The following is a 123,328-nucleotide window of genomic DNA, read 5'->3' on the forward strand; positions in this document are numbered from 1 at the left end:
CCCTGCCCAACGGTGGACCGCCCCTGCGTACAGTTGCATCGTATCGATCCTTGGCTCCCAGATGTCACTGTATTTGCAAACGAATTGAGTGGTAGAAGATTTGTGATCATGGTAACATAAGTTTGATTATATTACCAGCAAAACAAACATACGGCCGGATCAGCAGGGTTAAACTAGCTGCCTAGCTAGTTAGTTCTATAGGGTACGTGTTGCACATATATATTGAGTTATATACACTACTTTGTTCGTCTAGAATCTTAATAAGCTGGTGAGAAAAGAGGAGTTAATTAATTCACTCAACATATTTGCCTTCCATCCAACCAAAATACACGACGAGATTTGATCGATCTATCCTAAAATTATAAATCCGAATCTTCATGTTTAAATTTAGAGATTTACTTTAGTCCAACAAAAAGTAACAAAAAGTACCTTGAGATACCGGTACCTCGCATTACTAAATCGTTTCTGATCGTTGAATCTAACAGCACACACCATACTCAACTAGATCCAAAGATGAGAAATGATTTGGTACCTCGAGGTTTACCTCGAGATACTTTTTCTTGGACTGGAGCAAATCTTTTAAATTTATGAGATTTGTTCCGGTCCAATAAAAGTATCTCGAGGTACTGGTAACTAGAGGTACCAAAATCATTTCTCACCATTGGATCTAGCTGAGTAGGATGTACGCTGTTGGATCCAATGATCAGAAACGATTTGACGAGGTACGGATATCTCGAGATATTTTTCGTTACTTTTTGTTAGACTGTAAAATTGCTCTAATTTATAGTTATGTAATAGATCAAATCTCATCGTAGCTAGATAGATATAGTTTACTACGAAACAAATATTACCTATCCAGACGGCGTTTGAAGAAGCCGGGCAGCTGAAGGGAGGGGCTCCGGGCGAAGAACTGGAGCGTCTCGCCGAGGATCGGGAGGCACATCGACCCCGGCAGCCTCCGCGCTTCTGCCTTCCATGGCCGACTGACGACGATGGTGTTCGTGTTCCTTTGTCTGATCATCGACGGCAAACGGAGCAAGAGCAAACAGGCAGTTGCTAGCACGGCGATGGTGATGCCGGCAGTGAGAGCAATGGAAGGCATGGTCACCGAACCCTCCATTTGCGTAGTACGTGAAATGTGTGCGAGCTCTCACTGTGCACTACGGCATGAATTGGTTGGGGGTGGCTTTCTTTGCATGTGCCTATATATTATTTTTAGTTTTAGATTTTTTTAAAAAACGTCGCATCGAATCTCTAGACACCTACATAAAAGATTAAATATGGATGAAACGAAAATTAATTGCACAGTTAGGAGGAAAATCATGAGACGATTCTTTTAAACCTACTTAGTCTATGATTAATCATAAGTGCTACAGTAACCCTATATACTAATGACTGATTAATTAGGATCAGAAGATTCGTCTCGTGTTTTTCATGCAAACTATAAAATTCGTTTTTTTCATTCATGTCTAAAACCCCGTTCTAACGACCGGTCAAATGTCCAACGTGGCACCCAAAAATTTTCTTTTGGTGAAGCGTTACAGATAGACTGGTAGACACTGGCTGGTTACTTGTTGGTCATCGGTTTCACTTTTTCACGCGATAACTACTACGTGAAACATTGAGGCCCAATAAACATAGGAAAAATCATAAAACAAAAAGATAAAAGATAAGATGTGTAACAACAGTGACATTTTAGTTGACATATTCACATCTCACACGTCAAATATCAAATTTAAACTGTTGGTACGTGATTATTATTTCATAAGAATATTATTGTACAATATCTTATATGTAAAAAATAATTGCACTAAATTTGACAGTGTAATTGGACCTTAAATCGAATAAGTAATTTAAGTTTCTTAACTTACTTACAATCTACAATTTTGTCAAACAGCAAAAATGGGAGAGAGAGCTCACTGCTACCAAGAAAGGGAGCCAGGCCAGTGTGGATTAGGCCATTCACAGCGAAGAGACGTGGTGAGTGGTCTCACCAGCCACGCCACGTCCGCTGTGGAGGAGAGAGTGGGTAGGGCGTGTACCCTCGTCAGGCCTCACGCGTCGACAGAAAGACGTGAGTTGCCTCTGCAGAATCGATGCAAGGGCATGGCGACTTGCCTTGTCATGCCCTAGCCAGGCTCCACCGCCATGCGACCACCGCTGCCCCGACCCAATCTGCCTCAAGCTCCGCCGGCGAGAGCTATTTGCTTCGATCCACATTATGCCGATGCTGACCATCGCCGACCCAACCGGTGCTGCCTAGAGTTGCACCAGCAGGACCTACTTCGATCTGCATCGTGCCAACTACCGCCGAACACTGCTGCCCCGAAACGTCGCTGCCAGACTGTATCACACCGTGCCGCATCGCGCCTCACCGCCGCCAGTCAACGAGGGGGATGGGGGGGTGCCGTCGGCTGCTGCCATCGCGAGGGTGATGGGAGGGGCACCACCAGTCATCGTTGCCTCCGTCGACCGCTGCTGCCCTAAAGGGGATGAGAGGGGATGCTGTTGCCTGCCAGTGGAGAGGATGGGAGAGGGAGCGACAGGTGAGAGAGAAGATGAGAGAGAAAGGGCAGATGGGGTAAGAGAGTGAGAGACGAGCTGTGACAGTAGGGGTCCATATAAAGTAGGTTACATTGTGAGAGGAGTATCCATGGACCTAGAAATAGCTTTATCTTCGTGGCATACTGGTAACGCTCGTAGAAGTGACATGTAGTGTGAATGTCCTTACAGAAAGCCGGGAAGGAGGCAGGAGGTCGATCTGCTATCTGGTTTTGGGCACCACGTGGAAAGGGTGTGTTTGTCTTAATTGCACTATTTCTTTTTGGAATGCTTATATATCACCTGATATTTTTTCATTAAAATCATATAAATATAACCGAAATATAATTATTGTGAATTGCAGTGTAATGAGTATATAATTATAAATATAACTAGTATATGACTAGCATGTAAGTCCATATAAATCAAAACATGTCCGTAGTTCTGTGGTAGTTACATTGGAATTAAATGCTAGTTGCATGATTATAAACTAGTTAAATTAATTATACTATAATTATATTGTAACTATATTTGTGTGATTTCAGGGAAAAATCACACAATATTTTTTTTACCAAAATCATTTATTGAGTGGTGTGGAAAGTCATGTCAAAACTAGGGCAGAATTCATGTTGAAATTATGTTTGCCCTATGCAAAAAAATATATATATGACAAACTAGGGGCATAAAATTCATGCCAAAATGCTTGATGCCAACACAAGGACAAAATCATAAAGTCCTCATAAAAATAGGAACAATCAGGAAGGGGCTAGCTCCTACTAGCAGAAAGGAGCAAGCAAAATCATCACCGAGTTAAAAAACGGGGCAAAAGCACAAGGCCGGTCGGTAGTTTTTTCTTTCCTCTTTGCACAGTTAATCGACATCTCCTCTCTCCAGAGCAGCCATGGCAGGTACGTCCGATGGTGATGGCGGAACACGGGGCCGGCAAGACGAAACAGTTGATTTTGGTCTTTTTATTTTTATTTCAGCGTAGCCTCTAAGAATACATATATAAAAGTTATATTTATAAATTATTTTTTTATTGGCAAATACTTCGTTGCTTTTTTTATTAATTAAAAAGAAGGCAAACCATCGACCCCTCTGTTCTTCTGCAAAATTCTAAGTTCTTATCAACCCCTTTGGTGGATTGTTATCTTGATGATTGAGGTCCTCGTGGCGATTTGTTACTCTTGTGACTGTGATAATGGGGTATCAAGGAGAGCAAGCTATATGAGATTGTTTTTTTCACCGGTAATCTCCATATATCGGTAACATCTGGTGCTATGCGAGCTAACTGTTTTTTCTCGCTGTCTATATCTGTGACGCATCATAATTATCATAATTATGATTATCATAGACTTACAGATGTTTATAAGTATCGTTAGCTGTTGACCTAACTTACATGTGATGAGAGGCTAACCCGTTAGAGATGAGGTTTTGGACCGACAAATTTGGTTGGAATCAATATCTTTAATACGGAACTATATATTCAAGGCATCTTTAAAACATTTTGGTGGGTTTTCTATGAATTAAGCACAAAAAAAAGAGTTATGCTAGGCTCTTATTTATGCTGCTGTAAATAAATGTACGACATGTAGTTTACTTATAAATGAAAAACACATGCACTGCGTACGTATTTACTTAGGATATACAGTGACGAGAAGAGCAGACTGCAGACATAGCACATATTTTTCTTCGGCTTTTATATACACGTTTTCTGATGCTTTGTAAAAAGTTTTTAATAGAAATTTATCATCTTGAACGTTACAGGAGCCAACTCTCTAGTTTCTACACAACATAGTAAAATTGCCCCCTCAACTTTAAATATTGTACTAGTATTTGTTAATAACGAAAATAAATCACAGCCTTTAGCTCAAGAGCTTCCGGCAAAAGTTTATTTCAAGCTGAGACATCACACATCGTCATGGTAATTAAGAAGACAACTTACATAGAAAGCACCAACATTGTTTAGATGAAAGAGACAAATATAGCAAACTATTGTACTAAATCTCCTCGGCGAAATGCTGCAGGAATCACACTTCTTGCGTATGGCATGCCGGACTTTATATTGTACAGGGGCCAGAGAAATAATTGGCCCAATTACTTTAAGCTTTTGGGAGAAGTTGGATACGAAAGCCTTCAGGGAATCGTAGTCCTGGAGAAAGCGTCATTTTTCCTCCCTTGATCGCTTTCCATCTACCGAGGATACACAGAATATTTTTACAGTTAGGCAATCCATGTGTGTAGATAGAAGAGCTATTATCTGAATCTAATACACTAATTACTTGCATTACAGAACGTTTGCAAAAGGAGTACAGGTTTTAAACTTTTAATACTGATGAAAATGATCTCCATGTTTTCTGATGGGTTCTTTCTACTAGCAACAAATCCCTGCCCTTATTAGATTTCTATTGTAAACATAGCATGTGCATAATATTGCCATCCATCAGGGTTTGAGTTCTAGATAGATCTATAAATTCACTACTTGACCACCATACAAATAGTCCTTCTAAATCAAACGACATATTTATAAATAAAAAATAATTGATGAATAAAACTTTTATATACGTGTTATTAGCGATCTAAAAGCAATGGTTAGAAAATAAATGGCAATAAAACCTCAAAATTAATTTTAAATTTAAGATTGAATATATAAATTTTGACTTACAAGAATAAGCAAAGCGAAAAGATAACGACGTCTAAGGATTCTAAACTAAGCAAATATTGGCAAGAGTAGGATTCAACACTACTTAGTGCAGTTTTACCTGTACTTTGTGACTAAGCAGTGGAGAAAGACCGCCATATGCAGTTTGGCGAAATCTGAGCCAACGCATAAGCGCACACCCCCTCCAAAGGCCATGAAATCCTTGGAGCCACCACCAGCTGGTTCAGCAGTATCCTGCACAGAGCAACATGCATACAACATATCAAAACTTTGCTGACAATTCTATATAGGTCAGACTCCAGAATTGCTCAATATTGTGTTCAATGTGGCATAGAAAATACATATATAATTTGGAAATGAACTGGATAAAAAATTCACAGTATTTATATCGACATTGTTTATTATTATTATTTTTTTATTATTATTATTATTATTATTATTATTATTATAAAGTTTACTTGCAAATTTCATAAATTAACCTTCCATCTCCAAGGATTGAATATATTGGGGTCCTTATAAACGGCAGGGTTTAGGTGAACAGAGGCTGAGCAAACCATAATTTTTGATCCTTTCGGAATAGCAAAACCTGCAGAAATTATACAGACATATTTTAGAAGAAAAAAAACGTTTACGTTATGACCAATGTTTAAAATATACCACTGATTACACCAACCAAAGAAAGTACTCCTAGTGTTATAATCAACTAGGGTAGGTACGTAGTAGTGGTGGCACTGCTGCTGGTGATGCTGTGCATGTGAGGGAGGCGGCATTCTAAAATGTTTTTCGAACAATTTTATTTTACCTTTTATATGAACATCCTCTGTGGCTGTTCTAAACATCCCTGGAGCAACGTTAGCCAGCCTTAAAGCTTCATGTATGACCTACAAATAATTAAGGGCATCAGTGTGCAGATTGTACAAGGATTTGAAATTCATCCATCTACATGTGTGAATGTATGATCTTGAATTGAAGGCATTTACATGAGATGTGAACTTCATAGATTTGTATTCCTCCCATGTGATTTTAGAGCTCCGATCGGCCCTTCTTTTCTGAATATAATCGTGCTCTTCCTGAAATATAAAATATCATTAGTTGAACAAAATGTATCCTGGCTTATTTTCAAACAGCATTACTACAGTAACTTTTTGAGTAAAATATGCTTTGCCGCAGGCCTAAGCTAGGATTGCTGTTTTGAGTCACCTTTTATCACCTAAGTTTTAGTCACCGTTAAACCCATTGTTTTTATTCTAAACAGAACAATTAGTCATTGTTACGATCTAGACCACCCTGATAACTCCCTACATTTTCGACAAATATATATTGTACGTATATAAGATTTTGTTTGTTGTTAGAGTTAATGTGTTTGAGGTCATTGATGTGTATTATAAAAAAAAAACTATTCAGGCCAGTCTAACTGCAAACATGACAAATTTATCTAGTTCAAAGTGAAAAATGGGTTTAAATGTGGTCAAAGTAAAACCCAGGTAATAAAATATGGACCAATGTGCAATTTACTCAAAATATTACTATTAACCTACTCTCTTTGTTTTTTTATTTAACGTCGTTAACTTTTACATCATTTGACTGTCCGTATTATTCAAAATTTTTGTGTAAATATGCAAAATTTCAAGTCATTCTTAAAATTCCTTTGGTATAAATCAAATCATATCAAAATAATTAATAATTACATATTTTTCAACAAGACGAATGGTAAAACGTACATTAAAAAAAAAGTTAGCGCTACCGGAAATAAAAAGGCGTATATACTTACTGTCAGTTCCTGCAAGGCCTCCGGATTATCCGTCAGAAAAGTGAGCACTGCAGTTGTCGCGGACGCAATGGTCTCGAAGCTGGCAAATAGTAGCAAGAAGATCAGTTCCAACGCGGTACTCTCACTCAATGCGGGCTTCTCCTGCTTCAGCTCTTCGAGCAGCACATCGATGAAGTCGATGCTTTCCGCCGGGCGCCGTGCTGTTTTCCCCCTCCTCTCGTCGAACAATTCTTTCAGCATCTTCATGACATTCTTTCGCCCCTGCAGCGATCGAATCGAGCAGATAACTACTCAGAGGCTAAATTCCTTTTTACTTATTATATATCTGTTTGTTGCTAGCTCCATTTATCTTGCTATGCTATGTTGAGGTTTGCTTTTTCTTCGTCATATTGATGAACATATCAATATATATATACAACTAGGAAATCAAGGCACATCATACTACTATGTATCTTTACCTGCATACATTTGTGAAATGCAGTGCCAGGAATGCATAGTGGAAATGTTATTAGGTTCCCAAAGAAAGTATCGTAGTGTTTCCACATCATTCCATCTGAGGTCTCGGAGTCATAGCTGATTATCTTCTTGGCTGTAACGCTGAATATCATCTGCGATTAAGGGCGGAATTAGAAATTTACTAAGCGTAGAGCTTAAAAATAAAATATAAATCTTTTGATTAAATTTTAACTAAAAAATAGATATTTTTCAATGAATTTTCTGGCCATAGGGGGGGCTCCAGCCCAAACTGCCCCACGACTGGTACCGCCAATATATGGCTGAATATATATCATCGGAAGAATCAACTGTTTATACATGCGTGTAGCAGAATCTTCAACCAAAATAATTAGAAGCTTTAAAATGGATGTATCAGCTAGCTAATCTGTTCGCTTAGCCGTTAATTAATTAATGATCATCCGATGAGAGACATACGCTTGACAGTGCCTCCTTGCACTCGATGCTCGGCTGATCAAGCCACGAGAGCAGGGCTGCCTCAGCAGTCTTCTGCACCTCATGAAGCACGGATTGCCGAAGGGCTTCAGGGCCCAAGAACCGGAGGACCAAGCTCCTCATGAGCCTGTGCAATGGCCCCAGCGTTGTGGCAATGGTGGGGATACCAAAGATCCTCATGACCGAATATGGGTACCACAACTGAAACAGCCTCCCCTCTTGTTGAAACACGAAGTTGTTCACCTCTGGATCAAGGGAGACGATCAAGTCTTCCCCAACGATGTTGGTCCTGAAAACTGGACCGTACCTGACAAAAAAAATACGATTGTAGGTTAATGTATATGTTTGATCAATTACATGATACTAACTCCAAATTATTTATATATATATATATAACATTATTGACTTTATTTTCTTTGAAAACAGAATAATCGTATGAGTTTATTATTTCTTTAATTGATTTTAAACAGTCCTCCATCTGTTTTAGGTTACAAGATTTTTTTTACCTATATTCATCATTGTTAGAGATATGATCTGAATTACTATATATAATGTATTTGGATTATATTATTAGTTTAGACTCTTACTCTTTTTTCATTAGGACTCTTACAGTTTCCTAATAAGACTTATAGTCTTTTTCTATTAATACTCTTAGATTTACCCTTATATATATCTCTTGTAAGCTACACGGGAAGGGTGCAATGACCCAGTGTATTCCCCCTGCTTTGTAATCATCTTTCTATAATGGTTATTGCTAGTTGGCGCCTGTGATTTTTTCCACAAGTGTTTTTCATGTTAAATCTGTGTCTCGGGTGTTGCCTCTATTTCCCTAATAATCTAAAAACTAGTGTGTGTACTTTAGCAAAATGCATGTTTTCCTAGAAAAAAATAGGGTCAAACTTTTAGTCATTAACTTTATATCAGAATTAGCTATAACATTAAGATATAGTAAGTTTACTATACTATACGTGTGGTAATTCTTTTTCCAAGTAAATACACACAAACCATATTTTTGTCAAGCATATAGAAAATTATCGAATGTCAAACTTCTAAAAGTTTAATCAAATAGTATCCTAAACATCACGTCTTCGTACATCCATTGTTAACGCCAGAATTTGAATACTTGCCGCTGGAGATTAAACTGTGATTAAAGACCGAATCGAACAGGAAACATGGCAATCGAACAGGAAACAGGGCAATCGGAATACGACTCGGATTTAGCCGATGGAGTATGGATCGGATAAGAAATAGAGTTCGATTAGGCCTAATAGATTCAGGAATAATTGGAGTATGTGTAATTTAATTTTATCTGTTAATTAGAGTTAATTTAGATTTTTTATCTCTAAGAGAGTTAGAATCCGATCGGGACTTGTATGTTAGAGATAGAATCTACATAGGAGTTTGTTATTTCCTTTTATCTGTTAGGAGTTGTATGTTGTGTCCAACACGGGCTAGCCTCCACCTGAGGGTATAAATATGTATGCCAGTCATTGTAAATCATCTATATCATAATTTAGATCAACTAATTTTAGCGCATCGTCACTCTCTTGTCCGAGGTTTTCCACTTCGGCGGAACTTGACACCTGACGCGGGGCTGCATCGCTTCGATCTTCGACCGAGGGGTAAGTCCTACGTTCCGCTGGGCCACGGTAATCGCATCGGCTAGATTAGGACTGTCTCGATTCGGTCCGATCTTCTAATCTGGTTGTGTGATTGCCAGTTATCGTATCAGTTTCAGCTTGATATTTGTTCGACCACTTTGGGTAACTTATGTCGATTTGATATTTGTCGTTTGATATATTCAATCTAAAACTGTCTCGGTTTGGTCCGATCTAGTAGATTGCATTTATCAGATGGTTTATATCAGATCGATGTATTTTGTTCATCGTTTTATCGGGGTACCAGCCAATAAGTTATCGGTCATCGGCTCGTTGGCTTAATAGCAATCTAGATCTGTTTAATATCTAGCCTAATATTGCTAGGCGTAATCTCAAACTGTCTCGGTTGGGTCCGATCTTCTATGATTATTCTTAGCAGTCTGGGCCAGATATTTTATAGATCTTGGTCGTTTGTCGGCCGTTTATAGCTGATGATCCTTATCGATCTACATGTTTATCATATTTAGATAAATATTGTAGTCGTTTGCCTTACCGCATTATCTTTATACCAACCGGCTTGATTTAGTTAGATCGGCAGTTATTTATGTTGTATTGGCTTATTTATGTTGCATTGGCTTATGATTTATTGTTTATTTCGAGTAATTCATCGGTTTATTTATTAGCCTTATCGATCTTTCATGTTTCCTATAATTATATCGCACTCGACTGTATACTATCTTGGTTAAGTCCAATCTCTGTACGTCTAGTTCGATTTGGTTATAGGGGCTCGTCCGATCGACTGAGATTAATAAATAACTTTGTGGATTATGTTGGTCTAATATTAAATTTAAGTCTATTTCTATTAAGTTTCTAACCGATACAAGCTTTTTACAGCCTATCGTTCATCCTATCGACTAACCGTTGTAGCATCAACATCCGATCGGTTGGATTGTTAGTTACCTATCGGCTCGATAGCCGATCAGCTTGTGTTACTGCTTATCTTGTCAGTTGCAGAATACTGGCATATCCGCGCACCTTCTAAGATCTATGATTTAGTTCCTGCATTAGAGTTGTCTAAGATTGACTCCCAGATTTTCGTGTATGACACATCAATGTTCACATATTGACTTCAACACCAGGACTACCTATGTCCCTAAATATTTGATGCCGTTGATATTTTTATAAACATTTGACTATTCGTCTTACTCAATTTTTTTGTCATTTTTTGTCAAATATGTAAAGCTACATATATGCATATATGCATAAAAGTATATTTAACAATAAATGAAATGATATAAAAATAATTAATAATTATGTAAATTTTTTAAATAAAACGATTAGTCAAACATTTATAAAAAAATTCAATTACGTCGTACATTTAGGAAAAGTGAGAGTACATATTCACCTATCCATACGGCGCTTGAAGAAGCCGTGCAGCTCGAGGGAAGGGCTCTGGGCGAAGAACTGGAGCGTCTCGCCGAGAAACGGGAGGCCCCTCGACCCCGGCGGCAGCCTCCCTCCTGCCCCGCGACCGCCGGCAATGGCGTTCGTGTTCCTCCGTCTGATCGACGCCAAAAGCCAGGCAGCTGCCAGCACGGCCAAGCCGGCGGTGAGAGCAATATTGCAAGGCAACGACGAAGGCGTGGCGCCTCCTCCAGCCGCCGCCACTGCCGCGCCCTCCATTTTGCGTTCAATGCGTGCGTACGTGAACTCTCAGTGTAGGGATGGTGTTGCTCGCCAGTCACCACCTGGGTGCGTACGGATTATTGGGTTGCTTTCTTGAATTGGTTCGGTTTATATATAGGTACCTCGCTGGCTACGGGCGTGTTTGTTTCCTCTCGGTTTTTTTGTCCCTGACACATCAAATATTTAAATATTAATTAGAAATATTAAATATAGACTATTAATAAAACTTATCTTATACTCTGGACTATTTCGCGAGGCGAATCTATTGAGCCTAATTAGTCCATAATTAACGAATATAATGGTACAGTAAACATTTACTAATCATACTTTAGTTAAGCTTAAAAAAATTATCTAATGAAATAGCATTTATTTATACAGTTAGTTTTGTTATCGGTCTATATTTAATACTCCTCCCATATAACAAAGTACCGTCGTTGACTTCCGCGCGTCTTGAGATGGCATGCATCGCTTATCAAAAAGAAGAAAAAAAAAAAAGAAAACCTGTGATGGCATCTTGCTTGGTATCTGAGGGCCGCCTTTCGCTAGAGTGGTCTCATTTTGTATGGCATCATGCATCTAGAGTTTTTGCTTCTTTTTTTTTTAAGGAAGCCATCCTGGGCTCGTGTCATATTGGGCCCAAGCCCATGGGGATAAATTTGTACAAGTTCACCAAGTGGTGGAACAGATGGTGGTATAATAGTAATCCTAATGCTACACATCGCTCTTACCTCTCTGGCTAACTTGCGTCTGCCTTTCGCTAGTGGTCTTATTTTAAATGTCATCTTGCTTCTAGAGTTTTTGTTTTTTAAGGAAGCCGGCCTGGTCTCGTGACATATTAGGCCAATAGGAGAAATTTATATTCACCACGTGGTGGAACAGATGATGACAATTCTAATACAAGACATCGTTGTTACTATGTAAATATTGCTACTACCTCCGTCCCATAATAAATCTATTTTTCATTTTTTTCGTGTCCAACGTTTGACCATTCGTCTTATTTGAAAAATTTGTAAAAAATTTAAAAAATTAGTCACTTATAAAGTACTATTTATATTTTATCATCTAGTAATAATAAAAACATTAATCGCAAAAAATTTTCAAATAAGACGAATAGTCAAACGTTGAATATGGAAAAACGAAAAATAAGGTTATTATGAGACGGAGGTAGTAATTCATATTTGAATTTAATGATACGTATCTCTCGTTATGTGTTGAATATCGTGTATATATAAACATGTTTTATTTTTTTTTTCATTTACTCATTTAAGTGGCTGTTTAGATCCAGGGACTTTTTTTAGTCTTTTGTCACATCGGATGTTTGGACGTTAATTAGGAGTATTGAATATAAACTGATAACAAAACTAACTACATAAACAAGGCTATTTCATTAGCAAATATTTACTATAGCATCACATTCACTAATCATGAACTAATTAGGCTCAATAGATTCGTCTGCGAAATAGTCCAAAGTATGATGCGAGTTTTATTAATAATCTATATTTAATACTTCTAATTAATGTCCAAATATTCGATGTGACAGTGAAAAAAGTTTAAGATCCAAACGAGCCCTAACATGTTACTTTATGATAACTCACTTAAACATATGGATATTATTCTAGTGATGCTATTGTAAATTAATGCCCTCAACCACAGCTTGTACTCTGCCAAAAAAGCATCTTGCTTCGAGAGTTGACTATAAATAAATTTATGACATATAGTTTACTTATAAATTAAAAACACATGCACTGCGTACGTATTTACTTATGGGGATATACAATGCCGAGCATATGGCGTATGTGCATCCAAACAACAGACTGTAGACATAGCACATATTTTTTTATGGGCTTTTTGTTGACATCAAAAACTGACTTATGACGTGTCATATAAGTAAGTCTAGAAATATTTCTTACTCAGTGCAGGACTTAAATTCTTAAAGGTGCACGGGGTGCCAGCCAGTTTGATCCTATAACTGACAAGATGAAAAATAAATCAAGTTGATGAATGTTGATATAATAACGTTTAGCCGATAGGTCGAACAATAATTGTTGGAAGCTTGGATCAGCTGAAAATCTGATACATATAAAACTCGAGTAATTAAATAAACAGTGAATCATTGCTATGATTGGTAAAAACAAATAATATATAATTCTCATAAATCGATACAACACGAAATAATTACTTATCTAAATAAATAAAGTTGATTGGTGTTAACATAATGTAGTAAGATAATCAACTACTCTATATATATATAAATATAATGAATATGTGATTGACAAGGATCATTGCAAGGCAATGAAGGCATGGCAGCGCCTCTAGCCGCCGCCACTGCCGCGCCCTCCATTAATTTTCACGTGCAGTACGTACGTGAACTCTCAAGCCATGTTCTAAAAATTTTCGTCTAAAAACATCACATCGTATCTTTAGACACTTAAATGAAGCATTAAATATAGATAAAACAAAAACTAATAGCACAGTTATGGAAGAAATCGTGAGACGAATTTTTTAGGTCTAATTAGTCCATAATTAGTCATAAGTGCTACAGTAACCTACATGTGCTAATAACGGCTCAACTAGGCAGTAACATATGCGATAAAATGTTACTTCACTTGTTTCACGATATTACTCTAGTGATGGTCAAATAATTTAAATTTAGTCCCTATTTATTTACCAATTTTTTTCTAAAAACCTCGCATCGAATTTTTGTATATCTAAATAAAACATTAAACATACGTGAAACCAAAAAACTAATTGCGTAGATAGGGAAAAATCATGAGACGAATCTTTTGAGCCTAATTAGTCCATAATTAGACATAAGTCCTACGGTAACCCATATATGTTAATGACGGATTAATTATGCTTAAAAGATTCATCTCGCAGTTTCTAGACGAGCTATGAAAATTATTTTTCTATTCTTGTCCAAAAGCCCCTTCTGATATCCGGTCCAACGTCCGGTGTGATACCCAAAAGTTTCTTTTCGCGAAGTAAGAAGCATCCTTAGTACGTAATTGCATTTTTTTACTTTCTGACGAGGAACCATGTACTTTTAATAAGGGTATACGCAGGTACCTCTTCGAAGATAGCGATAGTCAACTCTCGAAGCAAGACGCTTTTTTGGCAGAGTACAAGCTGTGGCAAAGGAGAGATGCTGTGGCTGTTGGTTATTTCGTGTCTACGGGCATGTTTGGGATTTAATCCCAAAGGAAATATATTCGGAGGGGCCGGATCGAATGAACCCCTCTTATATCACTTACATATTGTGGAGGGTAAACATCAAAATTTGATAAGATTTTTTTAGTGGATTTAGTTAAGAAAAAGACGTGATCAATCGATGGAAAGTTTACGTAGAAGAGTCTAAATTCAGTGATTTTTCTTTTATCTTTTATGAAACATGCATCGCATACCGATGCATACAGTAGAAACTAGATTTAGGAGGGATGCTGTGCCTGTTGGTTATTTCCTGTCCACGGACATGCTGGCTCGTTACCGGAAAATAACTCTGTCCTTTTTTTTTTGAAGAGTTTAGGATTTAAATATATTAGAAAAGTTTTGTGTTTCTAATATATTTAAATAACTCTGTCCCTACCGGTCGCTTGTGGGTGTTACTGTGCCCATGGGTATGCCCATTTTCCCATGACATTTGCAAGAATAAGAAGTCCAAAATACCCATTCGTCCAGTATTTAAACAAACCATGTATCAATAGTCGTACAAGCAAGGATCTCAACACGCATGCATTAGAAAAAAACACAACACTCAAATGTCTTGCTACTGTCCGGGCTTGCCAATGTACTCACCACCCAAAGAAAAAAAGAAACAAACCTTGAAATAGATCAAAAACATTGGTGATAAACAATAAATCCAAGGATAGATGGATGGATTATCCTGTCCCCTGGATGTATATATAGATCAGAAGATCCTTGCTGGCATATCAAGATGATTATGACTATTAGTCATAATCCTATAATCTTGTGTGTGTATATATATCAGAAAATTATTCTAGATTTACTTGTTTTCTGATTTATCTTTATTAGTCATAATCGTATACTGTCTCGGTTCAGTCTGATCTCTCAAGATTATTCTCAATAAAATAGATTGGATATTTACTAGAGCAAAATTAATTATTAATTAGTTATATATGGTTAATTCATTTAAATTTATTATTGTTGTTGTTGTTGTAAAGTTAATCGATCTATTACTGTATTTTAGATCAAATCGGTTGATCATCATATCAATGATTGGCCTTCTGATCGATCGACTGATTGAACTTCACCTTATTTTCTCCTTATCAATTTCAAGGTCAAATTGACTAGTATGCCTCGAACCAAGAGATTAGGGTTTACACTGGAGTTAGTCAAATCTTCTAGACATTTGATGTGTTGGAAATATGGTCACATTTCAACATATTTTAATCCAAAATAATAAGACAATAGATATGACAAACATAAGGAATAATCTAACGATTATGAACAGAACATTTGACAGCATGCTTAATATATGATAAGCACAAGCATCCATATGATCATGATATAGCAATGAAACCATTGCTATCAGGCATTCGAAAATACTAAACAGAATAGAGAAGAGCGTGATATATCCTGAAAATGGCGCTCCGTTGATGTTTGAGGCAGTACTGACTCCGTTGGTGTTGTTGTTCCCGTTTACGTTGACGTTGACGTCATCGTGCGCATCGCTGCCATCGCCGTGAGCACCACCACTCCCGCTTCCATTCCCGTCAGTTGACATGACGCAGTGAGCAGTCGTGCGAATGCACTCCCAAAAACCTTACCACCCGCCTACCCGAGCAGGTACTCTGGCGAGAGGGGTTTCGGAGGCCTACTCGTTCCGAACTCTCGTGCGCGCAAGAGAAACAGAATCGGGGAGACAGATGGGTGGCGCAAGAACTCGAGCACAACTGGAGAGGAGAAAAAGCTATGGAGAAGAACACACTAACCTTGGGAAGGAGGAGGAATATGGAAACCTCCAAAACCGCGATTCCGTTACGGAATTACCGCGTAGTCAAATCGCGTAATTATTGCTGCGGACGTTACGCAATTACCGGGATTCGAAATTCTTTACTTCAATTCCCAGTCGTTGCAAAAGGAAGGGGCGGCCGGACGAGCCGACGCCAACGCCGCGCCGCATCCCAGACTGGCCGGCCAGCGCGCGCGCGTGTGGCGGTCTTCCTACCGTCTCAACCAGTCAACGGAGAGTCTCACTAACCTCTCTATTTAAGTTGAGCTTCTCCACTTTAAATCTGCAAGGTGGTATTATTGTCTCTACCATTCATTGTGGGCTAGTGGAATTTTAATCAACTTTAATTGGGCCTAGCCCATTTTGATTAACAATCCCCACCAAATTTCATAGTCCACAAGAAAAGTTCTCAAGACTTACCTTGTTTATTATACCAGTGTTTCGGTGAAGACTGTTAAGTTGAATTTTCACCTAGGTAAGGAGCTATATCAGACCACAACTGAACAATGGACTATGCCTTGAATTGTCAGTCTTGTGCGATCAGATTTCACTCAGAACCTTTACTGATACTAGGCTGCCGTCTGCATCCCCTCTTGTTTGGAGCATATGAGTCAAACTCTAGGCCCTTTCATGAGTATGTAGAGATTACCCAAATCTCATAGACTGTGACTAGCAGTCGAACTCATATAGGTGTGTTCCTTCTAAGATGTTCTGTAGGTCAACATCTCTGCTTTGAGAAAAACCTCTCGGATCACATTAAGGCATAAGTCATCCTACCGTACAAAGTAGAAGAGAAACGCACTATGAAAATGAGTCCTTTTAAGGGTCTCTTCTCTCAGTTATACAACAGCTTGTCTCACCATCCAAATTCACGGGATCTCCGATCACAATGGATAGGTTTCCACTATTGTGCAACTTTAGGTGGGTCTCAAACCCATTTCCCTCGATACATTGTCTATCACATTACGTGATAGTCTCTTGGTGAACTGATCTGCCAGGTTTTTAGCCATCTGGACATAATCCAGTGCTATCACTCCGGAGTTTCTCTGTTTCCTGACAGACTTCAGTCTTCTCTTTACATGCCTAGACGACTTCATGTTGTCCTTTGAACTGTTCACCTTAATAATCACTGTTTGATTATCACAGTTCATTAGAATTACTGGTACTGGTTTTTCAACCACTGGCAAATCCATCAGGAGTTCACGAAGCCACTCGGCCTCAACTGTGGCAGTATCTAGTGCTGTGAGTTCTGCTTCCATTGTTGACCTCGTTAAGATGGTCTGCTTGCAAGACTTCCAGGAAACAGCGCCACCTCCAATTGTGAATACATATCCACTTGTGGCATTTATCTCATCAGCATCAGATATCCAGTTAGAGTCACTGTACCCTTCTAGCACTTTTGGGTACCCAGTATAGTGAATTCCAAAACTTATTGTCCCCTTTAGATAGCGCATGACTCTTTCTAGAGCCCGCCAGTGATCATCTCCCAGATTTGAAACAAACCAGCTTAGTTTGCCAACAGCAAATGAGATGTCAGGCCTTGTTGCGCTAGCTAAGTACATCAATGAGCCAATGATTTGTGAGTATCTCAACCGATCACTTGCTATCCTTCGGTTTTTCCTTAATAGCACGCTAGGATCATAAGGAGTAGGAGCTGGCTTGCAGTCACAAAATCCAAAGCAACTCAAGATCTTGTCCACATAATGAGATTGCACAAGTGTAATCCCACCCTCATCCCCTCTCAGTAGCTTAATGTTAAGAATAACATCAGCCACTCCCAAGTCCTTTATTTCAAAGCTTTTGGACAGAAAGTCCTTAACCTCCTCAATCACATTGAGACTGGTTCCAAAGATCAATATGTCATCGACATATAGACACAAGATTACTCCTCCTCCCCCACCATAGCGATAGTACGCACATTTGTCAGCTTCATTCATAACAAAGCCAGCAGATGTGAGTGTTGTGTCAAACTTCTCATGCCATTGCTTAGGTGCTTGCTTGAGGCCATATAAGGATTTCAACAATTTACACACCATTCCCTCCTGACCTTCTAGTACATAGCCATCTGGTTGATCCATATAGATCTCCTGCTCTAACTCTCCGTTTAGGAAAGCTGTCTTAACATCCATCTGATGGACGAGAAGACCATAAGAGGCTGCTAGAGCTAACAGTACCCAAATAGTGGTCAAGCGAGCAACTGGTGAGTAAGTATCAAAGAAGTCCGCGTCTTCCTTCTAGGTATAACCCTTGGCCACAAGCATTGCCTTGTACTTTTCAATTATACCATCAGGCCTAAGCTTTTTCTTGAAAACCCATTTGCATCCAACAGGCTTGCACCCATATGGACACTCAACGATTTCCCAAGTACCATTAGACATAATAGAATCCATCTCACTGCATACCATTTCCTTCCAATAGTCTGCGTCAAGAGATGAATATGCCTCTTCTATGGTTCTTGGAGTATCATCTATGAGATATACAATATAGTCATCTCCAAAAGATTTTGCAATCCTTTGTCTTTTACTCTTTCGAGTAACTACAATGTTATTCTCCTCAGGATTTTCCTCAATAGTTTGATCATCGTGTTCTATCGTTTCAAAGTGCTCATGGGATGCAATAGGTTCTTGACTAGAAGTGCTAGGTGTACTCTTCATGGAAAATTCGTTCTAAAAAAATGTAGCGTCTCTGGACTCAAAAATTGTACCTACACGCAAGTCTGGTACACTAGAGTTTACTATTAAGAATCTATAACGCACGATGTGGATAGCATAACTAAGGAACACACAGTCAACGGTTTTTGGTCTAAGTTTTCGCTTTTTGACTATAGGTACATTCACCTTTGCCAAACAGCCCCATGTGCGTAGGTAGGAGATATTTAACCTCTTCTTTTCTCATTCCTCGAATGGTGTTACTTCCTTGTGCTTCATTGGAATTTTATTCAGGACATGACAAGCAGTCAAAATTGCCTCACCCCACCATTCCTTAGATAGTCCCGCGGTATCTAACATGGCGTTCACCATCTCAGTTAAAGTGCGGCTCTTTCTTTTGGCTACCCCGTTTGACTCGGGTGAATAGGGAGGCGTCCTCTCATGAATAATTCCAAGCTCTTCGCAAAAGGATGTAAATTCATTGGAAAAATATTCTCCACCTCTGTCAGACCTCAAACGTTTGATTTTTCTCTCTAGTTGGTTTTCTACCTCAGCCTTATAGATCTTAAAGTAATGCAGCGCTTCATCTTTTGATTTTAACAAATACACATAGCAAAATCTAGTGCAATCATCTATCAGTGTCATGAAGTATTTCTTTCCACCTTTAGTCAACACACTGTTCATTTCACACAAATCTGAATGAACAAGTTCTAGAGGTGCCAAATTCCTCGCCTCTGCTGCCTTGTGAGGCTTGCGAGGTTGTTTCGACTGAACACAAGTATGGCACTTGGAATCATTGGCTAAAGTGAATTTTGTAATTAAACTCATGTTGGCTAAGCGCATCATACAACCGAAATTCATATGACAGAGTCGCGAATGCCACACATTGGACTCATCATTCTCACAAATATGGTTCACAACCTTATTATTACACATACCATTCAAGAAAAAGCGGAACAAGCCTCCGCTGTCATACCCTTTACCAATAAAAGCTCCATACTTAGAAACAACACATTTATTGGACTCGAACACAAGTCTAAAACCATCTCTACACAGTAGAGAGCCACTAACTAGATTCTTCTTTATTGAAGAGACATGCTGCACGTTCTTAAGTTGCACGGTCTTTCCCGAAGTAAACATCAGATCGATCGTACCAACACTATGAATAGCCGCAAGTGACCCGTTTCCCATCAACAAGGAGGAACCTCTCCCGACCTGGTAAGAAGAAAATAGGGAAATGTCAGCACACACATGAATATTAGCACCAGTATCAATCCACCAATCAGGTGAATGACAAACAGAAAAAACAGTAGGTAAAAGATTACCATACCCCGATGTTCCTCCGCCCTCGCTAATGACTATGTTGGCAGCCTTCTTGTCCTTACGATTAGGATAGTTCTTGGCCCAATGCCTAGGTTTACCGCACACAAAGCAGTCACCCTTGGTCTTTCCCTTGTCTTTCTTCTTAAAGGCATTAGTGGCGTTTGGTTTGACGTCAGGCTTGACTTTCTTTTCGTTGTTATGGGATGCATGAGGGTACTTCTTCTGCACCAAGTTGATGCTAGAACTTCCCTCTACCTTTTTGCCTTTGCTGTCCTTTGCCCTTGCCTTCTCCTCAACACCCAAGGAGCCAATGAGATCAGCAACACTGAACTCCTGTCTCTTGTGTTTTAGAGAAGTAGCAAAATCTGACCAAGAGGGTGACAGTTTGGCAATAATGCCACCAGCCACAAACTTGTCAGGCAATTCACAGTGGTTGTTCTCAAGTTCCTTTGCCAACATTTGAATCTCATGAGCCTGTTCCACTACAGAACGGTCATCGACCATTTTGTAGGCATAGAACTGCTCCATGACATACAGCTCGCTGCTAGCATCGGAAACTCCGAACTTGGCCTCAAGTGCATCCCACATCTCCTTTCCATAAGGCATGTGCATATACACGTCCACTATATTGTCGGCCAATACACTGATTAATGCCCCACGGAACAGGCAATCCGCCGACTTAAATTTGGCCTCCTCCTTAGGTAAGAGAAGCCTTTCGGTCGGTTTGCCCCGTGAGACAAAGAAGCATTGCATGGCTGTCAACCACAGCAGTGCACGTGCTTTCCATCTCTTATAGTTTGAACCATCAAATGCATGCGGTTTCAAAGTAGCAGCAAAACCAACTACCGAAAATGACCTATAAGGTTTTTGGATTGTTGGAAATAAGATCATATTTCAGCATATTTTAATCCAAAATAATAAGACAATAGACATGACAAACATAGGGAATAATCTAATGATTATGAACAGAACATTTGACAGCATCCTTAATATATGATAAGCACAAGCATCCATATGATCATGATATAGCAATGAAACCATTGCTATCACGCATTCAAAAATACTAAACAGAATAGAGGAGAGCGCGATATACCCTAAAAATGGCCATCCGCTGGTGTTTGAGGTAGTACTGCCTCCGTTGGTGTTGTTGTTCCCGTTGACGTTGACGTCATCGTGCGCACCACTGCCGTCGCCGTGAGCACCACCGCTCTCGCTTTCATTCCCATCAGTTGACATGGCGCAGTGAGCAGTCGTGCGAATGCACTCCCCAAAAACCTTAGCACCCGCCTACCCGAGCAGGTACTCTGGCGAGAGGGGTTTCGGAGGCCTGCTCGTTCCGAACTCTCGTGCGCACAAGAGAAACAGAACCGGGGAGACAGATGGGTGGCGCAAGAACTCGAGCACAACCAGAGAGGAGAAAAGGCTATGGAGAAGAACACACTGACCTCGGGAAGAAGGAGGAATATGGAAACCCCCGAAACCGCAATTCCGTTACGGAATTACCGCGCAGTCAAATCGCGTAATTATTGCTGCGGACGTTACGCGTAATCAAATCGTGTGATTACCGCTGCGGACGTTACGTAATTACAGGGATTCGAAATTCTTTCCTTCAATTCCTAGCCGTTGCAAAAGGAAGGGATGGCCGGACGAGCCGACGCCACGCCGTGCCGGACCGGCCGTCCGGCCGGCCGGCGCACACACGCGTGTAGCGGTCTTCCTGCCGTCTCAACCAGTCAAAGGAGAGTCTCACTAACCTCTCTATTTAAGTTGAGCTTCTCCACTTTAAATCTTCACGGTGATATTATTGTCTCTACCATTCATTGTGGGCTAATCAACTTTAATTGGGCCTAGCCCATTTTGATTAACATGATGTGTTGGTGCGAAACGTCAATGCCTTCTAAGGACACAAGTCGTAGCAGCTTGACTTTGCCACCAGTGGAGCTAGAGGGGAGCGACTCTCCACGTGCTGCAGCAACAGGACGGCTCGCTGCTCGCGCAACCGGCCGTCGCGCTGCAAGAGCAACAGCAAGAGGTCACTCTACCGGTGGAGCTGGGAGGGAGTGGCATGCAGTTGTGGCCTCCATTAGCTGCAATAGCATTCATTCCCCATGAGCTTGCACAACCGACCCTAGCGTTGGAAGAGATACAGTGAGACACCACCACCGACCATGGTGTCTAGATCTTACCTCGTGACTAGACTCCGCCGTCTTCTCATGCTCACCCTATCTCGGCCGCTCCCTATCTACAACATCAACCTCCTCCATTGGGACCTTTTGGCCTTCGCGGCACTTATCGTTTGCTGGTTGGGAGCTTGCTGGAGAAGGGGAAACAACAAGCTCATGACAAGCTGCAAGTCCATCGTCGTCACGAGGCAAGGCAGGAAGATCCAGGACACTCGAAGGAGACATGAATGGAGGGGACCAACAGTGACAGGAGATGTGATCAGGGGCAGGCCTAGCTATAATTCAAGAGTATTCAGACATATAACCAAGATTTTTGCGAAGAAAATACATATATATACTATGTATAGCTATATGTATTTAATAGAATAAAAAGAAAACGTGTTTCAGTCCAAACAGACAAACAAATGGCTTATTGGGCCATTTTTTCTTCATTCGGCCTATTTCACGCTAAGGCCCACGGTCCAATAGAGCTAAAAAAAACCTAATGTCCCTTTGGGATTGGGAGAAGTCGGTGCCCGGTGCTTGGCGGCTGCATCTTGTGCTAGAGGGCGGAGGGGCGAGCTGGCGACGCGAGGAGGGAGGCTGGCGGCGGAGTAAGCCGAGGCGGTAACGGGTGGCCCGGGCGGAGGCGCGGCGCTGCGGTGGGCGGGCTCGGTGAGGGCGACTTGGCGGTGGGCCGGCGGCGGAGGCGACACCGCGACGGCGAGCTTTGGTCAACGCATGGTCCAGCGGTGGCAAGCGCGAGCCGTGAGCCGGCGAGGCGGCTACGTGCCTGCGTGCGGGCGTGCGGCCTACTGCCTACCGGCGACGGCGATTGGGCGAGCCTGGGGTAGGCGTAGGCGAGCACGCCAAGCAGGCCACAGGCTACAGGCGGCCAGCAGCCAAGCACAGTGCCGGCGTGCTGCTGTCCTTTATATTTCTTGTATTATATATTTATATGAACTTTGATTTTGTGCATTGTCTATTTGTTACTTACAATAATTGAAGTATGAACGGTTGATTGAATGATTGGTTTTGTTTTCACTTTAGATCTCAAAATGAAAAGGAGGAGAAGGCATATGGTTAATTTGAAGGTCTTTTTGCAAAGAACCACTTCAAAGAAGACAACTCAATGAAAATCAAGATGATATTCGAGGTGAAAATCAAGGTGAGGACAATCGTTTGAAATGTGACTTTAGGTTCATTTTGTGTTATATATGATATATATTGTATGGTCGCTTAGTGTTTGATGTTACACATGTCAATTAGTGGGATTTCGGGTAAAAACAATTTTTTTACACCATATCATTTCGAATACCCAACGCCTAAATCTTCCACCCGCCACTGGATGTGATGGGATCTAGCGACGGCAAAAGGAGGTGAGGCGAGAGGGGATCTGGTGACGGATGAAGGAGGCACAGCAGGAGGGGATCCAATGGTGATCAGAGAAGACGTGATGTGAGGGGATCCGGTGATGAGGCGAAGGCGCTAGATATTCCTATAAAGATTGCAGGGCGACAGTAGGGGGAGAAGAACGCAACCTAATCTTTATCATTACTCATATAAAGATTACTAGTGGTGATTGCTAGCAGTGATGGCTGGTGGCAGTGAATCTACCACCACCACATTCGCTGGCATATGGGCCATCGTTGTCAGTCCGCATCTATCACCCTCAACCCCGTGCAAGAGACACGAGCAAAACAATGGTTGATGGTGGAGATGGCCATTGCCGTGCTGCCCGTGCACGGTGAGTAGCAGGTTGTAGTGGATCCGAACGCATATTCCGTCACGCCCATCGACGACGGCCAGCGCGGCGACCTTCTTCGAGACGATCGCCACCTAGATTCCCAATTGCAGATGGCAGGTTGCTTGCGTGGTGAGCAGCAGGTTGCGATGGATCCGGACGCCACTAATGTCGCCGTCGTCATCGAGAAGATCACCGCCTTGACCTACTCCAACCTACCCCCTTCTCCCTCGCCGAAGCAGAAGCATCACCCCTCCTCGCCCACATAGGGTCCGAAATCCAAACCACGCCAAGGGGGGAGGATGGAATTGATCCGATAGAAAGGCGAAAGAAAGGTTGCTGCCGCGCAACCACTTCTGCCCTCATGAACAGGTGGTGCGCTCGATTGAAACACATCGAGCGGGTAAAGGAGCGAGAAAAGATTAAGCGGCGGCGAGGCCGCGAGAGAGAGAGGCAGTTTGGGGTGCCGTCGTTGTTCTCACAGCCGGAGAGGAGGAGAGCTGGGGGTTGGGGATTAAGGTTGTGTTTAGATAGCAAACCAAAAAATGTGGCTAGTCACATCGAATGTTTGACCGGATATCGGAAGGGGTTTTCGGATATGAATAAAAAAACGAATTTCACGACTCACTTAGAAACCGCGAGACGAATCTTTTGAGCCTATTAATCCATTGTTACTGTATGTGGGTTACTGTAGCACTTATGGCTAATCATAGACTAATTAGGCTCAAAACATTCGTCTCACGATTCCTCACATAACTGTGTAATTAGTTTTTCATTTTATATATGTTTAATGCTTTATTTAGATGTCTAAAAATTCGATGTGATGTTTTTAGAGGAAAATTTTTGTGAACTAAACAGGAAGATGGAGGGATTTTTACCGGTGGCCTTTGTCGATTTTTAGTTGTCGGCGCGAGAGGAAGGCTGTGCATGCCTGCAGGCCTCTGCCGCTTGGAATTTCACCACGTGCATTCTATCCGTGTTTGTACTAACTTATCACTCTGCTTTGGTATTAAATTGTGTTTTAAGGTTTTATTTATATAATGATGGTTTTGACTGACCTCCGTGCCAACCATCTCTACAAATTCTCTGTTTATTTTGGTAGAAAAAATATGCAATGAATAGATCGATATATCAGTAACAAATATACGTAGTAATTAGGAGATGATACAAGAGAAAATAACATTAATAACGTGCTAACGAATATTTTTAATAAAATCACATTGCAACACATAGACAATATAGACAATATGCTAGTTGTAAAATATAATTTGATCGCAGACAGCTAAACAAATAACCTATGGTACGAAGTCATCCATAATGCACCGCATACAGACGAAGTAAAAAGATTACACAGATAGCATCCGTCGAAACAACTCTTCACGTTCTACGTGACTCCAGAGGCCTCGAGAGAGAGTACCCTCCCATGTCCCAACTCCCAACAGTGCCTTATCCGAAGAAGACAGCCAGACGCACCATCCAGCAGCCTCTCGCGCGCAGCCGACACCCACCATGGCTACAGCTGCTCCGCCGCTCCACCTCCACCTCGCCACCTCCGCCTGCTCCCCTCGCGCCGGGCTCCGCCGCGCCTCCGGCCTGCGCGTGGCGGCGGCGCTGCCGGCGCCGCGGGCGTACAGGGTGACGATCGAGCACGGCGGCGAGTCGCGGGTGGTGGAGGTGGGGGAGGACGAGACCATCCTGTCGCGCGCGCTCGACGAGGGCATCGACGTGCCGCACGACTGCAAGCTCGGCGTGTGCATGACCTGCCCCGCCCGCCTCGTCGCCGGCGAGGTGGACCAGAGCGACGGCATGCTCAGCGACGACGTCGTCGCGCAGGGCTACGCGCTGCTCTGCGCCTCCTACCCGCGCTCCGACTGCACCATCCGCGTCATCCCCGAGGACGAGCTGCTCCAGGTCCAGCTCGCCACCGCCGACGACTGAGTCGTCCGCCGCCGGCGCCGGCGCGTCGTCTGCGGCCATAGCTTGTACAACTTTTTTCACCCCAAACTGGTTTTTCGCGAGATGTTGTGATAAAATGCTTATCTGACTAGCTAGTTGTTTTCAATTGTGTGATAATGTAGTACTGGTATTTTGTTTTCGGTAGCAATAGCCTGCATACTATTGTCTCTTACCTTTTTTCCCCCACTCCGAGAGATGAATTTCGAGAAAGTAACAAACAAAAAATTTAGTAGGCAATTAAGAAGCAAAACATTTAACTTGAGAGATATTAACTTGTGCGATCCAGTAACAAATCGAGCCATATTACAGCATGGAGAAATTCATTCAATATAAAGCTCCGCATTTATTCATGGGGACGTACGACCGGACGAGGCATGATCATGGACATTTTCCTATACTATGTGGTTCCATCTTTGAAGTCTCCATGTTTGCTAGCTCATGGCCAATGCCTGAAACTAAACATCATGTCATCCCATCCCGATTTCAGTTGATTAGATAATCTTGTAAAACCTATCATTTTTAATAACGAATAAAAAGGAGCTGGAGAGACTAACGAAATGTGATGTGTGCGCTCTAGAACCGTTCAGCTGGATTTCTAACATAAGACATGCAACTACTACCAGAACATGAAAATGGAGTTGCAGAGTATTAATGTTACTTACATGACTGTAATAGAAGAGCAAGCATATGATGTTCCGCGGTTTACTTATCGCTTGAGCCTGAGCTTGTAACCTCTAAGCCATTGCCTGTAACAGAAGAAACCATATAAGCAATCGCAGAATTCTGTATGGCAGAGGACCCCAAACATTAACTGAAGAAGTGGTCCCATTGTTATTTAATATCTTTTCAAAGGCCAAAACTAAAAATTTCTATTCATGAATAACAATAAGGAAGGTGACTTGCAGTCCAGAAACCTTTGAATTCAAAAATGACAAAAAAAAACATCCATTCCAATAACAGAGCAAGCATTTCTATCTTATTACCACATACTACATGCTAAATTCACATAACAGAGAATGGTTTTAGGAAGCTTTCTAGCAAATTGGTCATGGTAATGATATACTTGTAGCAAATCGCATGTTGTAACAGAAGTTTTGCACGAAAATACATAATTTGATAGTGTTCTTTAAAATCGGTGAAAATGTTCTCACATAGTTAAACAAGGCATTTCCACTCGATACTGGACAAGTGCATTTCTGGCTTAGGCCTATCCTAAATCACTAGACAGTTTTCTGTATACAGTGTTCCCTTATGTAAGCTCTAGTATATGGCTGGAAGGCTGGAACTAATGACGGTCAGTTTTCAGAACCTGTTCCAAACAGTCTGCACTACTTTGATGACTAACGGCAACAGATATCTAATGACAATATACTCTGATTGCTATAAGCTGTCTAAACAGAGATAGAAAAGCAGTTATACAGCAATATCTTACTACAGTGTATCGAATTTGTTTGTAATAAAGGCAACAATACGCCTTTCATCCATCAATCTATTGATGAATAGATTGTATGCTTACATCACTGAACGAGTCCATTAGGAGCAGACCATAAAACATACAAGATACCAATAAGTTCTGCCTTTTACCTGAAGAATATCAAAAACTTTTGGCTGTAATAACAGCATGACTAATGGACAGAAACCAACGAGCCCTACATACACAGTCCTCCATCAGAACTATGTCAAAAGGTTAAGCAATGATAGAATGTCATTATACATTACACTTCTACCACAGAAACACATAGATCACCCTTTTGTAGCTTCTGATGCTATAATACCAAAATTATGCTCTACATGTTTTATCTTCTAAAATTAAAATTTTATTTCGATCAACTACTAAAACACTAGTGAAGAAATTCTACACTAGCAACCTACGAAACATGACAGGACTGAACTGCCCCTTTTCACATCATAATGAGTATGTACTCCATATAACATAACCTTAAATTGCATACAGACTTATGAGCTAGCAGCAGCCAGAATTAGAAGTATGGCATTATGCTGGTAAACAAAATACAATAAAAAACAATAGACTTATGAGCTAGCAGCAGCCAGACTTGCTTTGACAAATTTGTATATCAGAAAATACTAAAACTTGCACTGTGATTCCGCATAAACAAGCTAAAATTATGTTCCAAACACAGAAGACAGCCACATAAGTGTATTCTCAATTTCTATCAAGCTCTCGAACTCTAATCACAGCATAAACAAAGAAAGGGCAGAAAATTGAGTGCTCCCAAACTAGCACTTGCACACTCCAACTAAGAAACGCAACAACGCCACAACCTGCTGCAACAAGTAGCAACCAAAATATCGCCAATCTTATTAATTAACGCTCAACTACAAGTGCAATCAATCGCGCAGGAGCAGAATTGAATAATTGATACTATTGAGCTCTAGGACTGGGATCCAAAGAGGCTCACCATCGGGGTCGAAGAAGAAGACCTGGCGCGTGGTGCCGTCGGGCTGCGTCTTCTCGAACACGTCCGTGCCGCGGGCCTTGAGCCCGGCGAGGAACCCGTCGTAGTCGGCGACGGAGAAGGCCAGGTGGTGGCGCCTGGGCAGCTGCGCGGCCGGGGCTCCCGCGGCGCCTGGGCCGACGGACGCGGGCGCGGCGGCGGGGTCCCGCTCGATGAGGTGGAGCGCGACGGCGGGCGTCCCCGGGAGGCGGAGCCAGGCGACCTGGAAGGCCGGGTAGTTCGGGGACGCGATGCGCTCGAAGCCGAGCACCTCCTCGTAGAAGGCGGCGAGGCGGCGCACGTCGTCGGTCTCCCGCGCGATGTGGTTGAGCTGCAGCGTCGCCATCGCGGCGGAGAGAGAGAGAGAGAGAGAGAGGAGCAGTGGAGGAGGGAGGACGGCAAGTCGGCGCAAATGTCATGTGTGCGGCGCCGCGGCCAGCGCACCGCACACGTGTGGGCTACAACTTCGAGAATTTTCTTTATAACTTTTTGACCCTTCGTTTTACTTTTAGAACTGAAATCCTCGAAAATTATTTTTAAATTTAAACTTTTTTCAAAGAACGTTATCACTTCAGACACTCGTGAAGTGATAATTTTGCGTAGCCACATTAGCCTGACCGGTGGGTTTTTGTTTTTAAACCAAGTCATGTGAAACATTGAAACTTATTTTTTAAATTTTTTCTTGTCAAACAACGTTATCACGTCAGGTACCTATGACGTGGCAATATTTCTTGATGGATAACGTTAGTATATCATGCATTCATGTGGTTATAGGACTTTCAGTCACGCTAGTCTAACTAGAATGGATAATCTTGGCTGAAAGATTTAGATTTCTAAAATGAAAGAAAGAAGTTGAAAAATAATCACAGCTAGCTTGGTGTTAGTGCTTGATCCATTGGTAAACTAGATTCAGTTAGTTTATCTACTTCGTGTTGGTGCTTAATCGATTGTTAAACTATATTCAGTTAGTTTCTGCTTTGTGTTGGTGTTAGTGATTAATCGATTGTTAAAACTTTGAGGTTTTCTGCAAATCAATCACAGTATTAGTTGCTGAATGGCAGTTGGAATCCTGTTGCAAATTCTAGTGGTACAAGACCAGCTAGAGTTTGTTCAGAAATGAGACCGTGGCGGATGGGTGCAAAATGTAGTAGTAAACGAGTAGCTCAAAGGCCAAGGATTGTTCCATTCATCTTTTGGAGAACGATGCCGTTACATAGAGAGATGAGACTGCTCTCGATTCATTACATTAATCATATATATAGCTCATAATTACAATTCCGACAAGAGGGATATCACATTCGGAGGCTTCCCCCCAGCTTACAGTAACATACATTCATAGATAAAATCCATCAGCAAGCATTTTGATATCAGTAGTAGAATGCTGCTGCAAGATATCCATCAGCTTCATTCGTTCAGGAATCTATCTTCTGTCTCCCCATCTCCTCTTGAAATTGCGCTCATCGTCGCTTGAATCCTCATGGGTACGGCTCCTGGAGCTGTGCCTGGACCTCGCTCTGCTGTGCCTGTCGCCATCGGTTGGAGAAGACGCGCGCGTTCTCTTCTTGCTCCGGTGATCCTCGGCGTAATCACTGGAGCGATGATCCTCAGCACGATCTCTCGAGCGCCTATGAGAAGACCTCCTGTCAGAGCTCGACCTGCTTCCGTTGTTCCTGGAATCGGTGCCATGAGAATACCTCAGATGCTGGTCACGCTCTGATGATCGAGACTGGTTGGCAGGTTCTTTGGGCTTTGCAGCCAGCCTTGAACGTGCAGCATCTCCGCTTGCCCGCTGAAGCATAGGTTGAGTTTCCCAGCTGAAGAAGACGAATAAACAAACTGTTAGGTGTTGAAATGGAAAGAGGGGTCCGGAAAAGGAAAAAATGCAGCCATTCTAAGAACTGAGCTTGACCAAATTGCTCTGTTGGTTATTCTTTTCTGTCCATTTCTTACTAGTGGAGGCGACAAAAATTCTGATAACATGCATACCTGCGAGTATTTACAAGATTGCCTTGCATCGCTGATGGAAATGGCAGTGGCATGTTGCTGATGGAATTGATACCATAGGGGCCCATTGGATAGCCACCATAAGGCATGCCCAGCGATGGATCACCATAAGGCATGCCCAGCGATGGGTCACCATAAGGCATGCCCAGTGAGCCATGCATGTAAGGTTCAGATACCCAAGGATACCCACAGGCATAAGGGTTGTAATATGCAGGGTCAAATGGAGTGTTGTAGTTGCCATTGTTAGGATGGCCAATCTTAGTTGAATCTGCCTTTTTGCGCTTCTTCTTCGATTGATCAGTCTTGGAAGCTTTTGGTTCTAACGTTCCTGAAATAGCTGTGACCTTTGAAGTAGATTCGCTTCCATCTTTCAATCTGGCATCGGCAGTTTGTACAGCCTTCTCTACTGATATACCTGCAGAATTGCCTTCATCTTTGACTTCAAGATCAACACCTGTTGTCAATTTATGTTCAAGGTGGCTCATGTTATCTTCTGTGGGAACTTGGAGGCCAGCATCAGGAGCAGCTGATGATATGTGGTGGTCCTTAGATTGCATTTCCAAGGCAACTGGAGGGGTTCGGTTTGCTGAATTATTATCCAGGTTGCTGCCAGAAGAGCTCCTGTTCTTCCCTGTACCACTAGTGATGCTGCTAGCCCTTGTTGCCAGCATATTGCTGATTGTGCTCCGAAGTGTTTGATTGGGAACAAGGTCATCTGCAAGAACCTTGACTCCACAAATGCACTTGGATTGTGTAATAATGTAATCTCGAATGCCTGAGGGAGGAAAAATACAGTTATTACCTATGCAGTTGAGGTACAGGCAGTAAATGCTATCAGAGACTACTGTTATTAAACTACTCCCCGTGGAAACATGTTTGAACTTTGATCGTGCAGTTAATCCAACTTTGGAATATCAATAAATTATCAAATGTTTAGATTTATCTTGAAAAGTACTTAACAGTGCTATAATTGCATCAAGTTTACAAATATAGTACAAGAAAACTATTGTTATAATTTGCCTCTATAATACCACGTCAATGTCCAGCATGCTTTCATGACCGGTGGGATTAAAAACAAATTTGGAACATAACTAGCCACATTTCGAATATCTGAGTGATACATTGGTCATCCCCCACAGCGGAAGTTAAGAACAAGTATGGAATACATTGAAGCTACTCACATTTATCGCAGAAACTGTCAAAGCAGCACTTGCTTGTCAACACTGCATCTGTCATCACCTTATTACATAGCCTGCAGTGGAGCTCAGCTGGCAAGTCATCAACAACACTCACAGATGCAGCTGGGGCAAGAGCTGATGGAATGCCATCAACAGGAGATGCAGATACTTCTGGCCAAAGAGAATGGGACTTTTTGTAATCATCAAATTTGGGGTCACCAATGGTCGGGCAATGGTGAATAAAATGCCCTGGGATTCTGCAACTGTAGCAGATATAGCCAGATGGAGGTGTCTTTCTCTCCTGTGGGCAATGTTGAATGAAATGGCCTGGAACTCCACAGCTGCGGCACACATAGCCTGGTGGAGGTGTTTCCCCTTCAACTGGTCCATGACCTTCAGTTATAATAGAAAAATCAAACACGGCAATTGTCAAATATCATTCAAAATAACTACAGTACAATCATATAATTTAGAAATTTACATATACTAATTAAAAAAAAGAAAAAACATTATGGTCCTGCCATTAGGAACTGGTGAGGAATTGTCCAGCTTAACTAATATGATAAAATTCAAGTGAAACATTACCATGCACATGACCATTTGTATCATAATACATCCATAACTATGTTTTTTTATTTTTTAAAAAATCAGATAACCAACATAGCATCCTCGAATTAATCACGACGGAGACATAGATCATAAAACTGAACCAATAGGGTTTCAGAATTACCATAATGTCCTGATGTGAACCTTCCACCAGTTTGTACTCTTTTAGATGGTTTGTCCTCCCTACATGCACCATGAAACAAAACTGTCATTAGGAAGGTGCTAGAAAAACAAGATAGTGGCGTTTTCTGCGAAGAAAGGAAATAAGATGCACTAACCATTTGAGTTCAGCTGCATCAATTATAGATGCGATTGCAGCATCCTCATCCTGTACTTCTGTAGAGGAAATGGATTTTGAGGTTGATTCAGTAATCTCTGATTTGTTTGAAGCAACAGCACCATCTTCTGTGACTTTCCTCCTGTAATCAATACCACATTGTTACCTCCTTATTAGTATGTACAAACAAATATCTCCATACCAACGAAATGCAAGTCCTCAGATGATTCGGATTCAATACAAACACTTGAACAAAAATCTGAAATAAAGGATAGTGGAGAACACATACGAGGAGAACAAGACGATTTTCTCTGATAGTTGCCCAGCAGTTCGGCGGATTAGCACAGTTGAGTTCTGTGGTATCAATGCACTTCCATCTAGAAATTCTGTATTCAGAAACAAACAAACACAGCATACAGAGGTGTCAAAGCATTTCACTCAAACAACACTACTTTTAGTGTTGAAAAGAAGTTTTCTCATGTAAAACAAGATGGTGCACTTAAACAACTAAATTGTATAGATGAGATTAAACGGTGTTTTAATTAGATCACAAAACTGGGAATTTTCTGAGAACGAGTGAGGTGTTTGTAGGATGCAAAAGACGACAGAATGATGGAAGTACAATTTGCAGGTACAAACTTCCACAAGGATTAAGATGAATACAACAAAAAATGGGGAGGTGATTTGGGAAATCTCTCATCCAGGAACAAGTTCACAGAAAGAACAACCTATATGAACATTTCTCACCAGCCGACAAAAAGATGACCATACAACTCTTCCACTGGAATAATAATTGCTAGCACCTCATGTGTCCACTCAATACAGTAATTTAAACACGTAAAAAGGACCTCAATTACCATCAGAATACAGATCACACAGGGATACAAATCTTCTCTGAATAAATTTAGGATTACACAGAGATACAAAGAAATATTAACCATCAAATAGGACTCAATGGCATGCAAAAGCAATAGCCAATGCCATTATTTGAACATTTTGACACCACCATATAGAAAGCAAACATAACCAAACCATCTAACATAAAAATAGGCATGCTGAACAAACAGTGCAGATTGAAATGAGCTAGACTGAAAATCGTAAGATTGACAGAGCATGAAAAGCATTATAAACATCTGGGTATTGTATTGGTATGAGACCATGAGTCCAAATTATGGTCAGGAGTAACAACCAAACAACAGAATATGATCTGTAGGAGCGCGTTGTAGAACTAACACGTATCTAGATTTCATTTAATTTCATATCTTGCAGGAAACTTCAATTCCTAATTCTGAGAACCATAGAGTAATTCCTATTTACTAATAGTTGGAGGCATTGCATATCATTTGACCTAATTAAACTCAATCAGTTACTCAGATAGACCAAGGTAGGATAACTAAAAAAGTCCTGTGTTTTCCTCGCAAAAATAAAAAACAAATAATTTGCTTTGAACTATTAGAATATGTGGGGGCAAATTGCTAAAGTATGCTCTTGTTGTTAAACGAAGTGTGCTGCCTGTAAGAGAATCTCATCAAATGTGCATTGTGATAATCCACACATGACCAGAGGCAGAAGTACTATTCCCAATTCCCTAAACCAGTTTTGGGATCATATAACGATTTGTTTCACAAGAAACTGATATTGATATGGAATCACCACAGCCAAAAGTAGAATTCCCAGTATTGTGATGATCATATAACGATTTGTTCCAGTGGTTAAAGCCGATTAACAGTAACTCTGTCATGTTGTGGGTAATGCTTCGTACAGATGACTACCTTCGCCGGTCTGGGAGTTGGAGATGACAATATCTTCTCTGGGGCCGCGGCCACGGGTGCGGCCACGGCCATATTTGTCGCTCGTCAAGATGAGCTGCTTGAGTTCAGAAACAGAGACAAAGGAATGGGGCACAGGCACGGAAAAAGTTTCCTTTGCACTCTTATATTTGTAATACACAACACCCATGATGATATCAAGTTTTTTTTTCCCCTCTCTTCTCGCCCCTCTTCTGCGAGAGACTGAGATTCTCCTCAGATATCAAATACACAGAACAACTGCAACGATAGAGAGTTACAGGTCGAATCCGATCTACAGGTAGTCGATCGTCGTCGGCGGCGGCGGCGGATCCGGAGTCGGCTGGCGCGTCCCTTCGACGACGAGGAGGCCCGGAGTCGAAACCCTTGCGAGACGGCCCGGCGCGGAGGGAGTCCTGGCGAAGACGCCGGAGGCGCCGAGTCGAGGCGGCGGCGGCGGAGGAGGATGTAGCGCGCGGGGGCGGTCGATTTCGCCGGAGTCCTCGCCGAGCTAGGGTTTCCGTCGCGTTCGCCGAAATGGATCCGGGAGCGGGCGTGGAGGCGGTGGTGGCTTTATAGGCGCGAGCGAGAAAGAAACGCGTGAAGTGGAGGAGTCCGACGCGGTCACGCTTCTGTTTCCGTGGCCACGAAGCTTCCGGCTTTCGGCGGTGTGCTGGATGGATTTTGGAATGTGATATTCCGGCTCGTTGTTACTGGGCCGTCGTGGGCCTGCGCCAGATGCGGGCTTACGACCTTTTCTTTTCTTTTTGCGGATTGATTTTTTTTGGATTTACTTTTGGATTAATTGGTTCAAGATCCAAATATACACGTGCTTACTCCTCTATAGAACATGTGTTACTCTGATTCGTCGCTATTAACCGCTGGTTTGCTGCTATTTTATCGAAGTTTGTTTAAATAATCAGACTAACAAATGATCAATAGGCAAACAACTTTGAATATTTTTGTTTATATGATTGCATTTATAAGAACTTATAATATATTATTTGCATTACTGAATTAAGCCGTAACGTTAGCACGGGTATATAACCAATCTATATGAGCGAACTAAAAGAAACATGTAGTCATAAAGGAAAAGTTATAACTCTTTAAACGGAACTCCTCAAGAAAATCTTTAAATGGAATTTGTTATTTCAACTTCTAACGGTGTTTTCTACATAAATATTCTCTAATTTGCACCGAAAGTTTTTTTTTCCAGAAAGCTTATGTAAATAAATTTATTTTGTTGAACATGAGAATTCCTAATGGGTGACGGATATTATTGCTAGCATGCTTCCTAAGCTCCTAGTAATAAAAGGTACGGGATTTGCAAAAAGGAATCACGTTTCAATCTAAGAAAAAGAACTCGTGTATTACATCGCGCGTTCGTGCGGCTGTAATCTCTTCCACTTCTAAGTGCGTTTACGTGTTTATAGCAATAATTAGCTTAAATTTACAATCACAGTTTACAATACACAAGCACGACCCGGGAGATGCAAAAGAAAAATTAAAGGACATAAAATAGACTTAATTTAGTTATACAAGGCTTAGCCGGGAATAGGAGGTATATAAAATAGACTTATTTTAGCTATAAAAGACACAACCCAAAGAAGAGAGAGGAAAAATAGACTTATTCACGTACCCAAAGAGATAAAGGAGAAATTGTAGACTTATTTACGCTTCGGCCATCGTGCTTCCGGATCGGGCCGGCACAGCCCGAGGCTTATTGGGCCGTGCCTGGAGGATCAATGTAGCCCGTGGGCCGGCACAGCATGGCCCAGTGGGGTTATTAGGATGTGTCGGCCTGACGGGAGTAGGCACGGGCACAGCGGTGCATGGGCCGTGCCGTGCCGAACAGGCTGGATGGCCACCTATAGGGGTACCAACTGGTGGACGATAAAAATGCTTGTTGCTTCTATAGTAGAAGAGATTTTTTATCATCTTTGAAAAAGTAACTCAAGTTACCAGTGTACTTTGAGGTACCAAAATTTATACTAAATATCATTTTTCCATCCTTAAGGAGGTGCTACCACTGTTTTCTATGTAAAATTTAGTATCTAAGGTACCAAATTTTACGTAGGAAACAGTGGTACCTCCTATTACCTACTCAAGGATGATAAAATTGCTCTGTACTAAAATTCTTGGTATCTTAAGATATTTTTCAAGGATCATAAAAAAGCTCAGAGTAGAAACGATAAATTTGAGAATGATTGAGATTCTGCCCTCATGTATAGTATATATGATCCCAAATCCCCAATCTAATTGACTAGCAGCAGTTGTTCCGATTCTCCGTTTGTTGATTCAATTCCAAGTTTTAATCCGATCAACCACTTAACTGAATGCTACAAGAGATTTGCTACGGACAAGCCAAAATTAGCCTTCGAGCCCAACCCTGACGCTGATGGAGTGATCGATGGGTGAACTGTTGCGACACCTAAGCCATGGTCGGAGAAAGGGTTAAGCACAGGAGCTGGAGCAAGCTAGCCTTGGCACGAGACTTGACAACTGCGACCGACCGTTTTGGTTCTCATGTGGTGTTTGGCACTTATTTTTATTTTTAGTTCATTATCTCATCGAATGCTTGGATGTTTATTATAAATAGTAAATATGGACTATTAATAAAACTTATCCATAATCTTGGACTAATTCACGAGACGAATCTAATGGGCCTAATTAATCCATGATTAGTCTATGTGGTGCTACAGTAAACATGCTCTAATTATGGATTAATTAGACTTAAAAAATTCATTTCGCAGACTACCACTTATTTATAAAATTAGTTTTTTTATTAGTCTATATTTAATACTTTAAATTAGTGTTTAAACATCCGATGTGACATGGGGCTAAAAAGTTTAGTCCTATCTAAACAACCCCTCCTGAGTGTTTGAAGTTTCTTCGACTTGTGTTGCTAGGTTCTTTTTTGTCAGGGGTTATGATTATGATCATAGCAAAACATGCAGCCTGTCTGTAAGGTCTGGAACATGGATCGTTTTCGAGTGGTTCACACTTGAACTAACCTATACTGTTGTGTAATACATTGCTACACTAGGATGGGATGTTATCTACTATGCCTGACAAAAAACACCAGGGGTAGATATATACCTGTTGTTCCAACAGAAAGATCCGTGCTCGATCGATCTTTCTGGGCTCCGTTTGGTGCAACAGCTTCTAGGTATTTTTTGTGATCAGCAAACTGTTTTCTTTGTAAAATCTTTGTTGCAAATGATAATGTTATATCAGTATATGACCATTGGATAAAATATCTTGTCTCGCCGAACTTCTATATGTTTGTAGGTTTTCATTGTTCACATCATTTTAGAATAAGCACACCGCATCATAGCACAACCAAAAAAATCAGCCCTAAATATCTTCAGTTAATAAGTATGCCTAGTTACTTAAAGAAGCATATATTGATTGTAAAGACATTGAATCACCCATAATAATGTGTTTTTTTATCATTCTTGATGTGTACCCTAAAGATGCTGTATTTTGTAGTGTAAAAATAAGTATATATGTATTCAGTACTTTTAAAGATTATAAATTTCTCATGACACTGGGATAGAAAGATATGTTTACATGCTTATATCCCATTTTTCATGTTGTCTATTGCTTACGAACCAACGAATTAAAATTGATTTTTTTTACCAGTAACAATCAATAATCAAGATGAAATGCTACGAGATCAGTATTTATTTTCACGAGTGGCTTTGCTTGCACATTTGTTTTTTCTGTTTTTCATTTTTGTGCGTGAATCAAGGTAGTATTTCACAATGTGTTTTTCTATCCTTTTTGAAATTAGGGTTAAACGGTTCAGCTGGGCACGGCCACAACGCGGTAGCAGCCCTAGCAAAAATTTGCTTTCGATGTACTGTAGCTACTCTTTCGAATATATTGTAACTGTTTGGAATCTAATATCTTCAAGCAACGGGAGAAAACCTCAACAAATGATTGCATATTTATGTCCTTCCTTCGTTCCATATTATAAAACTTTCTGGATTGTCTATATTGATTTATTTTTCTCGATATATAGGTTTTATATATGTGCTTAGATTCATTAGCACACATATAAATAAAAAAGTCTTATAATGTGAAACGGGGAGAAACATTCTACTGTTCAAGGTAGAGTCGGATAAAAAAAACTCAAAGATCGTGATTTGGATTGGATCGCATCGACCTCAAATCGGTTAGACTCAAACTCGCAATCCTAATAAGTTGAGCTGAGCTAAGCTTTTAGCTCTTGAGATAGTCATTATAAAATATCACTTAATCTTTGTATATGTAGGGAATATAAATAGCTTCTAATCCTACAATTGCATCCAAACTATTTGCATTTAGTGTCTTTATTAGTTACTATTTATTATAATGTTAATATGTAATAAAATTATAAATTCAAAATCATAAAGGTCATTGAAATGAGATATAGCATGTTAATAAGCATCATGAGTTTAATGCGCCGACTCACAAGCCAACCCATAATAGACCTTTAGTTTCAAGTTTAGCGAGCCCAACGCTGTAGCGTTGAAATATCGTTTTGCTTGCATGGCTTGACCAATGTTATGCCAATATATATAGGCCGCGTTAGACAGCCCCATTAGTTAACTAAGGCCCACTCGTTTTCCGTGCGTACGCTTTTCAAATTATTAAACGGTGTATTTTTAAAAAAATTCTATAGAAAAGTTGTTTTAAAAAATCATATTAATCTATTTTATATTTTTTTAATAATTAATAATTAATTAATCGTGTACTAATCTATTACTACGTTTTCCGTGCCAGACATAAGTTAACTTATGCACCATCTACCGAACGGGGCCATAGTCAGTCTCCTATCATTTCACTTCGACTTCTACTCATAAGCCGAAATTTAATTATAAAAGTTAATTTCAAAGTTTAACATTTTAAACATTTGTTTTGGGATTGCCACGAACACATGTATAGAATTTCTATCAAAGATTATTTTTCAGTTGCTAGTACACAGTGTTGTCTTTTCTTCCAAAAAGCAAAACTATGGGAATCTATTATCTTTCCCAATGTTAAGGTCAACCCATAAAATTAGGGGCTGTTTAGATCCTAAAAATTTTCCCCCAAAAGCATCGCATCGAATCTTTGGACACCTAAATAGAGTATTAAACATTGATAAAACGAAAAACTAATTGCACAATTATGTGAGAAATCGTGAGACGAATCTTTTGAGCCTAATTAGTACGTGATTAGTCATAAGTGCTACAGTAACCAACATGCGCTAATGACGGATTAATTAGGCTCAAAAGATTCGTCTCGCGGTTTACAGGCCAGCCGTGAAATTCGTTTTTTCATTCATGTCCAAAAACCTCTTCCGACATCCGGTCAAACGTCTGATGTGACATGCAAAAATTTTCATTTCACCAACTATAACACCCCCTCGTAACACTAGAATTTTTTGCCATGTCACCATCTTTAACGTGACTAAACAACCCTACCACATCCTATAAGAAATTGGCACTGCAGCGTTGCTTTGGAATGTCAATCTAACTGGGATGATTCATATCTTGGAATAAATTTGGTGAAGTTCAGTTTTAAAATTACAAAATAAATAGGGCATAAAATTTTAAAAAAAAATCTTGGGGAAGAAGAGGGGACGCTAGACAGGACAAATAGGCAGTTTCAATATCTTCTGAATATCATTTCCTTTTTTTTCCTTTTGCTTTTGCAGCAGGAGGGCGGTTGGGGTGTCTCATGTGCCCATCCACTGTTCTTTTGGCGGTTGGGATCGGATGTTGCATTTCTTTTCACATGAAAATCAGTGTTAATTCGGATGGTTTCTCTAGAAGAATGGTGGACCAAGAGCATAATTGCAACTAGCAATGAAACAAGGGGATGCACCAAAATCGATTTTTCTAATCTCATGGACTCCGTCTATTTACTTATGCTTGTGCTTATAGATTCAAATTTGAATTTCAAAAAGTTAAATTTAGAATTAATTTTAGATTTTTTATCATAGTTTCTTTTCAGTATTCGATTTTTTATTGCTAAACACACACATATAATATTTTTTCATAAATTATAATTTTAAGTAGTTAATAAGCCGCTTCATATATGATTAATTTCAGTGAGACAAAATGAGGAAAATGATGTGTAACGAAGAACTAAGTTCGGTGCCCATCTTTTGGCTTTTGAAAGAAATAAACAAAACAACATATTTATAAATAAAAAACTACAAATAAAATATATATATATATATGCTATTAGTGATTTAAAAACTAAAGTTAAAAAATACGAGAAAAACTCTCACATCAACTTTAAATTTAAATTTAAATTTATAAATATAAGCGTAAGTGAAGATGTGAGGGTACGAATGGTCGGCCCTCGTCCGGATCATCAAGATGAGATTTGGTCGTGGGCAGACCGACCGAGCAAAGGATTTTATAGCCCTAATGCCAAATGCGCAAAGTAGCACCCTAAGCCAAATGTAATATTTAGACCATACCCTTCAAACCATACTTGGCGCCGTTATATCGTCGCGCGCTTTATTTTATTTTATTTTTTGCCCTTTTCACTGTGCCCTCTAACCTAAAGCATTTGAGATCCGTATGCAGTTTTAATAATAATAATAATAATAATAATAATAATAATAATAATAATAATAATAATAATAATAATAATAACCTGATGGGGTTTACACAATGTTAATTCGATTTGCTATCTCCTAATTGAAGTATAAAATTTATGAAAACCCTAAGAAAGCCGAAAGATCTCGGCCTGGTTTGAGAAAGCTTGGGTCACGTTAGGTCTAGTTTTTTTTTTTTTTGAACTTTTAGGCTTATAACTGAGTGTTTTTGGCCGGGTTATTTTCAAACCCAGTCTAGCCAGGGGTTCAAACAGGTCTACTTGTTACTTGTTGGTGCCAACCATTTAAAAAGGACTTAAGGCCTTGTTTAGTTTTTAATTTTTTTTTCCAAAAACATCACATCGAATTTTTTGGAGACCTAAATAAAGCATTAAATATAGATAAACCAAAAAACTAACTGCACAGTTATGAAAGAAATCTTGAGACGAATCTTTTGAGCCTAATTAGCCCATGATTAGCCATAAGTGCTACAGTAACCAGCATGTGCTAATGACGGATTAATTAGGCTCAAAAGATTCGTCTCGCGGTTTATAGGTTAGCTGTGAAATTCGTTTTTTCATTCGTGTCTGAAAACCCATTCCGACATCCGGTCAAACATTTGACGTGATATTTTTCCCAAAAATTTTCTCAATCTAAACACCACCTAACCGATGAAGAAAAGACTATCATCATGGCTTTCTAAGCAAGGAAGAAACAACCGAGCTCACAAAGAAAGCCATGAACTAGAGTCCCTTAACATGTGATCCATCACTCATGGATCTAGTTCTTGGCTTAATCTATGCTTTGAGGCACTTGCCTCACACATGAGTTCATGTCCAACATATGTCATTTACTACCCCACGTGTTTTAACCAAAGCACTAGCGAGTGACATTTTTCAAACTAGCCAATACTAAAAATTTGCTCTTCATCCAGGTGAACAGTGCTACCTACGTGACAATGTATTATGGTGGCGACTAGGGTTGTTCATCCACTCTGTAATCAGAATTGTGAAAAAATAACCCTCCACCATATGGCATTTACTCCCCCCACGTGTTTTAACCAAAGCACTAGCGAGTGATATCTTTAAACTAACTAATACTAATGGGATGTTTAGTTGGTGAAATAAAAATTTTTGCGTGTCACATCAAACGTTTACCGAATGTCGGAAGGAGTTTTCAGACAAGAATGAAAAAAAACGAATTTCACGGTTGGCATGGAAACCACGAGACGAATCTTTTGAGCCTAATTAATCCGTCATTAGCGCATGTGGGTTACTGTGGCACTTATGGCTAATCATGTACTAATTAGGCTCAAAAGATTCGTCTCATGATTTCTCACGTAACTGTGTAATTAGTTTTTTAATTTATCTATATTTAATACTCTATTTAGGTGTCCAAACATTGATGTGATGTTTTTGGGTGATCGTTTTTGGAAACTAAACGGGGCCTAAAAGTTTGCTCTTCATCGGGGAGAGTCGAGGTGAGGAGCTGATAGGTGCTACCTAATAGGAGATAATGTTTTATCGTGACGGTTAGGATTGTTCATCCACTCTGTAATCATAATCGTAAAAAAAAAAATACACCCCTAGTCAGTCCTTTCCTTTTACAGGGAGTGTGCTGGGAATGGTTGATGGCAGAGGCAACCATGGATAAAAGTGGTAATTAAATTGAGCATGTAAGTAAAGCTCAGAAGTTGATTAAAATAATCTTCTTGTGGCATTGATAGCTTGTTTAGGTGAGACTAAGGTTATGTCGCCCTATAATAAATGAGAAATGGATGGGGGAGAGCGTAGGTGTGGCTACCATGAGTACTTTAAATATGAAATAGTTGATGAAATAAGTAGTATAAATGTTTATATTGCATGGGCAAGATTTAATTATATAGATGTTTGTATTTTGAAAAAAAAGAAATATTTTTTAGAGTTGAGACAATATCGACGACGGCAATGAATTAGGTAGGCCACAAATACCCTCCAGTCGGTTCGTTCCTTTCTCTACTTTTACACGAAAATGTTAGACAACCATAGCTTGCTGATTGGTGGACCCTGCTGCTCAACATTTATATATAGGGATGTATAATCTCTTTGGATAGCATGCTCCATGCACATGATGCCATACATAATTATACCTGGAATGGTATGATTCACGTTTATACCATCTTGGTTCTCTCCCGTCTTCACGGGGTAAAAACCAAACGTTATATTTACAAACAAAAAATAATTTATAAATAAAAATTTTGTATACATATTCTTAGCGATCTAAAAACCAATGCTGAAAAATAGACTTCAGTGAAAAATCTTAAAATTAACTCTAGATTTAAAATTAAAAATTTTAATTTTAATTTATAAATATAAGCATAGAAAAAGAGTGACAAGTTGATAATCTCAATTCCCTGCACATAAGCGAGAGAAGAAGCCATTTTGGTGGCAGTAGTACAAAGCTCCCAACGGACACAGTGTCCCCCACCCTCGAGTAAATAAAGGAAGATTCCTGGGGTATAACTCAAGTAACACATAAGTATCTATGAATGAACATCATAATACTTGACCGGTTAAATCACCAACAGTGATGAGTGAGATGAATGATATAATTAGGATCACCGGTGTCTAAACCCTTTTTTCTACTTTCCAGTGTTGGATGTTCACTCCCTTCCTTGCTTGTTTCGCTAATATAAATTCTTCCATATTGACTACTCCCCCGTCATTTAATATACTTGTTCAAATTCCCCCCGAATTACTTATGTTTAAGTATAGAGATAGTACTAATACATCAGTCAGTGATATCACATGGAGCGAGTTCGCAAGTGACAACTGAGGCTAATTTTTCCGTCCTTTTCCGTAGACATGCTTTCAAAAATACTAAATGTTGTTTTTTTATTAAAAATATCAAAGTTGTTTTAAAAAATCAGATTAATTTATTTTTTAAGTTTATAATAGCTAACATTCAATTAATCATGTGCTAATAGTTGTCTTCGTTTTACGGACGTTGATTAGCCTAGTTAACACCAGCAGTTGCAAACACGACCAAGCTATAGGATGTAAGCCTTCAACGCACTACACATCATGTACATTTAGGGCCTCTCTGGGAGAGATTCTCCCAGCTGCAGATTTTTTCAAAAGCTACTTCTACCAGAAGCTGTTCTAAACGGTTCATAACTTCTAAGAATATGCGGTTACAGATTCTGGAAAATGAACTAAGAATCTAGAAGCTGGAGAAGCTGGGTTTAGGAGCTTTTTTAGATTCTTAGAAGTTGACTACCAAACAACTACTTTTAAGAATCTAAACCTCTCCAAATAAACCCTTAGTTTCACAGCAGAAGGTATGGGCCAGGAAGTAGAATTTCTTTGTGTGTTTGTGTGTCTGCGCATGTGGCTATTACAATTTACAGATGAGTTGAACAGGTATCAGTCAAAGCCACTCAAATAAACTGGGCCTACTAGCCCAACATTTCCTGTCTTTCAGTTACATTTGGTAGTACTAGTCTATAGGCCTAAATGGCATTTAGACAGCGTATCCAGAACCAATTTGGCTGAGGCCTTCTTTAATTCCTAAAATTTTTCTCAAAAAACATCACATCGGATTTTTGGACACCTAAATAAAGCATTAACCATAGATGAACCAAAAAATTAATTGCACAGTTATAAAGAAATCTTGAGACAAATCTTTTGATCCTAATTAATCCATGATTAGCCATAAGTGCTACAGTAACCAATATGGGCTAATGATGGATTAATTAGGCTCAAAAGATTCGTCTCGCGGTTTCTAGGCTAGCCGTGAAATTCGTTTTTTCATTCGTGTCCAAAAACCTATTCCGACATCCGGTCAAATATTTAACTTGATACTTCTCCCAAAAATTTAAAGACCACCTGAGCTCCAGGAAGATAATCTTTCGGTTCTATTGGCAAGCAGTACAGGATTGTAGCTCATTAATGCCCTTGTCTCCTATTTAGCGGCCGGGTACTCCACGCCTACGAGAGGTAGCCACTCCCTGACAACAATTTCATCAACTAGTAACCCTAGCAGAGAAAAAGAAGAAAGAAGAGGCAACAACCCATGTCATCCTTTTTCACCCTTCACTAACATTCTAAGGGGCTGATTAGATCTAGGGAATTTTTTAGTACTTTATCATATCGGATGTCTGGACGTTAATTATGAGTACTAAATATAGACTGATAACAAAACTAATTGCATAAATAAATGTTATTTCATTAGAAAATTTTTTAAGCCTAATTACTCCACGATTAGTAAATATTTACCGTAGCATCACATTCGTTAATCATGGACTAATTAGGCTCGGTAGATTCGTCTCGCAAAATAGTCCAGTGTGTGGAGGTGGATTTTGTTAATAGTCTATATTTAATACCTCTAATTAGTGTCCAAACATTCGATGTGATAGGGACTAGAAAAAGGTCAGGGGATCCAAACATGCCCTAAGTATTCTAAAAGACATTTTCTTCATTAGTCTAGCTTGTAGCAAATAACTTACAATACAAATGACCCTACAATTTATTCTCACTTAACATTAAAATAGGTATAAGAGACTATCTCTTAATTAAGAGATAGCTTTTGTCTCTCTTCTATTAAAAATTATATAATATATATTATACTCCATCTGTCCCAAAAAAATCAATTCTTTGGTTTCCGTGTCCAGTGTTTGATTATCCGTTTTATTTGAAAAATTTTCAAGAAATTATAAAAGAATTAGTCACACGTAAAATATTATTTACGATTTATCATCTAATAAAAATAAAAATATTAATCATAATTTTTTTCAAGTAAAATGAAAAGTCAAACATTGTAGGTAAAAAGTAAAATATTGATTTATTTTGGGACGGTGGGAGGAGATAGCTTATAGATACAATCGGAGGTGACACAAGAATGCCCAGATGTGATGATTGGGCTCCATTATTTGGTCAGCACTGTGGGGGGCTCTCATGTTACTGCCCTACCTTAGCTTCACTAATGGTTGCTTGCTGCAAAAAAAAAAGTTCCTTTATCTCCTTCTGAACAAGAGGATTGTTTCACCTTTTGTAGTGAATAAAAAAAGGAGGCAAAAGGAGAGGATGAAGAGAAGCTGCTCTGAATCAATCAGGGAAAAGCTAGAAAGAACAAGAGTCTGCACAAAAGCATTCAAACCAAGCAAGTACCTTGTTAATTACTTCTACTCATTTTAAACCTGAAAGAGATTGGAGTAGCCAATACTCTAATCAGCTTGGCTTCTTAAACGGCTAATCACCGCAGGATCACCGCTAGGGCACGGTAACAGTAATATCACAGTAACTCCACTAAATTTAAAAAGTTAATTTAAACTTTTAATAGAATATATATGGTTTTTTATAGTCTGTTGAGATTAACATGTGGCCACTAGGATGCGATAATCCCCCACCCTTAGCGAATGGGATAGACACTACTACCGTGCTCTATAGTGGCAGTAGAATCGTCGGCGGAAAAATTTCGATCGTTTTGATTAATAAATTTATTATTATTAGGGAAAAAAGATTGTAATACAAATAGTTGAGCAGCAGTATAAATAAATAGGTCTAGGCCGTATTTGGCCATGGGGATAAATTAACTAAGCCACTTTCGTTTTCCACGCACACATTTTCCGAACAGCTAAACGGTGTATTTTTTGCAAAAAAATTATATAGGAAAATTGTTTTTAAAAAATCATATTAATCTATTTTATATTTTTAAAATAATTAATTATTAATTAATCATGTACTAATCTATTACTATGCTTTCTGTACCGGGTAAGTTAACTTAGAGGTCGTTTAGTTCCCAAAAATTTTCACCCAAAAAAATCATATCAAATCTTTGGACACCTAAATAGAGTACATGAAACGAAAAAGTAATTGCACAGTTACGTGAGAAATCATGAGACGAATCTTTTGAGCCTAATTAACACGTGATTAGCCATAAGTTCTACAGTAACCCACATGCACTAATGACGGATTATTAAGCTCAAAAGATTCGTCCCGCGGTTTACAGGCCAACCGTGAAATTCATTTTTTTTATTCGTGTCCGAAAACTGTTTTCAACATCCGGTCAAACGTATGACGTTACATAAAAATTTTTTATTTCACCCACTAAACAACACCCCTTGCATCCCCTCTCTCTCGGCCGAACGCGGCCCTGATCCCCTGTAAATAAGCATAGTACAACACCTATAGCAGGTGAAACCTTGGTTCCAACTCGATCCAATACTGTCTGCACAGCACAACGTAACTACTATACTCTGAACCTCTATCTAGTATGCAGTAAACCTGCGTCAGGTTCATGTACTCGGGTACGGAGCTCGCACACACAGGTGGCGGTTGTGACACTGCAGAGCGCGGCTGCGCACTGTGCCGCTGCGGCGAAAACTGCTGCCCCGACACGGCGACGTGTAGTAGGACACGAGGTACCTGATCGATCCCCCATGCCATGCCCACGGATATGATCTGCTCCTTCTATTCTACCCTGCCCTCTTTTTTTTTTGGCTCCCATGCCTTCCTCACTGTGGCTCTCCCCCCAACTGCTCCAGCCATTCTAGGGATTGGAGTTGTACTGGTAGCTAGCATCGCCCCCTTTCTCTGTGTGGGCTCACTTTGAAACTTACAGTTCAAAGTGCTGCTTACAGCACTGTCGTGTTTCAGAACAGGACTAGAGATCTTGATTAGTTACCAAAAACTTTTTTTTTAAATATCATATTAAATCTCTAGACACCTAAATAAAATATTAAATATACATGAACATTAAAGCTAATTATATAGTTATGGGAGAAATCGTTGATGAACTTTTGAGCCTAATTAAAACATGATTAGTCATAAGTGCTACACCAACACATGCTAATGACGGATTAATTAGACTCAAAAGATTCGTCTCGCGGTTTATAAGCGAAATCTAAAATTTATTTTTTATTCATGTTCAAAAACAACTTCCGACATTCGGTTAATCGTTCGATAGACTATTTTGCCAAAAAATTTAGACAAACAGGGCCAAATTTGTTGCCGTGGTTACTGGTTTGGTTTTACCGCTCGGTAACTGATCGAATAGTGTGGATGCATGTTGTTATTCTGGGATTGTCTCTTACTGGTTTCATCGATAGCCACTATTGAGTTTGGTCATTGACGAAACCACTAGTTAATGGTAAATTGGTGACGTATATTTGTGAACACCCTGGACACAGCTACATGTATTTTTTTCAATGCCAAAATGAGGTTTATCTAAAGGTCGTGAATTAGGGTTTTCGGTTACTGTAAGTTTACTGTATGATTATCGTGGTAACAACGCTTACCTTCATAACAAGGGCACAATAATCTTACCAACTTAAAAATGTTAAAGTTTTTCTAGTTTCTTTTATGATGTATCATGGTTGCTATGGTGCGTCAAAATTAACTGTGCGAGCGATAAGGCAAATCCTAGCCTCAACTAAGGATCCAGAATTCCAGATTAAGCTTAGCTCCTTAGCCAAATCCCTGCTGATTCATCTGCAACATTTGCATGCACACGCATAGTAGCAGCTGTGGTAGCAAGGTCAGGTCGGGTCAGCAGGTGCCTTGCAAAGTGTCCAAATATAATCACCGTCTGATAGTGTATCACTCACATAGCATCCGCCGTCTTGCATGATCACGGCCGGCCGTCCCATCTTTCTTTACAACCAAGCAACACAAGGGGTCGCGAGCAGAAACAAAAAGGGCAAAACCTTCATCACTGCCAAGACCAGAGAGAGACAGAGAGAGTGAAGCAAAGAGATTACTGACATGGATTAGCCGTGTCCCCCCAAAGAGAAAAAAAGGGTTAGACGGCTAATCAAGTGGCCATCGATCGCCATGGTCTCTCTCTCTCTCTCTCTCTCTCTCTCTCTCTCGGGCAGCAGCACCAAGTTGTGTGGATTCTGGAGACGAACCCCAGCCGTTGGATCGACAAAAAAGAAAAAAATGCCACCATGCAGATGCAGATGCAGATGCAATGCAGGCAGCATGCTGTCGTCGATCGCCTGCGTCCGGAATCGATCGATCTGTCTCTACTGCACCACGACATCGCCGTCTCACAGGGGCTCGGAAATGATGTGTGGCCTGCCCCTTGCCTCCTCTCTCTCTCTGCTAGTACTAGGACATCTTAAGCCTAGAAAACACTGATAATTAATGGAGATTGACCGGGATTTGGTGCTGTTTGTTATTGGTGACCGTCCGACAAAATGCTCCATCACCGTCCTCGCTCGCGCCTTCCCTGTGATGCACCGACTGCCTCGCGACACTGCACAGTAATTCAACCTCAGCCAGTACGTTTATTTTCACTGACAAGTAGCTGTAATTAATTATACTGATGAGAGTTACTGCTACTAATAACCCAGCCAAAACTAAAGAGCGCTCACAAAGGCAAGCATTTCAGGCGAGCACTCCATGTACGTGACCACCATTGCTCTCCTCTCTCTCTCGTCCGTGCTGTTCTTCGCACAGGACATGATCGGTCAAAGGGAGGAGGGCGAGACGCGGTGCGCATAAAAATCATGGGCAATGGAAGGTGAGTTGAGGTGAGGCCGTGAGGGAGGGAGCATGCATGCATCATAGTACGCTGCGTACAGCGGCACGATCTCACTGTCTGCTGCTTCCAACCGCTCTGCCCTGCTCTGCTCTGCTCTGCCCGGCGACTGCTCGGCTGCCTTTTTCTCCTCCGTCTCCTACTACTCTAGAAAGGGTCGCCGCGACCAACCTGCCCTGTCCTTGCCTCGCCATAGGCCCCCGGCTACGTTGCTGCTGCTGCCTCCACTCCCAAATTTGGCAACATCCCATACTGCTGCAGTGCAGTTGCGGTTGCGGTTGCGGTTGCGCGAGGTGGAGGAAGAAGAGGTGTGGTGAGAGTTTCTTGGAGAGAGGGGAGATGAGGGACGTGGTGGTGGTGGCGGGTGGGGGCGGGAAGGCGGCGAGCAGGCAGGCCCAGGGCGGCGGCGGAGGGACGGCGACGGCGTCGGCTTCGGCCCCGTGCGCGGCGTGCAAGCTGCTGCGGCGGCGGTGCGCGGCGGGGTGCGTGTTCGCGCCCTACTTCCCTCCCGGCGAGCCGCACAAGTTCGCCAACGTGCACCGGGTCTTCGGCGCCAGCAATGTCAGCAAGCTCCTCCAGGTACGTACCCCGCCGTGCGATTCTTCTCCTCTCCCCCCTGCCATGCCATGCCTCCTCCTCCTAGAGAGCTTTGCTCTGCCTCCATGGCTCCAACTTCCAATTCTTTTGCCGTATTGCCGTACTACCGCTGCTGCCTTCTTCTCTGTAGCAGCTACCACACTCATGCACAGCACACCCACCATCAAGTGACTACTATTAATTGTTCTTGGAACCTTTTTAGTGTTTGTGTCTGTGTCGATTCATTAGATAGAGGTGATGTTTATTGCCATTGTTTAGGCCACAGTTTGTCAGTGTGTATGTACTGCACAAAAATGATCTTTCAAGTGCTACTAGCACATTGCTCTGCTTCGCCGGAAATAGCTTGTTTATTCTGCAACATATATGGTTAGGAAAGTTTCTCCTGATGGCGATGCTATTAGGGACCATATCTGTTTCAGTTAACGGCAAGAAGAAAAAGGTTTAGTTAAGTTACTGTGTTTTCTTAACATGTAGCCTGCTCTAATCAGTTCTTTTTCTCTTTGGAACGGAGGACTGCTAATCTCAAAAGACATCATGTATTAGATGGTATAATAGTAGACTCAATGCATTGGGATTTTGACAAATTCCTCATCTATTTTTTCTGTTGTTACAAGTGTAGATTAAATTCGGAGATGGATTTTCAAACCTGGGTTAGATATCCATTCTTTTTATGCATATCACCTAAAACTTTATCAAAAGTATTTTTTCTTAAAAAAATTTAGCAATATGGATTAATATGAAATATACCACTCCACAAATATATAAGTTTAAATTTGACTTTGTACAAATTGTAGAAAAACAAATTAACCTGAAACTAATATACACACATTATATTTGTTATTATTGTTGTAATTTATAAAAGTCAAATTTAAAATTGTGATATATTTCATATTAATATCTCTTATTATTTTTAAAAATTTCTAAACAATTATTTAGTTGACATGCAAGAAAGGGGGTGATATCTACACAAGCGATGAAAATACTTTACCACTAAATTCATTTCCTGGGTACGCCAATTTCAGAATTTTGCACTTGTTCATCCTCATCCACGCAGCAACCAAAGCATTTCTTAAGCGCTAAAAAAACCAACCTAACCAAAAGAAAAGAGAAAAGGGTTGCATTTTTCTTTATCAGCAAGTTCGAGTACCGCAATATGTTGTATTACCTCCGTCCCGAAATAAGATTATTTTTCAGTTTTTTTACAATATTTTGACAGTTCGTTTTATTTGAAACTTTTTGTGATTAATATTTTTATTCCTACTGGATGATAAAACATGAATAGTACTTTATGCGTGACTAATTTTTTAAAGTTTTTTATAAATTTTTCAAATAAGACAAATGGTTAAACATTGGACACTTAAAAATAAAAAATTAAGTTATTATATTACGGAGGTAATACTAATCAAATCGACAAAGACTAGAGCATAGTGATCTCCAAAACTGAAAGCCTCCCCATGTGTCGAGCCGCCTGAAACAGTAGTCCATCAGGGGTGTGTACGGCCCTCGGTCCTCCCACTCCCAAGCAGCCTTGGCCACAGTCACCTTCACACCAGGCTCCCCACATGCCGTGTGAAAAAAAAAAAAAAGATGCAGCTTTCGGCTGCACCAAACATGCAAAAATGTCCCTAAAATCCTTCATTCCATTGCTCTTTTCTTGGAACCAGAGACTCCAAAATGGCCACCATCTTTTCTCCTCCTAGCTTTGGCCTTGTTTACTTCCCAAATTTTTTTTTCAAAAACATCACATCGATTTTTTAGACACATAAATAAAGCATTAAATATAGATGAACCAAAAAAACTAATTGCACAGTTATTAAAGAAATCTTGAGACGAACTTTTTGAGCCTAATTAGTCCATGATTAGCCATAAATGCTGCAGTAACCAACATGTACTAATGACGAATTAATTAAGCTCAAAAGATTCATCTCGCGGTTTATAGGCTAGCCATAAAATTCGTTTTTACATTCGTGTCCGAAAATCTTTTTCGACATCCGGTCATGACACTTCTCTCAAAAAAAAATTTCAATCTAAACACCACCTTTATCAGTGTCACTGGCTCGCTGTGTGCGTGTGCTTGCACGATTGTCAGGTTGGAATGGACGTTTCTTCTACCTTGTCATAGTACTGGTGTCTGTGCACAAATCAGATCACTCGGATGTGACTTGACTGAAACTTTGCGATGACAATTGGAGTTTGTTGTGTCTGAAACTTTCGGTTGATTACGTGATATTTACAAAAAATAATACGAATAAAACTTTTATATACATATATATATATATATATATAGCGATAAAAAGAACATGACTAAACAAATAAGCGTTTGTGAAAACATCAAAATTAACTTTTATTTAAGTTTCAAATTTTAAATTTTATCTTATAAGCGAAAGGGAAAAGACAGGGCAAGAAAAAAATAAACTTCAACGAAAACATCAAAATCAATTTTAAGTTTAGTTTTAAAATTTAAAAAATTTAAGTTTTAAAATTTAAATTTTGTCGGAAGCGGAAAAGACTAGTGGGTGTTTTTTATTGGGTCCGTTTAGTGATCAAATGTTTGAAAATTTTAATTCTATCGACCAAATCCAATTATTGTTATTAAATAATAATCTAAAAACATACACGTAAGTCAAAGAGCATATACACATCTATCCCTTTTCATGCATACGCACGTGTTTGACACAGAAACAAGCGTTTTTGATCCATAGCAAAAGTGATTTTGATCTGGGGTTGTGGCATGTGTGCAGGACATACCGGTGCAGCACAGAGGGGACGCCGTGAGCAGCCTGGTGTACGAGGCGAACGCGCGCGTGAGGGACCCGATCTACGGCTGCGTCGGCGCCATCTCGTCGCTGCAGCAGCAGGTGGAGGCGCTGCAGGCGCAGCTGGCGCTGGCGCAGGCGGAGATGGTCAGGCTCCGGATGAGCAACGACTACATCTCGCGCCGCCTCCGGCCGGTGCGCGGCGGCGGCGGCGGCGGGAGCACCACCACCACAGGCTCGCCGTCCTCCATGTCGTCGCCGGCCAAGACGGCGGAGCCGGAGCCGCTCTGCAGGCCCACGCCGGAGCTGGACATGGTGGTGGACCAGCCGGACTTCGGCTTCTGGTCCTACTAAGCATATACTATCTTTGGAGCAAGTTAGTGCTGGTAGCTGATCTTAGCTGTGATCATCGATCAAAAAAGTGTTGCTTTTTTGTTTTTTTTGAGCGAGTGACGGATGATATGGTATGGTATAGTTCATAGCTAGTTGTGACTCAAGTATATGGCGATGTGTGCGCAGTAGCAGCGTGACACTGGGAGGGAGGTGAACATAGGCAGAGGCCTCCTCCTAGACCTTCTTCTGGGATATATCAGGGTTTTTTTTGTTGGGCTATCCTTCTATGAGAAGGTAGAAAACTGTTACAGACATTGTTGTGCATTCACTGCGTTGTGTTATCCATTGCAAGAACCTTTTGTTGCTAGTGACAATTTACTTTGGTTTGAACAGCTTAACTGTGATGTGGAAATGCTGCAGATGCTGCTATTGATATGTCTGGTTTTGTTTCTAGGACTTGTGGCAAATCTGTAGCAGAAATGTAAAATACCTTAGTTCAATAAAGTAGTGGAGATCAGATGAGCATTGCAACTTAAGGTTGCCACAATGCCAGAATTCATGATTTGTCTTTGAAGATTTTACAAGGTTGGCTCCCATGAATAACTAATTTTGGGCAACGAAATGCTACTACCCATTTCCAACTACATATGAAACAACCCTGATGTCGGAGAGATCCGATCATTTCATGATCTAATGTAGGGTATAGGACCCAAAAATTGCAGCTGCACATTGCACGCCAGACCTCTAGATGCCATGAGTTATCCAATTGAATAACTTCACAGTACCTGCAGTTGTTACAAGTTATAATTTGTCATGAAAAGTACTCAGCATATCAATCATGGATGGAGAACATTATTTTCCGTAAGAAACCTTACCAGAAGTACCATCGTAAAGCATATGACCTATGGCAAGCTACGGTTCAGCAACCCTTGGAAAGAGAGGTAAAGATCTTTGTTGTCTGGACCAAAGATCTCTTCGGCCTTCTTGAGAGTATCCTGGTGCAGATGTAAAGATGCTATTGTAAAGACATGTTGTAACCATCGGCAACATACTAGCCAGAAGATGCAAGTGACCAACCTCTCTTGATTGCTTATGGGCATTGAGTTCCTTGATGTTGGCTAAGAATGCACCAAATTGTTCATATGACAGACGGCTCCTAGAATTGTAATTGAGTTTTCTGAGTTATGATACATATATCTTGGTTTTGATTTAAAATTTGAAGTGCAAGATATCAACAGACCTGGCCTGACGGAAAAATTCTTTTCCATCAATGCGAGGAGTGCGACCTGAAAACCCGAGCATTAAACATTTATGAAATTCCATTCCACACAATAGTTTCAGTCAGAATACGTCTTCGAAGTTCAAGATATAAAAACCTGGGTTGGAACGTCCCCTTGGAGGTGAGTTAGCTGCCGATGATTGCTTGCTCGAGGGGTACCATGGTGTCATGGACATGTATCCTTCAATTCGAGTTTTTGATGGTGAAGTAGCTCCAGACATCAATTTTGGTGTTGCTGTTGTCGACATTCTTCTCGGAGAAGCAGAAGTTGACATAATTTTTGGTGTGGCTTCTGGGGTAAGGCGTGGGGTGATGTGTGATGAGAGGGAATATTTTTGAATTGGAGGTTTTGTCACTGTACCTACAAGAACTAGAGAAAATACAGAAAATGTAACTTATGTTGTCAGAATAATACAACAGAATCAAAACAAAAAATGAATTAGAAGCTAATAATACCTTCTTGGACTGTGCTTCCAACATCCATAGACCCACTAAGTTGGTTTGTTGTAGTGTGGGCGACAGAATCTCCATCTGCAATGTTCAAAGAAAATATTGGTGAGGGATTGGTGCCAGATATTTTCTGACTATGACAAATAAAATATGAAAGGCATTCAAGTAAAGAGAAACCTGCACAGGATGATGCTTTCGATGACACTGACTGATCACATGTTGTAATGTCAACCGTTTCTTGTGGCTGCTTGGAAGGATTCAGCAGAGAATCAAGGTCAAAAACCAAGCATCACAATAAGCTAGAGAAGAAATAATAAATATGGACCAAGAATTGTTGAATAGTCAATAATGTGATTTATTGGATGAGTAGATGAACTCACTGATGGACTATCATCACGAAGTGACTGCATCAGATGCCTCTTGAATGACTCCAGCTAATAAAAGAAAAAAACAAAAATCAAAGTATTTTCAGAATCAAAAGTTAAGAGAAAAAAAGAATACTGACAAGCTGAACAATCATCTAGTTTGTTGCGGAAAATTCTCAAAGTTTAAAGGCGAACAAAAAAACAACGGTTCGTTTGGTCAATCCTAAAGTGAGTCCTCGCATCCCACTATATGTATGATCAATACCCAGGCCATCATTGACATAGACATGGTTTTGATCTTGTGGTTCGGATGGATGGAATTCATTTCAAAAGAAAATAACCAGTTGACCACCTTACCATTTACATATGTTGTAATCAGCAAAATTTCCCCTTCTCTACTACCCATTACAAATAGCATTGTGCATTGAACACCTAAAGAATTCCAGCTTTACTCAAAGCAAACCCAATTTACAGCCTACGAACTGCAACGCACTTTTCGTTGCCATTCCTAAAATTAATCTCCTACTACAGATAGTTCATCTAGAGCTTTTCTACCCCCTTAGCGAGCTTCCAAGGGGGTGTCATCTATTTTAAAGCAAGTTGCACAACAATACAGCAATGGACATCTACAAGCATTCCAGCAACGAGGCGATGTCAAAGGAATCACCTTTTGGAGGTCTCGCGCGAGCTTCTTGGACGTCTGCGCCAAGGAGTCCCGCTCCTTGTTCAGCTTAATCTGCATCCACAAAAAAAGGCCGGACACTGAGTCGAGTCCCATCAACCCATCGAGAAACTTAGACGAGAGAGCGCGGGGGAGAGGCGGCCACCGACGTTGTCCTCGAGCGCGGCGCGGAGCCTGGCGTTGGTCTCCTGCAGGGCGCGGTCGAGCAGCGCGACCCGCTCCCGCAGCTCCCCGTTCTCGCGGTCCTTCTCCGCGGCGGACTCCCTGAGGCGGGCCGCCTCCCGCTCCAGGCCGGACACCCGGCCGGCGACGGCCAGCGCCGTGACGCGCCGCGCCAGATCCAGCTGCTCGTAGGGGTCCCGCGGCAGCACGGCCAGGACCTCGTCGGGCAGCGCGAACTCCCCCTCCGCCAGCGGCATACCGAGATCTCGCCCGAGGGCTCCGCCTCGCGTTCCTTTGCCCCCTCCCGCTTGGGATTCGCCGCCTCCGGAAAATCGGAAGCGGGTGGACTGGGGGTGGGGGGGAAGAAGGGACCACGCGACGCCGCGGTGCGCTTGGAGATTTTCCGGATTTGAAATCGGGGGGAGAGGAGAGGAGGCCGCGGCTTGCTGCGCTCGGCGGCCGAAGCGAGGTTTGAAATAGTTTTTGGGGAGAGGGCGCCGCGCTCGCGCTGGCTGGCCGGCCTCGTTTCTGTTGAGTGGGCGCTAAAGTAGGGACTTATGCGACGGGTTTGGGTATAGGCCTAACTAACTATTATAATATTATAATAGATAGCGGTCGTGTTTAATTTTTAACCGTGAGTAATCCGTGCCTGATCTGAATATAATTTTTTCCCAATTGGCCCATATAAAAAACCATATATATTTTATTGTGATACTAGTTAGTAGTTTACTATTTTTAAGTATGATACTGTGATTTTGATATATTATTCTTTTTATTTGTAATTTTGAGTTTATTTGTTTCTTTTACTATTTTTTACGTATATTGGATAAGAAATTACGGATATGTTTATTTTCACACCGGGTATCCAGTGGGTACCCCAGCGCCCGCCCTTCGGGTATGGGTTGCCTGCTAAGCAATTCGGGTACGAGTCGGTATTCATGGGCGGGTATCGGGTTAGGCATCTTCCCGCTCCGTCCGTACCCGACCTGATCCATTGTCATCCCTACCCCTTTGTGAGGAACCGCTGAAATAGTAGTACTCTTTGAATTGAAATTTAAAAATATACGGGACTCCCACCGTTTTATATTATAAATTTTATAGGTTTATATAGATTTATCTATATATCCATGTATATATTTTGTATACGTGCTTAGATTTATTGCCACAGATACAAATGTAGCCAAGGCCGGAAAGTTTTATAACATGAAAAAAGGAAATAAATATTTTTAATATTTAAATCTTATTTCAAAATATAATTACTTTTGGTACCGTCTACGGTACTATTTGTCTTGTCTACCGTTTCTCATTTAAAACTCTTCTTATTTCTTTTAACCACCATCCATTACTTACTTATTACAAAGCATCATAGTTTTTCCTTCTAACCTTAGTATCTACTAGTAAACAATTTAAAAATGTTTACGTTTTAAGATGAGTATAATACGAGAAAGATTTTTCTTTGGCTACAAATAGAACACCTTCCGTCCAACGAATACTTCATCTTTAATGAATCTAATAGTCAAAGTTTTAAAAAACGAAAGACATATGTATATATGTATATGTATTGGAGTTTGAACATGTAAATGGCATTCTAATTTTTTACCTCTACATTGATATGTGTGCCATACGCTAAAAATAAAGTCTTTAAGAGATGGAAAAAGTATATTTTATGGAATTTTTAAGAATTGATAATTTAAACTCATTTGATTTCCATAGGAAAAAGGATGCTTTTTAAAAAAACAATACTATTTAACCTTAAATTTAATAAAATATATATCAGATGAGAAAAATCGTAAATATAGTGTCTATCGAACTTTACGTGGTTAGCAGACCCCTTATCAATTTGGCAGGGCCCACACCTACTGTAGCTAGGGGCATGCCAAAGGGTAAGCTTTAAGATTCTGAAAAGTAGCTAATGAAAAGTCAGCTTCTAGCTTCTAGTTCATTTTTTAAATTCTGCAACTTCAGATTCTCAAAAGCTAAGTACGATTTAGGAAAACTTATATCTTCTAAAGATTCAATAAGAAGCTGCAGCTACTTAAAAACTCCTTCGAACAGGCCCAAACAGCTAATTCAACTGGCCTCCTTTGTCTTCGGGGCTAAGCCATTAAATTGCCCCTACCCAACCAGCTAGCTTGAGCTATGTGTCGGTAGGGCCTTGTTGAATTGGGTTGGTCAACGTGTCCCTTGTTGAATAAGTAGATGCTGACGTGGTTCATTTCAACAACTTTTGAAATTTTCAGCATTTGTTTTTTATTTTTGTAATTTTTTATTTATTGTTTACAAAACACAGGATGTCTCACAAGACGAAGGGTGAATATGAACATAAAAGTTTTATTCGTAAATTATTTTTTATTGAAAAATATACCGTTGCCTTTTTTTTTAAACGAAAAACCAAAAGATGAGCCTCTAAATCACTCCCGGTGCACATGCTTCCAAAAACGTATATGTGATTATGGGCCTATTAGGTTGGGTACCAACTGCAGCCAAAGCACGGGTTGTAACATCAACACAATTTCCAGTGACAACATTCAAAGAAAGAGAACAAAATCACAGAGCCATGTCTAAATTGTCCTACAAATCCAAATTGAATATAGCTTTGTCACCACAAAGTTGTATCAACAAACTAGTCAGTTCTTTTGCAGAATGCACAGGAGCGCACTGCGAGCCTGCAATACTGTTTGTTGCAGCTCCAACCTATATAGGGGTACAAAAGATTTGCACAACATAAGCAAAATGAGGTGAGCTGAAGAACATTCATGTACAAGAACAGGCCGTGCTTGCCCATTCAGAGGATAGGGAATGTACATGTCATGAGTAGGTACAGTTCAGCAACCTTACTCAGTAACGAAAAAACAATGAACTGGTGAGAGCAGCAGCTAACGTAGTATGTCCAGCCAACACAAATCTATATAAGCTGCCATGCATATTCGTCATTATCCTTTGATGGTGGAGCGGGCAATATATCATCTTAAGGAAGACAACTTTCTCCCAATCACCCTCCACCAGGTGTCCGTTCGTCTTCAATTCCCCTCTGCTTTCATATGTTTCCTATGTTACCTGATCATTTTCATTTCGAGGTGGATCAGTGTAATCTTGACCATGGTCGCGTACATCTCTAAACATAGAGAAGAAAGATACTATGCCATCAGAAGCTCCGCCTCCTAACAACCACAACAAAAGGGAGCCAAACGGATTCAAGGAGCCAGAGCCTGCCGGAGCATTGCCAGGTTGCTGAGGGTTTTGATCTTGATAGTGCAGAGGGTTGTTGGCCGCTAACTCGGCATTTTCAATTGGTTGGCCCTCTTGTTGGTTCCTGTTAGCCTCATCCGGAACCAGTAGGGCATCTGCTTCACGAGCAGCGCCAAGGCCCTCATTCATTGTGCCGGGGTCCCTCATATTTACCCTTGCAATATGTAATGTTGATGTATAGATGGTTGAGGATGTTATCTGAACACCAGTCTGTTGGTGAAGGTGAGCTCGGCTCCTAATGAACCTCTGAAGGGCTGGCACCTAAAGCACCGCAAACCAATCTGAAGTAAATATCGTGGGCAACATGGGAAATGTTTGAGCTGTTGAACATGCATTATAAAATGTCCCCTACTAGTGTCAACCTAATATATTTCCTCCATGAATTGACCAGTGATCATTCTAGTTTCATAAATGAAGGTGAAAGTAAGGCTAGCAATAAATCCTAATCAGTGTCCAGAAGCTAGAAATGGCGTAATGTCAAAGGGGATAATATAAAATTAAAAAAAAACATGCCAAAGCAATAATCAAGAAGTAATAAGTAATAACAGATAAGTCCCAAACAGAAATAAGAAATACACAGGTAAAATATGTAATTAGCATACCTCGAAGCGGTTCCAAAAATATAAAATTAGATGTTGCATGAACGCTGCGGTAGCAGAAAAAGCCAGATAGGAGAAGCCTGATGAAGTATACAGCAATATGCAAGTCATATATTGATAGGATATTCCCAATGTTTTGCCAATATAAGTCATCAAAAAGATGATGTAGTCATACCATAAGTGTACGAGAAGAAGTAAATGTGAAAAACCAAGAAATAGAGCAAGAAAAAGCGTGGGAAAAACTGCATTGATATAGATGTCCGCACACTGCAAAGGACACAAATTTCAATAAATTCAGACATACTCAATTTGCTATGCACAGCAATAATTCTGATAAATGTATGCTTGAAAGTTGCAACTGTTAAGTACACCTATATTATACTCAAGTGCCTTCTTATTCTAGTAGGACAGGTTTCACAGTACAGAAATCTCACATGAATAAAATAGTATTTTCTCAAGACAGTAAAACATTCCAGCAATATGTACATGGAAACATTACCTGATCATCGTGAATAGCTCACATAACCATACAAGAGTCAAAACTAGAAAGGCAAGCAACTGATCATCGTAGAATTCAAATAGAAAAAAGAGGATCCCAATCATTATCTGCAAAGATGAAAACAAAGAAAATAGTAAAATATGAGAAATATGTTCAGTATAATTGAGGATACATCTAAACAGCTACAAAATTCAGCTTAATAAGAAGAAAGTCTTGTACCGGAACAAAAACCAATGATTCGATAACATGGACAAATATCAATTGAAATGTGGGAAGTTGGTGGCGTGCATGATGCTGAAGCTGCACTGAAAAAGTTAATGAAGAAAACTGTTATTTATTACCATGAGATAATAACAAGTGGAGCATCTAGCAGGCCCAAGAAACAACGTACAGGAAGAAACACAAACCTGTGAACCTAAGCATTCGGGATTGCGTCTCTCTCAGGGTAAATGAAACAGACATGGTAGTTGTGAAAAAAACAAAGAGTGACATGAGAAGAACACCACATTTCGTTACAAAGTAATCTGCACCACAAAAGTTGCAATAGATTAGATTTAAATATGCAGAAATGAAAAATAAGATATGAAAGGCAGCAAGATAGAATTATCAGGTTGCATGTTAGCCGTTTAAATCATCAGGTAGAAATTTATAGAATATTAAAACCAGTTTAGCTGAACATATCATAAGTTGCAGTCATTAAAGTGAACGTATTTGAGATGACAGAGTAACGAGAACTATACAAACCTCCAAATCTTGTTGGACCTTCTGGTGGTTCATGTCCATAACTGAGATCATAAAGTTCCTTTGTTTGAAAGTTGTATAAATAGCCTGCATATCAAACCAAAGTAAGTACTTAATAAGTAGTCTATAAAGTATAAAGGGATGTAATAAGGAACAGTTAGAGCAAAGTAAGTTTGCAACAACTGCATAGAACATGCTCATAGTTAAGGCCAGCACAAGCAAAATCATATCAGAAGCGTACCATGACCAGGGGAGTTGACTAAGCTGTTCGTAAGTATAGTGTCATAGCCAACAAGGCTGTTTATTAAAAGCTGTTGCCACCTGAAAGAGGAAAAACGAGAAGATTGGATAGAATTAGAATACAGAGGTGGACAAGAAGGAACAATGGACCATTATCACATCCCCCACATACCCACTTTGGAAGAAAAATGAAAGAAAACAGAAATAATTCAAAATCTTATTCATATGCTCTATAGAAATATAAGTTTTTTAAAGAAAAACAAGACATTCCATATTTATAAAGAGAATATTGACTAGCTCTTAAAATTTTGGATAAGATATCAGCTATTTGGGTTATCGGGTACAGGAGCGATATAAAACAGAGATCAATTTCAACTAAAGATGAAAATAAAATGAGAAAATTAATTACACGACATCCATAGTTCATGATTTGCTAGTATGCTATGTCTAAAATGCCGTTCCCTTTATCAATTCCTAAACTTCTCTTGCCTTTTCTTTGGCAATCCCACTATTAGCAAACTGTTAAATGAGCAGTAAAAATGTCCACTGTGCCCTCCATATTTTCTTCAACTTGACTCCTTTCTCTTCCATTTATTTCACACAAGCAGGCATGGAAGGCAAGGACAGCCCCACCATACCACTTGTCATGGGATTGCAGCAGATGCAAGAAGACATAAATAAACCAATTTTGATCTCCACATGTAAGGAGATGAACTCCATGGTCCGCAGCAAGTGTGCATGCAGTGCTTGTGCTCCTGGTCAACTCTCCCCCTCCTTTCTTTAGACAACCAAACGAAGCAAGCACTGAAATCTAGCTACACCACATACGAGTGCCCTTGCTAAACTGCCAGCTGAACAGAGGTGGGAGGCAAACTGCCAATCCACCATGCAGTTCAAACCATCGCAAGTTGGCCTCACTGGGTGGAGGCACCGCGCATAATCTGTGTAAAGGATTTCCCCATTATCACAGAAACTGGTAATGTCGCTAGCTGCGATTGTCGGTAGCTAATGGAAGAATGATATGGATGGCATAAGAGGGAAAAAATGGTTTGATGGCATATGGTTGAATGCCAATATCTAGTGTCATTTAAAGGAACTCATGAACTTTGAATGGCATATATAAAGAATTTTCTCAAAACAACTGGACTTGACACAGCAAAAAATTACACAAACATGTGCTTGTTGGGCCGGCATCAGGACATAAAAGTTAGAATCAGTAGCATGAACTAGAAAGATGTGCACAAGTGAAAACTTTTGGAGACACGTGACACGTGTATTGTGATATGCCCATTATGAGGATCAAGTACATGATAATAACCTATTTCCAAAGCAAGGATTCCGAGCAGAAATTGTGATATTTATAGTCCGAACGCCATGACGAAGTTTGGCCCCTTCTGAAAGCAAGAAATAACCCTGCAGAAAAGAAAGCAACATATAAGAAAGCTTTTTAAGTGAATGATAGTTGAATTTGCCAGTCATTTCTAGCAAATGTTAGCTCTTACTATTCTTGGAAGTTAACCAAAAAAAAAACAGTCAAGCAACTTAAAAACATACGAGAACAAACATAGTTACCAATTGAATAGGTGATATCAATATGACAAGATGAACCTTACCTTCTCCACACCATATAAATAGGTTGGCTCAAATGCTTTGCTTCGTCTCTCAAACCACTGCACTGTAATAAACGACATACCACAAAGTTAGAGAGGAAAAGAAAAAAGAAACACTTGGGAGTTTGCACAAAGGACAAATATAACAAAAATCATGTAAGAACCATTATAGGATGAAGAATTAGATCATATGACCAGTTTGCTTCCACAAACATTACCTAGATGATCCATGCTTGGTAATTGAATACCCTTAATAGTAAGGAGGAAGTCATTCCAATTAGATCTGAACTGTTAAAATAATCAAGAAGAAATAAACCTCAGTGCATAAATAAGTGCATGTTACTTTGTTTCACTAATTAAGCAACATACGTAATAATAAAAAGCACAGAAATCAGCATCACACAAATCATGGAAGAGTAGCTTATCAAAATAAACATTATTTCACTTCGTGGGACTCAAAATTTCCTTAATCCAGAACTTGGTGAATATTATTAATATCAGTAAGAGAAATGTTGACAAAACAATACTACTGGCCTATAATTCCGCAAGTACCCTCACATGGCAAGTTAAAAAAAAAATTCATCAAGGTAATAAGTACCAAACAACTCCATGGTCTAACAACTACTCTGTTACCTGGATAAATGATTCTCCCAGGACCAACTATACAGGAGTCTTTTGTAAAATCAGAGTAACAGAAAGGGAAGGTGCATTCCTAAAAAAGAATGATGAACTTCTTACCATTAACTGAAAGGTGTTATCTGAAAGTTGTTTTATATTCCTCCAGAATGAGACAGCACGAAAGTACCACTTTCTGAATAAATACATCACTGCTGCTTTAAATGATTCTTTTGCAGATAATGGATGGTATGGAGAACCCTCCACAGTTGCCTTCGAGTCTGATAGCCCTGAAGTGGCTGTGGTAACAGCTGTGTCGGCAGCATTCTCTGGTTGTGGTTCAAAGTCCTTGTCTCCCTTCCAAGTTCTAAACATAATTTTGCTCCTTCTAGCTCCGGGGCCAACCCAAGTTGACCAAAACTTGGACGCTAAAATATTGAACTTATCACCATTAACCTCTAAAATTTTCTCAGCTGAACGCCCCAGGTTCTGGAGATCCATAATGTAGGACGCACCTTTGCTCACCCATAGTCCTCCACTGATTATCTACAAGTTGAAGGCAGAGAATAAGTTACAAATCATACTAATAGGAAACATCAAATAGTATTCCAAACAAAGGAAACATCATAATGACTGTCACACTTGAGTCCCAAGTGAAAGGACAATATGCTCAACAAACTTCACAGAATAGCAAAGAGCCTAACAGCACGAAATGCAAAAGACTGAAAGAGTGACAAGTAGCAGTGTGTACCTTGATTTGGACAAGTTGCGCTTCACCAAATTCAATCCCAGAAAACTCACTTGAACAGCCGGGCTTCACATGCAAAAGACAACTCAAAGTTGTGAGGCTACATGTACACACTAGACTATTATGGAACAAAGTAAAAGGGAAAAGGAAAGAAATAACCAGATAAAATGGTTTGGCGTTCTTCTTTATTTCAAATCGTAGATACTGTGTTTCTCAGCTGACCTAGTGATAGCTTCCAGCATGTAAATATTCCCACCACCCCCAAAAGGCTCCAAGTTTGGAGCAAAATTGACAAATTAGTGGTGAGGGTAAAAGACCAAAGTGTCCCTCATTAATAAAATTGATTACTGTGAAATGGTAGTCTGGTAGGTAAGGGGTATGAAAAGGATAAAACATCCTGATTTGTGAAGTGATGGTAGGTAAAAAATGAACAAAGTTGAAGGCCTAACACTAAGTCATTTTGGGATTGAGGGAGTATATATAAAGAAGACTTTTTAGAAGATTTAAGTGTTGTAGCTGCATGCACTTGCAGGTATAAATTATGATGTGTGCACGCTGTAGTATAATTAGAGAGAGATCACAGAATGGTTTATCTAACAGCTACTATTTTGTGCTACTAAATGAATTGCATAAAGATTGAGAAACAAGTTAAACTTGATGCAATCAATTTACCTTGCAGTTACTTAACGAGATCAACAATTGATAATTTGATACATTTATGTTAACACTAGCACATTCTTGGATTGTGTGTATAATTTTGTTCATTTGATGTACAGTACAGTAACATTTGCCAGGATAGGACAGCACCCATTATTCTGGTGTTAACTCACTAATAGACAACAATACTTGACACTTTTTTTCATCACGATATGTTCACGCTATACCAGAATTATAAGCATACTCATACACATTCAAAAAAACAACTTTTTTTCATCTTGCAGATTTCATGGTAGGAAAGTCAAATGTAAATGAATAAAGGTATCACAGACGTATACTAGTTTTACAGGAGTGTGGGACTATTCCGGAACAGGCAGTCGCAGAGAAGAAGAGGCTAAACCTAGCATACACCAAATCTGAAACTATCCAATACTGTAGGTACCTATGAAGGATTAAGCTAGAATGCATGATGGTCAGGGTAGCACTAATCATAATTACTGTTACATCAGCACGTAATGACGAAGTTCAAATTGTGAGTGGTTCCTATGCAGTAGCGAAGCTAATGTGAACACAGCAAACATTAGCCAGTTTTGCCCAATTTTTACATCGGAACATCGAATTGACAACAATTGCCGAACCAGGCCATGGCAGTTCGCACAGATTCTCCACGCCCAGGGCTATGAACGCACGGAGTACAAGCAGCAGCAGCAGCAGCAGCAGAAGAAGAAGGACGAGGGGTGGGGCTCACCTGCTGCACGAAGTTGGTGTGCATGACGACGAGCAGGCAGAAGAGCGCGACGGCGCCGGCGAGGTAGAGGTACTCGAGCGCGAGGCGGATCCGCGGCGTGAGCAGCTGCGACAGCATCCCCGACAGCCGCGCGTGCACCCGCAGGAACGTCTGCTCCGGATCCATCCCCCCCAAACCCCTCCCCCCACCCCACCCGCGGCCCCCGCCGCCGCCGCCGGCCGCCCCCCAAGCCCTAGCCTCAGCCGCCGGGCCGCGGCCCTCCACCTCCTCCCCTCGGGATCGGAAAAATTCGCGGCGCCGCTCCTCGCAATCGGGCTCTGGGGATACCAGTATATTATTCGGAGAATTGGGGGAGGATTTGAATTCGTACGTTTTTAATTTCGCTTTCCCCCCTTCTCGCTCTACCCCGTCCCGCCTCTCGGTGTCGTCGTCGGCGACTCTTCTTTCTTGGGGAATGGGCCAAACAACGGGATGGGGACGCCCGCAGGGGAGGAAAAAAGTAGTTTTATTTTCTTTCTCCTGTGGCGCCGGCACGTTGGTTGGTTGGTTGGTTCTGCCAGACTGGGGCGGGTGGCCGCCGCCGCCACACGAGCGAGATCTTTTTTTTTTTTTTGGCTGATCGGATGGTCTCGCGTTGTTTTAGGAGCGGATCGGACGGTCCTGTTTGTTTCGCCGGCGAAGAAACGTTCCGGTGGAACTAGAACTGTCTATAATGCGGCCAAAACAGATTTACTCTGTCTATGACATGTGAATCCTTATTAGTCTATGACAAGTGAATCCAGTGGTAAATCTGTTATGAAAATTCGTAAGAGTGGCAAAAAGTTAAAAGCCTCGATAAACAAGGACTCGGGTTTACGGCTGATGGGTGACGGTCGGCGGGGTCTAAGAAGAGGGACGATAAGAAAAGACATAATATTTATTGTTTATTTGTTATATACACTAGTTTGGCCTATGCGTTGCATCGGACATTTCATATAGATAAAGGCAAAAATTATATGTTTGTAGCATAGTTAGCACATTAGAAGCATGTAGCATGGAAAGAAAATTCATGTTTTGACATACACAGCCAAATGGACTGCTAGCTCTACAACCAGCGCCACACAACTGTGTTACAACAAAAGACGAGCAGAGCATTCACATGGGGTTCTGAGTTGCGACCCATGGCCTTATGGCCTTACATGTCAGTCAGTGGTCGGTGAGGCAGACTCACGACCACCACCATAAGGCACTTTTAAAGAGTATAGATATAACTCAACATAATACACTATTCCATTTATTTCATATTGTAAGACCTTTTGGCATTAGCTAGATTTATACATGTGCTAATGAATCTAGACACATATACAAAACATATATATTGATATGTAGATAAATCTAGGCAAACTCAGAAAGTCTTATAATATGAAGCGGAGGAAGTAGTTATCTATTTGGTTATTTGTATCATACTTAGTTTTTTTTGCATGTAGATGAATGTACGAAGTTTTTATGAGACGGGTTGCGTGCAGTCTGCAAGCATATGCTCGAGTAGTAGACAAATGAAACGACGACAACCAAGTTTTTTAAGTTAATGATGTTATATAGGATGATTAATTTAACGTGGATGTATATAGACGAATGTTACCTCACTGTTGTACATGTCCTTATATCGTTGATGGTACGACGGTGTTATAAGCTCGTATTACATTTGATATATAAATATCAAAATATGATAAATGGGTGATATCGAGTGATACCAAGGTTTTAGATTACCATGCTATCAACAAGCAAAGCTCCACGCCCAAGCTTGAGGTAAACTTGAGCCGAGCCTATTTCACCTTCGAGCTTCTATGCCAGCTCGATTTGAGGCCGAACAAGCTCCAGGTCAATAATCTAACTCGATCTTGATTGTAACTACTATAACATATATTTTAATAGCAATCTATTAATAAATATTATTATTATCTTCTTAACTATATTAATAAAAGGGTGGAGAAGAGACCAAGATAATACATATTGCTAACACATATACTAATTTATTGTACAAATAGGTACTAATCTATACTTACTTATTAGTTTATCGATCAATAAAGTTAATAAACAATAAAAATTATGCACAATCAAACTAGTTACAAGCTCAAGCTTGACTCCACAACGCTTGCAAGCTTTGGCTTTGGCTCGATTTGAACACGGCATAAGATCCAAAAGAGCTAAGCTCAAGCCAAGGTCGAGCTACTTGTGAGTCTCGAGCCTTTTTAACTAACTCCTACTTGAATGCTATCAAATGATACCAAGGTATGAAATCTGATACCTAAGTAGTACTAGATCCAATATTTAAGATATCAAACATGGTGCATCGTGCACCTAAGGTATCAGGTCTAACATTGATGTATTAAATATAATACCATAGACTTCAAACGTTGGTATCGAGTATCACACGTAGTGTCGGGTATTTAGGTGTCAACTCTAAAACCAACATGTACCTAGTTTGATACCCATAGTATTAGCCCAGAGTAAAGCGATGCTTCATCATTGAACATTACATCGAGCCTTTTACATACCTCTTAGCCCATGGAGGTAGATGATTGCCTTCATCTTCTCACTAGTGCCCAAGATCTCATCTAGCTCGACCTCGTCTCCTTCCTCTCAACGCTAACCATGTCATTGCAGTTGCATTTCTCCTTGTTGAGCTCATTGATCCCTGGTGGCCTAATGACCTTGTGTGACCTTGCTAATGTGCTCACTAATTATGATGCTAGGATGACCTCATCAGTCTCGTTAATGTCTCCAAATATAGTGTAGATGTGATCAGGTGGATGAGGGATGGTGTTCATGTCGCCAATAGTCAAGGGGTCCTTCAACTGCGGGATACATGAGGGATTGGGCTAGAAGAACCGAGGAAGTAAGTGAGGAGAAGGGGAGGGAGGGCTGGACTGGAGAGGAAGATTGGGGTAGGGCAGTTCTGATGCGGACGTGAGGAAGAGGAGGGAGAAACAGATCAATCAATGGGTATGTTGTCTGAACAAATCTTCATTTTCTAGTTTTTATGTTTTAAAATTGATGTAAAAATATTTTACTAGTTTGTCTTACAAGGGAGTAATTAACACCCTATCTCATGTTGTTCATATTTTTGAAACACGCAATACTACCCTTTTTTGTCAAACATCAAATACTAAAAAATAATAATGTGACAAGATTACCTTACTCTATTGTAACGCTAACGTGGGCCTAATAAGAAGATGTTCGCCAATTTAGCATGAAGATTGAAAGTGTTTGCTGGTAGATGCGACGTCAATTCGATGATATCTCTACCGCTAATTAAAAAATGCACTCATCCATCCTCCCTCTTCCCTCGCACGTAGCATGCTCCCATCTTGAGAAATCCAAGAAGACAACCGCTTCCTTCACACTAAGAAAACCAAAAAGAACAATCAATCAATGGGTATGTTGTCTCAACAAATCTTCATTTTCTAGTTTTTATGTTTTTAAATTGATGTAAAAATAGTTTACTAGTTTGTCTTACAAGGGAGTAATTAACACCCTATCTCATGTTGTTCATATTTTTGAAACACGCAATACTACCCTTTCTTGTCAAACATCAAATACTAAAAAATAATAACATGACAAGATTACCTTACTCTATTGTAATGCTAACGTGGGCCTAATAAGAAGATGTTCGCCAATTTAGCATGAAGATTAAAAGTGTTTGCTGGTAGATGCGACATCAAGTCGATGATATCTCTACTGCTTAAAAAATACACTCATCCATCCTCCCTCTTCCCTCGCACGTAGCATGCTCCCATCTTGAGAAATCCAAGAAGACAACCGCTTCCTTCACACTAAGAAAACCAAAAAGAACAACCGCTCCCCCAACGCGCAGTGCATCATATTCACTAGGAAAATAGAACAAATAAATATCTTTATTTTCTACTCGATCAATCTATATAGTATTTCTCAATATGTCCATAAAATAATCAATAATATATTATAACTTAATGTCCCACTGCAAAGTAGGGGTAACTTACTAGTAAGAATATAAGATTGATTTGCTTGTATTATAGGTCTTGGAGCATTGTTTTTTCTTAAACAAAAACTATTGCAACAGTTAATATGATTTGTGATGGGTTGCGCGAGCCCATATGGTTGAGGATGGGCTAGCTAATGTTATTGATCGAACAACCAACTTTTCCTATCTAGCTGATTTCTTCTCCTTTTGGGAAGGCGTAGGAGTGTGCACTGTTTATGAGGGAAGGGAGGGGATAGACGGCCATGCTTTTAAGGACATGTTCAAAGGTATAGCTCACTATGAACTCTTGTCTAATTCATGTCAGCAGCAAGACCCTATTTTATAATGGTATGTATAAAGAAAGAGTCAAATATGGTTTCTTTATTAATGCAATAAAATATTTTTTATTACACTACTTTCATTTTTATTCACCTCATATAATTTTTTTTCTTTAATAAATACTAAGAGTCAACTCTAAGTCGTTGTTATGCATAACAACGACTTTTCTCTCTCCTTCCCTCTCTTTTCTAAGCACCAATAAATTTGTTTGCGTGATGATTAGTAGAGTCAGCTAATAAACACATTTGTACGTATCAGTACTCCCTTTGTTTTACGACGTACGATTTTCTAGCATTGTTTAGAACATATAAATGGTAATGAATCTAGACACATTTACAAATCTAGGGATACTTAGAAATACTTTCAATATGAAATAGATAGAGTAAAAAAGTAACAATATATGGGTGCATTGCAACAGACCATTCAACTTAAAAATATGATGGAAATTAGGGAGCATGTCATGTAGTTGAGAATTGGCCAGGCCTAAAAATATAGATTTAGTTAAAAATAACCCAACAATTTTTTAACCAACATCTTGGTTTTCTTTGCTTTTTTCATTGTTTTCTCCTAATGGGACATATTTTTTATGGTTTTCCTAAAGTGCATGTGATTTACAACGGGGCATTAGGTTATGATAAGTTGTTGACAATTTTATGTGCTTATTAGGAATGAGTTAGCATTGGAATTTTGAGTAGAAACCATCGTTGGTTTTCTCCAATAGGAAAGTGTTGTCTGCGCGATGCACTTTTAAGCGGTTAAGGCAAGATAAGATATAAGATCTCTGATTTATGGGATATTGAGTCAACATAGGCTATTAACTGTTTTATGGGTTCATTAGGAATAAAATGATGTTAAGATCTCGAGTAGAAAATAATAATTTTTTTCTATTTATCTCAGAGAGGGGGCGTGCTGCCTGTTAGGGATGAGATAGAAAATAGACGTATGTTCTTTTAAATAGTTCTAAGAAAGATAAAATAAAATAGGGATAAGATAGTAAAAAAGTTCAGGGATAAGATGGTAAAAAAGTTTGGTAGTGATGCTACTGAAAATAAAATGGGCTTTTACATGGAGGATACAAGAACAAAAGTGGACTTTATCTACCTTGGAAGGAAGCATGGGCTTGTTTCCTTCAATGAAATAGAAGTAGGCATTTCCCTCTTATGGACGCATGTGGGCTGGACTTATGTATGCTTATACCCAACCATCAGTTTAACTCGGAAAAGTCTACTTTAGGTCCCTTAATACCTACGGATTGAATTTCAATTATGCCGGTTGACCGCAAAACCAGGTGTATAATGCCCCTCAACTCTCAAAATCGGTGCAAATCAAAACCCTCAATGATATAGAGGGTGGTTTTAGCTGATGTAGCATACACATGGCATGTTTGACTTGGTCTTTGTCCCATGTGGCTGTTGACATGGTGCTAATATGGCACTAAAAGAAAAACCAATATTAGTGGGTCTAGTTAAAAAAAAATAAAAAAAATGTGTATAGCCAACAGGTAACTAGGTCCCCATCTAGCCATCTCTTTTGCCTAACTCTTTTCTCTCTCTCTTTCCCCCTTCTATTGGTGAAGTAAGGACCATGTTCCACCATAAGTTGGCTCATGGTGTCCTAAGACTTGTTCGCATCCTAGTTGGAAAGGGTCAAGCTTCCTCGATCCCTCCACTTAAGTAATAAATGATCATCAGGCAACCGGACGCCAAAGGCCCACCAACATGGTATACTGTTGAAGGCTAGAGAAGGGGGAACCGAGGAAATGCTTCAAGGTGAAGGGACCCTTCACCTATTGCATTTAATATCGAACAATCACAATGTCAGACATGCGTGACATCTAACACCCTCTTGTTGACGCTGAAAATGACAATCAACAATCACACATGTAGACCTAAGAATCAATCTTAGACCACTTCATTGTAGGACCTAATTCTTAGAAATGTTGGGCGTGCCAGTCAGTTTGATCCTGTAATTGACAAGATATAGCATGGAAAACAGGTAACCCTGAAATTGCTATCGGCCGGATAGCCGATACTATCCCAGGACCCTAGCCGATGAACTAGACGATCGACTTTACAGGAATTTCATAATAGTGAGTGTAAATATGCTCAATCGGCTGAGTCAAGAGCAAGATAAACACTAAATAGACCAACCAACCAACTAATCTTAAAAGATTGGACCCAACCGAGACAGTCTTAAGATTAATCAGCCGATCGGACCGATTCAGTGCTTATCTCACAAAAAATTGATAGCCCGATAGGAGACTAGGTGTGGAATTTAAATATAAACCGGAAGGCTATACTAATTACCAACGTAAAATGATAATAATCAATAGCATACATGCTCACACTAGACCTAGAAGATCGAACCTAATCGAGACAGTACAGATCTAAATATAACCATGATGAGATTAGCTAATTATTGTAGCGTGCGAATAATAAGATAGCAAACCAGCGTAATCTATCAACTAACCCATTAAACCTAGCCGATTGGACAGACCTCTATAAGCAGATCGCACCAAATGACATAGATCAGACTTAACCGAGACAGTATGTAATGTAGCACGATATAATTATAGGAATATGAAGATCGACGATGTTAACAAGCCAACCAACAAATTACTAAAGATAATGCTGGCTAGAACTCCAGCGATAAGCCCTCATGAGTGCTCGGTCTAATCTGACAACACAAATCCAGCTAACCATATTGATCGGACCGAACTGAGACAGAATCAAGTTAACCAAAGCCATACCAACATATCAAACAAGAGAGCCCGCGAGGACTTGATCGAGAACTACCACTACTCCAACCCGAAACAAATCAAAGTAATAATAGAACTCAGCCCGCCGATCAACCAGGCAGGAGATCGGACTTAAACAAGACAGTCCTGTTCCAGTTGATCGACGGGTTTTGACAAACAAGAACTTACATTGCGAAGCTGACAAACCCCGCGCCGAAAGTTCAAGCAAGTCGAAAGTTTTGAGGCGATGCGCCAAATTGGATTGATCTGAAGATGATCCTACAATGACCCCGGGCACAAATATTTATAACCCCGGGTGTTAACTAACACATCCGGATAAGAATCCGTTCCTACCTACCTTGTAATGTCCGGACTTTAATAAAAAATCCTAAACAAACTCTAAGCTAAAGCCTAATTATTTGACATGGACTCACAGCTAACACTGAATCTATCTTTAAGCTTTAGGCCCAATCGGATTCCAGTTCCTGTCCGATTCGAACCCCATCGGCTGCATCCCTGCCTCTTTAGATTCCTGCCTCCAGCCAATTCATCTTTTCCTATCCGATTCAGTCTCTAGCCGTGTTTCAATTCATAACGACAATTTGCTAAAATCTGGTGTTAACACCTCTATCTCACGCTGCAACATTAAGTGTGAAAGGAAAGCAATTGTCGCTCATTGGGTAGGCGAGAAAAATAGGGGCACCCTATATCGAGTCCCCTCAATCTTGTTATTGTCACCATCCTAGTTCCCAAACGCTTGGCGAACAACGTCAACCGGGCTTAATGTCCTCCTGCCGTTGTCCCCACTGTCTAGTGGGGGCCACCAACAAGATATCCAACGACATGCACGAGGGGCTACCAACCCCACCTATGCCCAAAGGGCGCAGTTCATGAGGACCGATAGGTCTATGTAAATCTACCACCGGCCTCTAGCATCTCATCACCTGTCAATAGGAATGGAGCATGCACATTAAATGGTTGCCACATAAGGTGCATAACACCTGCCTCCAATATCCGCATTAGTCCACTCTACACGTTGAGCGGACCCACGTTCATATGGTATCTCACTTACACTCTCGTCTTCGCTTCGTGTAAAAGAGATAACCCGTGGATACTATGGTTAGAGCACCAAGAAGCAAGCCCTCACCCACCTAAACTTTCACTGTGGTACTGAACCACCGCTACACATCCACTTCTGGGCCACATGAGCCAAACACACACTACTAATAGGTTTCAAACGGGCTGGAGTGTTACAAGACACACGTTCCTTGGTTAGAACCGAGCTACTGTGGTATTCCCTTGGCACTATAAAAGAAAGACCAAACCTATCAAGCAAGGACAAACCAGTCAAAGATAAATAGAACACTTAGAAGAGAGGCAACTAGTGACCTCTCGTCAGGAGTGTTTAGGAGACAGAGAAGTTAACTCCTATTCGTACTTAGCAAACTGCACTCATTCTTATCGCTTCTGTTACATACACACAACCACATATAAAATCATCCACATAGTAGGTATTATGCTCCCATGTGGTCCGAACCTATATACTTACTTGTCTGAGTGTTTGTCCACATAGTTATTTCACCAAATTTGAGCTAGCGATTTCTCCTGCACTCCTTGGGCCAAACACAAAAGGGGTCCTACAATTTTTCGCTCGAGGAGTTCACACTCCGACACCTTATCCTTTACTAATTGATGGAAGAGGACTAGAGAAGCAAGGCGATGCATACCTTATCTCCCCTCCCTCCTATCTCTCGAGCGGTGTGGGCACCGTCAACATCATCATCGAGTTTAAGCAACCACATTTTCTACTCTCCTTCCTCTCTTCCAAGTGACACAAACAATGGTGGCGTTGTTACCGAGCTCTAGTGTCTGCCTGTCTCCTTTTCCTTCATCATGGCTGAGGAGGCGGCGACAAGCCAAGGATGATCCACCAATGGTGGACGGTTGACCTCGTGAACCAGTGATTGGGGATATCGTCACGGGATAAGTGTGCAGAAGAAGCAAATCAGGACGAAGTAGGTGCATTCGTGATGCGGTGGATCCATAGTCGGTGAGGCAAGATAGGCCCGTTTAGCTCGAGGCGATGGAGATCCATGATGGTGGTGCAGCTCGAGCCTCGCAATGTGACTAGGATCGTAGCTTAGACACGATGGCGCCCTTTCTTCACCGAGCAGTGGCATTGTCGTCACCGAGATTGAGCGGTGACACCTAGTCTCTTTCCTCCTGTACTACCATGCCATCCTCTTAATTGTGCCCTAACACCACCGATGCATCTGACTATCTCTTTCTTCAATGACAGCTATAACTACGTCATCCATCTCTGCTCACTAGAGAGGGTGGAGATTGAGTGATTTTTGGTGTTGACCTCTTTGTCCGTATGCACTTTGAGAATGAGGTAGGCCGCCACTGGACTTGAGCCATGCCGTGCTCACTGTTGGACTTGAGAGGGTGATGGAGGGAGGCTAGGCAGAGAGAGATAGAGATGGAGGAAGAGAGAGTAAAGAGATAGATGACTTATTGACACATCGGCCCTCTATTTTTTTTTGATTTTGTTCTTCTAATGACAGGTGGGTCACATCAACTTTTTATTAAAAAAATTTACGATCACGTAAATGATACATTGGAGGATCATCAAGTCAATATTTTACGTGAGCGCAGCAAAGGATAAAACCATCTTTAACTAACAATGGACTCAATTTAAACTGATTTTACTAGTTGAGGGACGTTGTATACCTGATTTTGGAGTTGAGGAACCAAAATATCACTCGACCCGATAAGTAAGGATGTAAATTTGAGTTTCTATGTTTAAATCTACCCTACATCCCATGGTCCATGACCACGTCTAACCATGCATCTGGCGGCCGACGTACATACGTGGGCTCGCTCCCTCTCCATTTTTTTTTGGACGCGTCAAAAGGTAAATACTCACCATGCTAAAATATAGCTACAAATTTGTTTAGATTTATAGTACTCGATTGATCAAGTGTTATCCTATAAAACTATATTTCATAACGAATTTGCGAGTACTGCTACTCCTACCTCGCCTGATCGACGCGGTGACTCGTCAACAACAGGCCAAGCATTGCGTTTGTGATCGAGCGCAGTTAAAGTTGTATTACTGCGCCTATGACATGCCCTGCCCTGGTCTCTGAATTCCCTTACACGGCAGTGGAGAGCCTTGTAGGACATGGCAACATGCCAACAGGCAAGGACAGTAAGCTAGTCAACCATAAACTTGTTGGTTGATTTATCGGTTAGCCGATATTTAGGAAAGGATATAACCACTGTAATCATATCCGTAATCCATCTCTAACTCTGAAATTCGTAACTCTCATGGGCCGTAACTGCGATCGGTGGTTACGGGTCAGAATCGGATTAGGAAAAGCCCCCGAGGCCCACCAGTGCTATATAAAAGAAGAGGAGCCCACGGAGACGCTTGTGTCGCTTATTCTCTAAACCAGAAATTCGAAATCAAGCTCTCCCGATCATAGAAGCGCTGGAAGGGTTTCGTGCGGCGATTCCAGGACAGTGCCGTTGGAGACCCGAAGGTCGGAGATTCAAATCAGATCACCGGCGACCTAATCTTGCCGGGGACGAAGGAAAGAAGACGAAATTGAAGAAAAGAAAAGAAGGGAATCAGATGGCTTCATCTGCAGGTTTATTTAGTTTTCCGCATTTAAATTAATCGGTGATCATGTACTGATTAGGGTTTAAATTCATAATCTATTGTTTATGATTGAATTGAGTTATCTAACATTGTGGTATCAGAACCAATCCTAGTCGTATTTGATCCCATCACTGATTGATTATGAATCAATTGATTGTTTTCGGTCTGTTAATTAATCTAATCGGTGAAGGATTCGAGTTAGCTGCATACACTGTTGTTGATTCGAATTCCAAACCGAGAAATCAAAACCTCAAACCCTAGATCAAATTACAGTCAACCAAAACTATTTGATCCGGCTTCGGATTGAAGAAAGCTCACCGGAGCAATAACGGTCGTCGCCGTCGCCGTCGGGTGGGCTTCGCCCATCCGTGCGCGCACCTATGCCGCCGCTATTTGCGCCGGGGATCGGCCGCCATCCACCGCCCCCGCCGCCGAGCGGGCTTTGACCCGTGCGTGGCACGCGCACGTGCGTACGCGCACCGGCGCGAGGGCGCTGCCGCCTCCGCTCTCCTCCTCCGGCCACGCCGGCTCCGCCGCGCGTGCGCCGTCACCGTCGCCGGGTCTCCGCGCCAACGGGAACGGCCGGCTTGGGCGCTGCCGCCTTCGGGCGCGCTCGCCCCCCCAGCCGGTGGGTGATGGTCCGCGCTTTTGGCGCGCGCCCTCCCCGCCGGACCGCCACGCCGCCGCCATCTAGCGCCGGGCGCTCGCCGCCCGCCGCCGGAGAAGAGGAGAAAAGTGGGAGGAGAGGAAAAATCGGGGGCTAGGGTTAGGGTTCTCGGCCGACGGGTGGGTTAGCCTCGCCGCGCCTAATCTCGGCCGTTGATTTCGATCGGACGGCCACGATTAGCCCCTTACTCACTCCTGGGCCGCCGCCTAATGGGCCGACTCGGCCGCATGGGCTGACGCCCCTTACGCACTTGCGCGCTGCCTAACGGGCCGGCCTCTCGTGGGCCGGCCCGGTAAATGGATAGGCCAGATAAAAAAAATTGATTAATTATTATTATTATTTTTTTAATTTCTAGAAATCAATTTATACCTTGTTTGGGCTATTTAAAATTGCTAAATTTTTTTTGATAAAATATATTTTATTGCTCAGAAAATTATTTCTAGTCAAATGGAACCAACGGGAAGTTTGCTAGAAAGAATTTATGATGTGAAGTTATTTATTGACCAACGTTATTTATGATTTCACGTCAATTTAAATTTGATTATTTCTTCCTTGATTATTTCTGCCCAACGGTGATATAATTAAGGATTTATTTTATTTTTCTAAGTCTTTTCTGCCCAACGGTGATTAGATTTGGAGAAGTATTATACACATATTATTTTATTTTTGATCAAATGTTTTATAGTATAAATTGTTATTTGCAGCTTTGTCACAGCTCAAAAGGATTGAGCCACTTGATGGGGCTAATTATGCTGAATGAAAAAACAACATGCTCCTGAATTTGGGGCCGTTGGAAAATGATCTCGTACTTAGAGAGGATCCACCCGTGAAGCCAAAATTAGCTGACTTCATAGAAGAGAATGATGAGGAATACACCAATCTCAAGTGGGCTTACGATGAAAAGTGGCCCGTTTGGGAGAAATCAAACAGAGTGTCCCTAATGTACATCAAGAGCAACATCTCTCCTTCCATTATAGGGGGGATTGCTGACTCTGACAATGTTCAGACGTACCTGGCAAACATTGAATCGAACTACAAGGCGTGTACCAAAACCTATGCCAGTACTCTTTATCATGAAAATGGGTTCTTCTGTCTATGATGGAAAGAAAGGCATCCGACAACACATCATGGAAATGTCACACATGGCTCATCAACTAAAAACGATGGACATGGGAATTTCGGAAGCCTATCTTGTCCATTTCATCCTGAACTCACTAAACTCTGATTATGATCCGTTCAAAATTCACTACAATACTCAAAGAGAAAAGTGGACCATTTCAGAGCTTATCTCCCACGCAGTGGAAGAGGAAGAGCGTCAAAAGGCCAAAAGGCAGAAACACATTGACCAGCTCAACCTCGTCAACTCTAAGGGCAAGAGGAAGTTCCATCAAGGAGAAGCCTCTGGATCAAAGAAAAAGGGCAAGCCACCTCACCCTCCGAAACAAGGAGGGAGTAAGGCTGCTCAATCAACTGCTCAACCTTCAGCTTGGCCAAAATTCAAGAATCCTCACTGTACTTTCTGTGACAGTGATGGATATTGGCACAAAAATTGCCCCCGCTTCAAGGAGTGGTTGGCCCGTAAAGGTATAAATGAAATTAATGAAATTTCTAACGTTAACGAATCCCTATATGTTGAGTTTTCCCGGAATTCTTGGCGGGTTGACTCAGGTGCCACCGTGCACGTCACTAATTCATTACAGGGATTGAATGGCGTCCAGACACTAAGAAAGGGGAGCACATCCTAAGAGTAGCTGATGGAGCGGAGATTGAAGTGGAGGCTGTTGGAGACCTCACACTCAAGCTTCCCAGTGGCTACAATTTAATACTTAATAATGTCTTAGTTGCTCCTTCCGTTAAAAGAAATCTTATTTCAGTTAGAGTCCTAGCAGAGTCAGGATATGACTGTTATTTTTCCAAGAGAACTTGTTACATTAAGCATCTAAATAAAGTAATTGGTCTTGCCTTCGTGCGAGACAAACTTTACTTGCTCTCTTTGGATCATACTGTGATGAATGTCATAAATGCCTGCAATGATAAAAATGAGACTTCATCAAAATTGTGGCACTGTCGCTTAGGCCACATTTCTAGGGGGAGAATCGAACGTCTCATTAAAGAAGAATTATTACTCCCCTTAGATTTTTTTGACGCTGATCATTGCATAGATTGCGTTAAAGGAAAATTTGCTAAATCAATTAAGAAAGGAGCCACTAGGAGCACGAGTCCACTAGAAATAATTCACACTGATATTTGTGGACCGTTCCCAGTGACATCTGTAGATGGTTTTGATTCATTCATTACATTTACGGATGATTACTCCCGTTATGGATATATTTACCCCATAAGCGATCGTTCTGAATCTCTCGAAAAATTTAAAATATTCAAAGCAGATGTTGAAAACCAGCACAACACGAAAATTAAAATAGTGAGATCAGACCGTGGTAGTGAGTACTATGGGAAACATGCTCCATTTGGGCAAAGTCCTGGTCCATTTGCTCAATATCTTCAGATTCATGGGATTATTGCACAATATTCCATGCCTGGGGAGCCTCAACAAAATGGAGTGGCAAAAAGACACAACCGCACACTCATGGAGATGGTGCGGAGCATGCTTAGTCACTCCAACTTATCAAATAAATTATGGATTGAGGCATTAAAGACGGCTGCACACATACTAAACAGAGTTCCAAGCAAGTCCGTGCCGAAAACTCCGTATGAACTGTGGACCGGAAGAAAACCGACATTAAATTATTTGAAAGTGTGGGGCTGCCGTGCAGAAGCGAAATTATTCAACCCCCAATTAAAGAAACTAGACCCCAAGACTGTGAGCTGTCATTTTATCGGTTACCCGTCACATTCTAAGGGATATTGATTTTACTGTCCAGACCGTGTCACTAAATTTGTAGAAACCAGACACGCTGTCTTCTTGGAAAATTATGAAATGGGGAGCTCACAGGAAAGGGAAATTAATCTTGAGGAAATTCGGGTGAGTGTTTCTTCTCCTCCAGAAATCCAAGAGAATAATGTCCCTATTTTTCATAATGTACCACAAACTGTAGTTCCCACAGTTGGCGCTACGGCTACTGCTGAGGAAAATATTGAAACCCATGAAAATAATGAGCCTCAACAGAGTCCTATGATACATAATGAAGAAGAAATTCCGCAACCTGATCCTGAACCGTCTGTGGTCAATAATGAAAATCAAGAATTAAGACGATCACAACGGAACAGGAGATCTGTCATCCCTGATTATTATGAAATTTACATGGGTGAAGATATTGGGAAGGTAGACGACCCCACCTCATTTAAAGAAGCCATAAGCAGTAAAAATTCATCCAAGTGGGTTCAAGCCATGGAAGATGAACTCAAATCAATGAGCCAAAATAAAGTGTGGGATCTAGTAGAAATTCCTAAAGGAGTAAAAACAGTAGGCTGCAAATGGGTCTATAAAACTAAATTGGACTCCAAAGGAAATATCGAACGATTCAAAGCAAGGCTTGTGGCGAAGGGTTTTTCGCAGAGAGAAGGAATTGATTACAATGAAACATTCTCTCCTGTCTCTAAGAAAGACTCATTCAGAATTGTCATGGCGCTAGTGGCACATTATGATTTAGAACTCCATCAAATGGATGTGAAAACAACATTTCTAAATGGCGACTTAAATGAAAAAGTTTACATGGCTCAACTGGAAGGTTTTGTTGTGGAAGGAAAGAGCCATATGGATGCGAACTTAAGAAATCCATATATGGACTTAAACAGGCGTCAAGGCAATGGAACCTTAAGTTCGATGAAATTATCAAGAAATTCGGATTTAAGAAAAATAAGGTGGACAACTGCATTTATACCAAAATTAAAGGTGGGAAATTCATTATACTAGTACTCTATGTAGATGACATTTTATTAGCAAGCAGTGACAAGAATCTGCTGCGAGAAACCAAGAAATTTTTGTCATCGAAATTTGATATGAAAGATCTCGGTGATGCGTCATACGTTTTGGATATTGAGATTCACCGAGACAGGTCCAAAGGGGTGCTAGGTTTATCACAGAAATCATATATTTCCAGAGTATTGGATTGATATAATATGAGCAAATGCTCGACATCACCTGCTCCAATTATGAAAGGGGACAAGTTTGGTTCATTCCAAAGTCCGAGAAATGAATTGGAAGAAAAAGAAATGACTAAGGTACCATATGCTTTAGCTGTCGGAAGCTTAATGTATGCTCAAGTTTGTACGCGACCAGACTTGGCGTTTGTAACCGGGATGCTTGGCAGATATCTGTCTAAACCAGGTATGGACCACTGGAAGGCAGTAAAGAAAGTATTGCGTTATTTGCAAGGAACTAAACATTACATGCTCACATACAGAAAATCTGATAAGCTTGAAGTTTTAGGCTATTCGGATGCTGACTTCGCAGGGTGTTTAGATACCAAGAAATCTACTTCTGGGTATATATTCACTCTTGCGGGGGGAGCCATTTCATGGAAAAGTACTAAACAAACACTGACTGCATCGTCAACAATGCAGGCAGAATTTGTGGCATGTTATCACGCAACGGGGCAGGCTGTATGGCTTAAAAATTTTATCCCGGGATTACAAGTGGTTGACAGCATTGAAAGACCACTGACTATATACTGCGACAATGAGGCCGTAGTTTTCTATACAAGTAACAAGAAGTCAAGTGAAGCTGCCAAACACATTGACATTAAATACCATGTTGTGAAAGATAGAGTACAGGATCAAACAATCAAAATTAAATACATAAACACTAAATCAATGCTTGCGGATCCGTTAACTAAAGGCTTACCTCCCAACTTGTTCAAAGAACATGTGGCCAACATGGGATTGTGTAATGATCTTGAATAAAGATCCTGGAAACCGGGGCAATTAAGTTCAATCAACACCCGCTTAATTAATCAAGGGTTTATTCGTATGATATTGTGAACTATAAGTCTTGTCGTCTCAATGATGCGAAATGTTGTTGTGACACATTGCTTTAGGAAGCTGTATTGTATGATGAACTCGTAATTAACCTCTAAATCAAGGGGAGAATGTTGGTTGATTTATCGGTTAGCCGATATTTAGGAAATGATATAACCACCGTAATCCTATCCGTAATCCATCTCTAACTCTGAAATTCGTAACTCTCATGGGCCGTAACTGCGATCGGTGGTTACGGGTCAGAATCGGATTAGGAAAAGCCCCCGAGGCCCACCAGTGCTATATAAAAGAAGAGGAGCCCACGGGGACGCTCGTGTCGCTTATTCTCTAAACCAGAAATTCGAAATCAAGCTCTCCCGATCATAGAAGCGCTAGAAGGGTTTCGTGCGGCGATTCCAGGACAGTGCCGTTGGAGACCCGAAGGTCAGATATTCAAATCAGATCACCGGCGACCTAATCTTGCCGGAGACGAAGGAAAGAAGACGGAATTGAAGAAAAGAAAAGAAGGGAATCAGATGGCTTCATCTGCAGGTTTATTTAGTTTTCCGCATTTAAATTAATCGGTGATCATATACTGATTAGGGTTTAAATTCGTAATCATTGTTTATGATTGAATTGAATTATCTAACAAAACTAACAGCTCACTTCAGGTGTAATATTGATGAGCATGAGGTTTTGTTTTTTTTATATTAGCAGTTTGCAATTTGTTTATTGGAGATGGTTGTTTTGACACGATACATAATGAGTGTCTCGTATGATTTTAATTACGGCTTTTGTGATTGGGGCCAATCGAGGATCGAGTGGTTGCTTTTTAGCCTCAAATTTTAGCTTTTGCCTTTGCTTATAAGTTAAAATTTAAATTTTTAACCTTAAATTTAGAGTAAATTTTAAGTATTTTTTTATCATGGTTTATTTTTCAGTCTTAACTTTTAAATTATTAACAATATACATATAACATTTTTATTTATAAATATGTCGTTTGATTTTTTCCTCTAAATAAACCAAAGGATCACCCCTTCTTCCGTGCACTCGCGAGACCATAATGTTCGATGATGGTGCCATCGCCTCTTTTCTCCGGAAAAGAACGGATCGCATTGCATCCATGATTCCACGCTAGAGTAATAATTTAACACACATTATTAGCCAACAAGATCAGAAAAAAGAGGCAAAACCTGATCAAAAATAGTTCGGCTGAAAGCTACGGTTCAGAAAGTTAATTACACACAAGATCCATAATTGCACTCATGGCCAGCTAGGACCCGGCTGCAATGAAGCAAAGTGGCGACTTGGAGCGTGCGTGTGTATGTAATTGTCCGCGAGGCAGAGACCAATTGGCTCCTTACCTTTTTCACCACTGGAGGAGTCGATTTGATCTTTGGACACGCCAGAGCTACTGCCTCTACTGTGACTACTGCGTCAATGCACATTATCCACCCAGAGAAAGGTAATTAAACAGGCATCACATCGAGAGTATATATAGCTTAAGTTTCTCAGATCAAAAAGATGTTTTCGACCTCCAATTTTTTGCTTCTATACAGTAACTCTGTCCTAAAATATAAAATATAACATCTTCTAGCATTTAAATCTTATTCCAAAATATAAGTATTTCTTGCAATATTTACAGTCCTACTTATCATATTAGTCACTTTTAATAAGATTTATTCTATATTACCCAACCTCCCCTCTCACCCAGTACAGTCTATTTCTTATTACTAAAGAGTAATATAATCTTTTTTCTCAACCTTAATCCTACTAAAGAACCTAAAAATACTTATATTTTAAGACGGATATAGCAGTGGTCTGCTTCTTGATCTCTTCATCAATTATATATTCAAATACGTTACTAGGAAACTACCGATGCATAGATAGGGTCATAGATCATGATGGTAATAGTTAGATTCAACCCGTTTATCCACTTAAATTTATCCATAATATGCTACAATCAGGGGTGTGCCTACGTTGTGCTATTCGGGGTCACCGGTCCCGAGTAGAATTATAATATTTAGTTATTTTAGTCTATATTAATCATATTATTAGTTAAAAATAAGAATATTATATGTGCTATGACATGTATAGGACCTGTGGTAATTTTTGTTCTGGATTCGCCACTGCTATCCAAGCCGTGTTCAGCTGTCACGATAAGTTAACTAATCTTCATCGTTTTCCGAACTGTTAAATGGTGTATATTTTGCAAACATTTTCCATAGAAAAATTATTTAAAAAATCATATTAGTATATTTTATATTTTATAATAATTAATTAATCGTGTACTAATCTATTACTACGTTTTCCGTGCCGGAATAAGTTAACTTACCACCCTTTAAAAGAACATGGCCTAAGTAACCCAAATAGTAAGAAAAGATATACATATGGGTTTCACATGTATAAATGGATCAAATTTTGTATAAAGTTATTCTTCTACATAATAAACCATCACACCAAATTTTAGTCAAATTCGATATTTTTTATAGTGTGAACATAAGTACTAAATGAGTATGAATAAAGTGGGCAAAATGGATACGACAGCCACAAGGATCCATGATCCTAGTTTATTAAGGTTCGAACCATTTGGCCCATTTAAATTCTAGAGTCATTTCAAATCCATTATAGCCAGTGGCGAACCCAGAATAAAAATTACCAGGGGTGCTATACATGTCATAACACATATAGTATTCTTATTTTTAACTAATAATATGATTAATATAGATTAAAATAACTAAATATTATAATTCTACTCAGGGTCCGATGACCCCAGGTAGCACAACTTAGCCACGTCCCTGTTAGGTAGTGCCGATTTAGTTTGAGTATGACTAATATCTTTAGAATGGATATGGGTATGGGTTCCAATATCCACCGCAACGACACCTCAGGCCTATATTTTGTCTTGCCAGTCGCCGCCTGGCACCTGCAATTTTGTTCGTCTCGTTGATCGAGCTGTTTATTAATGTGTTTTTTTCATGTTTATTGAATGTCTCCGTGTGCCCCGCTAACTTTTTTTTATTAGTAATGTATTCGTTACTAAATATTTGACGTCGTTGACATTTTTATAAATATTTAACTATTTATCTTATTTAAAATTTTTGTCAAATATATAAAGCTATATATGCATAAAAGTATATTTAGTAATAAGTGAAATGATATAAAAATAATTAATAAGACGAATAGTCAAACGTGTATAAAAAGTCAATGGTATAAAATATTTATGGAAGAAGGGAGTATTATATAATAGTTGATCAATTTAGTTATTCTTGGATAACCTATTTACATAATAAACTCGGCTTAGGTTGATCCTACTAATTCGTATGCAGATTCATGAAGTCACCTAAAAAGATTGAGGTTGATCCGTATCATAACCATTCGCATCGTGAGTCAGAGAGGAGTGTCCAGTTAATTAACCAGCTAATGGAAGTGCACAAGATGTATATGATTAGTACTAGTAGAATACAACCATTTCTAGCTAGGGCCTAGCAACCAGCCGTTTCAGCTACTACACTACACAGATGATCAGAGAAAATAAAAGAAAACTCACTACTACCATTCACCTTCGTCTCTTCCAACTTCCAAGCGGGTTTATGCACACGCAGAGAAGGCAGCGGCGCATGCAGTGGCTGTGCTAACCAATCGTCTGCCTAATGCTGAGAGGCCTCTCGCGCGCGCGTACGTACGTACGTAGTGAAACCGGCTTGGTTGGATGATGGCTCGTCGTCGATCGGGCTAGCCGTCGTCGTCGTGGTCGCCGGCGAGGGAGGACGCGAGCGCGCGGCGGAAGGCGGCGGGGGAGCACGGGATGCGGAGCGGGCCGCGGTGGTCGTAGCCGTACTCCTGGGCCGCGCGCCCCAGCAGCTCGGCCAGCGCCGGACGCCCCAGCAGCTCGGCCCGCACCAGGAACCGCTCGGGCGCCCCGGCATCCTCCTCCTCCTCCCCGACGACGTCCACCGGCACGTGCCCCTCCGGCGGCACCGCCGCCGCCTCCTTCTTCTTCCCTTCTCCCCGCCGCTTTCCCGGCGCCGGCGGCGGCGACGAGAGGGAGGAGTCGCCGACGCGGGACACCCGCCGGATCAGCTGCCTCATCGCGCACACACACCTGAGCTAATTGCGCTGAGGCGATCACCGATCAGATCGAGCTCTGCTGCAGCTGCGTCCAGGAGAGAGCGAGCGAGCGGTTGGGGTCGCCGGTTTATATCGGGAGTGGTGGTTGGTCGATGACGTGGCAGGTGGGCCCGGGGTGGTCGCGGCACGAGAGGAGGCGGGAGGGAGGGAGGGGTAGAAGTGGGACTGGCGGTACGTGGTCCGCGCCCACCCTTTCTCTTTCTCCTCCTCTCCTCGATTTCCTTTCCTTTTTTTTCTTTTCTTTTCTGGCGCCCCGGTCGCGAGAAATTTCCGTCGTCTCTTGCTTTACAAATTTTTTTTTTAGTGCTGACTCGTGCACGACCGCGTGCCACAAATGTGCAATAATGAGCAGCAGCTAGCATGCCACTCCACCAGGCGGCAAAATTGTCAAGAACAGGTGCCAGTAATCAACAAATTAAAAACTAGCAATAATTTCCAGTGGCGCAGTCTAACCTTTAGAGAAAGCAAACGACTAAATGAGCTTTTTATACTGTACGTTCTCAGGACGGACGGACGTACAATACAGAGAGCTACTCCACTCCACGGTAGTCCCTATAGCGGGGCATCTTTGCCACTCAAATGCCATTCTTATCGGTGATCTTTATTTTTTGCCACTCTCATGTGTCTATGATATATGGGTTCGGATCTACATATCACAGACACCTAAATCAATTGTACTTATAAGAGTGGCAAATTGTTAATTTCCCTCTCTATAGCTCATGCAGCAGGTCGATAGAGAAGGAAGACACCTGACGCCGAACGAACGGACGGCGCGCACAAACGGCCAGTCCACTGCCGAGTCGACAGTTGCCCGATCCGACGTGTCGATCGATCACCGGCGCGCGGCGAGATCGAGTCCACTGTAGCACCCCATGCTAGGTCGTCAGATCAGCGTGGTGTTACGTACGTGGCTGTCCGTCGTGCAACACACACTACAACCGGCGGCCATACCGTGGCCGTGCTCCTTTACCTCGATTGGGCCTTGTTTGGTTGAAAGAAAGCAAGAATAGAAGCAACGACGCACGCACACGCAGACCAGGAGTGCATGGGCGACAGGTGATCGTGCCAACGATCTACCTCCGTAGCTAGTACTGTAGTACGTTGCCAAATCACGGCCTCACATGGCGATCGATCAGTCGGCCCGGAGCGGGAACCTCCACAGAGTGCTCAGTGAGTGCTTACCAACATAATTAAGCTAAGCACTATACTTAAAAGCTTAAGTATAGTGCTTAGCTTAATCATGTTGCTTAGGTATAGTGCCTAGCTTAATTATGTTGTTAAGCACCTCAATCAGCATCCTATATTGGAGGTGCCCTTGAGCTGCATTAGTCCATCCGGCCAAAAAACGTGCATTCGTGTTTACGAAGTGATTTAGTTAAATTTATAAAATTATAATAAACGATTTTATGTTAAGATAAATCTATAAAACCTAATAGGGCCATACTCTTCTCCCCTCTCTTAGAGCAGTGCAATAGCAGGCGATAAGTCAGATATAAACATATTTTAAAGAGATAAGAGAGGAGAGAAAAGAGCAGCGAACTACAGATTTGTAGCCAGCTGCAGCACGGGCTTCAAGATATATATGTGTATGATAGATGGGACCAAGTATTAGATAGGTAGTACAAGCTTTGTAGGAAACTATCGTATGATTTGGTTACAGATGAATTTAGCTAGTAGTTGACTATACTATTGAACTTGCTCTTACTAACATAGATTACCTTGTTTTTCGCGTGCACGCTTTCCAAAATACGGTGTGTTTTTGGCAAAAACTTTCTATAGAAAAGTTTTTTTAAGAAAATCATATTAATCTATTTTTTATAACTAATAATTAATTAACTATGTACTAATCTATTAATATGTTTTTCGTGTCAGATATATAAGCCACAAACGAACGTGGCCTATGTTTATGATATTACGACGGTGGCAACTTTCGAGGAGAATCTATGTATATCATTTGTGTTGTATTTAAACTAAGCATTTAAGAAATAATCGATGGTCAGAATTTTAGAAGTTGACTAAATTTTGTTGTAAGCGATAAATATTTTTGACTAGACGAAGAATCTGGTGATGATTTTTTATTTTTTGATATTTATTTAATAATATAAACAATACAATTAATTAATTCATATTAAAGTTTGAAAACATATTTTACAAATACAAGATGATCAACTTCTGTATAGATGTTTTTAAAATTCACAACATTTGATAATTATCGACACGGAAAAGCCGAAAAACTAAGAATAAATTGGCTGGGAGGACACAACCTTAGTCTGGACACTCAGTACTTCGTCACTTGATTGATCGGTTGTAGTTAACCCCGCAGCACTTTGTCAGTTGCAAGGCCGTTCAACACTTCAACTATGTGATGGACTTCTACGAACTCGATCCGTCATGCATCTACCAATGACAATGTTCGCTATGTATGTTGATATATTCAGGATCGATGCACACATGATTTATTTTTTTTTGACGAGAATAGATCGAAAACCGTGAAATTTCGAGGTCCATCTCTACGTACGTGCAGGACAAGGGTTAGATTCTGAGGGATTTTTTTTGAATGGTTTACAATAATTCAAATTGTAAACAGGGTCAAAATTGAACTGCATCGTATCGCCGGGTCCGGATCCGGCACTCAGGTGGAAAGATGCATGCATGAATCCTCGACACACACACACACTTGTAGAAATATATGGTAGGCAAGTACAGTACGAAGCAACAGCAGAATTAAGCGTCAAACAAATAAGGTCTTCACAAAGTGGGTCGGCCCATGTATACATGCAATGTGGCCGGCATGCCGCTGCATTATTGGCCTTTTCAAAGTAGTTTTTCACAAAAGATTCAATGTGCCGTACGTGTGCATGCCTGTGATGGCCGACCATAATAACAGTGTGTGCGTGTGTGCCCCTTTTGCGTAGAGCCTACGTGTGCCCGCACATAAAAAATGTCACGTACCTTCGTGCGTGTTTAATTACCCAGTGGGTTGCGGTCAACGAGATTTGCATCCTTGTTTTAAGGGTTCTATGATTTTAAGAGTTGATTAAATTTGTGGAGATAAAACAAATTACTCTAATTAATTTTATAGTCTAGATAACTATATATACCAAGTTTTATCCCCGTAAAACTCAACCCACCACTCTCGTCATAAATTTTATGCCACTCACCGTTTCTGCCTATGCGTCATGTCATTTAATATGATTAAAATACCTATGAAATTCACATCGAGACTATACTAATAAATGAAAACATTTTGGAAAGTTATTAAAACTAAATTCATTTTAACCACAATATTAACACCCTGAAGCGAACATATTTAATTGAGGAATAAGCTACTCCCTCCGGTTTTTACTATATGAAAATGTTGATTTTACCACTCATCTTATTAAAAAACTTATATAATTATGATTTATTTTGTTGTGTCTTGATTTATTATTAAAAACATAACCGATATGTTTTACATATTTCTTTAGAATAAGATCGAATGGTCTGTATGTGAAAAAAAAGTCAACGCTCGTAATAGGAGATAGTACTAAAATTATATTTAAAAATCTGCTAAAATAGAGTTCCGAATTATTAATTTAGACTAAGCATCGCATTACACAGGTCTGTGAAACAGTGCAGGTGGACACTTCCATATATTATCTCCGTCCCATAAAAACTTTATTTTTTAATTTCTGTATTTAATATTTGACCATTCGTTGTATTTAAAAAAATTATAGAAAAACTTAAAAAAATAGGCACGTATGAAGTACTATTCATATTTTATCATCTAGTAATAATATAAATATTAATCGTAAAAAAATTCAAATACGATGAAGAGTCAAACATAGTATCGAAAAACTGAAAACTGAATTTATTTTGGGATGGAGAAAGTAGTTAATTAGAAACTATGACCACCAAATAGCAACATTGTTGGTTTGTTGTCCGTGTAGGCCCGTTCATGTATTTTTATTTCGTATTCTAAACCGTACAATACTATTCATTCCTTCAACACCATAATCTTTTCGCAAAACGAAATAAACACTGCAAATTAATCTTTTGATTTATATGCCCCCTGTTTTTCTTTTAATAAATGGTACTTACATAATTTCTTTAAACAAGATAAATATTCAAACTTTACGTTAAAAATTAACAGGCACTATGTATTAATATATCTACTACTTAAAAAACCATCCTAATCCCATCCCCCCCGCCCCCCAAAAAAAGAGAAAAAAGTGGATTTAGAAAACCTATTTCTCCTTTTCATGGGCCTCAGCAACCTAAACCTGATGCCGGTATACAAAATGCGTAAATATGACCTAAACCTGATGACGTGGTGTCGCAACTTCTACAATGCCATCGGCTACGTACTTTAGGTTGTGTTCATTGCAAGGGGATCAGCCATAAAATAAAAACGCCTCTACTGTACATTACAGACATAAAAAAAATGCCTCTAGTAAAATGCATGTCACAAGAGTACATAAAGTTATTTTTATAAAACGCCTCTTCATTTATCGTATTATAGGAGGCATTTAAATCGTAGAAAAATGTCAATCGGAGACATTCTTGTTGTAGTGCGTGTGTGATGAACGAATGATGCTGTCAGGTGTTTACGGTTAATTCTTCCCTCTTCGTGTGACTGTTGTGATTGATTTAGTGATTGTTATGGAGAGATGCTATACCTAAAAAAAGTTTTCGTATAATTCGTGTACGATGACAGTCCGAGTAATACGCCGTGCATAGTTTCGTCCACGTCCACGCCGAAATAGATCGCATGCGCTCCTTCCTTCCATCCGCGTCATACACAGATTTTACGAAAAAGATCGTACGCTAACTGTTTCCATTGTTATGTGATGCATCGGGTCCAGCCAGGTAAGAATATAGAAATGTCGACTTTGGCACCTGCTATGCTAGCAATTTTTTTGAATTTTGAATTTTATTTATTAAATAATTTATAAATTTAATTTTGTATTTTAAAAAATTACAAAACTAAACTCATGCCGCCCTCTGGGAGGGCGGAAGGAGGTTAGTTTTGTGATTTTTTTGAAATACAAAATTAAATTAGTAAATTATTTAATAAATAAATTAAAAATTCCAAAAATTCCTATGCTAGCTAGCATGCCGATCCTTCTCTCTCTCGTGTCCATTTCCTTGCGTTTTTGACCGTAGCTCGTGCCGACCATTTCCGAGTTGACCAATCGCACACGCAGGCGGTTCTTCCTTTCCTGTGTCGTAGTCGATCTCCCGCAACCTGGCAGTTGGTGGGGGTGGCGCCCCCACGGCTGGACTGGTCCAAACTCCAAATTCGAGCTGTTGACTGTTTTCGTTCCGTTTTTTATTTGATGCAACTGATTTTTGATGTATACTTGATCGTTTATATTATTTAAAATTTTAATGATGTATACTTGATCGTTTATATTATTTAAAATTTTAATCTAAATATATAAAATCATAAGTCATACTTAAAATCATACGCTAATAAATTAAATTATAATAAATAATAAATAATTATATTTTTTTCTAATAATATAAATGATCAAACATAGATATAAAAAAAAGTCAACACCATCTTGTGACGTCTTGTTGGCTACAGTACTAAGGGATGGTCGAAGAACAAATTGCAGTACGAACGCGTGACGATGCTTGGTGTCTAGCTCAGAGTCAGAGGTTGTTTGGGACTCCGGGGGGGTGCGAAAACGTACTGAAAAGTACGTATTCCTAAGCACGCCAGTAGGGCCTTGCCCGGTTGCAACTGTTCCTGTATTCGCAAACAAGTTTGGACGAAAATTCTACGAATCGTTTACCACGTTGTGCGTGGTTAGTCAAAACCGATATACCGATTGATGCAACTAAAATTGAAGGAATCCAGCAATAGGAACAGAAATCCAGTAATCCAGGTGCAAGGCATCGAAATTTGAAGGAATCCAGGTGGATGATGCATCATCCATCGACAAGCACTGGGCGCGTTCGAGAGAGCGTGTCCAATATAATACCTACTACTTTTCTGCGCGCCCGCTTCCCAAACTGTAAAACGGTACGTCTTTTACTTAAAAAAGTTTTAAAAAATAGATTAATCCATTTTTATAGCTTATAATAAGTAATACTTAATTAATCATATGCTAATAGTGTTTCTCGTTTTGCGTACGCCATTAATTCGAACTCCAACCTCTCCTCTCGAACGCGCCCACTATCTACTCAGGCCGGGTTGAGCCTTAGTTATTTTATCCGACGTAGAAAAAATATTAATAAATTAAAACATAATTAATTAATTTTTAGTTATAAAAAATTAAAATAGATTAATATGATTTTTCTAAAAATAATATTTTATAGAAAATTTTTAAAAAAACACCCCATTTAATATTTTAGAAAGCGAGAGAATTGTTCAAAACTCCACTCTCGAGTTGCCATGGCAGACCATCCATGTCAAGCCACACGTGAGCTAATGGCCGGCCATGCGTGCACGGATGACGTACCCCTCCTCGCTCTCCTATAAATTTGCCGCCACTCGTACGTCCATCCTCGCTCGTCGACGCTCCTCAGCACCGGCCGGCCTCCATGCAATCTAGCTGATCTGATCTCTGATCCCAGCTGTTGATCGTCATGATGTGGAGGATGATCAGGACCAAGAGCGCTGCCGGCGAGCCACCCGGCGCCGCCGTCGCCGCCTCGCCGCCGTGCCGCGATGACGACGGATACAAGGTCGCGAGAGGAGGGTACGTCCCGATGGTCGCCGGCGGCGGCGGCGACGGGGAGCGCGTGCTGGTGCCGGTGAGGCTGCTCGGGGACCCAAGCATCGCGGAGCTGCTGGACGTCGCGGCGGAGCGGTACGGGTTCGGCCAACCGGGCGTGCTGCGTGTGCCCTGCGACGCCGGGCATTTACGGCGAGTCGTCGTCGTCGTCGCTGCGGAACGGCGGAAGGGCGGCGGCCGGCCAGCATGAGATGATCTGATGACATGTCGGATTTGTGTATGGGAGTAGAGAGGAAGATGTATGTACACACGATATCTGTTAATTTGTTCTTCGGTTGATGCATGGATTCTTTGATTTAATTGATTTCTTTTATCGAGACGGCGAATTTCGCTCAAATTTTAGAATACTACGAATATATATGAATAACAAACGGTTATATGATTATATTTTCCGATTACACGGATGCCGTGCATAAACAAAGCACTGCATACATACGCCATGCACATTTATGTACCTTTGAATGCATCTCCCAATGCGTGTGATATCCCTAGACACCGGGATTGAAATGCCAAGGAGTGGATCATGCACCATTGCACCAATGACTCGTCGTCACTCCATCAATGCTTTCGTCAGCATACGTACATTTCAGGGGTTGGCGCTAATGCTGTATAAAACTACGCAACCGTTTTTTTATTTTAAATAAGTATATTAGATATTTTGACAAAAATAAAACTTTTCAATGCTAGTTACGCTAACACACAGTAACATATTCAGTTATTTCAACATCTAAATCAAAATTATGTACTATATGCCGACCATTACTCGACATACATTAATGTTATTTTCTTATTGATACTCAAATTTATTCTACTAATTCTTACATCAATAGCCAATATAAATTTCAAACTAATAATTTGTCATTTTTTTGGTGCTACTTGCATGTAAAATTAGGGATGGTAATGGATTGAGTTCGGCACACGTAGAGAAAATCCATGATTGACATGATACCTTTCTTTGCCCACACGATCCATAACCGATAGGGTTGATGGGTAAAATTTTGTGCATGTAACCATGCCCATCGGGCATTGCTGTGTTAGTGGGTACTGAATGAGTTTTACCTGAGTAATATGTTAATAGGTAGATAATTTAATAAAGAGTAACATAATTAATAAATTATAAAATTATCATCAATAATTTTAAAAATCAACGCAAATTATCACCAATCAATCATAACTTCATCACAGTTCAAGACTTTAATATGCCAATAAACATATGAGACATAGACCAAAATCAATCTCTACATATATATCGGGTCGGGCATGGATTACCCACGAATAGATACAAAATTTGACTCTTATCCACTAGATTTTTGAGTCATAGGTAACCATGCCCACAGATAAAAAATTAAACCCATGCACATACCCATTGGGTCGAGTACCCACTGATACCCCGACACATGGGAAAAAATGTCATCCCTAAGTGAAATGCAATAGGTACACGTAAAATCTTTTTCTATTATTAAGAAATAACATAGAGCTAACTTATATAATAGTGTTACACAAACATATACGATATCATAGATGTAGGTTCACACCTCTCATACACATTCGGTGTCTTAGAGATTGTACTGTAGCTGGTAAGCTGGCTATAAATATGTAGTTTTATTTTTTCTTTGCTCTCTCATCCACGTAAGTACAAATATAACATGATAATTTTTAAATCTCGCTTATCTCACTTACTCTCTCTTATAATGCTATTTTTCAAAAACAAAATAGTTTATTTAGACTAACCAGACAATTCACACGTCGTCGTAATTGCGTACACATACAAGACGGGCCACAACATCGACGGGCAGAGGGAGGGAAAAGAAAGAAAGAAAGAAAAAACAGGTACCCCATCCATTCAATTCCCAGGGCCCAAACGGTGGCGATGCTGTCTGTCAGGTCAGCGGCTGGCTCCGATCGACGGCGCCATGCATTGGACTCGATCAACAGATGATCAAAGGCACTCGTGCTCATTCGCTTCCCTGCAGGTTGATCCATCGCGCGGAATGCGTCCGCCGGAGATGTGGTTGTGCGCGCCGCGCCGCACGCCCGCGTCCCGCCTTCACCAACCCGCAGGGCGGCAACTTGGCCCAACCGTGTTGGAATTGGATGGGCCAATCCAACCTCGAGGTCTCCAAGGGGGTGATTGTGATTGCAGGGGAAAAAGATGCCACACAACATATTTATAAATAAAGAATAATCTATAAATAAAACTTATATTATATATATATATTAGTGATAAAAACTAATGTTATAAAACAAACTTGATAAAAATCATAAAATTAATTCTAAATTTAAATTAAAAAGTAAAAATTTAACTTACAGACATAAACATAAGCGGAAAGATAGGCCGGAAGTTATACCGTCGTTTGTCCACTACGGGCGGAAGAACATGTTGCAGGCAAATACTAGTACTATGAACGTGTGATAGATGCTGCGTATGGCTGTCTGTCACTGCTAGCTCTGGCCGGGGAATGTGAACTGAAAATCTAGTCGAAGAATTGTAACCATGCATTCCAAACACTCGCTACTCGGACATGAATGAAGAAACGAATTTCACGGCTCGCATAGACACCGTGAGACAAACCTTTTTGAGCCTAATTAATCTGTCATTAACGCATATTGGTTATTGCATTAACGCATATTGGTTATTGTAGCACTTATGGCTACATAGACTAACTAGGCTCAAAAAAATCGTCTCACGATTTCTCACATAACTGTGCAATTAATTTTTCGTTTCATCTATGTATAATGATTTATTTAGATGTCCAAATATTCGATGTGATATCTTTTGGAGAAAATTTTTAGGAACTAAACAGGCCTAAACTGATCCGAAAAAAATCTGCAAAAAGCTAAGGCCGACCTTCCACAAAATATATAGGAGAAGCTTCTTAGAGCAACTCCCTTTCGCTTAGCTTAGTTTGTTTTTTTTTAAAAAAAAAGTATCACATAATTGCCTCGAAGAGAGTACGATCCTGATATGGCGCAGCGTTCAATTGTGATGCTGGCCGAGCTATCGATATCGCTTTTATCTATTTGATATATATACTGATAGTTTAATATATGAGTTATATAATAGATTGTGCATTTGGTTGTCTGTAACATATTTAATAAATTATATTTTATGTTTTGGATTTATTGCATGTAGATTAATGTATGGAGTTTAACCGTAGCTTGTAGCCTAGGAGCACATGTACGAGCGAAAAGACAACAACCTAATTTTTTTTAGAGTTAATGATATCATATAGAATGATTAATCTAACGTAGATATATATAAACCACCATTGTTTCAATTTTTTATATTGCAAAATGTTTTCTAGCCCCATGTAGCCAGGCTGTGTGTTGGGTAGCGACAAAATTCGCTCGTTTTTATCAACAAACTACCCAGCATCCCAGGGCTAGGATGGCAAGCGCACAGCGCACGAAAAAGAGGAGGCAGGTATTTGTTGGATGGTGCTTCCTATTGGTAAGCATATTAGACCTTGATTTAGTGGCAACGGAGAACACGAAAATGATTAGTGCAATGATTAATGTAATTGATTCTTAATAAACTACTACTATATACACAGTTTTTTAATAAAACATAACTTAATAATCTGGAAAACTTTCTCATGAAAAACGAGGAACCAAGTCTATAGGATAGAACCAAGTGGGCCCTGAGCCTATTAGATCTTGATAAATTTTAGAGGTTGGCTACGGTACTTTCTACTGACGGTATTCTACTACTAGTATTAATATAATATTAATATTGAATGAAGAATTTTAACTGTTGATTTAGAGTTGTACCAACATTAAAAATATATTCTACTATCAATATCAATATTTGATGTGGTAGTATAAATAAATTGGATCCATTAGATTAGAACAATTAATGGTCTAGATTAGTTCTATATTACTACTATAGAACATTGCAGAACACCTATAAATTTTATGGTTCTTGGGAGGTATATACTCCCTTCCTTTTGATAATTATTGTTATTTTGGATAAATATATTGTCTTCCAAATCTCTCTTTGACCAATATTTTTATTAAAATATATCATAATGTTTTCGAACTAAATATTTTAAAAATTATAGATATTTAAAATTTTTCAAGTTTGATCATATTATTATCCAAAATGGTATGAATTATGAAAAGAAAGAGAGTACCAAATTCCTCAAGTGTAATTGTCTAATATCTAGTACACACGAGGTACTAATATTACTTTCTTCGATACCTTCTCAAGTATATATACAAATTGATTGTAAAATTTTTATGAATCTGGTCTAGAACGTTAAATATATGTAATCAAAAGAGAGCGTTAAATATGTGTTAAATTTTAATGAATCTTCTGCCAGATTTTCCCCGAGGCCTAAGCAAGCAGCTAGGATGGAGGATAACATCGGACCGAAAGCGATCGATAGTAATACATTTCAATAAATTAACAACCCATCCACCGCGAAGCATCGAGGCATCCAAGAGGGGGATGCATGTGGATGACGCATGGACTCATCAGGTTTAAACCCTAGCTTAGTCTCTCCACTCTCCAGTCCAGTCCGCAGTCGCCATGGACGACCATCCGTCATAGGCACGTGAGCTCACCATGTGCTCTCCTCCTGCCCAGAGCTCCCTATAAATTTGCCATCGCTCGCTCGTCTGCTCCACAGCGCCGGCCAGGCAGCCAACCAATTAAACCACCGCCGCACTCCAAGCTCCGGCGCCTCCAGCCAAGAAATCCATATATATATATCATGGTGTGGAGGAGGAAGAGCGGGGGCGGCGGCGACTCGCCAGCCGGCGCCTCGCCGTGCCGCCGTGACGACGGCGAGTGCTACAAGGTCCCGAGGGGGCACGTCCCGATGGTCGCCGCCGGCTGCGGCGGCGACGACGGCGGGGAGCGCGTGATGGTGCCGGTGATGCTGCTCGCCGACCCGTGCGTCGCGGAGCTGCTGGACATCGCGGCCCAGCAGTACGGGTTCGGCCAGCCGGGCGTGCTGCGGGTCCCCTGCGACGCCGGCCATGTCCGGCGAGTCGTCGAGCGCGCTCTGCGGAAGGGCGGTGGCCGGCCAGCATGAGACCTGACATGTCGTCGTGCTGTGTACGTAGGTAGGGAGATGTACAAGGTCAAGGTGTCTGGTGTAATTCTTTGATTGATCAAATTTTTTATACTGATTCTGCTATATGGAAATGGTGAATATATTCGGCTCAAATTTTACTGAAGGCGATCAGTCATAGGACGTCCGACGTCGGTGTTGCAACGCATTGTCTAGAAATTTTTTCAGATGTTTCATTTTCCCGCAGAAAAATGGTTAAATGCAACAATTTAAAACACTGTTTGCAACATCAATAAACAAATACGTGAAACATAAAAGAAAATCAACTGCAAAATAAAAAAGAAAAGAGAAAATGTTGCCAAACACTTTGGAGACAGCTAAGGGCACGGCACATGTTTTATGTAGCATTGAACATAAGAAGCCAAGCCTACCAAAGGGTTGAAGGTAGGATTACCAAAACCTAAATCTTTTAGGGAATAAATGATATATCTGATTTTAAATGAAATCGTAGCTCTCCGTATGACACCTTTCCAACCACCATCCAATTTGCCGCCGGTCCAACTGTTCTGCTCCCTTCGATCTGACCGCTGCACCATCGTTGGTCTAATCGTCTTGATCTTGTCAGTCTAACCATATATAAATGGAGAAAAACAATCTCAATGGAAATATAGAAACCCAACGATGAAAAAGTAAGTCAGAACATAGAGTGAGGTGAGTAGATGATAAAAACTTTAAACAAAATTAGTGGAAGCTAAAACCTTCGAAAGTTCCGATCTCTTCAGAACTTCCGACTATAGCAAGGCTATTAGCTAAACAAAATAAGAACAAGCTAGCAAACCACTACGAGTAAGCAACAAGCACAAAGAGTAGAACACAAGCAGTAATTAGAGTAAGAGAGGCAACAAAAGTAAAGCAAAAGTGAGAAATTGAGATCTTTCACCAAGATTTTGCAAGGGATATTTTTTTAACCGAAGTTTTTTACCGATTTTTTCCAATTAAATTTAGAGTTAATTTAAAGTTTTTTCACGAAAATTTACTTTTCATAATTGACTTTTAGATCACCGATAATACATATATAAAAATTTTATTTACAAAATATTATTTATTTGTAAATATAGCGGTTGACTTTTTTTTTTCCATCCGTGGGGCCTTGAAACCTCAGTAGCGGCGTCCCGGTTGATCGGGAAGACGCTTCCTGACGATGCGATTTTGTGGTCTGTACGCTTGACGGGCGCCCGCTTGCGTGACATCACGTACGACCGTGGAGCCTACTGCAGTGCTCGTAACAGATACGATATATGGCAAGTGTCAGCGTGGTTGGTAATGACACCTGATCGGTCAGGGCGTGAAAGTTCAGTTCAACTGTGCCGGCTGATGTGGTAGTAGTTGTATATACCACATGTGTAATATCAGTTCTTCACGTGGCCCAGCCTTTTGAATCACTAAAATTAGGATCTTGTCTACGACGTGGAATTTTTGTTTATATGTTGGAATCTTCATTTGAAACTTTTGTGGGATTTCAGTATTCTACAATTCTACATTATGCCGGTGTAATTCATTAGATTAGTAGCATTTCAGCCTATTTATGTGTTCCTGTTGCGGCCATTAGGCCTAAGTTTTCAGTTGGTGGGATTAGTACATAAGAAAAATTTAGATAGGTTCAGACTAGTTATATTACACACCTCAAGTATATCATCTTTGAATTAGCTCTTTTATACGAAGCGATAACAAAAATGCAAGTGATGTACTATGTGAGTATGGGCTCACTCAATATGCAGAGTGGGCATGTGGGTTTGAGTATTGGGATGTTACATGTGGTAATGTGGGTTTGACGATTGAGATGCTACAAATGGTATCCTTCTTAGGTATTCCTCAGTCGAGTAGCGGTAAGCTACCATGGGCGTAAGTGTTTGATTAAATGCTAGGTATTTATATGCTAAGTAGCGGCAAGTTGTCATAGACATTGGTCCTAAAGGAGGGGGGGAGAGTGTAATACCACAGCCCATTCAGCTGCCGAGCAGTGGTAAGCTATCGGGGAAATCAGTCTTAAAGGAAGAGAGTGTAATATCTAAGTTTATTAGTAGTGTTTTGGTCTATTTGTGTGTTCTAGTTTCGGCCATTAGGTCCAAGTGTTCACGAGTAATACCCGAGCTCATTAGCTCTAAGGGGGACACTGTGCTACTCCTAGCTTCCTGCTCTCTCATATGGATTGGCTTGTTGCTGGTTGTTGTGCTACTACTAGTCACTCGTCGGTTTGTTGTTTATTTGCGTCATCTGGAATATCAAGCTACCAAGCGGAGAGTTAGTTTTTTGTTTGTTTTTTTTTTTTTTTGCATCAGCTCTATTAGACCAGCTTAGTCATCTCGATCGACTTTATTTATGCCGGTTTGGGCCCAAAACCGGCACAAATAAACATTTTAAAATAAAACCCCATACATGATATACCATTGTATTGGTTAGCACCAATAACCGGTACGATTACAAATGGATTCGTCGATAGTTTTTGAGATGGGAGCCAATACTCGTACGAGTGAGATCTTCATTTGTGCAGATGGGGCCAACACGGCAACACGCAGCCCATATATTCTCTCATCTGTGTTAGGTTTCCTTTTGACATGCTTGGGTGCCTCGATGATGTGGGCTATCAGTGCTTGTTTTAACTGTACCGATTATGACATTTTAGAACCGCGGTGCAAAACTAATCTTAGAGCCAGTTATCCTACTATAATATAATAATAATAATAATAACTAATAGATATATACTTCATATATATAATAAATTATTATAGTAAATATTTAAATTATATTTAGAAATAAATATTTATATAGAAAACGTTGTGCATGCATGTTGCCTCGTGCACTTGCTACAACATAAACTCTCTTCCTGTCAGCCAAAACCATCCTCTATTCCAATCAGAAGTGATATTTATATATTAAAGTACCAGGTCAAGCAGTGAAAGAAAACTCTGAGTTTAAAATAACTTCTGATCACAGAAATTTTGGACGCGTCTAGTTGCATGATCTACACCAAAATTTAAATTTATAACCTTAAATTTAGAGTTGATTTCAGTGTTTTTAATTATAGTTTATTTTTAGATCATTAAAAACATATATATATATAGATACATATAATTTTTATTTCCATTTTTTTTCTACACCAGTGACTTTCAAGCAAGCTCGTCTTGCAGTTGTCAGGAACCTGATCAGAAGTAAAAGGGTGGCGCCGTGGGCGTGATGGAGGCGTTGGCCGCGTGCCATCGGGATTAATGGATTATTTCCTCCGTTTTGATGCGGTGCGTGTGGATAGATATTTGCCCCGCGCGCTGGTTGCTCGCTAGGTGCTCCCGTCTACCGGTTCGCTGCGCATGGGGCCCGCCTGGTTCCTTCTGGGTAAATAAAAGCCACAGGAGAGGAGCGTTCTTACCGCTAGCTATAGCTGATAGCTCGTGCGCAAGCAAGTGGCGGCCGCCATTTTTGTAACGGATGTTTTTTTCCTTTCCTGATTTTTCTCTCCTTTTCGACCGCTGAAATGTGCCGTGCGTTTGAGGCCAAGAGGCAACTCACGTGCTTAATTTTCATTCAATTCAATTAATTGTCACTCACGTGGAGCTTTTGTGAAGCTTCTCGCGGTGGAGCCCACCTCACTGTACGTACGCTGTAGCAAGTGCATATATATATATACGTATCGAGAGACGGCATGCATGTACGCAAGTGCGTATACTAATTTTCTATGTATTTATATGGCACTGTTTATTTCAGCTTAAGATTAATATAATTCAGATTATTAGAGTAACTTATTAAAATAGTTTATTATAATCTGATAAGCTTATTTAGGTTAGCTTTTTCTAGATTATTGGGTGAAAAATTACCCACCATGCTACCACCCTATCTCTTTAGACTTGCAAACCCAATAATTTAGACTCTAATAATCTAGGAAAAAATAACTCACAATATATTCTACTACAGATTATAACAACGTAGCTTATATTAATCTGCCTCAATAATCTAGATTATAGTAATCTTAAGCGGAAAAGAATCAGAGCCCATGTTACATTTAATGGTTTGTTTCATAATAGTGAAAGCTAGCTAGATGGTTTCTATATAATACCTCCATTTCATATTTTAAGCTATTTTAGATATGCATTTTAGTCAAGGTTTTAAATAGGGGGCTAACGTATTTAGCGGTTGACCCCTTCCAAATAGCTAATAGCGGGCTAAATGGTACTACAACGGCTAATAACGGGCTAAATGAAACTATAGCGGTTAGAGAATTCCTACTCAAATAGCTATAGAGGGCTACAGTGACAGCTATCACCGGAGATTGGAACCTGATTTTAGGCCTATCAATGTATCTTAATAAATCTTCATACTTATGTAAATATTCCGATTAACGTTAACTTATACATAAATCTTGATAAAAGTAAAGCACCTTATAATAGGAAACGGTACGAGTACTATCTAATCTTATATAATCTGGTACACTATAAAGTCTCATCTCGATCGAATTATCCGCTGGGTCGTTCTAATATATGTTGTATATTCAACAGGCATAGCTCTTGGGATGGAACATGGACAATAATCCTGAACACTTTGACACAATAATCTTGGGGCTGTGTTGATTAGGCCATATTTTTCTTACATTTTTTTCTACTTTTGCGCGCATGTTTTCTGAACCGCTAACGACGTATTTCTTGTAAAAAGTTTCTATGGAAAAGTTTATTATCTCATATTTTTAAGTGGATTTTCAACTTTTTATTAGTTAATTCTATCGTTTATATCACTTTAATAGCTATGACAAAATATTTCACCTTTCATCAATAATCTTCAAATGAACGTATCATTTATGCTTGGTTTCTGTTTATATTACACCCTCATCTTTTTTTGCTTCTGCTTATGCTGATAAACCAAAATTTAGATTTTCAACTTTAAAATTTAAAGTTGATTTTGTGGTTTTTTCACCGAGTTTATTTTTTAGCTTTGACTTTTAGATATCTCAAAATACATATATAAAAGTTTTATTCACATATTATTTTTTATTTGTAAATATATCGTCTGTCTTTTTCATAGAAAAACCAATCAATCGCCCCTAATATGTTTTTTAATAATAAATTTAGGCATTCTTTTATTTATTCTCCAAACAATCACAAAAGTCGAGCTGAGCAACGAAAATTTATGAATACAACCTTTAGATTAAAATTAACTTAATCAGGGTCTCCTGTTACGTACAATGATAATATTTTGCTCAAGTCTCCTGGAGCCTCTACTCTGCCCACGAGTATTTCAAATGAATAAAGTAAATTAATTTTATATTGAAACTTATTTCATTTGCTTAAATCAGAGCTAACTCTAAATTATCCCCGGACTAAGCGACGCCCATCGCTACTACTAACAGAGTTAATAGCACCACCAATTAAAGCAATACGGATATGGGCTGAATGTATCATATTGGGCCCAACGTGATTCCCAGGCTGGAGTTGTCAAAGGCCGGCCCAGTCAGTTTTCGCGCAGATGGACACATCCGAGCACGATAGCCCGGCAGTCCGACACTAGTCTCACCCAACGTTGAAGCCTAGAGCATAGCATAAACATCATCTCATCTAAATTTGGTCATCTATATTTTTATTTAGATGATCATCCAAAATAGTTTCATCCTTCATATCTTTTTGTACTTCAACAGATCATCTATATATGACATCCTCCACATCTCTTTGTAGGATGGAGAGGGAACATTCAAATATAGAATTTCTCTCTCCTAATATGGATAACATCTAAAAATAGATGATGTAATGAATATTCTGTTGGAGCTTAATTTTTACTCTTCATCCTCTATTTTTAGGATAAACGATAAGATAGATGAGCTGTTGGGACGCTCTTACGTGGATTCTCTACAGCGTTCGAGTTGGAAGACCAATGGCTGGGATCAGTCACTGCCCGTAGTAGTATACTACTAGCTCTACAGTGAAGGTAATTTGTTTTTTGTAATGTGGTTCGATTCAAATGAAAAAATTGCAATGTGATTGGATCATTGTTCAAAGATTCCGTCTAGGAGAGGCTAGTTGTGCATTCAAGGAGAACAATCAAAAACAGTTTCTGCAGCAGAAAGGGGAGCACAGTAAATGACATTATGGGAGCAAGATCTCACCATCTGATCTCTAGTACACAATCAGCACACCCCAGAAATTATGTAGTATGGAGCTGGTACAGAAAAAATCTACGTCATCTCGTCTCGTCCACAGTAAACCGGAGCAGTGTTGACACGGTAATTAAATCCGTGTCGCCGTAGCAGCAACCCAGCAACGCACCCGAAATTTTTTTAAAAAACACAGTGTGCAAACCTCCGGCCTCGCAGCACGCAGTACTACTATCGCCGTCGGAAAAGGCCTTTTTTTAGTCATTTCTTTGCCACAACATTTTACCTTTTTAGCATTTAAATAATTATTATTAGTCGAGATAAGGCATTAGGATTTAAGAAGTTGTAGAACAAACGCATTCAGATTTGGAAAAGTGAGGACATTGTATTCTTTGTAGACTTATACGTCATCTGTTTTAGATATAATTATTTTTAGGTTTAAAATATCTGATAATATTTATAGTTTAACTTCTTTAATCAATCACTTCTAATTTAAAATTTATTTTATTTACCTACACGTACGCCCTCGTAATATTCATTACTACTACTTAACATGTTAAGATGCATATAACAGTTTATCCTCCTTAGACACAGTTCCTGGTAAATAGGTTACTATAGTAGCTCCTAAGAGATCCTCAATAGCTCATCAATCTCATCCTCCATCTTAAAAATAGAGGATGAAGAATAAAAGTTAATCTCCAGCAGAACATCTATCTCATCATCTATTTTGAATGTCATTTATATTAGGAGAAAGAACCTCTATATTTAGATGTTCTCTCTCCAATCCTTCAAATAGATATAGATATAGAGGATGTCATATATACATGATGTGTTAGAGTACAAAGAGATATAAAGGATGAAAATACTTTAGATAATCATCCAGATGAACAAATTTAAATAAACTGTTGGGATGCTCGTGACACGTGCACTAGTGCCGTGGATTTGATGAGTGCCAGTAGCGCTTGTAGTGAAACGGCTATGATGGCGGCGTACGGCACGGGGGAACAGTCCGTCCAATCACACGAAATTACGAAGCGGATACGGGGGACGAATCGACGATACGTGACATGACGCTCGCCTTCTGGTCCGGGGTGGCATCAAGCCTGCGGCGCGCCGCAGCACTGCACCACATTAACGTCGCTGTGCTGCAACTGGTACAGCGCCAGTACTACCCTCCCCGCCGTATGCTATAAGTTTAAAAATAGAGTTAACTACTGCCCAACATCTGTTTTATATTATATAAGAATAGTTAGACTTGTCTAAATTTATCGATCGATAAATATATATAATTTATATATGGATCTAGATTCATTAGTATCCATATGAATCTATACAAGACTAAAAAATTTTATACTGTAAAACGAAGGGAGTGATATGTTAGAGTTAACATTCGAACCCTTTACATGTATTTAATTTATTACAGTATATTTTCATTTCTCTGCTCCACGTGGACATGAGAGCTAGTCTTATCGACTCGCTTGTGTTTATCCGATAAAATTTGAATTTTTAATTTTAAATTAGTTTTATTAGTTTTCTCATCGTAGTGCATTTGTAGCTTTGGTTTTAGATCACTAAAAACCATGTATATAACATTTTTATTTATAAATAAATTGTTTCGCTTTTTTCTTTCAAAACACAAAAGAGTAGTTGGCTTATAGTAGTTTTCTGCTATTTTCCTTGCTCGTATTAAACTTTATCTTTAGAAAAGATTCTTTTACCGCCACTTTGTTTCTAAAGTAATCATTGTACTAAAGTTTAAGAAAGTAGTAGATATATTTTGGATTGGTCAAAGAGGATGATAAATGTATTGCAATTTTAAAATACTATTACATAGCATTAATAGCATTTTAGTTTTAATTATATACTAGTAAATTACTCGTGCGTTGTAACGGGATTTTATATTTTAAAAATATCCTTAATATTTAAAAGAACAGAGTACAAATAAAAAATAAGGTATTATAAACTTTAAAACTGATATATGACCTAGTAAAAAGTAAAAACCCATGTAACCTAAAAAACCCATTTGACTAAAAAACCCCAAAAATCTATTAAAAAAACCCTAACCCTAACCATACTATCTCTCCCATCACTCACTCCCTTCTCCTCTCATGATCTGGCAGCGGCGGTAGCAGATAGGCGGGCGCGGGCGTAGAGCACAAGGAGGGATGGTTGGCGGGCACGCAGAGATGGTGAGGAGGGGCGGCGGGGCGGGTTGGCGGCGTCGGGATGGCGCGGGGGACGGAGGGACATCGTGATGGCTGGCGTCATTGTCTTCCTATCCTACGACGGTGAGTCGTCCACCTCCGCTCTCTCTACACTGTCTGTTGCGGGGTCTTGACCGAGACGGTGCGACGGCGGGATTGTCGGGCAGGGTGGAGTTGGCAATACTGATAAATAGGGCTCACACGTCATTGACTCTGATAGTGATGGCAGATTCAGTGTCATCACCGTTAAAATCGATATAGATCGCTATAGTAGAAGTACGTGGACACAGCGCCAACCCAGCAGCACACAGCGGAGCAAAGGCCGCTTCTGCTTGCTATAGTGGTATATGGAGTACTGCTCTTGAGCGAGGAAGAGGACAGCAGGGCACGGACAACCATCGCCATCGCGCCATTAATTGCGGCTCCTCTCCACCCCAATTCATGTCGGCCATAGCCGAGAGGACGCAGCAGCAGCACACTAAAGACTGCACCTCATCAAAGCTGCAGCTGCGACGTCAAACTCCAAAACTCCTCTCCTGATCCATTATTATTAGAGACGCGCGCGAGAAAGAAACGTGATACGCACTGCACCGCGCTGCACACCTAATTAAACCCGGCGTCACGAACTCACGACTTGCGCAGCGCTCGTAATTGCAGCTGCTCTGCTTCGACTACAACGTCGTCGAGTAATCAATGCGCCCCATGTACTAACTCGTACTCCACGGTACGTACAGTATGCTGCAGATTGATTGGATCACTAATCTGCCAATGAGATGATTAATTATGATGGTAGATGTGGACTAAAATGGGAAGTTGATTAAGGCCGAATGCTTTGATCAATTACAGAGAGTGCTAGTACTACTAGTATCCTCGTGTTCTATGGAGTACTACTACTACGTGTTTGATTGATTGATTGATTGATTGATTTTCCTAACAGAATTGGGGCATGGCTTAGCAAAGCTAAGTCACATGTGTCCGCCGTGGGATGATGATCGATGCGGGGTGAGGTGGTAAGAAGCTAGGTGCCGAGGAAGCCGACGTTGAGGTCGATCCGCGGCTTCTTCTTGGGCGCCGGCGACGGCGGCGGCGGCACGTGCGACTCGCACCGCGGGCACCGGGGGTCGGACCGGGAGATGAGCACGTAGAGGAAGCACCTCGGGCACGCGGCGGCCACCATGCCGCTGCCCCCCGCGGCGGACGGGGAGTCGCAGCCGTCGCCCTGCTCCACGCCGCCGCCGCCGCCGCCGCCGCGGCGCTTCACGGAGGAGGTGGTGACGGAGGACGACGACGGGGACGCGCCGGCGCTGTGCTGCTGCTGGTGCTGGTGGTGGCCGTGCTTGCCGCGCTCGAACCGCTCCAGCGCCGTCTTCACCTTCTCGATCGTGCACACGCTGTGGTACGTCGTCGTGCCGCCCGCGCTTGGGGCGGCCGCCGCCGTGGAAGTGCAGGGCTTGGCCGCCGAAGCGGCGGCGCCGGGGACGGGGAAGAGGTTGAGATCCCTCGGCGTCGCCGGGCACACCTGCTTCTGCAGGGACACCTTGCCGGACTGCACAAACACAGTAAAAGTTAAGACCTTTGAGACAGAAACCGAATCAGAGCGAAAAGATTAACCGATTTTCGGATACAAAAATTGCGAATTTCTCAATGCTGCACGTAAAAATCATAAATTGAAACTAACAGTTGCTTTCATTCTTGGTACTGTTGGAATTACCACAGGAATTCTACTAGCCCTTGCCAAGATAACACGGCAGAAGAAGGTAAACTGACCACAGAAAAAAAAAGGAATTGACTGTATCTAAAATAAGGAATCTACTAGTCATAGCATATTGAGTAATCCACCAGTAGATACTCTGATAAACAAGGTAATTTAATGAACATACTCTTGCTAGTAGTATTAAAATGGCTTGCTCAGTTTCTAGATTACGCTTATCTACCTGTCTATCTTTTTTTAAAAAAAATGAGACCAGACCAAACTTGAAGAAAAAAATTTGGGGGATCGAATTAATTCCTGCCCTTTGGGTCAATCCACGGTGCTGTTCCACCAAATCACTATTCTTGAGCAGCTTGTGATCATTAAATCTTGCTCTAATTTCCCAACTAAACCAGCCAACCAATTCATAGATCACAACCAAACTGATAGTACTAGCTAACCAAAGAAAGCATGCTGAATCCAATCGAACAGGGGAGAAGAAAGCGAGGGCGGCCAGGAGCGGAGCTCGCATACCACGGCGTCGTGCCTGGCAGTCGCGGCGGCGGCGTCCCTGGCGTCGTCGGCGGCCACGCACCCGCCGAGGAAATCCCTGGTGACGAGCTCCGCCGCTCTGCCGCCGCCGTCCGCCGCCCGCGCCATATACCCCACCGCCCCTGCAACCATCTATAGAAGCAGCAGCTAGCTAGCTAGCACACCACCACCATACGCCACACGTACGGCCCACACCTCAGCTAGCTCAAGCAAGCAAGCAGCAAGCAGCAAGCTATACACACTCCTAGGCAATCCAACAGAAGCTAGCTACCACCGGAGACGAAGCCGAGAGACGGCGAGAGCCGGGGGGAGAGGAGAGGAGATAGATATACCGGAGTAGGAGGAGGGGGGAAACAGGGGAGGTTTTGGAGGGACGCATGGGCGCCATTAATTAAGGTGTTGGAAAGGCAAGGCATGAGGACAAGATGTGCAATCAATGCGGCCCGACCCCCCCGCATTGATGGCAAGGCCTCCCGGCGTGTGACGGACTGCGACGGTGGACCAGCCTCCTCCTCCTCCTACTCCTACTCCTACTAGTAGTCTACAACGTACTGCTGACTACTTCGCTTTCCTTCTCTCTCTACTACTATCTGATTAGAGAGAGAGAGGGGGGAGGGAGAGCGTGAGGCTTATGTAATCCGTGTGCATGCGGAGGTGGCGTAGATGACCCGGAGTAGGAGTAGTTTGATGCACGTATGGGGGGTGGAGTACTGCGTTTTGTGGGCATTTCCGGGGACCCATGCCCGAGGTATCTTCTTTGGGATTGGTAAATTATGTGTGGACTCTACTCTACACCCTGTAAAGGAAAAAAATGGGCATAATGAGGTTGAATTTTCCAGGTGATTTCGGATTAGAGGTCTCTTCGTTTGACAGATACTCCTTCTGTCCCAAAAACCAAATCTCCGGTTTTCGTGTCTAACGTTTGACCATCTATCTTATTTAAAATTTTTTTAAGAAATTAGAAAAAAATTAGTCACACGTAAAATACTATTTATGATTTATCATCTAATAAAAACAAAAATATTAATCGCAAAAAAATTTAAATAAGACAAAAAAATCAAAAATTATAGGTAAAAAGTGAAAAACTAGTTTATTTTGAGACGGTGAAAGTATTTCAGAGGAAACAGTTTAATTCCTTCAATTTTTCTGTAAAAATCCTTTGAAACGAAGAGGTCCTAGGAAAAAATCCCTTGCGGGAAGTGGGTGGTAGGAGGGCTTTAGAAATGGGAGAAAATTACTGTTTACCCTCTTTACAAATGGCTACATGCGTAAAGCTCATAATTACCTGAATTTAATTCCGATTTGCCATATGGTCATATTTTCACTCTGTTTTTTAATCCACGTGAAGTTTATTTTGGTTTTTTTGTTGGGTTTGGTGTGATGGACAACACTAAATACCCTTGGGTCCATATGTACGTCATACCATAGCTTTCTACTTTCAATTGATGAGAGAGAATTAGGAGAGACACCGTGAAGAACCCCTCGGATAGCGGATATCCCCACTAATAACCACTATCGAGCATGTTGTTGCCCTTTATAATGTGTGCTAAGGATGAGCCGTGGAACTATAGTACAACGACAATAGCATGCTCTTGCAACAATAGAAAAGAGGCATTGAGAACAAAGGGAACACTGAGTGGCAACAAAAGAAGCGAGCTGAAGAAGCTTTAACGACAACACATCCTTCACAACGGCGAGCACCATCAGTCACATCAAGTGACAAGGCCAATAAGGAACACACAAATGAAGCTCACATTGTCCTTGACGTGGTCACAACCAGAAAGATCGAACAGTGCAGATCCATTGATCATGCCATCATTCACCACTATCACGCTCAGATCCATCGACACCATTGAGGGAGGGAGGTAAGATAAGAGTTGTTGATGCATCATGATGGAAGGCCACCATCCCCAAGCCCAGTGACATCCTCGATACCGATGAGGAGATGCACAGGTGGTCTTACATCTTGTCTCTCCTCCTTACCCCTCTTTCATTAGCTCGAGGTAGGGACTATGGGAGTAGACTTACATGTTAACCCAAGGTATTTTTTGTGTTTCAATATCATTTGCCACATGACAAAACACATGCAAAATAGATGCTACAAAGGTGCAAAAGCGAAAAGTGGCACACGAGAAAGTTTAAGTAGAGACCAAGCGGCAAATAAGAATAAAAATCATGGAGAGTTGCATTTAGGCATGAGTCATTTGGGAATATCGTGAATGTTATGTTATCCTTGTAAAAGGAGAAGTGCTATCGGGGCTTTTGAAATGGACAATTGGATGGATTATGCACAATTTATTTTCATAGATTGGTTAAATATTATACTCTCTTCTATCATGGCCACAAGTTCTTATCTTCTAGAATGAAGATAGCGCATTAGAAAGTCAACATATGATTGAACAAGTTATATAAGGAGTAGTTAATGTTAACATAGAGCAGATAAGCCAACTACCATTAGCTAAAAAGAACGCAATGTACACGTAGGATTGTAAGATGCAAGTATATAATCTACAAATTTTATGACGGATACCTAAGAATTCTTTTCTAGCTTTGTTTTAGTCTAGTGCAGGAGTGATATCTTTAAGGCAACAAGATGTAGAAACATAACAATAAAAAGAACCAAGGATTTGAAAGACAATATTCTCTAATGCTGCAGAAATGGAAATCACATGGAATCCGAAAAATCTTTTGATAGCATCATATAGAACAAACAAAGTAAAGGTAATTTGTAAGATGTTTGACGATATTTTGCTTAATTTCCAATGAAATTAATGGAAACTTTCCTATCCTTTCATATGAGTCAAAGTTTTCATATAATTTTTTTTGGAAGTCTCTAAAATTTCCATGACAATAATATCTTTCAAAGTGGCTATAAGTATTCTTGGCTCCCATTGTTTTCCTTTTCATTGAAAAAGTGAAACCTTGTATTTAAGTATGAAAAATAATTTACATGTAAAACTTTTATATATCTATCTGTAGTGACAAAAAAAAGTTAAAGTCATAAAATAAACTATGATGAAAACCATAAAATCAAGTTCAGAATAAAATTTTAGAATTCAAAAAGTTCACAGGCAGCTGCAACATTGAAATGGCAAGAACCTTTTGTCTTTTTTTTACTTATAATACACTCTAAGAGCCCATTTGAATCACAGAAAAAACGGAGAAATAGGAAAAATATAGGATTCTGACAGAATGTAAGTGTAAAACAGAGGATTGCAAAACACAGAAAAAATATAGTAATAACCGTTTGATTGGACCATAGGAAAAACATAGGAATTTAAGAAGAGATAAAGACTCAAAGTATTTTTTCTATGAGGTTCTACCTCTTGTTAAATTTTCTCCAAAACTTACGTAGTAAGAGGAATTTCATAGGAATTTCATAGAATTTTATATGGTTCATTCCTTTGTTTCAAAGGGCTTTATAGGAAAAATTCCTATAAAATTGAAATCCTCTAAAATTCCTATAAATTTTATTTGAATCAAATGAGGCCTAACTGTGGATGTCACTCGTCAAGCAATCTTGTGTCAACGAATAATTAGGTCAAAGATTGGATAGGCGAACAGAGGATGACCTGCTTGTAGGAAGTTTAGTTTACGAGGTGTGACACTACATGTCTACTTCCATAATTGAATATATATCCACATATCACACCTACCCAGAATAGACGAATTTCTGTTGAGATCAAACATTTGCACGTTGGCATGGACTTTTCAGATTTCATATTTCAGCAAATTTACTGGTTTGACATGGTCATTAAATAAGAGAGTTTCGTAAAATAAGAGAGAAGTTATATCCCTATAAAACTCGATAACTATACCATAAAACTATATAATGAGACTGGCCGTAAAACTATACATTGAGACTGGCCGTAATTGTTTATTAGTATTACGCCTTGCCGACCCCAACCACTGATTGACCACGCTCCCATTGAAAAAGAAAATTTTCGTTCAACAAAACAAAATAGTACTAGGACTTGTAATTAATGCTAGAACAGCTGTGTTTGATAGTAACGTTATTTGCAGGTGTTAGCTTCTGCGCACACAGCAACGCACGACGGTATGCACATAACTCGTACATACCGTATATACCGAACTTGATCGAATCGATGCTACTACCAGCACCAGTTCTGTCCTGCACAAACTGAGTTCCGGCCCATACGTCTTAAATTTCGCAGGTTAATTTGTTCATGCCACGGCATATAAGCCGGTCCTAAATTCCACGTACATGTTTGTTTAGAGTTAAGTTTAAAGTTTATTTTATGGCTTTTAGTCGTTTAGGTCCTGTTTAATTAGAGGCTAACTTTATTATAATCTAATTTATCAAAAAATGAGCACCTGACATATGAATCAGAAAGTTAGAAAAGGGTAGCTTTTCACAATTATACTAACCAACAATCAAACACCGAGTTCTTCGGGTCCTAAATAAAACTATTTTTACCATGAACCATTGTTCTGAAATAAGGTCATTTCTTCCCCAACCTCCTCACCTCTCAACTAATTACAACTATTCACCATTTAATTTTTATCCACATTGATCTCTTTTTAACCAACCGATCATAACTTTTCTTTAACAATTCCCACTTAGGAGTATATTTTTGATATACGGCTAAGATTTTAGAAATGGTTACACCTTAAAACGATGAGAGTAGCTAACAAAATATGACACGTCTAACATGTGTTACGGTAAACTATGGCCACGAACCAAACAACCTCTTCGTTGGCGCTATATCTTGGAACAACATCTTTCATATCACTATAATAGTGATTGTCAGCCAAACGATTTATTTGCATGAAAAAACAAACGGTATATTTATAAACAAAAGATAATTTTTAAACAAAACTTTATGTACTTATTTTTAACAAACTAAAAGCCAAGGACAAAAAATAAACCTGGGTGGAAAAACATCAAATCAACTCTAAATTCAAGGTTAAAAATTCAAACTTTGGCTTATAAGCGTAAACATAAGTGAAAAGATGATGGCGTATATCTTTCCAAGCTGCTAAGAGAAAGTACAATAGAGTGATATAAGCGGACATAATAATTGATAAATTAGATTTATTATTACATAGATGAGAGAGGAAAAAAATAGGCTACGATATGGTGTGTGAGAGGTGGGTCATATTCTATATTGTAATGTAAATATATAACCAACTATTAAATTAACTATATACGATATGCTAACTTTTAGAGCTAATATCTATACTATTAACCTTGTTCTAAAATTTTTAAAAAAACATAGAAGTTTTACTTTAGAGCAATTTTTCGCATAAAAAAAACTGCAGGGTCATCTTTTTTTAGTAAAAAAGCAAAACAATATATTTGCAAATAAAAAATAATTTATAAATAAAATTTTTACACGTGTTCTTAGTGGTATAAAAGTAAATGCTAAAAAATTTACTATGATAAAAAAAACAAAACCAACTCTAAATACAACATTAAAATTAAAATTTTAGCTTAAATAAATAAATACATAAGTAAAAGCGAAAAGAGCAGGATTTGGATGCTGGGAGAGCGAGCCGCGCGCTGTCCCCGTCCATCCCGTCCCCTTATACTCGACGGAATACATGCGTTTATTCGATTGCTACTCCAGTATACTGCAGTTGCAGCGTACTCCTATGTCGACAATGGAATCGACGCCGGCCGTACACCGTACGTACCGGACCCCTTTGAACTACGTGGCGTATATATAAGTGGTGCATTTACGTACGCACGCACGCACGCACGCACGAGTACAAATTGTTGCAGCGCCAAAAGCGCGAGCGCGTGCAAGTGGACCGGTGCGGTCACGGCCGACGGACGCGCGCGCGCGTACGCGTGCGCCGTCGACGGGTCTCGCGCGCTTCGACGCCGGCGGGCGTGTCGTGGGTGAACCAAAATATTTTTGTTGCGGTGGGCAGTGGAGTGGATCGAGTCGCGCGGCTTTAATGGCGGCGGGTCCGTTTTAGCGGGGAGGGACTGGAGGGGGTGGTCGGGCTGATGGACCCGGCTGGAGTCGATCCACCAGACCACACCGCTCCGCTCCCCCGGGGCCGCGACTTTTTTTGGGTTGTTGGATTTGGATAGGAGGGGGCCGGCTTGCGTTTCGCGGAAGCAATCATATGTGTACACGTGAAGAAGCGGTGAATATGTTTACTGCCTAGCCTAACACCCTAGCACCCGATGTGATCTTATTTTGTAATACGAATTTGAATGTTTTTAATTTAGATTCGTAGTAGTGGTGCGGCATCACGTACTCCCTCTGTCCCACATTTTTATACATATTTAACTATGTAAAACTATACATAAATATAAAAGTATATTTAACAATAAAAAATAATATAAAAATAAATAATAATTATGTAATTCTTTTTAAATAAGATGAATAATCAAATATATATAAAAAATTCAACGACATCGGACGGAGTAGTATTACGCTATGGTGTTATATTTTAGAAAGATGTGGCACACTGTAATTGGGTAACGGAATCGTTGATAAACGTACGTATACCTTTCGAATGTGAGAGAGATTGGACTTTTGATGCACAGTTAAAAGGTTCTGATACTTTTTTTGTACGTACGTATACCTTTCGTACGTATACTTTTGATGGATAGATTAAAAGTTCTGTTACGAGGGGATAAAAGGTTTTAACGGTGATGTGTATAGGCTAAGACGTGCGCGGTATTTGCTTAACACGCGCACACGTTAAAATAGCTAGCCCTGTTGGGTACAAGTGTGCTAGTAGTAGCTACCGTAAAAAAGGAGAGTTATAGGGATTACCGTGTACGTAGGGAATGGATCGATGCATTGCTTAATATACGTATGTACAAGCGAAATTAGCAATACAAATCAGCAGTAAAAGGACCATCGGAGTGCACGGATGAGCAGTAGTCCGGCGGCTAGGTGAATTGCACCAGGCGGTCAGCTATATTTAGTGGGACTTGTTGGCTGTAATTGAGATAGCCAGAAGATAAATAATAAAAAAATCTTTTCTTGATAGTTGTTTTATTATTTTTTAGTACTCTTAATTATATTTATATGAGTACTAATTAATCTATATATATAAATTATATGACTTCATCAATAGATGAAGTTAGACATGAAAGAATCTATAATATAAAATAGAGATAATATTTAATAATATAGATAATGACATTATCTAATAAAAAAGTACTTTAAAAAATAACATGATGATTCTTTATATAAAACTTTTTTTTAGAAAAATACGTACGATTTAGTTATCCAGAAAACATGTACTTAAAACACGAGAAAAAACCGCAAGGGCGAGAATGCAGCCGTTGTCCAGAGCAGGTACAGTACTGTACGCCAATTAACACTGCCATAAAGCATCAACATGTCCACCCCTTGCATAGGAGCATGCTGCCATTTCTCATGTATGGCGCTATCCATCGAAAGGACGGCCGGCCGTCCGTCCGTTCGGCATGCATCGTTGTCATCCATCTCAAGCCTACATGCAGCAAGCAAGCGAGAGCTCGTACAGTACTCCTTCCGTCATAAAATAAATTAATTTTTTATATTTTACCTATAATTTTTGACTCTCTATCTTATTTAATTTTTTTTACGATTAATATTTTTGTTTTTATTAGATGATAAATCATAAATAGTACTTTACGTGTAACTAATTTTTTTCTAATTTTCTAAAACTTTTTTAAATAAGACGGATAATTAATTGGACACGGAAACCGAAGAATTGATATATTTTTAAGTACAGAGGGAGTATATCGTAACTCCTAGCTAGTGGTACGTACGTGCATTAATTTAGTTGAACTCGATCCGGCCGGTAGCCTTAAACTTGGGCCTAATTTGCTGTGGACTTTTCAAAGCTGCACAGTACAAGAGAGTGGCTAGCAAGCTGCACAAGTGGCAGTAGGGAACCATGCACGTACTAGGGACCCAATTGGGAACGATGCGAATTTAGCTGAGGAGAGTTAGGGCCCTGTACTGATGTACCTCTACCTATTGTTTTAATTTTCACTGTTCATGTGTCTTTCTTTCCTCTCCTACATGACTGCACGTTTCATGAAGACACATTTAGCGGGTGTTTAGTTGGTAAAATGAAAATTTTTGTATGTCACATCAGACGTTTAACCAGATGTCGAAAAGGGTTCTCGGACACGAATGAAAAAACGACTTTCACGTCTGGCCTGTAAACCGTGAGACGAATCTTTTGAGCCTAATTAATCCGTCATTAGCGTATGTGGGTTACTGTAGCACTTATGGCTAATCAAGTACTAATTAGGCTCAAAAGATTCGTCTCACGATTTCTCACATAACCGTGCAATTAGTTTTTCGTTTTCACCTATGTTTAATACTCTATTTAGGTGTCCAAAGATTCGGTGTGATATTTTTGGGTAAAAATTTTTGGGAACTAAATGGCCCCTTAGATACTCAAAGTGGCCGGATTCATATAATAAAGACTTGTACTGTGTCTATATAATTAAATAAGTTGTTACATAGGATAAAATAAGGTGTGTATACTGTGGCCATGTTTGGTGGAGGGTAAGTTAACCAACACGGAAAATGTAGCAGTGGATTATGATTAATTAATTATTAGCTATCATAAAACTTAAAAAATGGACCAATATAATTTTTAAAACAACTTTCCTGTAAAGTTTTTTTGCAGAAAAAAAACATAATTTAGCAGTTTGGGAAACATGCGTGTGAAAAAAGAAAAAAAATTTGGTTTAGTTAACCTATGGAAAGAACACGCCCATTTAGCACTTAGAAAAACATCTGCGCAAAAGCCAAAATATAAATAATATGAAGAAATAACACACTATTTAGTAGTTTGGAAGAGGCAGAAATTGCGAGGAAGAGTCAAGGAGAGTGATCGATCGATCCTGTGTTTTTTATTCCATCAGCTCGGTTCGGCTTACCTTGATCAAGGTATCAAATAATTTAGCTCTGTTTAGAGCATCTCTAACAGTAACCCAAATTGCACTATCCAAATGATTATTTAGCCACTCCATTTCATTGGCAAGTCAAAATTCGTTTTTCGCTCCAACAGTCTCTCCATCTATCGTCTCTATTCTGAGTCTATGACGTTAGAATTCTACCTGTCAGCCTATTCTTTTTCTCTCCCTCTCACTCTCCCTCTTTCTTTTTTCGGTCTTTCTTTTTCTCTTTCCTTATCTTCCTCTCAGCGGGAAGGCGGCACTGCGATGGCTTGCTTCTTATGATACATCGGCTATGTTCTTGTGTTAGATGAAGACAAAAATAAAAGATTATTTGATTTTTATGATAATTATTTTATGGTATAAATAATGAATTAAATACTATAAAAATAAAAAATTGCTATACAAATGTGAGATGATCAACTTACATATATAGATTTTTTTTTAAAAAAACACCGTTTAATGGTTCGAGAAACATGCGTATAAAAACCAATTAATAATCATGCAAAAAGAAAAGGGCTACCATGATCAACGAATGCAAACAACTCCATTAAGGAGTACATAGAATTTAGTAGAAAAAACATTACCAAGCATACTAATGCAGTCAAGAAATAGACGGTGGGTACAAACCTGTTTTAAAAAGTTTTTAATTGGATCATGGGGTACATGTCTTTACCACAGAACTGAGCAGGGCTAAGATGATAAATGCAGTATCCGCAATTTTATTGTAGCTGAGAACTGGGGATATCAAGTTGCACAGAAGATATTAGATACTAGTGTACCGTTTGTACCCCTACTCACCAAGTTAAGGAAGAACAGAGCAGTTAAAGGAGGCGTAAATGGAGCCAGGATCATAGATTAACTACGGTAACGGTGATCATTCTAGTGGGACCCGTTTAGATGTTAATTAGTGCAAAAATTAGCTGATGATTCCTACTGCTAGGGTTGCTCACTGCTGGGTACTTTGCTCAGATGTTGACAAGCCCTCAGTGCAGCGGATTAATTACCCTTTATTATTGCCGTGTGTGGTGAGGCTCATTGAAGCTGTATCTTTAACTACCATGTGAATATAATCAGATAAAGCTCATCTTCGTGCAGCGTTGCACTGCATGATCAGAACAATTTCAGTGCCTGAATGTTAAATGTGTTAATGTGCATCCCTGTTTCATCAGACCATATCACCTGTGCTCTTCCTAATTTTGGGCTCTGAAATGAAGATGATGCTCTGGACGTTCTGGTTGCCATGAATTCAGCAGTTTTTCGCAGCTACGGATGTACTTGATGACTTCCATGAAATTCATTGTTAAAACTGCTTAACTAGGCAATGGAGATGACACTACATATGAATCATTTTTCCTCATCCTCCCTTGAATATAATCAATATATTTACCTATCAGAAAAGGAAAAGGAGTTGAAATATTTCGAGTAGGGAAGTAGCCTTCAAACATTGCGCTGCCACTAGCCATTTTAGCTTCTCTCGGCCCATGCTCAAATCTGATAGGCTGATATTCATGAAACTGAAACCTCCGTGCCAAAATATTAAACTAAATATTAAAATAGAATATTACAATTTTATAAAACAAGAGTGTTAATTAATTTTTAATAAAGTTACGATAATATCCACATACCATTTGTATCGTTGAATTTACATAGTAGTCCCGCTATATGTATGATATAATAGTCCCGTTATATGTATGACCTAATTGTACTACCTACGTATGATTGAAATACTGCAGTCATTGGTCATTGATTAGGTAAGGGGATCAAGTGAATGAGACTGTAGTTGTTGATCAATTGGGTCATACGTAAGTCAGATGATATAGTCGTATGTATAGTAATTTTCTTTACATCATACCAACGGAACTTGAACAAAGATTTTCTTTTATGGTGTAGTACTCGGAAATCAGTTTACTGTGCAACGGTCCTTTAATTCGGAATTCAGAGGATGGAACTGGCTCTCTAGCTAGCTAGTCAATTAATTCCTGCGGCCAATGTAGGGATTAAATCTACCTCTTAATTGCGGGCCCTTTAATGGAGTACACGCTTTGAATTGAATGCTCAAACTGGTTTGGTTTTGGCAGTCTTGTTTTAATTTCTCAAAGCCATAAATGATGGAACAGTACCAGTCCAGGTACGCGTATGTATGCAAGCAACCGGCAAATTCAATTCGAAAATGATGGAAAAGAATCATGAACACACACACACTTGCAGATGAGTTAAGTATGAAATAGACCTTACGCTCTAATACAATTAAGTCCATTGGTCTTAATCATTTCAGCTACTACCTATTGCACGATTAGTTAACACCGACTTTAAGGCCTTGTTTAGTTTTAAATTTTTTTTCCAAAAACATCATATCAAATTTTTGGACACCTAAATAAAACATTAAACATAAATAAACTAAAAAACTAATTACATAGTTATGAAAGAAATCTTGAGACGAATCTTTTGAGCCTAATTAGTCCATGATTAGCCATAAGTGGTACAGTAACCATTATGTACTAATTACAGATTAATTAGGCTTAAAAGATTCGTCTCGCGGTTTCTATACTAGCCGTGAAATTCGTTTTTTCATTCGTATCCGAAAACCTCTTCCGATATTCGGTCAAACGTTTGATATGATGTTTTTTGTCAAAAAATTTTAACAACTAAACACCACCTAAGTTCATTGTTGCCTTGCATGCTCACTTGCCAGGAAACAAATCAATCTTGAAATCTACTTCTGACCAAAAATCCGTGCTACATTTCTGTACTTAAAGTGGGCCATTGATGCTACCTAGGCCTTCTCCAATGGATATTTATAAGTTATCTATAAGATGTACTATACAGATATATAGTTTGTTGCACATATTTTAATGTCAAGTGAGAATAAATGGTAGGGTCATTTGTGTTATGAGCTATTTGCTAAGAGATAGATCATTGGAGAACTATCTTTATTATTGGAGGTGGCCTTAGTCTGTTAGTCACTCAAATTTCTGCGTATTATATAATAATCTTTGCTACTACTCGTAAACACGCCGATAAGTTTGACGGTTGAAAAATCAAAATAAAAAGGACTTGTCTGATTAGTCAGCCGAATCATTGCTAGATATGTTAATCAATGGCCAGGGTTCTGAAGCACTTAAAAACCGTTCCTTTATTCCAGTTCAGTGCAATGAACAGCAATGTGTACAGTGCAATGAACAGCAATGTGTACAATAACTCAACTGCTACCGTGCTACGTACTCCTGTCACGCGTACTGTGACGGCAATTGTTTTTCCGATTATATACAGAGACGTACATAGCGTACACGCCACTATACGTGCCTTACATCATACGTACGTATCCGTAACCATGGTACCGTCTTTAAGACAATTTTATGAGATCGAGCCAATGATTGAATCCATTGGTGGCGAATTTGTGTTTTGTACATGTTGCAGTGTATATAATAATGTAAGAAAGTGCCTAAAACTTCTTATGATTGCACTACAAGAAATATTTGGTTTTTTTAACGTATTTAGTGTGACAACAGAATATAATGTCATTGTATCATTCGTTTTATGACATTATGTAATAGGCATTTCAATTTAATGATAATAAAAAATCATATGTCATAAAAATGTCATGTATGCATTGCAATGTCACCCAATGACGATATTTGATATGTCATAAAGCTTATTTTGTAATGTCATAAATATATGACAAATGTTATGTGTCACAAAATACTTAATAAATTATTGTTAATTTTTTGTCCATGTTGGCATAAGTTGTTTTTCTCATTTTTTTCTTTTATTTATGGCAGTCCAACTTGTTTCTTTGGTTCGTCACGAAGTGGACCCAATGGGACTAAATTTTTTAGTCCATGTCACATCGGGTGTTTAGACACTTATTATAAATATTAAACGTACACTAATTACAGAAATAAGAGCTAATCCGCGTGACAAATTTTAAGCCTAATTAATCTATAATTAGTGCATGTTTACTGTAGCATCACATCGGTTAATCATTGATTAATTAAGCTCAATAGATTCGTCTCGCGAATTAGTCTAAGATTGTGGATGAGTTTTATTAATAGTCTACGTTTAATATTTGAAATAAATGTCCAAATATCTGACGTGACATGGGGCTAAAAAAGTTTATTCCTATCTAAACACCACCTAAGGAAAATGTTTAGCACTATTTTATTATGAATATATAAAGTATTAAAAACACATCCAGTATACATAACCATAGACACCAACGTATGATGGATAGATACGTGTCTATGTTGACTTTAAAGCAAAAAACAGTAAAACAAATTACGATGAAATATTTACAGATTCAAATCTAAGTTTTAAAATTTAAATTTTTGCTTATAAGCATTTGTAACCACTAAAGAATAGGACTGAGACTGTCTCCACGACTTCAGAATTATATTTAAGGTGTTTTCTATACCAAAGGTGATTTCTTATATTATAGCCATTTCTGTAAGTATGTTTTTTTGCCTCCGAAGATCAAGCCCCTCGCATTTCATGAAAAGAAAATGAAACAACTTCCGTACTGGCCGGGAATAGGGGTGGATAACGAGCCAGCTCGGCTCGGTATGTCTCGTTAAGATAACGAGCTGGCTTGACTGGGTTCGTTATCGTAACAAGCTAAAAACCCAGCTCGGCTCGCCTCGACTCGTTAAAAAGCTCGAGCTGGCTCGTTAGGCTCGCGAGCCATGCATGAAAAGTTATTTTAAACAATTTTTTAATAGATTATATAAGCAAATTTTTAGTTCAAACATGCAAATCATATGAAATTGTATCTAAATATTAAAGTTTGAACCAACAAATCATATGGTGAACCCATAAAATATTGAACACATGCTTTCTATGGTGGAATCAATGGATGCCGACGTATCGCATATCTTTGGTCTAGCTTGTTAGGCTCACGAGCAGCTCACGAGCCAGCTCGAGCTGGCTCGTTATCTCTAACGAGCTAAAATGCTAGGTCGGTTCGTTAGAAAAATAAAACGAGCCGAGCCGAGTTTGTCACGAGTTGAGCGAGCTAATGAGCCACGGATTTTCTGTCCCGCCTAGCCGGGAAGGGTAAATTCCATTTCCATGCAGGGCTCCTGGAGAGACAGTGAACGGAAAACAGAACACCGCAATGAAGTGAACAGACGTATGAAATCCGTGCGAATTTTAACCATTTCTCTCACGCGCATTTGGTGCGTGGGCTGATGCGCCCGTCCTTGGGTGGCCTGGATTCTCAGTTACTGGTGGCAGGGCCGCACGGGTCGTGCGAGATAGCTATTCGCTGCACGAGGCCGGACAGAAACCCCTGCGGCTAAAAAAACACCGAGCCTAGCTTAGGCTGTGTTTAGTTTGTAAAATCGTTTTGAATATCACGTTGATACGTACGGTCATACAATTCAAGTATTAAACATGAATATTTTTCTTATCTTTGAAGAGGTACTACAAGATACCACTGTTTTGTAACTAAAATTTGGTACTCTTTGTTACCTTAGATACTGAAAGGTATCAAAATTTACGTAGAAAACAGTGGTACCTCAATACCTCATGGTACGTTCTCAAAGATGGAAAAAATGATCATCAAACATAGTCTAATTGCAAAACAAAATTCAGATTTCACCTGAAAACCGCGAGATAAATCTTTTGAGTCTAATTAATCCACCATTAGCACATGCTGGTTACTATAGCACTTATGGCTAATCACAGTATTAATTAGGCTCAAAATATTCGTCTCACGGTTTTCTCCATAAGTATGTAATTAGTTTTAATATTCATGTATATTTAATGCTTTATTTAGGTATCCAAAGATTTGATGTGATGTTTTCGAAAAAGTTTTTGCAAACTAAACAGACCCTTAGCTGCTTGTGCAATGGGACGAAGGCCGGCCATCCCACATTCAGCAGCCCACTCCCCCCATATCCACAATGCGACATTATAGAAACTAGGAA

General features: G+C 40.1%; 10 protein-coding genes and 1 pseudogene across 14 annotated transcripts; 3 read left to right on the plus strand and 8 right to left on the minus strand.

The window, feature by feature from the left end:
• The window catches only part of LOC102707951, an 8,847-nt pseudogene extending 7,747 nt beyond the window's left edge, over positions 1 to 1,100 (minus strand).
• A 3,543-nt stretch (positions 1,101 to 4,643) lies between these two features.
• Positions 4,644 to 11,203, minus strand: LOC102708233 (cytochrome P450 87A3-like). Its single transcript, XM_006651593.1, has 9 exons — positions 10,926 to 11,203; positions 7,905 to 8,229; positions 7,433 to 7,582; positions 6,975 to 7,235; positions 6,184 to 6,273; positions 6,006 to 6,084; positions 5,683 to 5,789; positions 5,304 to 5,437; positions 4,644 to 4,734 (listed from the first exon to the last, which is right to left on the minus strand). Exons 1-9 carry the CDS (start codon positions 11,201 to 11,203, stop codon positions 4,644 to 4,646), a joined length of 1,515 nt encoding a protein of 504 aa, XP_006651656.1.
• Positions 11,204 to 22,836: 11,633 nt separating this feature from the next.
• Positions 22,837 to 26,175, plus strand: LOC102701343 (ferredoxin C 1, chloroplastic). Of its 3 annotated transcripts, none has more exons than XM_040522013.1 (3): positions 22,837 to 23,251; positions 23,359 to 23,476; positions 24,911 to 26,175. In XM_040522013.1, exon 3 carries the CDS (start codon positions 25,562 to 25,564, stop codon positions 25,988 to 25,990), a length of 429 nt encoding a protein of 142 aa, XP_040377947.1. In that variant the 5' UTR covers positions 22,837 to 23,251; positions 23,359 to 23,476; positions 24,911 to 25,561; the 3' UTR covers positions 25,991 to 26,175. The 3 variants fall into 3 exon arrangements, with proteins under 3 accessions (XP_040377947.1, XP_040377948.1, XP_040377946.1); XM_040522014.1 differs by having other exon boundaries at positions 22,837 to 23,158; XM_040522012.1 differs by lacking the exon at positions 22,837 to 23,251 and having other exon boundaries at positions 23,265 to 23,476.
• Positions 26,176 to 26,249: 74 nt separating this feature from the next.
• On the minus strand, positions 26,250 to 28,901 carry LOC102701802. 2 transcript variants are annotated; one of them, XM_006650309.3, is made up of 3 exons: positions 28,429 to 28,901; positions 26,671 to 26,754; positions 26,250 to 26,457 (listed from the first exon to the last, which is right to left on the minus strand). In XM_006650309.3, exons 1-2 carry the CDS (start codon positions 28,808 to 28,810, stop codon positions 26,711 to 26,713), a joined length of 426 nt encoding a protein of 141 aa, XP_006650372.2. In that variant the 5' UTR covers positions 28,811 to 28,901; the 3' UTR covers positions 26,250 to 26,457; positions 26,671 to 26,710. The 2 variants fall into 2 exon arrangements, with proteins under 2 accessions (XP_006650372.2, XP_006650371.2); XM_006650308.3 differs by having other exon boundaries at positions 26,250 to 26,463.
• A 714-nt stretch (positions 28,902 to 29,615) lies between these two features.
• On the minus strand, positions 29,616 to 34,860 carry LOC102708789 (E3 ubiquitin ligase PARAQUAT TOLERANCE 3-like). The gene is made up of 7 exons (XM_006651594.3): positions 34,302 to 34,860; positions 32,819 to 32,915; positions 32,531 to 32,671; positions 32,377 to 32,435; positions 31,650 to 32,039; positions 30,451 to 31,243; positions 29,616 to 30,278 (listed from the first exon to the last, which is right to left on the minus strand). The coding sequence occupies exons 1-7, from the start codon at positions 34,486 to 34,488 to the stop codon at positions 29,885 to 29,887; spliced, it is 2,061 nt and encodes a 686-aa protein (XP_006651657.1). The 5' UTR covers positions 34,489 to 34,860; the 3' UTR covers positions 29,616 to 29,884.
• Positions 34,861 to 49,758: 14,898 nt separating this feature from the next.
• On the plus strand, positions 49,759 to 53,437 carry LOC102702454 (LOB domain-containing protein 4-like). Its single transcript, XM_015834515.2, has 2 exons — positions 49,759 to 49,998; positions 52,758 to 53,437. The coding sequence occupies exons 1-2, from the start codon at positions 49,759 to 49,761 to the stop codon at positions 53,124 to 53,126; spliced, it is 609 nt and encodes a 202-aa protein (XP_015690001.2). The 3' UTR covers positions 53,127 to 53,437.
• Positions 53,438 to 53,681: 244 nt separating this feature from the next.
• On the minus strand, positions 53,682 to 56,526 carry LOC102709070 (uncharacterized protein At4g15545-like). Its single transcript, XM_006651595.3, has 10 exons — positions 56,031 to 56,526; positions 55,867 to 55,935; positions 55,215 to 55,268; positions 55,012 to 55,078; positions 54,841 to 54,915; positions 54,482 to 54,754; positions 54,346 to 54,391; positions 54,183 to 54,261; positions 53,981 to 54,100; positions 53,682 to 53,890 (listed from the first exon to the last, which is right to left on the minus strand). The coding sequence occupies exons 1-9, from the start codon at positions 56,298 to 56,300 to the stop codon at positions 54,008 to 54,010; spliced, it is 1,026 nt and encodes a 341-aa protein (XP_006651658.2). The 5' UTR covers positions 56,301 to 56,526; the 3' UTR covers positions 53,682 to 53,890; positions 53,981 to 54,007.
• Positions 56,527 to 58,653: 2,127 nt separating this feature from the next.
• On the minus strand, positions 58,654 to 65,934 carry LOC102702737 (membralin-like protein At1g60995). Of its 2 annotated transcripts, XM_015835621.2 has the most exons (15): positions 65,750 to 65,934; positions 64,348 to 64,410; positions 64,112 to 64,142; positions 63,720 to 64,024; positions 63,200 to 63,269; positions 62,985 to 63,046; positions 62,690 to 62,784; positions 61,373 to 61,452; positions 61,135 to 61,218; positions 60,798 to 60,914; positions 60,610 to 60,695; positions 60,391 to 60,497; positions 60,067 to 60,158; positions 59,895 to 59,971; positions 58,654 to 59,553 (listed from the first exon to the last, which is right to left on the minus strand). In XM_015835621.2, the coding sequence occupies exons 1-15, from the start codon at positions 65,912 to 65,914 to the stop codon at positions 59,092 to 59,094; spliced, it is 1,896 nt and encodes a 631-aa protein (XP_015691107.1). In that variant the 5' UTR covers positions 65,915 to 65,934; the 3' UTR covers positions 58,654 to 59,091. The 2 variants fall into 2 exon arrangements, with proteins under 2 accessions (XP_015691107.1, XP_006650375.1); XM_006650312.3 differs by having other exon boundaries at positions 63,720 to 64,142.
• Positions 65,935 to 85,448: 19,514 nt separating this feature from the next.
• On the minus strand, positions 85,449 to 86,150 carry LOC102703019 (auxin-responsive protein SAUR71-like). Its single transcript, XM_006650313.2, has one exon. It carries the CDS (start codon positions 86,148 to 86,150, stop codon positions 85,794 to 85,796), a length of 357 nt encoding a protein of 118 aa, XP_006650376.1. The 3' UTR covers positions 85,449 to 85,793.
• An 11,479-nt stretch (positions 86,151 to 97,629) lies between these two features.
• Positions 97,630 to 98,077, plus strand: LOC121053790 (auxin-responsive protein SAUR72-like). The gene has a single exon (XM_040521571.1). It carries the CDS (start codon positions 97,630 to 97,632, stop codon positions 97,951 to 97,953), a length of 324 nt encoding a protein of 107 aa, XP_040377505.1. The 3' UTR covers positions 97,954 to 98,077.
• A 9,083-nt stretch (positions 98,078 to 107,160) lies between these two features.
• LOC102703292 (protein bunched, class 2/F/G isoform-like) lies at positions 107,161 to 108,875 on the minus strand. The gene is made up of 2 exons (XM_015835008.2): positions 108,491 to 108,875; positions 107,161 to 107,812 (listed from the first exon to the last, which is right to left on the minus strand). Exons 1-2 carry the CDS (start codon positions 108,638 to 108,640, stop codon positions 107,285 to 107,287), a joined length of 678 nt encoding a protein of 225 aa, XP_015690494.2. The 5' UTR covers positions 108,641 to 108,875; the 3' UTR covers positions 107,161 to 107,284.
• Between the last annotated feature and the right edge of the window lie 14,453 nt (positions 108,876 to 123,328).

The sequence above is a fragment of the Oryza brachyantha genome, chromosome 3 (genome assembly GCF_000231095.2).
Source record: "Oryza brachyantha chromosome 3, ObraRS2, whole genome shotgun sequence".
Taxonomy (NCBI): Eukaryota; Viridiplantae; Streptophyta; class Magnoliopsida; order Poales; family Poaceae; genus Oryza; species Oryza brachyantha.

Excerpts from the sequence above, each read along its gene's own strand:
- LOC102708233 (XM_006651593.1), bottom strand. The coding sequence starts at position 11,203 with ATGGAGGGCGCGGCAGTGGCGGCGGCTGGAGGAGGCGCCACGCCTTCG. Across the intron at positions 8,230-10,925 it reads TTCAAGCGCCGTATGGATAG|GTACGGTCCAGTTTTCAGGA; the intron begins GTGAATATGTAC and ends TTTTTTTGTCAG. Across the intron at positions 7,583-7,904 it reads GCAAGGAGGCACTGTCAAGC|ATGATATTCAGCGTTACAGC; the intron begins GTATGTCTCTCA and ends CCTTAATCGCAG.
- LOC102701343 (XM_040522013.1), top strand. The coding sequence starts at position 25,562 with ATGGCTACAGCTGCTCCGCCGCTCCACCTCCACCTCGCCACCTCCGCC.
- LOC102701802 (XM_006650309.3), bottom strand. The coding sequence starts at position 28,810 with ATGGCGACGCTGCAGCTCAACCACATCGCGCGGGAGACCGACGACGTG. Across the intron at positions 26,755-28,428 it reads CTTCTTCTTCGACCCCGATG|GCAATGGCTTAGAGGTTACA; the intron begins GTGAGCCTCTTT and ends CTTCTGTTACAG.
- LOC102708789 (XM_006651594.3), bottom strand. The coding sequence starts at position 34,488 with ATGGGTGTTGTGTATTACAAATATAAGAGTGCAAAGGAAACTTTTTCC. Across the intron at positions 32,672-32,818 it reads AAAATCGTCTTGTTCTCCTC|GAGGAAAGTCACAGAAGATG; the intron begins GTATGTGTTCTC and ends TATTGATTACAG. Across the intron at positions 32,040-32,376 it reads GTTCACATCAGGACATTATG|GTCATGGACCAGTTGAAGGG; the intron begins GTAATTCTGAAA and ends TTATAACTGAAG.
- LOC102702454 (XM_015834515.2), top strand. The coding sequence starts at position 49,759 with ATGAGGGACGTGGTGGTGGTGGCGGGTGGGGGCGGGAAGGCGGCGAGC. Across the intron at positions 49,999-52,757 it reads ATGTCAGCAAGCTCCTCCAG|GACATACCGGTGCAGCACAG; the intron begins GTACGTACCCCG and ends GCATGTGTGCAG.
- LOC102709070 (XM_006651595.3), bottom strand. The coding sequence starts at position 56,300 with ATGCCGCTGGCGGAGGGGGAGTTCGCGCTGCCCGACGAGGTCCTGGCC. Across the intron at positions 55,269-55,866 it reads TCGCGCGAGACCTCCAAAAG|CTGGAGTCATTCAAGAGGCA; the intron begins GTGATTCCTTTG and ends TTCTTTTATTAG. Across the intron at positions 54,916-55,011 it reads GAAAGCATCATCCTGTGCAG|ATGGAGATTCTGTCGCCCAC; the intron begins GTTTCTCTTTAC and ends TGAACATTGCAG.
- LOC102702737 (XM_006650312.3), bottom strand. The coding sequence starts at position 65,914 with ATGGATCCGGAGCAGACGTTCCTGCGGGTGCACGCGCGGCTGTCGGGG. Across the intron at positions 63,047-63,199 it reads ACCAAGCATGGATCATCTAG|TGCAGTGGTTTGAGAGACGA; the intron begins GTAATGTTTGTG and ends CGTTTATTACAG. Across the intron at positions 61,453-62,689 it reads AATCCTTGCTTTGGAAATAG|GTGGCAACAGCTTTTAATAA; the intron begins GTTATTATCATG and ends TTCCTCTTTCAG.
- LOC102703019 (XM_006650313.2), bottom strand. The coding sequence starts at position 86,150 with ATGAGGCAGCTGATCCGGCGGGTGTCCCGCGTCGGCGACTCCTCCCTC.
- LOC121053790 (XM_040521571.1), top strand. The coding sequence starts at position 97,630 with ATGGTGTGGAGGAGGAAGAGCGGGGGCGGCGGCGACTCGCCAGCCGGC.
- LOC102703292 (XM_015835008.2), bottom strand. The coding sequence starts at position 108,640 with ATGGTTGCAGGGGCGGTGGGGTATATGGCGCGGGCGGCGGACGGCGGC. Across the intron at positions 107,813-108,490 it reads CTGCCAGGCACGACGCCGTG|TCCGGCAAGGTGTCCCTGCA; the intron begins GTATGCGAGCTC and ends GTGTTTGTGCAG.